Source organism: Castanea sativa, chromosome 5 (genome assembly GCF_040712315.1).
Source record: "Castanea sativa cultivar Marrone di Chiusa Pesio chromosome 5, ASM4071231v1".
In the NCBI taxonomy this organism is placed as follows: domain Eukaryota; kingdom Viridiplantae; phylum Streptophyta; class Magnoliopsida; order Fagales; family Fagaceae; genus Castanea; species Castanea sativa.
The window spans coordinates 67,819,283-67,963,461 of NC_134017.1; the positions used below are offsets into that span (position 1 = coordinate 67,819,283).

General features: G+C 38.1%; 8 protein-coding genes across 10 annotated transcripts; all 8 read right to left on the reverse strand.

The window, feature by feature from the left end:
• Positions 1-17,788: 17,788 nt before the first annotated feature.
• On the reverse strand, positions 17,789-22,654 carry LOC142636550 (L-ascorbate oxidase homolog). Its single transcript, XM_075810804.1, has 8 exons — positions 22,222-22,654; positions 21,954-22,063; positions 20,114-20,384; positions 19,889-19,991; positions 19,350-19,695; positions 18,694-19,062; positions 18,507-18,585; positions 17,789-18,392 (listed from the first exon to the last, which is right to left on the reverse strand). The coding sequence occupies exons 1-8, from the start codon at positions 22,360-22,362 to the stop codon at positions 18,174-18,176; spliced, it is 1,638 nt and encodes a 545-aa protein (XP_075666919.1). The 5' UTR covers positions 22,363-22,654; the 3' UTR covers positions 17,789-18,173.
• A 3,360-nt stretch (positions 22,655-26,014) lies between these two features.
• LOC142635657 (F-box protein At5g03100-like) lies at positions 26,015-31,661 on the reverse strand. Its single transcript, XM_075809784.1, has 3 exons — positions 30,534-31,661; positions 27,917-28,093; positions 26,015-26,347 (listed from the first exon to the last, which is right to left on the reverse strand). The coding sequence occupies exons 1-3, from the start codon at positions 31,659-31,661 to the stop codon at positions 26,015-26,017; spliced, it is 1,638 nt and encodes a 545-aa protein (XP_075665899.1).
• Positions 31,662-39,157: 7,496 nt separating this feature from the next.
• Positions 39,158-41,665, reverse strand: LOC142634196 (uncharacterized). The gene is made up of 5 exons (XM_075808486.1): positions 40,964-41,665; positions 40,348-40,493; positions 40,130-40,240; positions 39,560-39,932; positions 39,158-39,460 (listed from the first exon to the last, which is right to left on the reverse strand). The coding sequence occupies exons 1-5, from the start codon at positions 41,397-41,399 to the stop codon at positions 39,360-39,362; spliced, it is 1,167 nt and encodes a 388-aa protein (XP_075664601.1). The 5' UTR covers positions 41,400-41,665; the 3' UTR covers positions 39,158-39,359.
• A 13,905-nt stretch (positions 41,666-55,570) lies between these two features.
• LOC142633831 (uncharacterized) lies at positions 55,571-58,144 on the reverse strand. 2 transcript variants are annotated; one of them, XM_075808078.1, is made up of 4 exons: positions 57,556-58,144; positions 56,779-56,924; positions 56,573-56,683; positions 55,571-56,376 (listed from the first exon to the last, which is right to left on the reverse strand). In XM_075808078.1, the coding sequence occupies exons 1-4, from the start codon at positions 58,103-58,105 to the stop codon at positions 55,792-55,794; spliced, it is 1,392 nt and encodes a 463-aa protein (XP_075664193.1). In that variant the 5' UTR covers positions 58,106-58,144; the 3' UTR covers positions 55,571-55,791. The 2 variants fall into 2 exon arrangements, with proteins under 2 accessions (XP_075664193.1, XP_075664194.1); XM_075808079.1 differs by lacking the exon at positions 56,573-56,683.
• A 671-nt stretch (positions 58,145-58,815) lies between these two features.
• LOC142633427 (uncharacterized) lies at positions 58,816-64,451 on the reverse strand. Of its 2 annotated transcripts, none has more exons than XM_075807669.1 (5): positions 64,317-64,451; positions 62,954-64,189; positions 60,482-60,624; positions 60,290-60,367; positions 58,816-59,723 (listed from the first exon to the last, which is right to left on the reverse strand). In XM_075807669.1, exons 2-5 carry the CDS (start codon positions 64,134-64,136, stop codon positions 59,142-59,144), a joined length of 1,986 nt encoding a protein of 661 aa, XP_075663784.1. In that variant the 5' UTR covers positions 64,137-64,189; positions 64,317-64,451; the 3' UTR covers positions 58,816-59,141. The 2 variants fall into 2 exon arrangements, with proteins under 2 accessions (XP_075663784.1, XP_075663783.1); XM_075807668.1 differs by having other exon boundaries at positions 60,290-60,400.
• Positions 64,452-87,258: 22,807 nt separating this feature from the next.
• Positions 87,259-92,543, reverse strand: LOC142636560 (uncharacterized). Its single transcript, XM_075810818.1, has 5 exons — positions 92,409-92,543; positions 91,103-92,281; positions 88,916-89,061; positions 88,724-88,801; positions 87,259-88,162 (listed from the first exon to the last, which is right to left on the reverse strand). Exons 2-5 carry the CDS (start codon positions 92,226-92,228, stop codon positions 87,581-87,583), a joined length of 1,932 nt encoding a protein of 643 aa, XP_075666933.1. The 5' UTR covers positions 92,229-92,281; positions 92,409-92,543; the 3' UTR covers positions 87,259-87,580.
• A 22,878-nt stretch (positions 92,544-115,421) lies between these two features.
• On the reverse strand, positions 115,422-118,709 carry LOC142636630 (glucan endo-1,3-beta-glucosidase 1). The gene is made up of 4 exons (XM_075810904.1): positions 118,369-118,709; positions 116,979-118,283; positions 116,087-116,114; positions 115,422-115,929 (listed from the first exon to the last, which is right to left on the reverse strand). Exons 1-4 carry the CDS (start codon positions 118,430-118,432, stop codon positions 115,764-115,766), a joined length of 1,563 nt encoding a protein of 520 aa, XP_075667019.1. The 5' UTR covers positions 118,433-118,709; the 3' UTR covers positions 115,422-115,763.
• A 15,515-nt stretch (positions 118,710-134,224) lies between these two features.
• LOC142635658 (uncharacterized) lies at positions 134,225-135,079 on the reverse strand. Its single transcript, XM_075809785.1, has 2 exons — positions 134,596-135,079; positions 134,225-134,319 (listed from the first exon to the last, which is right to left on the reverse strand). Exons 1-2 carry the CDS (start codon positions 135,077-135,079, stop codon positions 134,225-134,227), a joined length of 579 nt encoding a protein of 192 aa, XP_075665900.1.
• Between the last annotated feature and the right edge of the window lie 9,100 nt (positions 135,080-144,179).

Here is a 144,179-nt window from a genome sequence, read left to right on the forward strand (position 1 = left end):
AATGACCACCACACGAAAACAATCGATCGAATCAAAAAATGAATTTTGAAGAAAGGGTTAAGGAGAAAAACTTGCACAGAGGCACGAAGATAATCAAAGAAAAGGGATTATGTGAAGCTAAAGAATCTTCTATTAAGCAAACACAGAGAACCTTCTGCAAGAAGTAACCACAACAAAGCAGAAGAGCTCTCTCTCTCTCTCTTCTCTCTCCAGAGAGTGTGCTTTCTGTTCTGTGCCTCACTCTGTCTCTTTCTCTCTCTTCACAATTACTTTGGAAGGAATAGAGAAAGGAAGCAACTTTATATCGTTTAGATATGATTGAACTTTTTTTTTTTTTCACTATTTTATTCTGCTACAAATTTTTTTTGTAGTGGTCAAGCTGTAGTGTTTCAAAGATAAAGATAAAGATGGGTGAGAGATTTGGTCTCCACTGGCGGCACCTAGGGATTTGGTCTCCACCGGCGGCTAGGCTTGTGGCTATCAATCTCTCTCTTCCTCTTCTCTCTCTTTGTCGTGCCTTAGTTAAACAAATATCAGATTTGCTTTTAAGCTTTCGTGGAAATTATTTTTAAAACATTTTTTAATTAAAAACATGCCACATCATTAAAAAAAAATGTCAAGTCATTGATTTGTTAGCCACGTACGTAATATCATTAACAACAGTAAGTAAAAGGACCAATACAACTCAGTTTTAAAACTTAAGGGACTAATTGTGCTCGTTTCAAATTGGAGGAACCAATTGCGCACACAGAGTAAACTTCAGGGACCAATAGTGCAGTTTCGCTTAGATTTTTCATACTAATAAACTCACTCACAAGTCACAACAATAACAATATTATAAAGTTGTAATCATAGAGAGTTAGAGCATGAAAGATATCAACATGTCCTTACCTCTACATTTACTCTGAGCAACTCCATGGATACAACATTACAAAGTGGTCTCATGAAGTCTTGTACCCTCTTTGCAAAATCTTCAATTTGCTATGTGTGTTTACTTTGTGAAAATTTGAGTGAGTATGAAGGGTTTCGACCTTGGCAGGGATATATATTTGTTGAAATTTTTGTTATAGAATTTTAGTTGAAGTAGAATTCCAAGCTCTTGAAACATATATCTAATAGAGTTTTACTTAAACTAAACTATTGTAACACTTGATAAGATAATTATACGTTGAAGAGAAATAATAAATATATAAGATATAGTACCTAAAATAAAAAAGAATCTAAAAGAAAAAAAAATAGTGGTGACGTGGAAAATTATAAGAGCTCTAGAGGCTTCGGTTTTATATATATTAGTTTGTCAATTGACACCTCTCATTGTTTCTAACAAAGGATCCATTTGGATTTGGGGGTGAAGGTGAAGAAATAAAGGGGAGTAGAGTAAATTCAGCTGAAAATAGACTAATTTTTTGTCAAATCTACTCTACTCTACTCTACTTTACTTTACTCCCTCTCTCTCACCCTCACCCTCAATCCAAAAGGACCAAAAGTTTCTAATAAAGATGTTCATGGTTCAAATATTCTCTCAATTATCAAATTATCAAAATTAAAAATCTATATATTCTACAGTTTGATACAACATATTGTTACAACGAGATTGATTTATATTACATTCAAATTAATTTTTATTAATACCATTATAAAATTATATTTACATTATTTGTGGTCTCATGAAATATTCTTAATTTTTTTTTTAATTTAACATTTCCCTTAGCATTAAATTATAGTAACTAATGATTTCACTTGCTTGAATATTATGATGATATATAAAACCAATAACTTTAATGATATAAAATTTCAAATCTTTTTTACAAGTGCTAACGTGGTAATTTGTGATTTATTTACGGGAAATTATTGTGTACTCTCGAAGTATTATAAATGCGTACTCTCTCTTTTCATATGAATGTTGGATCCTACTAATTAAATTCATGATAGGACCCACCATTCATGAAAGAGGGGAGAGTACGTATTTATGGTACTCCGGAAGTATCTGATAATTTTTCTTTATTTACAATAAAATTTATGTTAATGGTGGTCTCATATAAAAATGATATTACACTCATCACAATTTTCCACTTCAATAAATTATGAAAGTTTGTATTACTTGTAGTGTTATCATATATAAAACAAGCTAGAATTTTTTTTAAAAAATTAATACATGTCTTCTTACAAATATATATATATATATATATATATATATATATATATTAATTGATGGTTTAATACATTAGAAAAATAAGTTTTTAACTTTTTAATTTTAATTTTTTTTTGTATTGAATTTCAACCATGTATAATAGAAGTTAATTGGGCTTGTACTTTTTAATAATAATAATAATAATAAAAACTATTAACAAGTACAAGCCCAGTTAACTTCTATTATATATGGTTGAAATTCAATTAAAAGAACATTAGAGAGTTAAAATTTTTATTTTTCTAATGTATTAAACCATCAATTAAAATTTTTAAAATTTATATAATTGTAAGAAGATATGTATTATTTTTTTATAACTAATTTCTAGCTTATTTTATATATGATAATGCTATAAATAATACAATAATTTTCACAACTTGTTAAAATAAATTGACAAATAATTTATATTATGGACCATTTGGTAAGTAAAAGTTATTCTTCGGTTTAAGAATGTTGGGTTAAAATGAATTGACCCCTTACAAATTAATTAATTAATTACCTAAGTTAATTAATTAGATCAAATTACATGCAATAGCGTGTAGCACAAACAACCCACCAACCAAACTAAATGCAGCTGAAAATAAATTTGACACAGGTGATTTGTTTACGAATGGGGAAAACTACCGAGGCAAAATCCCACTGGGTGATTTTAAGGTCACCACTCCCAAGAATCTACTATTATCAATCGCAAGCGGTTACAAGTATAAGCAATCTTACCAAACCCTTTGCATTATCCCAAAATACCAACATACAGTTGAACCTTTACCCAAATACCCAATTAGACTTATATTGTAGCAGCAATCTTTCCGTTCAATGCACGAATCGTAGTACGTGACTAACCAACGATGCACGAATCCCAGCACATGACTAACTTCACCAACTTGAAGAGGTTTTTGGCTGCAAAGTTCTTCAGTTCATCAATAATGAAGACCAAGATACTCCTTGGTCACAAAACCATTGGCATAAAAACGCAGTAGCTTCTTCAGAGAGATTAATGAGCTAGGGCACTGTTTGCATGCGTGACGGCCTTTAAAATAAGCCTTATATATGTCTAGGGTTGTGAGAAAGAAACCCTATACAAATATTTTAGCATGGACCGAAAATCAGATCTGAAAAATTTGATTTTGTAAGTCTCGACATAAACTATGTCGAGCTTCTATCGAGCTTCAATATTAAATCTCGATAAAAGTCTTTCTATCGAGATTATTGTCGAGTTTTAATGAACAACTCTTCTTCACTTGTTTCTTGGTCAAATCTTCATGGCTTTAACACTTGACTTGAACAACATATTTCTTGAAGTCTTAAACTCATTCTAGATCTACCTAATTACAAGTAAAATACATTTTGTCAAAGGATTAGCCAATTGCATAGAATATGTTTCTAACAATCTCCCCCTTTGGCAATCTGTGACAAAACCACAACAAAACAAATAATCATGAGAGAAGTCTTAAATCACTAAACTCATAACCACTTGTTGTATTACAAAATAAATCTAACCTTAACATAAACACTTGAAAAGCTTTGCAAGAAGAGAGTTCATGACAAGATAGACTTTCAAAACTTGTCTTTCTAAAACACTTAAACAAAACTCATCAAGACATCATGTGTGAAACAGAAATAAAGATTGCGTACATAAAGAAATATGTGTATGAAGAAAAAAAGAAACAATAGATGTAAAGGAAGGTGAAGAAAATGAACATACATCATCATCATATATAAGAAAATAAAGTACAATGTATGTCATAATAATAATGGTCACAAGACTGGTGTACAAGAAACTAATGTAACTAAAAAGAAAGAAAAGTACATATAAACCTCACTACATCCCTCAAACCTATACACACTCCCCCTAACAAAAAATGCCCTATACGAACTCTCCCCTTAAGTACAAGACTACTCTTAAACCCAAAACTACTCCTTTTTGTCATGAATGACAAAGGGCAAGTTACTGATAGGTCGTCATTTCGTCATCATTGGAAGAGTCAGCATCATCCTCATCATGTACAGAAGTAGAGGCCGTGAGACGCTCTGGAGAGGGTGAAGGAGTAAAGCCAGCCATGTGAGCCTGTCTGCGGGTAATGCGACCGACTCAGGTGTTCATCTGACACATCTCTTCTGTGAGATAGTCAAGATGACCACCAAAGTCAGCCTCCATCCACTAAAGCTACGCCATGATGACCTTGAGGGTCACACCGCCAGCTGCGGAGGTAGAAGGAGTCGAGGACGAGGGTGAAACAGTAGAAGCTGCAGGATCGATCGTCTTCACTTGTGGCTGCTTCGATCGAAGCTAGGCCTCGCTTCGTCAGACAGAACCCGCACTGATGGCACCTATGATGGTGAAGAGAGGAAAGAGAGGAATGAAAAAGTGAAAGTGCTGAAAGATCCGTGTGATAGACAAAGGAAAGATGAGCTTATCATGGGTAGTAATGTCCAAAAACACATCTAGAATAGATGTGATGAAGCAAAAGGGAAAGTCTATAGAAAGACCCTCTATAAGAGACAAAAGAAATCAAGCACGAGGCTCGGTGATGGAGTTATAGTGTGACAGAGGTGTGAGAGTGAAGGTCATTACCATGTTAAGGAATCTCGGGCCTTTAGCAAAACCTGAGCATGGAGTGTTTAGCTTACCACCCTATATGGAATGAGTCTCACAAAAGTGAGAGATAAGCTCATCTTTGGACATATAGACGATCACAGCCAGGGTAGTCAGGATGCGCTACCCTAGGGACGTGTAGTACCTCAGCTATAAGATTTGGAGTAACTACGATACATGTATCTCTGAATGTAGTAACAAACTGAGGTACAGAGGTATCGATGATATGTATGTTGGAGTAAAACTCCTGAATAAACACGACGAGACATCTCGAGGGTTTCTCAAGTAGAGAAGCCTAATCTTGAGTCCAAATGACTTTGGGGAGAGGAGTGTCGGCAAGATTCGATAGAATAACCTAGCGTTTTGGATGAATGCCACGATTCTGGAAGTTCTCAAAGAAGTCCATCTGGGCCTTCTGATCATAGAACCAAATGTGAAAAGGTACGAGAGGTTCAGAAGAAGAAGATGACCTAGAACCTTGACGAGGGTTTCGAGTTGGAGTAGATTTGCGATGTTTGGGTGCCATGACGCAATCTATCCGAGAGAGAGAAAGAAAGAAAGGAAAGAAACACAACACAAGTTCAGAAAAGAAAGAAGGAAAAGAACGTATGCATGAAAAATGCATGAACATGTGACATGAGAATTTAAGAGCATCATTGGGGTCACCCAATCCAAATCTAACAGCATTCAACAACAATAATCCATCACACACATCAAAATATGCACGAAACATTGTTATAATGAAATGAGGATGCAATGCATGAGCATATAACAACAAATCAACACAACCTAACCCAAAAATTTCACAAAAGTCTCAAAAACCCCAAAAATTTTCAAAACCCAAAACCTGGGCCTAAAAATGCATGAATGTATCAAAAGAAGGGATTTAGGATGCTTACCAAGAGATTTCAGCTTGATGTAGGCCGAAGATCACGTGGGAGAGGAGATTTGAGTGTTAGAAAAGTGTTTGGATCGCGAGAGAAAGAAAATCTATCAAGAGAAAGAAGAGAAAATAAAATCTGAATCACGCCTCAGCTATATATAGAAAACGCAGCTCTATAGATCGAGATAGCTATCGAGAATCTGTCGATTACTAAATCTTAAAAGAAGAGAATCTGTCGAGGTGTTGTCGAGCATCTGTCGAGGGCAAAAATCACCTCGATGGGTCTAGAATCTATCGAGCAGACAGAATGCACAGAAATTTGGCTCGATGGGTCAAGAAGCTGTCAAGATTCTATCGAGAAGAAACCCAGAAATCTCTATGGATCGAGAATCTGTTGAGGTGCTATCGAGAAAAGGGAAAGAAAGCTCGATAGAAAGAGAATCTGTTGAGGATCTGTCAAGGAGCTATTGAGCTTGAACAAAAGGAGTTTTTCAAGGGAAGAAAAACACATAAATATGAATGCAACAAGCAAGCTACTCAAACAAAGATCCAATCAACATGTTAAGCTCTCAAGACATCTCTCAACATATAACCATAGCATCCATAGATCCAAACACACACACACACACAACAAGTCTAACCAATTTTATATTTTAAAAATAAGTTAAAACAGTTTAGTGAGCATATATCAATACATGTATATCCAGTGATGGCTAAATTACAATGTACTTGCACATATATCAAAAGTAGTAAAGAATTTGTGTGTTGTGTGTGAAAACATAACAAGTGTGCACAAGTTTCTCATATTATAACAATTTGAGATATGAGAAAATCTAATATACTCACACACAATCATAACTGTTTGATGGGACTATCACATTTAAGGTACATCATATAACTTCCAAGTCTTCTAGAAACACACTTGCAATAATTTTAAAAGCATTTTGATTCCTTTTGCTGGTATATTTTTTGTATATTTTCTTTTTAAACATATCATGTATGGGCATATAAGAGAGAAAAGAAATACCCAATTATGTAAGCCAAAATATCATAAATTTGCTATGCCGAAACATACAGATGTTATACATGATTCGTTGGCTTTAGTGGTGAGATGGTTATTTATGCATTTCTTTTAGGATTTTCTAGTCCTTATCGTCAAAAAGATTGATATGAGTATTAAGTATAAAAGATTACTTAATCGTACTCATCACCAACACGAGCCACAAAGCTCACTTGCTTTGTTGTACATTAAAATGCTCATCTAAGTTACAAGAGATACAAAGTTTGGAAAACTTTGTTTTAATGGCCATCCAGAGTACACCAGTACCAACATACACAAATACTCATTGTTTTTGTATTTTTCTGATTTTTCAATTTTTTTTTTATATAAAACAAAACTGAAAAAAAAAATGTTAAACATACAAAGCATAAAACTAGACTGACTCAAAAACAAGAAAGCAAAACAAACAAGTAATGCAAAAACATAAAGGGAAAGAGTGAAAAAGTAACTGAATCACTTTGAGCCTTTTTCTTTCCAAAATTTGGTTTTGGAGGAAGATCCTTTTATAGAGTTAAACATTTGTTCCTAAGGTTAGGGGGAAAAATTGAAACTGTTCAAGTTCGAAAAGAATATGAGGGGCTTGAGAAGATCTCCAAGAGGAGCAAGAGAGGATGGAAACTGATTCTGGTTTCCAGACGAGAGAATACTATTGCTTTCTTGAGTGGCTAACCACTTATAGCAATTTGGACGAGTGTGACCTAAAGCTTCGCAATTAGGGGTGGCAAAATTTGACACGACCCGCGAAACCGACACGACACGACACGACACGAAATTAGCAGGTTATGGGTTGAGGCTTAACGGGTTCGTGTCATATTCGGGTTGACACGGCTAACCCGTTTAATAAATGGGTTGGGTTAGTGTTGAACACATAGAACCTGTTTGACCCGTTTGACCCGTTTAATTAAATGATATTTTACCAATATACCCTTCAAACTCTAGGTATATGAACTTTTTAGTTGTTGTGATTTATATTCTTTGGCATATTGTGATTGATTATTTGTGATATTGGGATATGCTTTAATTTTGAATGATTATTTGTGATGCAGTTACTCGTTAGTTTTGAATTTTATATTAAAAATATTTATTTGTTTGTTTTTTCATTAATTTTTATTTTTTATTTTGATAAAATCTGATAAACAGGTCGACACGACTGACCCGTTTAATAAATGGGTCGTGTTAGGGTTGAGGAATCTTGACCCGTTTAATAAACATGTCGGGTTAGTGTTGACCTATGTAGTCGAATACTCATGACTTGACACGACACGAACCCGACACGCGAACACGAATTGCCACCCCTATTCGCAATGATGACAAAAATGCGGCTTCTTTTGTTGAGACTTTTTATTATTGTCTTTTTTAGTCCTAGGGTTCCTAGTCTCTTTCTTTTCAACCTTAGGGGGTGCTCCTAGAATAGATTTGCCATCGGCTATGTTCTCATTGGCTATTTAAGTTTTAGCTTCATTATTTTCAGCCTCATTATCATTAGCAGGTGAGACAAAAACAATCTTACTAGAAGAGGCAATATTAGGAGAAGAAAATTCATACCCCAAACTGGTTTTATCAGAAGCAGTTTTCTGAAAACTTAGCATCTTATCGAGCTTTGCACTAGAAGTCATCTCCAATTGAGTTTTGACTTGAAACAACTCCGCTTCAAGCTTCTTGGTCCTTCAACCAAGAAATTGTTCTTAAATCACAGTACTCCAATGGTTTGATTGGCTTCATCGACCTTGGTAGAGAGCTCCTCTTATTCTAGCTCCGCGTTATTAAGCTTCTCAGTAGACAACCTATACAACTTCCCATGCTTTTTAGATACCTTGTATAACTTTGCATAGGCTGTATGGATGTCATCTTGTTCATTTATCTTCTCAAACTTGGATTCCATCAAGTCATCTTCTTCAGCCACTACTTCTACGGTCCCCTTAGTAGGATCTGCGGCAGTGAAAGCGCTGAAGATTCCTTCGTCATCACTGTCATCTGACTCAGTCTCAGGATCAGTATCACTCAAGGTAGCAGCAAGAGCTTTACTTTTCCCAATCGACTTGAGATATGTTAGACATTCTTGTTTCATGTGTCCAAAGTCTTGACATCCGAAGCACTTTGGTTTAGAGGGAATAGTATACTGACCGCCATCCTTAGCATCTTTCTTCCCTCTATCTTGACTTTTGAATTGAGAAAAATTGGATTGCTTACGGTCCTTGTCAAAACCTTTCACATTGGCATTCTTCAGAACTTCTTGAACTACCTAGTGATGTAGGACTTCATCTTGGAATCTTCATAATCTGAAGACTCATCAGTCTTATTACTTTTGGCCTTCAGTGCAATATTCTTAGTTCTGGTTCCTTTCCCCAAGTCTAATCAAACCTAATTCATAAGTTTGCAAGTTACCAATCAACTCCGTCAAATGAATGGTATCAATGTCCTTTGATTCTTCAATCGCTATTATCTTGGCATGAAATCTTTTAGGGAGAGATTTGAGCACCTTTCTCATAATCTTGGGCTCGAGAATATGATCACTAAGATTGAATGTTGAGTTCACTATGTCCTTCAGATTGGCATAGAACTCATCGAACGTCTCATCTTCCTCAATCTTTATCTCCTCAAAGCTAGTCGTGAGCATTTGGAGTCCTTGACAGACTTAGTCCATTCATAGGTTGTCTTGAGAATGGTCCATGCTTCCTTTGCAGTTTCATTTGAGGATATTTTCTTGAACTCCTCATTGGTCATTGCACTAAATAGGGCATTCAATGCTCTGCTGTTGAAGTTTGCCGCTTTGATCTTGGTCTCATCCCAATCAACCGGCGCTTCATTTGGCTTCACCCAACCAATTTCCACAGCTTGCTAAACCTTCTCATCTAAAGACTACAAGAAAGCTCTTATGCGTACTTTCCAGTATACATAGTTAGTGCCATCAAATAAAGGAGGTATAATAAGAGATTATCCTCAATCCATGACAAAAAGGGGTCAATAGATTACACAACAAAAATTAAAACCTAATCAGAGTGTGCTCGCTCTAATACCACTTGTTGGGTTAAAATGAATTGACCCATTGCAAATTAATTAATTACCCAAGTGAATCAATTAGATCAAATTACATGCAATAGCGTGGTAACACAAATAAATCACCAACTAAACTAAATGTAGACAAAAATAAATTTGACATAAGTGATTTGTTTATGAATGAGAAAAACCACCGAGGTAAAACCCCACCGGGTGATTTTAAGGTCACCACTCCAAAAAATTCACTATTATTAATCACAAGTGGTTACAAGTATAAGAAATCTAACCAAACGCTTTGGTTTATCCCAAAATACCAACCTATAGTTGAACCGTTACCCCAATACCCAATTGGACTTGTGTTGTAGCGGCAATCTTTCCGTTCAATGAACGAATCCCAATACGTGACTGGCCAATGGTGCACGGATCCTAGTACGTGACTAACTCTACCAACTTGAAGAGGTTATTGGCTTTAAAGTTTTTTAGTTCATCAACAATGAAGATCAGGAAGCTCTTTGGCCACAAAACGCTTGGTGTAAAGATGCAGTAGCTTCTTCAGAGAGAATAATGAACTAAGGCACTGTTTGCATGTGCGACGGCCTTTAAAATAAGTCTTATATATGTTTAGGGTTGTGAGAAAAAAAAAAACCCCTATACAAATATTTTAGCATGGGCTGAAAATCAGATCTGGAAAATCTGATTTCGTAAGTCTCAACAAAAACAGCTTGTGTCGAGTTTCTGTCAAGCTTTAACATTAAATCTCGATAGAAGTCTTTCTGTCGAGATTACTGTTGAGTTAACTCTTTTTCACTTGTTTCTTGGTCAGATCTTCATGGCTTTAACACTTGACTTGAATAACATGTTTCTTGAAATCTTAAACCCATCATAGATCCACCCAATTATAAGTAAAATGCATTTTATCAAAAGATTAGCCAATTACATAAAATATGTTCCTAACAAAAAACTATATATATATAAAATCAAGTTCTATTCTTTTATAATGAATGCTCAATTAAACAATTATATTGTAATTTTAAAGGAATATCTATTTCATTTCTAATTAAATTTATTCCTCTGTAGTCTGTACTAGATATGCCCAATATAATAATATGTATAACTTTCATTAATTTAATATTTATCACGTATCAATTGATTTTTTTTTTAGGAAATTATCAATTGATTTTAAATTCAATCTTTGTCTCTACTTACATATATTAGACCGCACATATATGACAAGGGGTGTCAGAAATATGTCATTTCCTATCATTAAGTTTCTAAAATAAGTTATAGTTTTTTTTTACAAGAATATGTGATAATTTATCTAGAATGCCTATCTAGGGTTAGGAATAAAGTCCTTCATCTATACTATTATTTAATGGGTTTCCTCTGTATGGGATTCTCATTTTTTTGGTTCAATAATGCCTCTACGCCCCTATGTTTATGTAGAGACAAAACTAAAGAACAATCTAGTAAAAATACAACTATAACTCTTACTAAAATGTTGCCTAAAAAATAGGGTCACTATCATGTTGATTTTTAAATTATTTTATCTACTTATAAATTAGATTCTCAAAATAAAAATTATAGATAAAAAATAAGCCCAACGTTTTCACTAAACCAAAAAAAAAACCTCATCTCACGCACAAAATGCGTGTGATAAGGCTAGTCTTACTCTAAGTATTTTATTTTATACTCCATCAATCACAGCTTATTACATATAATTATTTATTTTTTTATAAAGTAGTTAAAGATTTAAATAAAAATAATAATCAAACAAATAACATAATTTAATTGATAAAGCATAAAGTGAAATGCTATAAGTGGAAAAGATAATTTCTATTCCTTTTTTTTTTAATAGAGTTTCAATCTATGGCGCCCGGTTTTAATGATATCTTTTTTCATCAGACCAAGATACCAATTTGGTTTTTAAGCTATGATAATCTTGAAACAACTTACAAAATTAAGCTAGCATACATTTATTAACCTGTGATGTTTACCTCCGCTAATTAGAGAAGGTATCACATATTGGGCAATGGGCATCTCACAAACTTGCGGGGTCCACAATTTTTCTGAGAGAACCACTCCATAAAACAAGTTTATAATTATTGCCACTAACTAGGACAAATTTTTTGTTGCATTGCATTACTTTGATTCATTAATGCTAAACATTTCCAAACTTCCAAGATAAGAAAATTAAGTAAGCTCTATTTGGTAGGCAAGTAATTCTTAGATACTCTCGGAGCACGGAGAATGGTGCTCTTTTCTCTCACATCTATGATGTGGTCCACTTATTAAATTCATGATGGAGTTTACCTTTAATGGTGCTATCTCCTCTCATATTCATGATAGAGTCCATTTATTAAATTTATGATGGGATTTACTATAGATGTGAAAGGAATGAACACTATTTTCTCTTACTACAAGAGTACCTAAATATTTTTCTTAATAGGGAGGAAAGAATACAATGGTGACAGAAAATGAGGGAGGATAGCAAAATTAAAATTAAAGGAAAGAAAATTTTTTTCTCTTCATGTGTTTTTAGTTGAAAGCGTAAAAAAGAGTAAGGAGAGAAAATGAATATACATTTCTTCGTTTGGTTGAAAAAAAAAATTTTGAGAAAAGAAATGGTAAGTAGTAGTGAATTACTATAATACCCCTATTATATAAGAAACAAATGACAAACGAATAAAAATGGATTCAGATTCTCTAGAGTTCCTAGGGTACTCTACCAAGTAGAGTTCATTAAATCCTAACCACTCTTTAATGATTTAATGGTCTAGATTTCGCCATGTCAGCATTTCATTAACAATCATCTTAATTGTTTTGTTTACAACATTATTTTATTATTTCAAGAATATTATTAATGAAATGCTGACATAGCAGAATCTAAACTATTAAATCATTAAAGAGTGGTTAGGATTTAATGAACTCTACTGGTAGAGTACCCTAAGAACTCTAGAAGATCTGAATCCAATAAAAATACCTACTTTCCCCCATTTTTCTTCACCATATTCTATCCTTCTCTTTCCTCCATTTGTCAAACTTGGAAAAGGAATTAGTCTGAATATTTGGTGATATGCTTTTTCATACCATTGAACTCACAAGACTAGTCTTGGTTTGTCTTTAAGAAGTTGAAGCATTAATATGTGTATGATAAATATAACGAATTAAGATATGGATGATGGTCTATCAAAAAAAAAAAAAAAAAGATATGGATGATGGATTTAATGTAAGTGCTGAAAGCAACTGTTCCAGCCTTGTTTAAATGGAGAAAGTGCAATTTTCTCGAGGCTTTTTCTTTGAAGAGGTTGATTGACAGAATTTTATACTGATGATTTTGTAATCCACCAACAATGATAGAGAAAATTAAATGATAATTCTGACAAGGATGTCGATTTAACTAAATAATGACGATGAAAATAGCTTTCCTATGATAATGATAAGTTGATAATAAACCATACTGATTGTCAAAATAGTTATTGAACTTAGTACTGATGTTAATGAACAAATCTAATTATCCACTTAATTTTATTTTCTAGCAAATCTAAATCTAATTAAGATGAACTAACGTAGAAGGATATATGATGAAGAAATTGTACGTACCTTGTGCAATGACTTTTGAATTATTGTTGGCGTTGACCAATTAGACTGGTCCACACAGTTTGGGCCAGCTGAAAAGGGCTAATGCATAAAACTCCATCAGAGCAGTTACTGTCATTATTTCACATTATTAGTAGATTTGAGTTCGCTCAACTCAAAATCTCTTCTTGGAGAGTAAGAATTATGAGGTTCAGTCTCTATCTATATAAAAATTTGTATTTTGGTATAATAATAAAGAGTAATAATCATTAGGAGTAGATGATGTCATAAGTTAAAATTCAACAAACGCATAAAATAAAATAAAAAAGCATGCTTGAAAAGTCATAGATACAATTTTCACTCATTAATTTAAGCTTATAATTATCTATTATATTTTTATTGTGTGTAATTAAATTTTCTTTTATCATTTGTTGTACTTTATTTCAGAATTTTCAATTACTACGTAATTGAGCAAAAATATTATATTCCAAATCAATTATTTCTTTTATAATTCTTATCAAAATAATTATAAAGATTCATTTTAGAATAATAATTAGTGCTCCACGTATAAATAATTAATTCATAAAAATAAATGCATTTTCTCTATTAATACTTTATTTAATTACATAGCGCAAATTTACTCTACAATATCATATCACTAAAAGGGTTTACGAAATGAAACTTGTTTAGATTAGTGTAGGAACTCAAATATTGATGGCCCAAGCCCACTGAGAATAGTAAGACTCGTTCCTTTAAATTAAGCCCACAAAGATAGAATTTGTATAGAGAATGGGAAAATGATTCTGGTTTAGGTTTAATTAAGTTTAGGTCTAAGAGCATCTCCAATAGATAGTCTATATATATTTTTTGGAGAGAAAACTCCATTGTTTACCCTCCAACAGATTCTCTAAATCCAAAATTTTTCCAAATATTTTTTGAAGTTGCTATAGTGTTTCTCTAGATACAAAGAACATTGTAGCAACTCCAAATGAATTTTTATACTTAAAAAACTCATACATCTCAATAAAAAAAAATAAAAAAAATCTCTCTCGCCTCTCATAGCTACAAACACAACAATCTTTCTCTCAAACATCTCTAAACTCAAGCATAATCAGATTATTAGAATACAAACTCAAAAACATAATTTTAAAATTAATCAAATCATAACAAAAAAAGGAGAAGACAAAAGACAGAAGCCATCTGACCCATCTGGACTGCGTTGGGGACAAAGATGAGCGATGGCTCCAGGCTGGGCTAAGTGCTTTGGGATGAAGATGACCCATCTGGATTGCGTTAGGGACGAATGTTCTAGAATCAAGTAAAAAAAAAAAGCGAGAGAGCTAGAGAAAAAAGAGAGAGAAGAGCTGCTGGAATGTTCTTGAATGAGGGAGAAAAGGAAAATAAAAGAGGGGGGGGGGATAGAGATAGGACAACGTGTGTTGAGGAGAAAAACAAGAAAAAAAAAAAGAAACACATGGATGAAATGAAACGAGAGAAAAGAGAAATAATATAAAAGAATAAAAAATCCTAATTGAGAAATGTTACAATAAATTGTAAGTAACAGATTGTTATTAGTTAATATTGGTGAGTAAAAAAATAATTTCAGTGGTGGGTTTAAATTAGAACTAGTAACAACTTTTTTCATAAATTTTGTTGTGAAAGTATTGCAAAAAATGTTGTGAATATAATACTTTTCATTGAAAAATATAATTGTTGGGAATGAATATAGGAAGAATAAATGATGATAAAAAAAGAATAAAGAATGAATGAAGAAATAATATTTAAATGAGATAGAGAATAGAATAGAGAATCTGTTGGAAAGTGTATTTGAAAAAGTAGGTAGCAAAAAGATAAAAGTCACTATTCATTCTCCAAACAGTACAAAAATTTGGAAAATCTGTTGGAGATGCTCTTAGGTTGAAGATTCAAATAAGAAGGGAAGAGATTGATTTGAAGAGTAATTGATATTAATGCTTTCCTCAGGTTAGTCTGAGGATGAGTTCTTATACAAAGATCTACGCCAGTCTTCAGCTATATCCCTCACCACTGTTCCTGTTCTTATCTTTTAATCTTCATCCTCTAGAAAAAGTACCCCCTTCCTTATATACTCCTTTCTCTTTTGCATCCTAACCCTCCACTTGTATACTTCAAGGTTTTCCTAAGGATAATTGTCCCATCAAAGTTTTGCTGAAGGTGGTAGAAGGGGCTATTTAGCTGTAAATCTACTGTTCAGGTATTATTTTCTCATTAATGCAACTGATAAGGTTGTTGCTATTTATTCAATGCGGAGGTAGTAGGTAAGCTTTTACAAGAAACTTCTTCCAGTTGCCTTGGCCTTCACCTAGAGGGCTACTTTGCCCACTTGGGCGCTCACATGGCATTGTGCACCTTCCTCGTCCTCTTCTTGGGTAAACCAACTTCTTAGATCAAAAGTGCTCTACAAATGAATTGATGAAGGACATACTGCTCCTTATCCTCCTCGGTCCTCGGACCCCCACAATTAATATAATTAAAAGTATAAATATATTACTTTAATAAATTCATAATATTTAGTTTTTGTAACTATTTAAGCATACAATTTTTTTTTTAATTTATGTATTATTTAATTTGCTTTTACCTTATAATGGAAATTGGTTAGAATTATTGCCAAAACAACTATATATGAGGAAAAATATCACATTCCAAATCAATTGTTTTTCTTCCTTTTTGGTATTAAATATTCTTATATGATTAGTGCACCATCAATATTTTTTTTTTCTTTTTGATAATTCAATAGTTACAATCGAGGAATGAGGATTTGAATCTTGGATATCTCTGTTGAAAATAGTAGGAGGAGGTTGCATCTAGTTGAGCTACAAAATTACCATCCTCAATAGATAATTAATATATGAAAATCAATGCATTTACCCCATTAACACATGGTAATTAATTAATACACTGACATAGATGCTAAATTTTGATTTTGATTTTTTTTTTCTTTTGCTCAAAGATAAAATTCCACTCTATTCCAATCTAAGTGTATATATGCTAAATTTTGATTTAGATAAAGAAGGCTAATGAAGAAAATTCTCCATCCATGCATAACTTGGTAAATCTTTAGAGTTTAGAACACTATAGTTAAAGTTCATACTTTACTGTATCTATTAATCTATATAGACGTGTGGGATGATTACCTTCACTCAGGGTTAGTCTTAGGTTTAGGCCACTTAGGCCATGGCCTAGGGACCTTTACTAGAAAAGAGCTACAAAATGTGAGGCTAATAATTGAATTTTATTTTTTGTTGAAAAAATATATTGTGCTTTTTTCCCTCACGCTTAAGAAGACCCAAAAAATTATAGATTAATAAAAATCTTAGCTAATCACCATTAAATGAACTAGTTATTAGTGTTATTTTTGTATTAGCAAATTTCATGTAAAAAATTACAATCGTATTTGCAAAAATTTTCCTATATTCAATTTATTCTAGTTAGTATTGTGCTGGGTATATAAATGAGAAAACTATCTTATTAGGCTATCTCATAAGATATCCCTCTCGCATTATATGTAAGTCCCACACATGAGAGTCTCGCATGTTGTGAGAGAGAAGTCTCATGAGATATCTTCTCTTATAAATGGAAGATGCCAGAAGTCTTTGTTCAATGTGCAATATTGGAGAATTTCGATCAATCGAGATTCAATTCAATTTGATCGAGCAAGTTTCAAATGGAAAGGTTCACATGATTTTTGATCAAGCGAAGTTGTTGCAGAAAGCCATTGAACTGGACTTTTTCTATGGGCTTTTTGTAGCCACTTAAACCTTAAACCCTACTTCTTCCTACCCTCTGCCATTGAATATCCTTTGAGAGGAGATTATCATCCAAAATTGAATTGTTAAATACCATAAATACCATTGAAACAAATCTTCAAGTGCAGTGTTTGAGAGATCATAGTGGCAATCCGCGTCTTGATTTGAGTTTTAAAGACCATGAAGAGAAACAACTGGTTCATTCTGTTGCTAAAAGGAGCTTGATGCTCAGGTACAAGAACATTGCATAAGTTGAGGTTTTTGTAAGCTATTTTGTACTACAACCATCGTCATAGTAGATTTTGTTTATGAGTTAAGCCTCAGAGAGTTTTTCCCTTTCAGGTTTCTCTTCGTAAACCCATCTTATCTCTATGCGTTGACGATTTATTACTATATATATTCCAAGAAACCGATCAATTGACTAACTACAACCTAAATTGCGACTGCATATTTGAAAATGTTAGTAACCCATGCTTAAGAGTCTAATCAGGAACTCTCATTTTCATTAGTCATTTTAAAAAAAAAAGTAAAAATACTAATTTTAAATAAACATGTTTGTAATATAAAACATTAATATTTTAGTGGTACCAAAATATTAAAAGATAAAAATAACAATAAAAAGTCCATTCAAAGCTTTCGCCTTAGGCCTCAAACCGTATAGAGTTGCCCTGCCTGACCCAAAATGTTAGATATATGGTTCTAAGCCTAACAGTGTAATATACTAATATTTATTATTCATTTTCAACAATGTTCACAATTTATAATCTGTGGTGAATCTTGTGACTTTTATCTAATGTAATCTTCACCACTCACACTCAAATATGTATCCTCATCAGAAACTAGATTTCCAAAGCTAATGAGCTTATAAACAACGATGATGTTCAGAAGGACATCGGAGTCTACAAACACTGCATCTAAGAGCCATTGGGACTGATAACCCATCCAGGACAAATGAAAAATAGAAATAAGTAGTTAATAACAACTCAAAGCTCAAGTTGAGCTCTTGCATTAATTTCCCGCGAGGACCACCTAGTCCTCACACCCAGAATCGTGCACGCATGTCACCCTCTCGTGACAAAATTAATGTCTAGCTACTTCTTCAAAGGTCTTGTACGGCGGCCTCTTGCTCGACCACAAAGAATTGCATTCTTTGGGATTGGATATTCGTCTCTCCAAGAGTTTGCAGGGGAGTATACCCGGAGATAGAACTGCTGGCCCAAGTACTGCCTTGCCCAATTCTCAGACCTTATGTTCCACATTCCCACATTGTCCAGAGCCATGTAGATTGCAGTCCATGATCTAGGATACACCTGCATTCATGTCAAAATTCCATTAACAAAACTAGAAACAGCATCTAGAAATTTCACAATGCCAACAATTATAATGAATTGCTAGATTTTCAAAAGGACAAGCTTTGTATATACCTGAGTAGTGCAACGGGCAACAGTGTCTCTCAAATTGTAGATTGCTCTACTTGCAGGTGTCCACTGCCCTCCATCCATCCTGATTATCCAACAGATTGCCAACATGTTAACATACTTTGAGAAATACAAATTGAAACTTGCAATTCAAGTATATAAGTACTAAGAGAGATTACAAATATATGCTTACCCCATAACAAAGAAGGAATGGCCATCAATGTGCCATGACTGCACGGTGTCCTCCCAATTTTGGAACACAATCTCTATATAATCTCGGAAATTAGCACCCATAACAGAAGTCTGAAGGTAGCCACCATTTCCCCCAGTGGGATTACTAGGAATGCTTCCAACACTAAAAACTCCTTGGATGTTGAAGTAGTCAGCAAGTTTTAGTGGAGTGTCTGCTGGAACAAATGAGACACTATTGACTGCATATCTCTGCTTGCCATTAATATAAGGAGCAGAGTTGGCAAGCATGATTGTGCGGCTAGTTTTGATCATTCCATAGTGGTAAGAACCTTGGGGATTAGGTCTTGGCCCACTCGCTGTCAGATTCCACCTGATTGAAAAGCATGATACATAAAAATCAATAAAATTGTTCTGCTAAATAAGAATTGAGGATGACTATAAGAAAGTTGATTCCACAAATAATTAATTGCTATAATGAACATATGTATACATCGAATCTATGTTTTAATAGGTACGGGAGGAAATTTTCGAAGGCAACAAGTATTAAAATGGAAAGAATCATAACACCATATGGCATGAAAGTGAGCTTAACAAGCACATTGAAAAAGCCAAGCAGAGAGATAAGCTTCTTAAAGAAATTATGTGGAAAATAACTACCGTATAGATCTGGCTTGGCTGAGAGATGAAGCAATTTGAGTGGTAGGACCAACAGGGATGGGACCAGAAACTCCATTGTGTGAATTGCTGTAGTGAAGAATGGCTGTTGTTGTCAGTACCCGAGCTGTAAAGCGTGTAGAAACTGCAATGTAGTAATCCTGGGCAGGCTGATCAGCTGTGACCAAGACAGAATAAGTCTGTCCAAGATGGATATCAAGGGAAGTGTAAGTGTTCTGAAGCGTGTGAGAGCCTTCTACCTCTATCAGCTTCATTTTGTGGCCCTGAATTCTGAAGTTAATTGATGTTGTAAGCCCCACATTCGATATCCTGAGCCTATAAGTCTTTCCTGCAAACAAATTGTTGAAACAATGAGATCCCAGTACATGCAGTTTCTAAGATTATGAGACTAATTAATCACTTTGCTAATCATAAGGTTAATATTTATAGTGAATTCCAATAAACACAAGCACATTAGTTATGAAAAGTTCAACGGTTAAGAGAATTACAGTGAGAGAGCATAAAGGTTCATTAATATACACCTTGATCAACAGTAAATGTGTAACCATTCCACCCGCGACCATTGATGAGAAGTCCATCAGGGAAGGGGAGATTGCGACCACTGTCCAAGAGTCGTCTTAGTATCTATAAAACCAAAGTGAGACTAGATTAAGTAATAAGGAACAGGTTCTATATAAGCCAAGAAAGTGAAATAATTTCAAGGTTCTGGTTCCCCTGCATACAGATGTCAATGTCGAGATGCTTACATATTGATTTGTCTTGTACCAGTCCCCAGCCAATATGGTGAAGTCACCAGCAGGAGAAGGGAATGGAACAGGAATCTTTGGGCGGCTCCAGATTCTGATGCCACCAAACCCTCCAGCAGCTTTCTGGAATCCAAATGATGGGAAGTAGAAATAGCTACCAATCTGGTCCTTCACTTGGATAAAATAAGTGAAGTTTTTTCCTGGTCGGATTGGACAATTAGTGCCATACACTCCGTCCTGCCATGAGTTCCGCCTCTGCTGTATGCCATTCCTGTGGACAAAACATATGACAAAGTAGTCGAATTAAATATAACTTGTTCAGAATTTGTTCCAAGACCTTATAGAAGGGGAAATTGTACACTGTCTGGTAGCTGTGGAATTAAATACTAAATGCAGTGTTGGAGGATATCAACTATCCCAAAGGTGCACACCATCAACTGCTGAAAAGAAGTAATCATAAGCCCTATTTGCTGAAATACTAATTAGTTTACTAAAATGAAGTAATCCACCTTAATCGAGGAGAATTATCTACTCAATAAAATATAGATCTAAGCCAATCAGTCATACGGTAAGGGTGTCCTGGTTTCTTTCCAGGCTTAAAATTCCCTTTACTATTTTTAACATGGAAACTACCACATCTCTGCACCCTGTAAGACAATGAAGGTTCACAGAAGGAGCAAAAAAAAAAACACACACACACACACACAAACAAAAAAATATGACCAACTACTAAACACGTTTTAAGTTATCAAAAAATATGCATTCCCTAAAAAAATTCATCCAAAAATATTGAATGTGAATATTCTGATCTCTAGGAATTCTTTTTTTCTTGATTTAGGTATGGTAGCTTAATGCCAAATACAACCTCGATAAAGGTGCAACTTTTATAAGAAACAACAGATCTGGGCTAGCTGGCTACAAGGAATAATGGAGGTAATTGATGGTAAAATATCCCTATCATAATGGACCCATATGCTCCAGAATAACCCATTAGGTAAACAGGCCAAGATTCAAAAGCTGAATTTGACCTAATCATAAAAGGTTTATAAATTGACTCTGATTTGCACATTTTACCACATAAACATCTATATACATATATATATATATATATATATATATATAATTATTCATTTATTAGTAAAGTAGATAAGGGCATGCACAGATCCAGCATGTGGGATTGAAATTAACAACATGCTATCAGCTGCTCAAACAGAATTTTTTATTATCTTGGACTTTAATAATGAGGCTAAAGAGGTGTATTAGTAAGAAAAATAAGATCCAACCATAAAAACACTATAAACCAAGTCAGATTCTACAAGTGAATGCCTGCAATATGTGAATTAACGGGACCCAGCCCGACAGAAGTGACTATAAAAGCAAAGATGCTTTTTTAAGATTCTTGAACAAAACACTTCCTTTTATTATTCAAAAGCAACCCCAAAAGTTCACCAAATTCACCTATCTTAATGACTCCTTGATATTTCAGTATTTAAGAACTAAAAAAAACACTAACAAAAACACAATTCAACATTAGTACTAATTTAAAAAAAATTAGAAGCCATAGATCCATAGATCTTAATTAAGTGTATCTATCTGTTTCAAATGCTGCTAAAATAGAGGGAATGAGAAAGAACAGAAAATAGCATTGGAGTCACAGATTGTTTTGACCAGGGAACGGTGATAAACTCAGCTCATTTCCAAGTTTAACGGATTGTTGCTGAAAGTACTAGATATAGTACCATAATGAACGACATTTTTTGTTTTTCTATTTCACTTTCTTGCATTTTCCCAAACCTAAAGAACATAAAGCAAGTCCTGTCAGAAAATTAAGGCATTTTACCAAGAAATGAGGAATGGCTCCCTTAGGTAGTTGAACACATTGATAACCAAGTTTTCATTTGTAACAGCGTCGATTTGAGGCCCTGGGAATTGCCCATTTATCAAGATCCCCTGCAAAATTGCTCACGTTTACTCAAGCAACTCAAAGATACATCACAAAGAAACTAGCAAAACAACTAGCAAGAAAAGCATTTTCCAAACACCAGTTAAGCAAAGAAACAGAGCTGCAGAAGCAAAAGAAACAGAGAAATGAACACAATGGGGGGTACCTGTTGCTTAACACCAAGAGGGTAGATATCACCGTAAGTGACTTTCCATGTGAAGAACCTATACGGGTCTTCACCATTAACGCCATGAACAAAAACAAGAACCAAAGTAATGAAAAAACAAAGGACCCTGCAGTCTCTCATTGTTCCTTGTTCTCTTTCTATGTCCTTCACTCAGTAACTACTTAAAGAATGTGCACCATAATGAGTTCAGTGGAAAACTAGATCTACAAAAGCCAAAAATACTCTCTTCAAAAGCACCACTGTGAAGAAACTGGAACTGGTGCTGATGGGTTTGTTTTGCTCTCTCTAAATCTGTCTAAAAATCTAATGCTTTTTTCTAATTTGGTTTTGTGGTGCTTTCAGTGACTGAGCAGAGCTCAGTTTTGTATGCAAGTGAAACAGCAAAATGAAATGGATCGCTTGTGAGCTGTCAGTGTGGTTTGGTTTCAGTCTTAAAAGTGCATGAAATATAATGCTGTGGATGGTCCAGTCCAATCATGAACCGTGAATTCCAAGTCGGTTTGGGGCAAAAGTGGGTCTAAATTGATGTTGGAGGTTCTTGATTGGCTTGGAACTTCGGTGTGTACTGGGATCAGACTGATAGATGGTGTAAGAGATCGGAACTGAATTTGTTAAGTTACAGTATTGACCTTTTCACGTGCACTTATGGAGCTGTCCCTACATGTGGTGGCTGAGATTAAATGCGATATTCTTCTACTTTTACTGTTTTGGAATGCATTTTTGGACTTGATTTGCTGTGATGGTAGAACATGAAATGCCATGGTCTTGTTCAAGTTTTGAGTTGAAGATTATTTGGGGTATGTGTTTATTCATCCAATTGTTCGATATGTTTTAGACTTTACTCACTAATGTTGTCAATTACTATGATTGAAAATTTTCATACTGATTGGTTAACGAATTGTCTTCCATTTACTTAAATCTAAATTTCAATCTATTCATATTACTACCGCCTATTTCAATCTGTTCTCCTAAATTTTGATTGGTACGACGATTTTGGTCATTATGTAAACAAAACACTCTTGTTATAATTGACAAATTGAAATGGTTACTAAAAGAGAATCGACAACTTTTATTGATACAATACTCTTGTTACAACTAAAGTGTGCACTTAACCTTTAGTTAGTCCTAATGATGTTCCTCTTAAGTACTATTTATGACCCTAAGAGCATTCACATTAGAAATGGCATATGCCATAGGTAGGAAAAATTTAGCATAAAAGCCCAAAATCGCCCACACATCTGGACTTGTAAAAGCCAACTATTGCAAAAAAAACAATTTGCGATTATGCTACAGTGCAATTCTAAAATTGCACTGTAGCTCAATTGTAAAAAAAAAAAAAATACTAATATTTTATTCACTTTCACTTTCATGATTTGAGTTTTTTATTTTATTTGAGTTTTGGGATATATTATTTTATTACGTAGAAATATTATTTTAACGTGTTAAGATGGTAGGAATATTGTAAAATTGTATGGTATAATTGATAAAGTAGCTTTTTGAGATGGTAAAATAAGATGTGATAGAGTTTTGGGATGCGAATGCTCTAAGCTAGTCCTATTGTAATAATAATCAGGCTTCTATAAGGCTAATTATGTACTTATCCCAAGAAATTAGAGCCCTGTTTGGTATAGTAGTTTAACAATATGTTTTCAATTTTTAAACAATATTATACGCATTTTCATACACTTTTTTATCTACACGTATTTTTAAAAAATACAAACAACATTACTAAAACAATGTTACGAAACGGCCCCTAGATATCTTAATTATGTCAGGTGCTCTTTTCCCAAATAATGTAAGGTTGAAATTATAATTTTAGCTAGAAGCCTAGAAAATGCACTTGCACATGCTTTTTCCCTTGAAAAATATCTTTGGGGATCATGGCCATTTCTAGATTAGTGAGTTCTTGTAATGAACTTACATTCAATTATTACATATGAGATTAGTTTATTGAGGGTGTGTTTGGATACCGCTTATTACTGAAAAATGAAAATACTGTAGTAAAATAATTTTTAAATGTATGAATAGTGTTGTGGGACCTAGTTTTAATGAAAATTTTGTTAAATTCCGTACTTGTGGGTCTCGTGAGCAGTGTATGAGACCCATTGTTTAAAACGCGAACGCGCTGAAAAACGTTTTCAGCACAATCCAAACTAACATTGAGAGTTTGAAACAATATTGCTAATGATTAATGTTTATGTCTAATTGTCTCTTGGTATGGACCCCAAGTTGTTCAATATAATTCTCAAGATAGGTAGAACACAAAATGTAATTTTTATTATACCCCTTGTGATGTAAATTATATAAATAACAATGTAACCAAGAGCCAAAGGTAATTGATTATAGAACAGAAATTTTATGGTGTATGCACCATAACTAGTTAACATAAAACTTTTGAGTTTTGAGTGAAATTTGTGGTATGCACTTGTATTAGAGCCTCATTGCTTCTCTCTAGGGTGTATATTTCAAAAATAATAATAAGAAGAAGAAAGTAGTTAAACAAGAAAATTGCTGCAACATTTGTGAACATAATGCTGTAACTTTATTTTTCAATATCTTCTGAGGCTGCAGGTTGTCTTTAAATTAAGAGTTTAATTAACAGGATAAGACAGGGTTGCAATCTGGTTTAAGTAGTAACTTAGGTATCAAGTACCAATTGAGTTTTGGATCTTACAATGTTTCTCACCCTTCTATGGATCTTCTAGTTTGTAGTTTCTTACAAATTATTGTCATGCTAGACATGTATTATACCATTGCTGGGTTTATTATTGATGAGTTGTACTACTAATATATCATTTGTAATGTTCACCTAGCAGAAGGCATTCATGATTCATGTTCTCCGATGCAAGCAGAGTAAAGCCTTTTTAAAAGGACAAGCTCTTCTTATATTATTTTTGTGCCGTTCACCTAGGATACATCTGCATTCATGACAAATACATTAACAAAACTAGAAACAGCATCTAGAAAATTCACAATGTCATCAATTATATAACATGGATAGCTAGATTTTCAAAAGGACAAGCTCTTCTTATACCTCAGCAGTGCAACGGGAACGGTGTTGCTCGAATTGTAGACTGCTCTACTTGCAGGTGTCCACTGCCCACCAATCCATCCTGATTTTCTAACAGATTGCCATCATGTTAACATACGTCGAAAAATACAAATTGGAACTTGCAGTGCAAGTATATAAGTACTAAGAGAGATTAGAGATATACGCTTACCCCACAACAAAGAAGGAATGGCCATCAATGTTTCATGACTGCACAGTGTCCTTCCAATTTTGGAGCACAATCTCTATATATATCTCGGAAATTAGCATCCATAACAGAAGTCTGAAGGTAGGAATTTCCCCCTGTGGCTAGGAATGCTTCCAACACTAAAAACTCCAGGGATTTGGGTTTGTGTTTACTCTCATGCATTGTCATATCAATTTATAAACAGTTGGTAATAAATAAATTAAAAAAGAAACAAAAACAAAAACAAAACAAAACAAAAGAGCTATAGGATATTGGGAATGACTACATATGTCATTGAAGATTCAAAATTTCAAAGTGATTAGAATCAAATCAAAATTTTGATAAGCAACATAACCACTGCCACTGACCATGAATATATCTAAAGGCAAGCTTAATAACTTTAAGAAAACTACATGATAATGGAAGCTGAAGCAAATTCATAGCAAGATTTTAGTGCTTTAAACCTCTACTCTCATAACTACCGTGTATTTATGAGAATTTGGTAGTTGAAGAGAATGGAATAACTTATATTGGTTTTATTGATATGGGAACATAATCACCGCATGAGGAGAGGATCTGGGGAGGCTTAGCAACTTTTGAGCCACTTGTAGAAATGCATGTAGCATACACCTCTGATTTCGCATAACCCGAGGTTTAGTGATAATCATCTTCTCCATCACATTTGCATTCTTAAGTAGAAATTGTACCACTAAAATAAATACTTCCTTTATGTTGACCAAGTTTTCTCCGAAACCAAAAATCTTGACAGTCTTGAGGCATAGCAACAAAAACTTGAAATAAATCTCCTTTGATTTCCAATGGCTCACGTCATCATAGTTGTAATAACTGAGGTAGTGTCTTTCTAGAATCTGCAGAATGAAAGTGCATTAGCCCATTTTGAAGTTCAATTTTAGATTATGATATTTGGTCATGTTGTTACAGAGTTGACCTACAACAAGGAAACAAAGCCAAATCAGGTTTGGAATTCTTGAGACAGCTTTGAATAACATGGGTTTTAAGGATTTGTGATACGTTTGGTACATTGAATGGAGGGTACGATAAAAATGACAATCTTTATTGTTGGAAAAAAAGATGTTGTAATGGAACATCTAAACTTATTCATACGTTTGAATGTCAAAATCTATATTTATTAAATATCTTACTTATATAATTATATTTCCTATAAAATAATGTAATTTAAATTTGGGAAGAGGTTAAAATTTTTTTTATATATTTTAAATTTTATAATGATTATGTGCATGTGGAAAGTTTTAATATTCCTCATTTTTTTTTTTTTTGATAAACAACTATTCTTCAATTAGGAATACTTATTACTAAGAAATAGTAATGATTATAGTGTTTCTAATAGGGAAAAGAAATAGTAAAATTTGAAGATGCAACAAAGGGGAAACACTAACTCATGAACAGAATTTTGCGAGGTAGTTGGGGCTATTTGATGTTTTGGGGGGGGGGGGGGGGGGGGGGGGGGTGCTGGTTGTAGTTTGAAATGTAACGGTATAAAGGGTGACAAATCAATATGTGTTTGCTAGCTTTCAAGTTGCTGAAAATTTAAAGATAAAACTTCTAGGCATCACATCAAGAAGAAAAATTGAAGAATGTCGTATCACACAAACTTCAAACAAAGCTTCATAGCTTCTGAAATTCAAAAAACTTATTCTTCTTCTTATATAGAAAGCATTACACCCATGTAAACAGATGACTAAAACACTAATACCTATTTATTGTGGATCATGGACTTTTACTATGAAGCTCAAACTAAATAACGTAAACTAAAAATAATAATAAACTCACATAATTTCCTTTGACACTTAAAAATAAATAAATAAAATTAAAGTGAAAATGACTTCTTATTGCATGCCTAGGCCAGGAGTTATGGATAATAACTTTTGCATTGAATGATCTCTCTTATTCAGAAAAATCGATTTAAAAAAGTCTACCATTGCTATAATTGTTGTAAATGAGAAGAAGGTTTTGAATAAATGGTCCTTTTGAGGACCACTTCAAGAAAGTCCATAATCAACAATTAACTCTTTACATCAAGAAATTGAAGGGGGCTAAGCTCCTTAAGGGAATCATTTTGACCTCTCTTATTCAGACAAACTTTTGGCAATGAATGACCTCTCTTATTCAGAAAAATCGATTTAAAAAAATCTACCATTGCTATAATTGTTGTAAATGAGAAGAAGGTTTTGAATAAATGGTCCACAAAAGGACCACTTCAAGAAAGTCCATAATCAACAATTAACTCTTTACATCAAGAAATTGAAGGGGGCTAAGCTCCTTAAGGGAATCATTTTGACACTATCAATAGTTAGACACATAGATCTAAAGAAAAAGATACTGACTAAGAGTAATTCTTTATCAAATTAAGTTCCTTTTGATATGACCTTCAGGAAATTGGTCTAAGAAAAACATACCTTAAATCCTAAGTTATGGTGTGATATGTCTATAACCAATGTCTCCACATAAGGCAAACTTTGAAGCAGACTTGCAATGCCAGGGAGGTCCCATTTCTTCATGCTTGTTTTCACCGTTACATATTTACACTTTAACAGTGGAGAAGGCACATGCTTTACTGACATTAGAGATAGAACCTAGGTCCATCAAAACAAGAAGCAAAACTCAATAAGGTAAAGTGAATTTTTAAGGACAAATAACACACCCATTTGCCCTAGGTGAAATACATGCTTTACAAAACACTCATCAATCAATATATATATATATAAAAGCAAAGACCTCATGTGGAAGAGCATGAGGTTGTGCCAAATGGTATATTCGTTGAGCCTCTCTCATTTAGGCTTTCACCTCATCAAAGTTTACATTTATGTAAAACTTTTAGTTCATTGAATGTGTTAATGAAGTCAATACACATTAATTATCTATAAGTATGCACTAATTTTATATATATATATATATATAATTATATGAATAAGATATCACTATTTTCATTGAGTGTTTAATTTACCACTATCATTCTTTAATAACATAAACATGACATCATAAATTTTAGATGATATTTCCATAAGCCAACTAAACATTTACATGAAATTACAAAATTTTTATGCTAACTCCAAGCCAATGTAGAAACAAAAATTATGATTAAAAATTTCAGTAAAAAAATAAATGATTAAACAAATAATAAACTTATTACACTACTTTTTTTTGAGAAGATATTACACCACATAATAACTAATTTCTAATTTATGTAACTTTTTCCCTATAGTTTAAATTCTTCATCCCCTTCATTCTGTATTACATCATTAATTTAACAAAAATCTTTTCATGTTATCGTAACATTACTTCATGTTAATACATTAAAATATTTTGGATATTCTATATAAGTTTCTCACATAATAGCTTAAACCATTATTCGCACATCGCATGAGACCGTGGCTAGTTTCATAAATTTGAATATATCCCACATGCTGACAACCGAAAAAAAAAATGTTAATGAATGTCCTAACACCTATGATTAAAGTACATTTAATGCTTCATTAAATAATATTTTTATACACTTTTCAAAAAATAAAAGTCCAACTGTGCATATATTATCTAGAAAAGCACACACAGTCACAATAAAATTGTATGATTAAGCCAATAAATTATTAGAAAGTGTATTTTATTTTTTTAGAAAATATGTATTAAAGTTCATAATTGAGCATTTATTAATCCTTACGTAGGGAACTCGCTAAAAAGACCTTGTTAAAGTTGCATATTATCATGACAAATCATTATTTCACACAAAAAAAGTGTCTCACAGCTTATCATGCAGCTAAAAGCAGGTGTCTATAACTCAATAGTTCATGAAATTGGACCAATAATATTAAGTCATTAAATAAATCCTTAACTACAACAAGGATTAATATCAAAATGCTCAAGAGAAAAAAACCCAATTCACAATATAGTAACATCTTTTACCAATACTCTTATAATTCACAAAATGATTTTTCCATTTGGTAATAATATAACTTGGTTGGATATGGTCTTCTTATAATATGATTTTTCCAATAATATTAAGTTTTTAATTAGTGGTTGACTACAAAATGATTAAAATTCCATTTTTTTTAGCCAATGAGTTCTAACTCAACTATCACCTCCTCCCTATTTATGTGTTAGATGGAGAGTGAGGTCGTGAGTTAAGACCCATGTTTAAACTACTCGTAATATATATACATATAAAAATTAAAATAAATTCTTTAAAGTAAAATTAAATTACAATACTTCTCACTAAGACTAGGTTTGGATGAGGTTATTTTTTTTATTAAAAAAAAAAGTTGTGTATAAGCACTATTGGTACCTATGAAGTCTTAAAAAGTTGTTACTTGTGAGACTAAGGTGGGCTTTCAATTTAAGTTAAAAATATACATTCCCTAAATCTACAAATCAACTTGAAAGTGACAAATATCAAGTTCAAGTGTGTATACTAAAGTGAAAACTTATTGCTGAAAACTCAAGTGTTTGGATACCGCTTATTTTGTTGAAACTGAAAATTTATTGTTGAAAATTAATGTAGATAAAGGTAAAAGTTAGTTGAAATAGTACAGTGAGACCATAAATAATACCAAAAAGTGCAGTGAGGTTCATGAATAATAACAAAAATAAACTGAATAGTGACATAATTTTCATTTATAATTTGTATCAAATGGAGGCTAGATGTTGTTCATTATTCTATATGCAGGGATTAGCCAAAAAATGAGAGTGGCAAAAGAAAATTATAAGTAAAAGTTTTAATGCACAAATACCAACAATAAAAAGCTTAAATCTTGATACATTATAATGTCTCTGCAAATGGAAATCAACATTAGCAATCAATAGTAGATGCTGTGCATTATTATATGCAGGGATTAGCCAAACGAAAGAACACTAGATGCTGTGCATTATTCCATAGCTGCAATATTGATAGATTCATGTCTATGCAAATGGGAATCAACATAGCAATCAATAAAAGCATGAAGTATTGCATACAACAAACAACACAAAGAACCAAAAAATTAGGCTATCAAGAAAAAAAAAAAAACAAACAGACAAACAAACCATGATACACCATTTGCCAACAAAAAGTTCCTTCACATGATGCAGACTCTCAAGAAGTTCTCTCACAGCTTCTTGATACTCATTACAAGCACTTTCCTCTTCAACCTTAAGCACTGCCATGCTGAAATCAAGCTTAGCCTTAACTAACGACGACACATCCTTTATCCGACACTTCTTCATACAAAAAGTTCCCAGAATTTCCAATGACTCAATCTTTGGAGCCACAATTTCCAATTCAAACACAGGATCATCAATTTTCCCAGCTACAGTAAGCATAAAATGGTTGTTTATCACCAATTTTTTCAGACTTTCCGACACTATATCCAACCGATTAAGCCTACAACAATTATTCAATTCCAAGTATTCAAGTCTGGGACTACCCATCACCACTTTCCTAATATCAACTCCACACAGCGCGGTGTACCCAATACACAAGCGCTTGAGTGAACTCAAATGTACCACCCCAATAGGCTTTATATTGCAAAAACTAAAATCCAATTCAGAAACAAACTCATTGGTGTAAAGATGCTGAGGCAATAGGTAGGTCTCAAAATTAAAAACATGGGCATATGTTAAACGTAAACTGAGCTGTTCCACCATGGCATTTGTGGCTAAACGAACCCAAAGATCGAGTCGAGGCTTCAGGTCTGGCTTGTAATTGAATCGAAGATAAAACTTTGTGAGCTTGGGAGCCTTGTGTAGGAGCAAGGTGTTGTCTACAGCAGTGGCAAAATGGTCTGTGTCTTCGTAATCATCGCTGAAACTGAGAGAAGGAACTGAGGTCCAAACGTAGGACCATCTTTTGGATAAAACACCAGTTTTGATAGCGTCTTTGGTGGGCAAGGAAGAGAGGATGTTGAGGAGGATCGAGTTTGGCAAGGCGCTGATTCGATCTTGTGTCATTGGTGGTGGAGCATGTTTGCGGCGCTTACAGCATACAACGTAACAGTCACTATCTTCACCTTCACTTTCTTCTTCTTTTTCTTCATAAATGGTGATTCTCTCTGCAGGTCTGGAAGCATGAGTGGAATGGTCGGAGGAATTAAGGATGCTGTCTTCACTGGAAGTACTTGCACTTGAGCTTGTTCCCGTTTCACCATAGTTAGAACCATGACTTTCTTCCTCCATTCTCAACTCAGTATGTGCTAGCTATTGATCCGACTTCTTCTTTCTATTTTGTGATTGGAAATGTTTTTAGGTAGGTTCAGTTTAAGGTTAAGTTTTTTTTGGGTAATCAATCAGCGTTTTTGGTGGAATCAGATGTAAAGATTGAGTTTTTTTCTGTTAATCATTCAGCTTTTTTTGGTCAAACTAACGGACCAAATCAACACTAATTAAGAACCTATTAATAGGTCTTATCAAAATAAAATTAAAAAAAAAAATATATATACATATCAATAGGGAACTATGCTTTAAATACAATAAATTTCACAAAAGTTAAAGTGACTAGCCTCATCCCCTCGTTCCACGCGCTTTGCGCGTGAGATGAGGTTTTTTTTTTTTTTTTAAGTGATAGTAGTAACAAAAAAAAAATCCTATGTTTTTTATTATATATAATTTTTATTTTGAGAATCTAATTTATAAGTAGATAAATAAATTTGAAAATAATAAAAAAGTGACCCTATTTTTTAGGCAATGTTTTAGTGAAAATTAGGATTGTATTTTTACCAGATTATCATTTAATTTTGTCTCTACTTAAATATAGGAATGTAAGGGTATTTTAGAACCAAAAAAAAAAAAATCCGAATTGTCCTTTAGTTTTATATATATATATTTAGATTTGTTTTTGGATAAACGTGAAATGTTTAACTTATTTTTCTATTTGCAAAAAATAATAAACGTATAGTTACTTTGAAGAAGTAGGTTAGTGGAAGAGTGTTTTTATTTTGTAGGCAATATTTTAGTGCAAGTTAAACATGTATTTTTACTAAACTATCCTTTAGTTTTGTGTATACTTAAACCTAGGGGTGTAAGGGGTATTTTGGAACAAAAAAATCCGGTTCAAACAGGGGAAGCTCCTTAAATATTAGTATGGATAAATCAATTTAAAAATTAATAGGAGAGTGGTCTTATTTTTTAAACAATGTTTTAGTAGAAGTTAGAGTTGCATTTTTACCGGAATGTCCTTTAGTTTTGTCTTTACTTAAACATAGGACTGTAGGGACATTTTTGAACTAAAAAATAAGAAATCCAAATAGGGGAAGCCCCTTAAATAATAACGAGCCTCATCACACGCGCTTCGCGCGTGCGATGAGGCTTTTTTTTTTTTGTTAGTGGTCCTATTTTGTAGAAAAAAAACTGTGTTTTTTTTATTTATTTTATCTTTTCTATATATTAAGAGAATTCAAAAAGTTAGTTATTGTGTTTTCAACTTACAAAAATACCTCTAATTTAATTAACATATTCTTATTCCTAAAAAATAAAAAATAAGGTTAAAACTATAAATCAACAAAAATTAATAACAAAAAAGTGAAAAAATAAAAATTGTCCACAATCCCCACTTTCTCCTAAAAAAAAAACATCCCACCTTCTAAAAAAAACTACCCTAGGGTTTTCTATTAAAAAATGCCTATCCCAAGTTCTATAAAAAAATAAAACTACCCCACATTCTTTAAAAAAACCCACCCACGGTTTCCTTAAAAAAAAAAAACTGCCACATATCACATAAAAAAAATAAATAAAAACTAATATATATAATTTTTATTTTGAAAAATTAATTTAAAAGTAGATAAAGTAATTTAAAACTTAACAGGAGAGTGGTCCTGTTTTTTAGGCAATGTTTTAGTGGGAGTTAGAGTTGCAGTTTTACTAAATTGTCCTTTAGTTTTGTCTCTACTTAAACATAGGGGTGTAGGGGCATTTTTGAACTAAAAAATGTGGAATCTAAACAGAGGAAGTCCCTTAAATAATAACTAGCCTCTGCGCGTGCTCAGAGGCTTTTTTTTTTTGGGATAAGGGTTAATTTAGAGTATCCATTATAATTTGGGATTACTACATTTTCCAATCATAAAAAAAAAACCTAGAGGTGTGATGAAAAGTTATTTTACCACACATACTACTCATCACACCCCTAGTTTTTTTTTTTGTTATTGAAAAATGTAGTGATCGAAATTATAATGGATACTCTAAATTAACCCTTACCAAAAAAAAAAACCTCTGAGCACGCACGTGACCGCGTGCTCAGAGGCTAGTATACATTTGTGTATTTTTTTGTTGTGCATATGATTTTTTGTGTGATTTAATTTGTATAGCAATTTATTTAATTTTTTGGTTGGATTAAAATTGATTGGTAGCTGATTTTGAGTGTATATATAATTTTCACTGTCTTTCACACCTTGAGAATTAATTTTCACAAATATGGAAATAGGATTAAGGCTCAGTTGAAGTAAAAGAAAATTTAAATAGTATTACTTTCTTAAAACACTAAGAATACAGTTTGAAAAGTCCACCCATTCTGTAAGTTTGATATGAAGTGATGTAATTTTTTTTTGGCGCATCTATTATTTTTTTGAACCCAAGCCCAAAATTTTAATGAATGAAAATTATTCCTTTTGTGTTGTGAACTTTGTAATGACATAAAAAGATATACTGGTCATTGAGTGTCACAATTATCATTTTTTTTTATAAATGAGAGTTATCAAAATTTTTTTAATCCTAAAAGGCAGCCACTTAGTTTTAAAAGGTAGCTCGTTATTGCACATCCATAAAAAAAATTTCAAATGCTAAAGACTATCACGTTGTAAACTCAGAATTTTTGTTATTCCATTTTTTTAAAATGGTAGTTATTTAATCCTAAAGATAGGCACTTAGTACACATCCATAACTAAAATTTAGGATGTTTAAAAAAGTCCAAAAAAAAAAAAACTAAGAAGGGCTATCAACATTACCATTGCTTTAATTTTAAGAAAAAAAATGTATTTTTTTTTTAAATGAGAGTTATAAAAAAAAATTAATCCTAAAAGGCAGCTAGTTATTACACATCCATAGCCGTAACAAAAATTTCAAATGCTAAAGACTCTCACATTGTAAACTCAAAATTTTTTTTATTCAATTTTTTTAAAACATATGCCGTGCCTATGTAAACCCTAGGATAGAGAAGCATTGGAGGAGTCAATTCAAACCTAATTTTTTTTAATAAAAAAATCTATATTTAAATTAAGGAGGAATATCAAGGGTTGCTTGTCGTTCCAAAGAATTTTCATGGCTGCATTCATACTTGGAATAGTCTTTATTGATAAAATACTATTATGAATTGTATAATTCTAGATTCGTCCAATAAAAAAAAAAGTATTAATGTATACATATCATGAATCGGGACCATAATCTAAGCAAGGGTGTTTCACTATTTCTCAAATATAAATTCATCCAATATGCTTGCTATGCAATTTAACAAAATCGTTGATATGTTACCCTAAAAAAAATACAAAAAAATAGAGTAAGACTTAAATGTAAGAAAAATAACAGAAAAGAATAATAGGAGGAAAAGAGAGCACCACTTAGAACACATACACTAAAATAATTAGTCAAACCCAATGACCACAAAATAGACAAAAATATTTATCATTCCCACTCTTTAAAAAAAACTCATTAATTAGAAAAAATATTAAACACTCATCAAACTGACCAAATAAAAGTAAAGCAAAGATTAAAAAAGAAAAAGAAAAAATAAGATAAGATAAGATAATGATATGGAAAGAATAATGATAACAAAGTAAGGAAACCAAATATAAACCAAATACTGGAAAAAAAAAAAAAACACTCATTTCAGAGCAAAAGTAAAAAGCCAAGAACTATTTTGACCCCAAAAACACCATTCTATTACTGTGAATAATCCCTCAATCTCTACCTTTGGTGGCATTATCGCAGTAGGAATTATCCTCCAGTGACTCACTCCCAAAGGCTTCTTCATCGAAGAGTCCATTTCAACTGAGTCTTTACATAACTTGTTTGACTGTGTTATTGCAATCCTGAAACCATTATGAACCAATTAGTTTTATATTTAAATAATTTGAGAGAGAGACCTAAACAAACTTGAATCTGTTGATGTGGTCACATAACTTGCTTCACAATTTTTTTTTTTTTTTTTTTGGGTCAAGGGAAACCAGGCATTCAAAAAAAAAAGTGAATAGTAATGCTTAGTTTGAAAAAAAAAGAAGCTGGAATTAAATATGTATTTTTACTATGTTATCTTCAAGCTTTATCTCTACTTAAACATAGGAGTATAGGGGCATTTTTGAACTAAAAAAATGTAGAATCTAAACAGGAGAAACCCCTTAAATAGTAGTATAGATATAGATAAGTTTTTATTGGTTTTATGGGTCCACCACTAATATCATCTTTTTTACTTACCATTAATAATCTGTTATTTCAACATGTGTCAAAAATTTTAATTTAATAAGTTCCTTATCTAAGCTAATTCTTGGAATGTTGCATAGGCTAGCTTTTGAACTTGTAATAAGCTTGGATTTCTAATTTTAAGGGTTGAGGAGTAAAAAAGTACATTGTACTCTTTTTTCTTTTTCTTTTTTTAAATGGCTAAATCAAATCTTAACATAAGAATGAGTTTAGAAGAGGTCAAGAAAATTGGGTTTAGTGAGATTTGGCCCAATTGACTAATCTTATCAACTGGATCTGATTTCGAGGCCATAGATTAGAGGCCCATTCATAATTTATACGGAGAAATGTAGGTGTTTTATCCTAATATATTGAATAAATTATATTTATTTGAACACATGTCAACAAACTGCGGGGATAGCTTAGTTGCGTGTTCGATCCATGCTCACCTCATTCTTTTTAATTATCTTTGTAACTCTTTCTCCACTCTCTTTACTCTCGGTCTCAGACATGTCATCTGTCTTACTTTGGTAAAGCTTATACTTTTGAAACCAAAAAGGTATTAACTATTATTCAGCGAAAAAAAAAAAAAGGTTTTAACTATTAACTTGGTACCAAGTGTGGAGGAAATGACAACCTTTTTAGATCTCAAATCAAGTGAATCTAACGTGGGTAATCTTAATCTCCATATTATATCACAGAAGGTGATGAAACTCTAACTTCCTATCCAGTGTAACTGGCATCAAGATTCAAGTATGCTTTTTGTTCTCTCTTGGGACCTAAATTTGTTATAACTAGTGGATATCTCACGCGATACGTAGTTTATTTTGACAAATTTAGTAAGAAATTATTTATGATCCATTAATTTTATGAATACTATTATTGTTTGTTATAATTAATCTATAAAATTTTCTAGTAAAACAAAATTCAAACTAGATAAATTGGAGAAAAATTCCTCTAATTCATGCAACCAACAAATGTCACAATATTACATTCACATTGTCTACATTTCTTATACCACTAAAGTCTCTGTCTCTACTATGTCAGTACCTAAAATTTTTATGTCAATGAAAGTAGCATTCTTTAGTTTCAAAATTGATATGAGATAAAATTAAGGCCCATTAATATTTTTATTGAAGAAAAGTTTGATTTTCTAAGACCTTAATTATAATAGGGTGAAAATTGAAACCATGATAATAGGGTGAAAATTCATATCCATCCAAAGCATTTCAAATTATATACTACATACAAATTATTTGAATTTTATTAATGCATCGAAATAAATGGATATGTCATTACTTAAATAGTTTGATATAAATACTAAATTTAGATGAGGATGATTCCCAAGTGAAAAAAATGTCATTCAATATGCCATTTGGCAGAACCTATGCTCGTGTACATGAGATCTCTGCTTATATATACATATTGATGATTAGTATTGTATTTTGCTCTTAAAAGAGCCCAGAATTGCGTTAAATTAACACTGAGCTGTAAAGCTTATTCTGCTCTATAAAAACATTAACTCAGTGGGGCTGAGTACAGTGTCATCCATATGAGGAACAACTGTTCAAAATTTTCATTCAAGAGTATATATAATCCATCAACTCCATGCATCAAGTTACCGCGGAGTGTGGAAAATATATATTCACTACTTCTACAGGCACCTGACCTAAGCTATAGTTCGGTTTCATGGTCTACTAAGTATTGCACCTGAGTATATAACATTACAAACTTAGAAATTTCTACTAGTGTTTGCCATTAATACTGTCTTGCAGGCCCATGTTAATAACATGGACGTAAATATCTGTTGTTCCAAATTATGAACTTGAGGACAGATATCTTGTAACAGTGTTTGTAGACATCAAAATCATGGACTGTATTGGCCGTTCAGCATCAACATTTTTCCTTTCTCACAACGGCCAGGCATGAAGATGCACTCTGCTGAATCCTCTATGACTATATTAGCCTAGAGGCTCCTACATCTCAGTGGTTGAATGAATAAAAGCAGGGTATAGAGCCTGCTGCAAATATCATTGACATTAGCCAACCCCTTGCTGTCCTAGCAAACAAACATAAGAACTACAACAAAGGATATTTCCTATGTTCTTGCATCATCATCTCTGGCCTATGACAAAACTTGTTAACTTATTGCTATGGCTTCATGATGCAGGTAGATAAGGGGTATGTGTTTAGATTAGGGGTCTAGAAAGATGTGAGAGTTGATTAGAGTGGCTTATAGGTGGTCAAACCTCTGCACAAAGAACTTATCTCTGAAATTTAGCACTAAAGGCGAAGATAAATTCTTATTCATCAACAAAAACTGATTTACAAATGGCATTACAGATACTTATACTACTAGCCACACAAGCGGCCAAGCTTTGCTAAGTGGTTCCTACTGTAACTGAATTAGTTACAGTTAACAGACACATTACCTAATACATTCATGTGCACTAATTATTACAATCAACTAAACTACAACTACTTGTTACAATCAACTAAACTACAATAAAAACACTAACATGACACTAAAACGCGACTCAATTCAGCTGCTGCCCTGAAGAATATCCACTAATGTTGCTGTATTTTCTGCCCTTCTAAATACTGCATACATGAAATTCCTGCAGGCTGTTGATTTAGATTACAATTAAAACTTCATGATGTAGACGCTCTTGCATCATTTCACCACTGGTTGATAATAAAAAAATTAAAAAAAAAGCCAATGTTTTGATTGTTTTGGCAAGCATATTGTCATGTCTGCTTTGTTATTCTTCTAACCAAAAGATATAAAATGAAAATTTCTCCCCTTTTATTTCCCCCTTGAATATTTTCTACAGCTTTATCTAATTGCAGAAAATACCAAGCCCCCTCTCCCTCTATTTTTCCATTTGCAGCCAGTTTAATGTGTAAACTTACAACAAGAAATCAGCTAGCTCCAGACAGTCAAACAGAACTCAAATACAAAGCTCCAACAAAGATGTTAACTTACGAGATGCAAGATACTCAATTATGCCAAGATAGGCCGGACCTAGCGGCAGTGATCATAAAGCCACTAGTTCACCTCATAAATCACCTTTCTGACCAACCCAGCAACGTTGCAAGGTTCCACCCCACTCAGCTAAGCAGCCACATTTCAAAATTACTAGAAAGGAAAATCTTCTTGAGAGGACATCCAAGAAGGTTCTGGAAAAATCTATGACTTGAAGTTAGTGATGACATGACAAAATAATCAATTAGCATTCCAGTAATTAGCAGTGCATCTGAAAGTATATCATTTTCTCATAAGGTTTGCATACAAAAAGCAAAGCAAGATGCCCCTCATTTACATAATTTTATCTGTAACTATACAAAATTGCATGCAAAAGGATGCGCAGAGGCACTGCCTAGAAAGCATCATTAGTTAACAACGCTTCACCATTTCCAAAAACCAAAAACACATTAAAGGCTAGAGATTGTCAAAAGCAAGCCATAATGAATAAATGATCACTGAGATTGTCAAAAGCAAGCCATAATGAATAAATGATCACTAGGCAGGACGGGAAGCTCCAGCTTCTTGACCTCCTTCCTCACTTTCTTCTCCTTGCTATATGACAGACCTGGTATTGCAACCATCCCAATCATGTCAATTCCACTGATCTTGAAATCGTGCAGATTACAAATAAATCAATCTAGCCGTTTTTGTAATGTACGGTTACCGGACATCTGGTTGGACTTGGTATCATACGTCCATCCATTTTCCCCTGGCCTTAACTCTTGCCATGCATCGACCCATCCATCAGGAAAAGGAAACTGACCATCTAACTTGTCATTCCAATTCATGTCACCACCAAAAACCACGTTTGGATTCTTTTTAAGAAAGTTGATTGCCTCCTTTGCCTGCTCTACACGTTCCTTGCTGTACATCTGATCCCATTTCGGGGGTGCTGGGCAGGGACTCTCAAGATGGCTAGTAGCAACAACAAAAGTCTTGCCCCTCTGGACTTCAACCTCAGCAACAGAGAGTTCTCTCCCCATTATAGAATTGGTAAAGGGTTTACAGCCGAAGGATTTCACGGGCAGTTTGCTTAACTGCATATCATTTAATTGACACATCACATATTAACACCACATTATCATCAATTAAAATGAATCATGCAACTTGCTAAATCAACAATGACTTACCAGGAGGTGATCCAAATATCGGATCCATCTATCATGCCAAAAAGTATGATAAATCAACATAAAAATGTGAACTTTTACGCTTTAAATGGTGATCAAAATATTACCAGCATGCAAAAGTAAGATCTTGAGTTCGCCATCTCAGTTGAAACTGAGCAATGATATACCTTCCACCAGCTGGAATGGCAGAAAATACCATACATATTAGGAGTAACCTCCTGCAGGGCAAAGTGACAATAAGTAAGATGTACTTATATATAAAGCTAAACAAATGAGAGAGAGAGAGAGAGAGAGAGAGAGAGAGAGAGAGAGAGAGAGAGATTGCCTGAAAACAGATGAGTTCTGGGGAATGCAGTTGGATAAGGTCACCAAGGGCTTTCATCCTCTCATGCATTTCCAGGTCTTCTCTAAACCAAACATTATAGCTTAAAATCTTCAATGAACTAGGTACTGTTCCTTGACCAGTTTCCTCTGCCACACATTTAACTAGTCTTTCATAATGTGCAACTAAAAACCCCAAGGTTGCTTTTGAATGCGAGGATTTAAAGAACAAATGCAAATATAAATTTCTTGATATATATCTTAACAATACATGATGATTCCAATCTAATTTAACACAATCCTGATCACCCACAACAGGGCCAAAAATCCATATTTACACCATTAACTCCATTAGAGCATAAAACAACACAAGTTCATTAAAACCCACAAGCCAATGCACAAAAATCCAAACTTTAAAACCAAAGATTACCAAAAGTCACACAACACAGTCACAGCCATATTGGACGCCAAAACCCAGTTCAAAAATCCACATTTGTACCATGAAAGCACAGAACAAAGCAAACCCAATTAAACCCACAAGCCAAAACAACCCCCCCCCCCCCCCAAAAAAAAGAAAAAAAATCCAAACTTCCACAAAACCAAAGATTATCAAAACTCACCCAGCACAGCCTCGGCCTTATTGGAAGCTTTGATCCCTCTAAACCCACCAAATTCAGCAGAATCTTCATCAACCACAACTTGGTCCCGCGCCTTCCTCTGGTTGCAACGCTGCAGGGTCAAGAAAACTGACCCCACCCCAGAGTCCAAAGCCTCATCATCAACATCAATTTCTTTCAAACCCTCAAAGCTGGACAAGGAAGACACAGAGGCCCTCGTGCCACAGACCTCAGAGCTTCCGCTCTTGTAAGGGCTCAAGAAAGTGCAAGCCTTGCATGACCATTTAGGGGCTGAAGGAGAAGGAGGTGGTGATGACGATGATGAAGATGAAGAAAAAGGAGTTAAGCAGATTTCGCAAGTGGGTTTTTGATTTTGAGAAGTGGGATTGATGAAAGTGCACTTTTTGCAGGTCCAAGAAGAAGAAGAAGAAGACGACATTGTTAGAAATGAAAAGAGAGGAGAGATTTTTCTAGGGTTTATTGGTTTGTGATGTAGAAGAAGAGAAAGGAATGTGAATGGGGCACTATAATAAGCTTTGGGATTGCTATTCAAAATTGACTTGCCGCTTTCGCTGTAACTCTGTGCTGTGCTGTGCTACTTTGCTATACACTTGTACTAGGTGTTGTTTGATTGAACTTGTCGGTTGAAGTAAACGATTAGTCTCTTTAGATCGGGAAGTGCAAAACGATCGCAGAAGTTTGATTTTTACGTCGGAAGAAATGAAAATTTATATTAGACAAACGTGGAGACAAATAGTCATACTATTCAACGTTCATTAAATATGATTTTTGTAATTCTGCATTAAAGTTAGTCGCATGTATAAAATTGAAAAGTTTTTTTAATTCTTATTTTTTTATGATTTTTTAGATTCATCCATATCTATCCCAAAGCATTTTAAATAATAAATGTATACAAATTATTTGAATTTTATTTATGCATCAAAATAAATGGATATGTCATTACTTAAATAGTTTGATATAAATGCTAAATTTAGATGAGGTGGAAGCTCAAGTGAAAAAAAATGTCATACAACGTGCTATTTGGCAGAACCTCATGTTTTTGCACAAGAGGTATCTGTTTGTATATAGAGAGAGATATGGGTTTAAGTTACATATAGTTTAATTTTACAAAAGTTACACATTTTTTAGACCATTATTTGTATTAGATCTAAGGGTGAAAAAAACACTCATAGGGTTATGCATATATATATATATATAGAGCCGGCCCAAGGCCCAACCAAAAAAAAAAAAATCATGTTAGAGAAAAAGGCTCCACATCTCATGGTTAAAGGCCCAATTTTTTAATAAAATTATATATATTTTTAAAAGTTGTGCATTTTTTTTATTAGTAATGTTAAGAATACAATAAATTTTATTATTAGCTTACAAGTTGCCATATTACTAATCATAAAAAAGTGATTTAAATATTCATTTGTTAAATTGATGAATTTTATCAATGATAGTCAATGTCACATCATATTATAAACATTTTATAGTGTTTTTAGCACATTTTTCCTTTTTATTTCTATTAAGATTCTCAATGTACAAGACCAATAGAACCCTAATTCAATTGAAACCTTAAAATGTTTCAATTTTTTTTTTTGCAAATGTGTTAAATCATCAATTATAGATTAATCTCCCATAATAATTTGAGACTTTTTTGTAAACTTATATCCTACAAAACCACACACCAAATAATATATATATATATATATATATATATATATATATATATATATATATATATATATATATGTAAGTGCACAATTGCACCTGGCCCCAAGAACAGTTACGGGCTCAGGCCCAACGAGCCTTAAACGATGTAATTTGTAGAGTGTGGGCTTGAAACCCAGGTTAGAAGTGTTTGAGGATTAAATAGCAAGCCAAAGATTATAAACACTTAAAAACAACAAAGAATGGTATAAGTCTATCTGCTCGGACGTAAGCCGAGAACTGTTCTTATATAATTTCTCTCTCTCTTTTTCTCTTTTCTTTAGGTTACAAAGAGTGAGCTCCCCCTTTTTTCTGTCTTAGATTCCTCTTTAAATACTACTCTTTTGAATACTTTGTACACGTGTTGCTTTACCTCCCCTTTAGCCTAGATATTTCTTTTCCCAGTGCCTTTGAATAGTAACCAGAAGTTTCTCTTCCACTGTTCAGGTGTCACTTCCCCATCAATGCGACCAGGGTGGTAGGTGCAGGGTCTTTAATGTGGAGGTAGCAGCCTTTATCTTTGACATTTCTTCAACACCAGTGCTTCCGGGGCATTCTAGGGTTTCCCCCTTTTAACCATTGGCCTTAACCGTGTCATCCCCTAATCTTTATTACGAAACTCCGAGTTCTTCGGTGTCCATCCGAGGGTAAGTTCACCCTCGGCTGTATCCTCGGACCCTCGGCGTATGGGCCGACCCATAGTACCAACAGATTCTAAACCCAGTAGCAGGTCGGCCTTCCTTAACACGGCCCAAAAGGCCCACATTCTCATCAGGAACTTTTTGCCCCCCACAATAGCCCCTCAAAACTCTAATTTTCAACGTCCGAGGAGAAAAATAGGGTTTTGATCCGACGAGAACCTACTCCACTCACTTTGTGAGTAATGGCACGTGTGGAAATCGTTTCGCGTCCCAGAAGATGCCATTTGGCAGTTTTATTTTGAACAACGCGCGTATTTAATACTGCCAGTTACACTTTGTCCCTCACGTTCAACGGTGAGATGGGCATCCAACGGCCCTCGTTACTCCACGAAATTTTAGGCGGGACAAATATAATTTCGAGGCCGCCTTTTCGCACGTCGTGACGCTTCGGGAACCTGCGCCTTCATTTAATTCATCAGGGATCAATCCCATCAAAACACCAACAATCATTCTTTACCAGCAGAAAACCGTGGAAATCCGTACCTTCAACTTTGTAAGTTCTTACTCTCTCTATTATTAACCCTTTCTCCTCGGATACAGTCCTCGGCTGTCTTCGTAAACACTCTCCCCTTTAGAGTTTAACCTTTCGTTCTTTTCCAATGGGTAAGTTTAAGTGCCTAGTTGATACCGCCGCTGGGATGGAAGGCTTTAGGGCCAAATACCGTATTCCCAGCGATGTAGGACTAAAATACTGCCCGGCAACAGTCGTGGCCAGTTCTAGGAAAGAGGGAGAGGTTATCATTCCTGTGATAGCCTTTATAGAGGGTGGGATGACCCTTCCAATGAAACCTGTAACTAGGGAGTACCTTCGCAACCACCGGTTGTGTCCCGATCAATGCCTCCCAAACGTTTTTAGAGTTCTAGGTAGTGTAGATGCTCTAAACGAGCAGATGGGTTTAAACCTCACATGGCACGATGTCGTGTTCTTATATGAGTCCCATAAACTTTCTAAGGTAGGTTATTATATTAAATCTCGGTCCAGCACCGTTAGACTAATCTCCTGTCTGCCCAAATCAAACAAAGGCATGAAGGACGACTACTTGATCGTGTCTGGGAACTGGCATGACGGCTTCCACTGCCCAGTTGAGTGGGGGGATCCAGGTGCGACGCCGTAGGATTAATCTCCCCACAACACAACTTCTCCTAACACACAGAAATGCGTATTCGTACTTACTTAAATTTGTTAAATATCTGTGTGAATCTGACCAGGTTTGTTTGTTTTGACGTCTTTTTTGCAGATAAGCAGCACGTGCGTCCTCGTCTGAGTCACTGTAACATCGCAGATCTAAACCGGGTACTTCGCTCCGAGGTGTTCGTTAGTGAAGACCTACAACTCCGGGCTGCTCACCTTATTCTAGGGTACACCCCCCTTTCCAAAGACTTTCAGGAGATAGAGAACGCCATAATTGCGGGCGACCGAAGACGAAGGAAGATAAACGTAGCTCGGCCCCACTTTCTGGACGACCGCGACCTCCCGGACGCTCCTAACACCATTTTGTACAATCGGCCAATAGCAGCAGTTCCCCTTGCTGTGCACTCACAAGCAACTGTCGTTCCAGAAGAGCAGGTGTCCTCTTCACACACACTTGACGACGAGATAGATCAATTCCATCTCGAAGACACCGAGAGACCTCGCGGGAACCAGTTTGTGGTACTCTTCGACGAGGAGGAAGAAGCTACCGAGGCCTCTGGAATTGCAGGGTTTGTGGTTGCCCTTCCCGAGGACGAATTTGAAGAAGACATGGGAAGAATGGAGGGTCTCCTCACCAATAGGGCTGCTAAGGTTGTAGAGAAAAAGAGGGGGACGTCTCAAGTTCCCCCATCCTTACCACCTCCCCCTCCTCCAGCTGAGCCAAAACTTCCGGCCGAGGATCCAAAGAAGAAGAGGAAGGGGGATAACGAGGGGACGATTAATAAAGACCCCAAGAAACCACGGCAACAACTTCCACCGGCCCAGCAGCAGAAGGTGGACAAGGGCAAGGGTAGGGCCCGCTCGGTTGAAGTCGGGGAATTCGGGGACGAGGCTGAAGTGCGCCGAGCACTGACCACCTGGTCCCCCGATCTAAGACTGGACGGCGCACCCATCTCCTGCCAGTCCAGTATAAGGGCGGTCCAACAAGGCCATGCCCACCACCTGGCCGAGGTCTTAGAACGCCCTCTCCTGCTGCCCAAGGACATGGAGACCTTAGAAAAAATGGGTCAGCCACAACTATTCCTCTCCCTAAAAAGAGACTTAGCGCTGGTAAGTGTTTCTCTTTTAACAATATTTATAAGTAAGTTTGTTTTTTTTTTTTTTTTATTGTTTCTAACTCCATCACACTTTGTTACAGGCTATTCAGGAGGTCTTTGTAGCTGAGAAGTTTATTGAAGACACTCGGAAAATAGCCAGAACTGAGCTCGAAATCAGGATGGAGGCTAAGAAGTTTTTGGGCACAGCCCTTGCTGAGAATGAGAAACTGACCTCAGAGGTGGCTGATCTGAGGAGAGAGAAAAATGGGGTCGAGTCAAACTTGAAGACTATGAAGACCCAGATAGAAGGACAGCGCAAGCTCCTTCGTGAAAGAGATGAAGAACTCTCCCAAACTCAAAGGGAGTGCTCGGATCTAAAGAAGGAACTGGAGTTGGTGAAGAAAGAGGCCAGTTCCTTCCAACTCTCTCTCCACGCTGCCAAACAGGCAAGTTTCGATGAAGGGGTAGCAACCACAGAGGAGCGGTGACGGAGGAGTTCGCGGCTTTATGCCGCGAATGCTGTCAAAAAGTATGGGGGAAGCTTTAAACGTAGCGGGAGTTCCCCAATCTTCGGATGCGAGGAAGTCCGAGAACGTTTGACTTCCCCTAGAAATACGGGAGATTGAAGAGGCTCCTGCTTGCTACTCCTACCCTCGAGACAACTCTTCTGCTCTACCTCCGGTGGTCCCACGGCAAGTTCACGATCCTACGAGAACCCTGCGGTTCCAACAAAGAGAAGGAAGGAGAAGGGGATGCGAGAGAAGGACTTGAGCCGGATAGTGGAACCCAACGTCCCTCCAACGAAGACGGCAAATAAAGGAAAGCAAGTTTTGACTCCTTTTGGTGGAGTTGAGAAAGGCAGGGGCACCGGTACCTCTCGGCGGGACCCCCTCTAAAGGCTTAGGACTTATCTTTAGGACTTCTCTTTTTCCATTTTTGAATTATATATGTAATGTACATTTAACAGATTAATGAAGAACAATTTCGTTTGCTTTTCACTTGGGTTATATCTATTTTTACTTTATTCTTTTTGTACTTATTATAAAAGCTTCCCATTAAGTCACAGCAAAAGTTTCTCAGAGTACACAAATCTAACTCCAAGGATTGCACAATCATAACTTCCACATAATCATGCGTATATTATTAAAGATTCAATAAAAGGTGACATGGTTAATATATTTGAACAATGCCTCGATTAAGAAGAAGAGAGGGCCTCATATAACGATTAAACCCTTGTAATGCATAGCTCTGTTTCTAACAAGATGTAAGATCCGAGTTAATAAACAGTAACGCATTAACATCCAGACATAATAAGGGAATGACTTTGATAAAAGTTGTGGTCAGAAGATAAGACTTAACCAATTCTCCGTTTGATTCTTAAAAGTGATAACTTCAAATGTTAATTTTCCCAAAGTAGGAGGTCCGAAGACCCGGCATAACTAAGGTTCTGTTTAACAAATGACAAAACATCAATTTCCACAAGGTTTGTGGTCCGAGGACTACACTTAACCAAATTTCTGTTTGATTCTTAAAATTGTAACTCCAAATGTTAATTTTTCCAAAGTAGGAGGTCCGAAGACCCGGCATAACTAAGGTTCTGTTTAACAAATGACAAGACATCAATTTCCACAAGGTTTGTGGTCCGAGGACTACACTTAACCAAATTTCTGTTTGATTCTTAAAATTGTAACTCCAAATGTTAATTTTCCCAAAGTAGGAGGTCTGAAGACCCGGCATAACTAAGGTTCTGTTTAACAAATGACAAGATATCAATTTCCACAAGGTTTGTGGTCCGAGGACTGCACTTAACCAAGTTTCTGTTTGATTCTTAAAATTGTAACTTCAAATGTTAATTTTCCCAAAGTAGGAGGTCCGAAGACCCGGCATAACTAAAGTTCTGTTTAACAAATGAAAAGACATCAATTTCCACAAGGTTTGTGGTCTGAGGACTGCACTTAACCAAGTTTCTGTTTGATTCTTAAAATTGTAACTTCAAATGTTAATTTTCCCAAAGTAGGAGGTCCGAAGACCCGGCATAACTAAGGTTCTGTTTAACAAATGACAAGACATCAATTTCCACAAGGTTTGTGGTCCGAGGACTGCACTTAACCAAGTTTCTGTTTGATTCTTAAAATTGTAACTTCAAATGTTAATTTTCCCAAAGTAGGAGGTCCGAATACCCGGCATAACTAAGGTTCTGTTTAACAAATGACAAGACATCAATTTCCACAAGGTTTGTGGTCCGAGGACTGCACTTAACCAAGTTTCTATTTGATTCTTAAAATATGATAACTGCGAGCGTCAGAGCTACTCATAACTTTGAAATACAAACTGACAAAAGCTCATTTCATTAATAATAATACCTTCTAAGATTATTTACATTCCATGGACGTGGTACTATTCGTTCGTCTAGATCAGCTAGCCTATATGACCCTATGCCTACTACTGAAACAATGCGATAGGGGCCTTCCCAGTTAGGTCCCAGCTTACCCCAAGCTGGGTTCTTAGAAGTGCCTACAACTTTCCTTAATACAAGATCACCAGGTGCAAGTGGTCTTAGCTTCACATGGGCATCATATCCTCGTTTTAGCTTCTGTTGATAATAAGCCATCTGGACCATCGCTGCCTCGCGCCGTTCCTCAAGCAAATCTAGGCCCTTTTCCAGGAGTCCATTGCTATTCTCAGGACTAAAGGAGCTGGTCTTTAAGGTGGGAAAACCAGATTCCAGAGGTATTACCGCCTCGGCTCCATAAGTCATAGAGAATGGAGTTTCTCCAGTGGACCTACGCGGTGTGGTCCGATACGTCCACAGAACATGAGGGAGCTCTTCTACCCATCTACCTTTCGCATCATCCAACCTTTTCTTTAGCCCACTGACAATGACTTTGTTAACGGCCTCGGCCTGTCCGTTTCCTCGAGGATAAGCTGGGGTGGAATACCTATTTATAATACCCATGTCACCACAATACTTCCTAAAAGCCTTACTGTCGAACTGAACACCATTGTCCGAGATGAGCGTGTGTGGTATACCGAATCTGGTAACGATGTTTTTCCAGACAAACTTCTTGGAGTCAATATCTCTTATATTTGCTAAGGGCTCGGCCTCAACCCATTTAGTGAAATAGTCTGTTCCCACAAGAAGCCATCTTTTATTGCCAGCAGCTCTCGGAAATGGCCCTACAATGTCCAAGCCCCATTGTGCGAAAGGCCAAGGGCTGGAGAGAGGGTTAAGAACCCCTCCAGGTTGATGAATATTAGGAGCAAACCTCTGACACTGATCACATTTCCTGGCATAGTCTTGGGCCTCCCTTTGCATATTGGGCCACCAATAACCCCGAGTCGAGCTCTGTGGGCCAAGGACCTTCCCCCGGTGTGGCTGCCACAAATCCCTTCATGCAATTCTTCTATAATACTCTTCGTTAAATCTGGGTGTACACACATCAAGTATGGTCACGAAAAGGATCGTTTGTACGATTTTTGATCCTCGGACGGCCAGAAACGTGGCGCCTTTCGGCGTATCTTATACGCTTCGGATTTGTCCTCGGGAAGGACATCATCCCTAAGAAAAGATACGACCGGGTCGATCCAACTAGGTCCAGGCCTTATTAGATGGATATGAGGCGCGTTGGTAATGACAAGAGAGGGCTCTAGCAAATCCTCAACGAGGATAACCCTAGGTAAACCTTGAGCCGAGGACGTTGCCAGCGTGGCTAAGGAGTACGCATGGGTGTTTCCGCTCCGAGAGATATGAGTTAAGGCGAAGGAGCTAAATTGAGTTTCTTGACGCTTAACACGGGCCAAATATTCCTGCATCCTTGGATCTCTAGCCTCCATGGTCCCCGTGACTGTCCGACCACCGATTGAGAATCCGAGAAGATGTGGATTTCCCTTCCACCCATCCTATGCACCATTTTCATGCCTACCAAGACCGCTTCGTATTCGGCCTCATTGTTAGTAGCCGAGAACGCCAATCTCAAAGATTTTTCGAAGACAATTCCCTCTGGGGACATAAGAACAAGTCCAACACCAGATCCTCTCTGATTAGCCGCCCCATCCACATACATTTTCCAAATCGGAGGCACGGCAGTTGTAATCACACCAACTGATTTTTCATCCATATGTGCTTTCTTTTAGAGTTTCTTCCAGTAATGGCTCGGCAAATTCCGCCACCAAGTCAGCGAGGACCTGTCCCTTCACCGAGGTGCGAGGCTTATACTTTACATCAAAAGCCCCCAGGATGGTCCCCCACTTTGCTATCCTTCCTGAGTAGTCGGCGCTACGCAGAACTGCCTTGAGGGGCAATTGGGTCAGAACAACCACTGTGTGGGACTGAAAATAATGGGGAAGCTTTCGCGTGGCATGAACCACGGCCAGGAGCGCTTTCTCTAAGGGTTGATAACGTACCTCGGCATCACCCAAAGACTTACTAACATAATATACTGGTCTTTGCACCCCGCTATCATCTCTTATCAGGACAAGGCTGACCGCGTGGACGGCCACTGCCAGATAAGCAAACAAAATCTCATGTGCCTCTGGACGAGAAAGAATGGGTGGCCGAGATAGATATTGCTTAAGCTATTGAAAGGCTAACTCGCAGTCCTCGGTCCATTGAAACCCTTTCCACTTATTCAGCAGTTGGAAGAAAGGACGACACCGGTCAGCTGACCGAGATATGAACCTGTTCAAAGCAGCAATCATTCCCGTCAACTTTTGAATTTCTTTTGGGTTCCGAGGAGGCTGCAAGTCCTGAATAGCCTTGACCTGCACCGAGTTTACCTCTATGCCTCTATGTGTAATCATGTATCCCAAGAACTTCCCAGACCCCACGCCGAAAGAACATTTTGAGGCGTTGAGGCGCAACTTGTACCTTCTCAGTATCTGAAAAGTGTCGGCCAAATCTTTCACATGTGAGGGGATTGTTTTGCTTTTCACCACCATGTCGTCAACGTATACCTCAATGGTTTTCCCCATCTCTTTGTTCGAACATTCTGGTCATCATCCTTTGATAAGTAGCCCCAGCATTCTTCAGACCGAACGGCATGACCTTATAATGGTAATTCCCCGTCGGCGTAATGAATGCAGTCTTCTCCTGATCCTCCAGTGCCAAGGGAATCTGGTGATAACCCTAGAAGGCGTCTAAGAAACTCATCCGAGGATGACCGAAAGTGGCATCCACCAGTTGATCAATACGTGGCATTGGGAACGAATCTTTGGGACAGGCCTTGTTCAGATCAGTAAAGTCCACACATACCCTCCACGTTCCATTTTTCTTTTTAACGACAACTGTATGGGCTAACCACTCAGGGTAGAAAACTTCTTCGATAGCCCCAGCCCTTTTGAGTTTAAGCACCTCTTCCTTCACAGCCTCGGAATGTTCCCTAGAAGATCGCCGAGGTGGCTGCCTTCTCGGAATGATAGCCGGGTTGACATTTAGGTGATGACAAATGAAGCCCGGATCCAGGCCTAGAGCTTCATAAGGATCCCACGCAAAAACATCAACATTATCCTTCAAGAACTCTAACAACTCCATTTTCTCTTGGTGTGGTAAAAGTACACCGACTTGGAAGAATCTCTCGGGTCATCGGCCACTTTGGAAACTTCTCTAATCCCTCGCCTTGTGTCTCATCTCCTGTCACCACTCCGGATGAATCGGGAGCCGTTAACTGCTATAAACCCTTGTTGATCAAAGCGAAGATTCGGCTTACGTCGATGCGATACCGCGGCCGATATGCCTTTGCCCGGCTGCGATTGGCTGCCGAGGATTTCCTCAACACATTCCCCCGAGGGGAATTTAACTTTAACATGTAAGGTAGAGGAGACGGCTCCAAGCGCATGCAGCCAAGGCACGGCAAGGATGGCCGTGTATGGAGAGTACGCATCAACGACGATGAAGTCCACCTCCACCGTTTCTGAGCCGGACTGAACGGGCAAACGGATCTGTCCCTTCGGCACAACGGCTCTCCCTTCGAAGCTTATAAGTGGCGAGTCATAAGGAGTAAGGTCTTCCAACTTCAATCTTAACCCCTTAAACAGATCAGGGTACATGATATACGCACCGCGCACGATCTATCATCACCCTCCTCACGTCATAGTTCCCAATTCTCAAGGTAACCACAAGAGCATCGTCATGGGGCTGGATGGTCCCCACCTTATCCTCCTCCGAGAAATCTAGGACGGGCAAAGTGCCCTTCAACCTCTTCGGCCTGTGACCCAAGTCCTCGGTCTGTTGATGGGAAACCGCCATCACCCTAGTGGGACCTGAGCCGATCCTGCCAAGGGCAGCGAAGATAACATTAATTGTTCCCAAGGCTGGCCGAGATATATTGTTCCTCTGGTTGTTTGAACCAACTTGACTGGCCTGCCCAGTGGGCTGACACAAGTGCTGCTTCAACTTTCCCTCACTAACGAGCTGCTCTAGATGGTTCCATAGGGTCTGACAGTTTTCGGTAGTGTGGCCTACATCCTGATGGTACTGACAAAAGAGATTTTGGTTTCTTCTCGTAGGGTCCCCTGCCATCTTGCCTGGTCATCTGAAGAAAGGCTCTTTACGAACTTTCTCTAGTAACTGATGCACCGGCTCTCGGAACACATTATTTACAGCCTGAGGTGCTGCCGAGCCGGATTGCCCGAAGTAATCCCTCCTCGGCTTGTTGGTGTGGTATCTATCCGACCTGAAATCCCTTCTCTACTGCGGGATAACCTTTTCCTTTCACTTCCCTTGCTGCTGGTCTTCTTCTACCCTCTTGTACTCATCAATACGATCCATAAGGCGGCGTACACTGCGGACGGGCTTTTTCGTCAAAGACTTTCTTAGGTCGTGGTCTGTAGGGAGACCTACCTTAAAGGTATTAAGCGCCACCTCATCAAAGTCACCATCTATCTCGTTAAACATCTCCCAGTATCGGCCGGAGTATGCTTTCAGTGTCTCCCTTTCCTTCATGGCCATGGATAGCAGCGAATCCAATGGCCGAGGGACTCTGCTACACGTAATGAACCGCGAAGCGAATGCCCTAGTCAGCTCCCCAAACGAGCCTACGGACCCAGATTTGAGACCGTTAAACCATCTCATAGCCACAGGTCCCAAGCTGGAGGGGAAAACTTTACACATCAGAGTCTCATTGTGAGAGTGCACCGCCATCCTCTGGTTGAAGTGACTCACGTGCTCCACCGGATCAGTCCGGCCATTATAAATGGTGAAGGTGGGCTGGGTGAACCTCCTGGGAAGCCTCCCCTTCTCAATCCTCCGTGAAAACGGAGATTTAGAGAGTTGGTGCAACGCCCTACTCATGGTATCGTTGCCTAAACCCCTAGAACGAAACTTCTTACGTCTGCGGGTTGGCTGGTCGTCCTCCTCACCGGAGGATGTTGCACTGGTGGGGGAACATGACCTTGAACTGTAAGCAAGTCCCCTATCCTTCTCTGAGGAAGAACTAGACGAGGACGGGGAAACCTTACGTTTAGCGTGGCGTAACTTCCTCTTCAAACGATTGATTTCCCTCTGCATGGATTTAGAACCCTCATCATGGGTGGTGCTACCCCCTTCATGAATATGGCCAGCACCTGGATACTCTGTATGGACACTCCCCTCACGATCTCTTTGATGTTCCAGACGTTCAAAATGATCTTCCGGCTGTGATCCCTGTGACTCAGCATGGTGAGCACCTAAGCCTGCCATAGTACCCCTGTCGCTTCTAGACTAGATTTTCCACAGACGACGCCAATTGTAAGTGCACAATTGCACCTGGCCCCAAGAACAGTTACGGGCTCAGGCCCAACGAGCCTTAAACGATGTAATTTGTAGAGTGTGGGCTTGAAACCCAGGTTAGAAGTGTTTGAGGATTAAATAGCAAGCCAAAGATTATAAACACTTAAAAACAACAAAGAATGGTATAACTCTATCTGCTCGGACGTAAGCCGAGAACTGTTTTTATATAATTTCTCTCTCTCTTTTTCTCTTTTCTTTAGGTTACAAAGAGTGAGCTCCCCCTTTTTTCTGTCTTAGATTCCTCTTTAAATACTACTCTTTTGAATACTTTGTACATGTGTTGCTTTATCTCCCCTTTAGCCTAGATATTTCTTTTCCCAGTGCCTTTGAATAGTAACCAGAAGTTTCTCTTCCACTGTTCAGGTGTCACTTCCCCATCAATGCGGCCAGGGTGGTAGGTGCAGGGTCTTTAATGTGGAGGTAGCAGCCTTTATCTTTGACATTTCTTCAACACCAGTGCTTTTGGGGCATTCTAGGGTTTCCCCCTTTTAACCATTGACCTTAACCGTGTCATCCCCTAATCTTTATTACGAAACCCCGAGTTCTTCGGTGTCCATCCGAGGGTAAGTTCACCCTCGGCTGTATCTTCGGACCCTCGGCGTATGGGCCGACCCATAGTACCAACAGATTCTAAACCCAGTAGCAGGTCGGCCTTCCTTAACACGGCCCAAAAGGCCCACATTCTCATCAGGACCTTTTTGCCCCCCACAATATATATATATCTCTCTCTTAAAAAAAATATAAAATTAAAAAAATTAGATTACAACTTTACTTAACTATGCATTGTTGTATATCAAAAATAAAGTATCATTTTTAATTGTAATATATTTTTATTATTATTTATGGTTCAACTATAATATTCAATTCTCTGTATGAAAGTAACATTAGTTTAGTTGGCATTATTCATCAAATTATATATTTAATGTATCAAATTAACCTTGATTTGATTGTATTAAATAATTTTGTTTAATTAATATTTACATATTAAAAGTCCCGCATAAATTTTCCGCCTTAGCCCCCAAATTATGTTGGGCTGCCCCTGCATATATATATTTTGATGATTAGTATTGGCTTTTGCTCTTAAAAGAGCCCAGAACTACGTTAAAATTTATTCTGCTCTATAAAACCATTAACTCAGTGGGGCTGAGTAGAGTGTCATCCATATGAGTGACAACTATTCAAATTTTTCATTCAAGAGTACATATAATCCATCAACGCCATGCATCAATTTACCGCGGAGTGTGGAAAATATATATTCACTACTTCTACAGGCACTTGACCTAAGCTATAGTTCGATTTCATGGTCTACTAAGTATTGCACCTGAGTATATAACATTACAAACTTATGAAATTTCTACAAGTGTTTGCCTTTAATACTGCCTTGTGGGCCCATGATAATAACATGGACGTAAACATCTGGTGTTCCAAATTATGAACTTGAGGACAGATATCTTGTAACAGTGCTTCTAGACATCGAACTCATGGACTGTCTTGGCCGTTCAGCATCATCATTTTTCCTTTCTCACAAAGGCCAGGCATGAAGATGCACTCTGCTGAATCCTCTATGACTATGTTAGCCTAGAGGCTCCTACATCTCAGCGGTTGAATAAATACAAGCAGGGTATAGAGCCTGCTGCAAATATCATTGATATTAGCCAACCCATTGCTGTCCTAGCAAACGAACATAAGAACTACAACAAAGGATATTTCCTATGTTCTTGCATCATCATCTCTGGCCTATGACAAAACTTGTTAACTTATTGCTATGGCTTCATGATGCAGGTAGATAAGGGGTATGTGTTTAGATTAGGGGTCTAGAAAGATGTGAGAGTTGATTAGAGTGGCTTATAGGTGGACAAACCTCTGCACAAAGAACTTATCTCTGAAATTTAGCACTAAAGGCGAAGGGAAATCCTTATTCATCAACAAAAACTGATTTACAATTGGTATTACAGGTACTTATACTACTAGCTACACAAGCAGCCAAGCTTTGCTAAGTGGTTCCTACTGGAACAGAATTAGTTACAGTTAACAGACACATTACCTAATACATTCTTGTGCACTAATTGTTACAATCAACTAAACTACAACTACTTGTTACAATCAGCTAAGCAGCCACATTTCAAAATTACTAGAGAAGAAAATATTCTTGAGAGGACATCCAAGAAGGTTCTGGAAAAATCTATGACTTGAAGTTAGTGATGACATGACAAAATAGTCAATTACCATTCCAGTAATTAACAGTGCATAAGTATATCATTTTATCAAAAGGTTTGCATACAAAAAGCAAAGCAAGATGCCCCTCATTTACATAATTTTATCTGTGACTACACAAAATTGCATGCAAAAGCATGCACAGAGGCACCGCCTAGAAAGCATCATTAGTTAACAAAGCTTCACCATTTACAAAAACCACAAACACATTACAGGCTAGAGATTGTCAAAAGCAAGCCATAATGATCACTAGGCAGAACAGGAAGCTCCAGCTTCTTAACCTCCTTCCTCACTTTCTTCTCCTTGCTATATGACAGACCTGGTATTGCATCCATCCCAATCATGTCAATTCCACTGATCTTGAAATTGTGCAGATTACAAATAAATCGATCTAGCCGTTTTTGTAATGTACGGTTACCAGACAACATCTGGTTGGACTTGGTATCATACGTCCATCCATTTTCCCCTGGCCTTAACTCTTGCCATGCATCGACCCATCCATCAGGAAAAGGAAACTGACCATCTAACTTGTCATCCCAATTCATGTCACCACCATAAATCACATTTGGATTCTTTTTAAGAATGTTGATTGCCTCCTTTGCCTGCTCTACACGTTCCTTGCTGTACATCTGATCCCATTTCGGGGGTGCTGGGCAGGGACTCTCAAGATGGCTAGTAGCAACAACAAAAGTCTTGCCCCTCTGGACTTCAACCTCAGCAACAGATAGTTCTCTCCCCATTATAGAATTGGTAAAGGGTTTACAGCCGAAGGATTTCACAAGCAGCTTGCTTAACTGCATATCATTTAATTGACACGTCACATATTAATACCACATAATCATCAATTAAATGAATCATGCAACTTGCTAAATCAACAATGACTTACCAGGAGGTGATCCAAACATCGGATCCATCTATCATGCCTAAAAGTATGATAAATCAACATAAAAATGTGAACTTTTACACCTTAAGTGGTGATCAAAATATTACCAGCATGCAAAAGTAAGGTCTTGAGTTTGCCATCTCAGTTGAAACTGAGCAATGATATACCTTCCACCAGCTGGAATGGCAGAAAATATCATATATATTAGGAGTAACCTCCTGCAGAGCAAAGTGACCAAAAGCAAGATGTACTTATATATAAAGCTAACCAAATGAGAAGGGAAGAGAGAGAGAGAGAGAGAGAGAGAGATTGCCTGAAAACAGATGAGTTCTGGGGAATGCAGTTGGATAAGGTCACCAAGGGCTTTCATCCTCTTATGCATTTCCAGGTCTTCTCGAAACCAAACATTATAGCTTAAAATCTTCAACGAACTCGGTATGGTTCCTTTACCAGTTTCCTCTGCCACACATTTAACTAGTCTTTCATAATGTGCAACTAAAAACCCCTAGATTGTGTTTGAATGCGAAAATTTCAAGAACAATTGCAAATATAAATTACTTGATATAAAGTTAACAACACATGATGACTCCAGTCTAATTTAACACAATCCTGATCAGCCAAAACAGGGCCAAAAATCCATATTTACACCATTACTCCATTAGAGCATAAAACAACACCAGTTCATTAAAACCCACAAGCCAATGCACAAAAATCCAAACTTTAAAACCTTAGATTACCAAAAGCCACACTACACAGTCACAGCCATATCGGACTCCTGCACCCAGTTCAAAAATCCACAGTTGTACCATAAAAGCACAAAACAAAGCAAACCCAATTAAACCACAAGCCAAAACACCCACACAAACAAAAATCCAAACTTTAAAACCTTAGATTACCAAAAGCCACACTACACAGTCACAGCCATATCGGACTCCTGCACCCAGTTCAAAAATCCACAGTTGTACCATAAAAGCACAAAACAAAGCAAACCCAATTAAACCACAAGCCAAAACACCCACACAAACAAAAACAAAAACAAAAACAAAAACAAAATCCAAATTTTCTCAAACCAAAGATTATCAAAACTCACCCAGCACAGCCTCGGCATTATTGGAAGCCTTGATCCCTCTAAACCCACCAAATTCAGCAGAATCTTCATCAACCACAACTGGGTCCCGCGCCTTCCTCTTGTTGCAACGCTGCAAGGGCAAGAAAACTGACCCCACCCCAGAATCCAGACCCTCATCATCAACATCAATTTCTTTCAAATCCTCAAAGCTGGACAAGGAAGACACAGAGGCCCTAGTGCCACAGACCTCACAGCTTCCGCTCTGGTAAGGGTTCAAGAAAGTGCAGGCCTTGCATGACCACTTAGGGGCTGAAGGAGAAGGAGGTGGAGATGATGATGAAGATGAAGAAAAAGGAGTTAAGCAGATTTCGCAAGTGGGTTTTTGATTTTGAGAAGTGGGGTTGATGAAAGTGCACTTTTTGCAGGTCCAAGAAGAAGAAGAAGAAGAAGAAGACGACATTGTTAGAAATGAAAAGAGAGGAGAGGTTTTTCTAGGGTTTATTGGTTTGTGATTTAGAAGAAGAGAAGGGAATGTGAATGGGGCACTAATTATAAGCTTTGGGATTGCCATTCAAAATTGGCTTGCCGCTTTGGCTGTAACTCTGCTGTGCTGTGCTGTGCTGTGCTTCTTTGCTGTACACTTGTACTAGTTTTGGTTTGATTGAACTTGTCGTTTGCAGTAAACGATCAGTCGTTTTAGATCGGAAATGCAAAACTAGTCCACTAATTTTTTTTTTTTTTATAGGAAGTCCAATATTTACTTTGAACTCAAGTTTTTCTTTTCTTTTTCTTTTTCAATTGAACATTAGTATGACCATACGAGGTTCAAGGGATAACTCACAACTCAACTGTAATGACATTCTATTGAACATATATTTAATTTATTATATATGGGTTTATATATATTTTATTATGTGTAATGACCTCCTTTTAATTTCAACATGGTATTAGAACCATTCGATCTTGGCTCATAGCAAAATTTTAATCCATTTTTTTATCACCATAAAAGTGTTTTTTCTCTATTGTTTTGGTCTTCTCTAATGTGTCCTCATACAGTCTAGCAAGTGTGGCGCACATTAGGACTAAAACAAGTGACATATGAGCCCAATTCTTCGAAATCCGTGATCCTAAATCAATCGAGATTAATTCTCGGTCGATCCAAATTAATTTTATATGGTTGACAAAAACAATTCATAGAAAAAAACACATGCATTCGACACCATTTATAATACAAAGAGGAAAAGAAATACGACTACAGTTACATGACGTAGCATTAGACTAGTAGTGGTGTGGCAGTGGTGTTGTCAACACGCTGTAACAATCATTTCCCATAACAATATGACAGTACACCAGCGTAAACTTCTAAACATCATAAGCCTTACAATACAAACCAAACTTTTTTTGAAGTAATACAGAAACTTCACACAACAATTAAGGAGCATCACAGTATTACAGAAGCTGTACACATCAATATAATACAAGAGTTTGCAGGATGGTGGACACAGTAGTAACGACACACCTAGCATCTCTTTCTTTCTTTTTAGGAGGGGCAATGGAAACACTCAAACACCTAGCTTTTAAAAGTGTTATCATGCCAAGCCAATAATTTACTGGATATTAACCCCTAAGAGCAAGCCATAATGATCACTAGGCAATACAGGAAGCATCAACTTTCGGACCCATTTTCTTACCTTCTTCTCCTTCATATATGACACTCCTGGTATAGCCTCCATTCCTATCATGTTGACTGCACTTAATTTGAAATCACACAGATTGCAAATAAATCTATCTAGCCGCTTTTGCAAAGGCCGGTTATAAGACAACATTGGATTGGACACAGTATCATATGTCCATCCATTTTCACCGGGCCTTAAATCTGCCCAGGCATCAATCCATCCATCAGATAAAGGAAACTTTCCATCCGATTTTTCATCCCAATTCATGTCACCACAAAAGACCACATTTGGAAATTTCTTAAGAAGGTTAACAGCCTCCTTTGCCTGAGCTATACGTTCCTCACTGTGCATTTGATCCCATTTAGGAGGGGCAGGGCAGGGGCTCTCAAGATGGCTTGTGGCTACAGTCAACAATTTCCCCCTTACTTCAATCTCTGCCATGCACAGTTCTCTCAGCATTGTAGAATTGCTGAACGGTTTGCAGCTGAAGGATTTTACTGGAAGTTTGCTCAACTGCAATTGACAAATCAAGTTAGGCTCCAACACTACCTTAAATATGAACATTGAAGTAACAAATTATATGACATGCAGAAAAATCATATCTCAAATAACACATCCTGAGGCAAGTAGCCCGAAAGAGAGTGCACTATAGAAGCAAGATAAAATTTATAGTATAAAAGAAATTCACAAAAACAATCACATTATGGGCTTTACCACCTTAAAAGGTCAAATATAACCAAAATATGTGAAATTAATCATTTGAGAAGATGGGTAGATTTCTCAAGGATTGGGTAGCGCCGTAGCGGCTGTATTAATTTTCTATATTTTTCTGTGAGCATTATGCACAGCAAGAAGACATATAATACTGTTAACACCAAAATGCCCCCTACCCCAATGTACTTTCATGGAAAAAATTCTAGAAAGACCTAACTAAAAGAGAAAGAGAACCGAACAAAAGAACCTGATTTATCCAACAGACTGCAGTATCCCTCCACTAAGTAACCTCCCATGGTTTCTACAAGCTTGCATTGCAACTATGTTGGCCAACCTAAAATTGCAAAGGATGCATAATATCTCACCTGCATGCAGAAATATCTTCTTGTACTGGCCATTTGATGTGAAACTGAGCAATTATATGTGTTCCACCAGCTTGATACCTTAAAAATGTCATATATATCAAGTGTAACCTCCTGTACGGCATATATTCTGGTCATAAATATGATGAATAGTTAATTGGAAACGACCTATAAGATGAAACGAAAATGGCACACCTGGAAACAAATGATATCAGGAGAATGCAATTGAATAAGTTCACCAAGAGCCTCCATCCTCTTATGTATCTCCAAATCTCCGAACCACACATTGTAACTCAAAATTTTCACTGTACTTGAAACCATGCTCAAACAATTTTTCTCTGCCACAAACAGTGTTTTTAGAAATTCATATAAATAATAACAAAAGACTCCAACATAGCAACATTGAAAATCTGAGTTAGATGTGACCATTAAATATGGTAAATAATATTCGTTAAAACAACTCATTATAATAGGCATCAATGTCCTCCAACAACATGAGATTAGGAGAACTGATAACAACGATTATTTTAGTTACAAGCTCTCTCTAGTCATTATGCTCTATTAGAGTCTTTTATTCTTTCTCGCCACTAGGAAGGGAAAGCCTTACTTTTAAAAGGTCATATCCAATTCACAAAACTCTTACTTTTGCAGAATCCTAAAAGGTCATTCACATTTATTTGAAATTTCATAAAATGATTCAAACACGAAAAATTTGTCGTTGCCCGCTCCAGCACAAGGGCTGAGTACTCAGCCCTCGTTGTCACTATTTCTGAAATTCTATGGCTTCAATGGTTCTTGGTTGATATGGGTGCCCCACAGTCCATCAATCTTCCATCTACTGCGACAACTGGAGTTCTACCGGCATTACTCAAGACAATTTTGTCACAAGCTCACCAAAGACTTTGAGATAAATTGCCACTTTATTTGTTATCGTCGTCAGCATAATAGCCTCCTTTTGTAATCCTATTACTAAATCTCATTCACCCAGTCATCTCCGTGATCTAATTTCCAAACTCAATCTGGTTCCTTCCGCACCGCCTTCAATTTGAGGGGGGGGGGGGGATGTTAGCGTTTTTATGATGTTCATATGTGTAGGCCAGAATTATGACCTGAATCAAGGCATATCAATTAAACTTGATTCAAGACATAATTAAGGCTCCTAGGTCAACGCTATCCCTCATTACTCTCTTGGTAAGTTATATATATATATATATATATTCATGTCCTATATATAGACAAATTTATATTGAATATCGAGATTTTCATATTCAATAACTCTTGTTCTTTATCTTTTATTTTTCATATTTTGCAGAGAAATTGAACATCAAACTGGTACATTATCAAATCATCAATACATGTTACCAAAGTAAAAGTTGAGGGGATCGATGAATCACCTTCTCCTTCATTGTCCTATAGCTTATGAGTTGTGATCCATGGTTTTTTGTTCGTTTGGTAATCATTGGGTTATGCCATATAAACTTAGTGAGTTGTTGGCTTCTTGGTAGGGCAAGTTTGGTAGGCATCGAAATATAGATTTGTGGAGATTTGTGCCGCATTGTTTGTTTTGGTGCTTATGGTGGGAGCGGAATGCTAGATAATTTGAGAATTGTGAACGGTCTATTTTTTACATTAAATCTTTCTTTTTCCATACTCTCCTTGATTGGAGTGTAGTTTTGCCTTTTTATTCTCGTTTTTCTCTCTCCAATCTTATTGATCATTGTAATCTAGGCTCTTGATTTGTGCCACTCTAGTACACTTCCAGTGTATTTGGTTCATTTTTTCTAATAAAATTTCTTACCCTACTTATCAAAAAAAAAAACTCAAGAACCAGCCCAGCAGCACTTTCTGCTGTCATTACCTTCCCAGGAGAACTCCTGACAAGCATATGGGATTAGGCAATTCCTTCTTTGTGTATATAACACAAGAGAGGCACTCTTACAATTTTAGGTTTCTGTTAGCTTTTGTTTTGGTTTACTGAAGTTAGAGCTCATCTTAGTTGCAGTGTACTTGACATATAACAAATATATATTGATAAGTAACATATAACAAATATTATATATAGTATAAGAACTTGATTAAGGAGAATTTTGGCTAAAAGGAAGTGTATGAAACGGTCTCATCCACTAACCTTGTTGCCAGATATATGAATTAAAAAAAAAAAAATCAGCACCGAGAAAAGATTATAAACATGTTCTATAAGTGACAACTAGAAGCAGTTTCCATCTTGAGAGGAAATAACAAAACAAAGAGCAAAGAGTGCAAATTCAAGTAAAAATTGAGCAGAATGACATTCTGATGCTCAAGAACACAACGTCAGCAATCAATTTGTTAATTGCTATCAATTTCATGCTATAAAGATCCAATATGATACTTCAATTGGACAAATGGAAAACACCAAATCAATGCTTTTACGTTCATTAGCTACTAGAAGATTAATATATTTGCAGATACAATCAACAGATCATTAAACGGAATAAAAGAACTTGATGTCGATAGATATAAATTTTACCAACTTTTAAGGATTAATAAGCACCATCAACATCATATAAAGTGATAAGTCAAAAGAAATAGGTAAGATGGACAAGAATTTGAGCAAGTCATAAATGCACCAAATACAAAATCCAAGATGAAAATGAAATGCTTATAGTGACCGGAAAATACACAAACCTCTTCTGAACGGAGGCACATATATGCCACATTCTAGTGGAGATTGACCAGAAAGCTCAGATTCCAGTTGAGACTTAAGTATGGATTTATGAAGATCACACTGGTCAGTAGACAGAGCAGGTTGATTGTTATCTGGCGTCAAAGATGATGCAAGCCTCAACAAATAGAAAGATGGCCGATAGTCTTTGTCTGACTTCTGGATAGGATCCTGGACTAACAAACGTTTTCTTGCAGGAGGCAGATACATGCCACTCTCTAGTGGAGATCGACCAAATAAATCAGATTTTACTTGATTCATAATGTTAATCATGGATCGAAACTGGTCAGTGGAGAGAGCAGGTTGATTGTTATCTGGCGTCAAGGATGATGCAAGCCTAGACGAAGAGGAAGATGGCTGATAGTCTTTGTCTGACTGCTGGATAGGATCCTGGATAGATGGCTGACATCCACCAAATTGGGGAGAATCCTTTTGACTTCCATTGCTTCTCTTTGTCTGATCATTGTTCATCTTCTTGGCAGGAAAATCTTTGTCATCTAATGATAGAGATGAAAATTTATCATATGTTAGTCCAGGCTCCACAAATAGCAACTCTCGCACAGCTTCAGGAACAGTTGGTAGAGGGGAACGTTCCAGCATAGACTTTCTAATATCCTCATCAAATGTATCTGGTAAAGCCATGAGAAGCTCAACCAGCCGAGACTCTTCACGGTATTTCTTGTAACTCTCTAAATCACTCAATTCCTTTGGCTCCATCTCATCTAATTGCTGCCAATAACATTGCAAAAAACAATATAATCCAGTAAGGGGAAAACCACTTCGTTTCACTGCCTCAATTTCCCTCTCCAACCGATACGTTTTAGCCAAATTCGACTCATCACCGTGGGCATACAACCCTGCCAAGTAGTCCCATGCATCCTTAGCAGACTTAATATGATCCAAACGTTTCCTAAGGGAACAATCAACATAAAAGTTGATAAAATACAGAGCCGTTGCATTCATAGATTCCCAATTCTTAATCAAATTTATGTAATTTTTATCTTTGGGGTCAGGACGAGTCGCTGACCCACTTACATAGTCCCACAGTTCTCCTTCAATCTCGAAATTACGCATCATATATGACCACAGTAGATAATTAGTTCCATCCGATTTGAGTGCAACAGCATCTACCGACTCATAATCCATAACCAGGAACAAGTTTCCCAATCAAACACCAAAGATACTTGGGAATCTAACACCTACAATATTATAAGCACGTAAAGAATGTAATGGCTTTCAAGTTTAGTTAGTTAATAATTTTCAATTAAGATGAAGAACAGAAACAAAGAATTGAACACGTGAGTTGAGTTGGAGCTGAGGACTAACCAGATTGAGAGGACCTTTGCTTAGCGTCAAAGACTTCAAAGCTCTGAGGAACAGTCGGTCTTTGTTCTTTAACTCTTTGTCCAACTTTAACTTCACTCTCTGGACAGGGACCAGTGAAAGACAGAGATACGAGGTTGTCGTTTTAGTTAAACGGCTCGTTTTGACTTAATGATTTATATGTGCCCAAGCTTATCTTAAGAGTCCAGTCCATTTAGCTCCAACAAACACATTAAATGCATGGCAATTGGCAATGATTAATGGCCTTTTTATGATCCTAATTCCTAAACCCATTTTCCTATGAATAAGATTTTGTAATAATCAAATGCTCATACAAACCCATGGGCCTCATTTTATTGATGGGCTTTACTAGGCTTTTCATGCCTAAACCCATTTTCTTTGTGTAAAAAAGTTTCTGCACTAATTGACAGAGTTAATATAGGGGAAATGGACGAAGGACTAAGAGAAAGTGACGAAAACTAAGAAAAATACAAAAGAAGAAAGGAATGAAGTGTATAGTAGTAGACAAAAGACAACTAAAATACAAAAAACCAAACTTAAAACATGAAGTAGGAAGCTACGGGAAAGTAGAAATGGTGAAGGATAATAAGGACTATGGCTACAAGACGAACATGCTGACTGAATAATGGGAGGGTAAGAAAATCATGGAAGCTTGTTAATTGCATATATTGCTAAAATACTATAGAAAATAACTGCAAAATATGGTATAGAACATAAAACAAGGTACAACAAATTGAGGGATATTATTATATTGAACAAGTTTTTTACAGGACTGGAAGACATAAACTGCAAAATATTATACAGGCTGGCTGACTCTCTAATTCTTACTCTATTTTCTACTCTCTTTTTTCAACTCTACTGAACTAAGGATACAAACGGCCTATTTATAGGCAAATATTTTACAAAATGACAAAATATTTTACAGTGAAGAAATGTGAATTCTGACTTCCTTCTTTACAGTTGTCCAAAATTAGCGAGGGATCAATGCCAATTGTCTTCTTGATCTTCAAAAAATATTCACATGCGAATTCTTCGCTGACAATAGGCATTATGAGGCTGAGCAGTTATTTTCAAAAAGAAAAGAAAAAAAAAATAATTTGTGAGACCCACTTTTGGACCCACTTTTGTCTTGACTCTCCTTTCTCGTTTGCCGTCGCACCTTCTTCAAGATAAAAACTTGGAAATCTAACACCTACAATATTACAAACACGTAAAGAATGTAATGGTTTTCATGCACACGATCCTTAAAAAAAAAAATTCATGATCAAGTTTAGCTAGTCAATAATTAACATCTAATAACATACATTAGAAGTCTGGCATTGACAATTAAGATGAAGAACAGAAACAAGAATTGAACACATGAGTTGGAGCTGAGGACTTACCGGATTGAGAGGACCATTTCTTAGTCTCAAAGCTTCAAATTAGAGCTCTGAGGAACTGACTCTTTTTTCTTTTTCCATACACGACAAACAGTCTTTATTCTTTAACTCTTTATCCAACTTTAACTTTACTCTCAGGACAGGGACCAGTGAAGTCAAGGATACGAGGTTGTCGTTTTAGTTAACGACTCGTTTTGACTGAATGATTTTGTATGTAACTATGTAAGTACGTACCCAAGCTCATCTCCAAGAGTCCAGTTCTAACAAACACATTGAATATGGAAATGAAGCCCATGTTTTTCACGTTGGTCTTCGGCCTTTTTATGATCCTGAACCTATTTTCCTATGAATAAGATTTCATAGTGATTAAATGCTCATGTAAACCCATAGACCTTATTTTATTGATGAGCTTTACTAGGCTTTTCATGCCTAAACCCATATCCTTTGTGTTAGGAAGTAGGGACGCAATAAATTATCACTAAATTTTCATAATAGTTGAGATGTCAATCCCTCGCAAATCAAAATAATATAATAAAATATAAGATTATAACTCACTACAATTAAAACAAGGGTGCTGTGAAATTTTGTTGTGTCTATGAAATTTCTCTTAATATGATTCATCTTCTATACATCAAGAGACACCAGCCGGAATATGAAGGTCACGAAACGCAAAGTCTTTTTTTATAAGAATCAAATGCAAACTAAAAAATAAAAAATAAAAACACAAAGGCATTGTATACCACCAAAACTTCAGCCGGTATACACACCTAGGGACTTGTGAAAGAAATGAGATCAAGTTGTTGTTGTAGAGGAAAAATACGATGAGTGAAGCGACTGTCAGGTCAAGAGAAGAAGACTATGAGTTGCAACGGAGCACAAAGAAGGTCAAGAAAAACCACCAAAACAAAATATCTCATGAACCTCAACTCCCTTGCACTGATGAGGGAGGGAGGTCGTATAGAAATAAGCTCGTGGGAGAGTTTCCAGGAGCTTTTGAAAAAGCTTTCGAATTTGAGAATGTTATGGAGACTGAAGCTATGTCTAATGACGAGGATGAAGAAGACCTTCCAGGTGAGGCAACGATTTGGCTATCAGGGGATAGGAAAGGTAAAATCTGAGCAATCTAGGCAAATGCATTAATAGTTAAGGTGTTTAGGAAGACTGTAGGCTACCATTTTCTTATTCCAAGGTTGGTTAGTCTGTGGAAGCCAACGGGTAGAATGGAGTGCATCGACCTCGGCAATAACTTCTTTCTTATCAGGTTCTCCAACACAGAGGACTGGGCAAGAATGCTTAAAGGTGGACCATGGTTTGTTGGAGGCCATTACCTTTCCATTAGGTGCTGGGAGCCAAACTTCAAGCTAGAGACAGCCAATCTATCAGCTGTAGCGGTGTGGATACGGCTTCCAAGACTAGCTATTGAATACTATGAACCATCAGTCTTAAGGGATATTGGTTCGGCCATAGGACCTGTACTTAGGATTGACACTCAGATAGCAATGGAAGCTAGAGACGATTCGCTAGACTCTATGTCCAAGTGAACTTTGATAAACCAATCATAAAGCTTGTTAAGATAGGTGGTATTCACCAACCAATGCAATATGAAGGAATCAATGCTCTTTGTTTTACATGTGGTCGAGTTAGTCATTGAACTGAAGGCTATCCATACAGAGCAAGGTCGCCGGTCAAGCGGAGAAGATGAACGTGGAAACGGAGAAATCGGGAAGTCAAAAGTTGGTGACGGAACATGTGAAACCTAATAGCAATGACTTTGGGCCCTAGGTCTTAGTTGCACGAAAAAGGAAGCCACGCAAAAATATGAATAAGGAGAATAACTCCTTATCCCAATTTGGAAACCCATCATAAGGCCCAAGTTAGCCAAGTAGCAAATTGAGTCCATCATTAGGCCACTTTTCAGCAGGTCTAGAGTCAAACAAGAGTAAGCAAATTGACAGTAATGTGCCAGGCGATAGTGCGAGGTGTGTAGATCACACTAAAGAATCTCTTGGACGTGACAAGTCCACATCAAAAGCCAAAAATCCTAGAGCAAGAAGCTCAAGCCACGGCCAGCAAAGCATGAAGAATCTAATGGACCATGCTAGTCTGAAATTGCCGTGATAGAGACCCGCCTCTAAGTGGAGAATCGTCAATCAAAATCCGTTTGGGATGAGTTATTTTCCTAAGACTGACTCTGGGTCCTCAGAACTCTCCAAGTTAGGAATGGAGTTCAAGGAATTCTGAGCGGGAAGCTCTTTGGTACCCAGCACAGTGCCAATTGGTTCTTCTCCACAACTCATGACTGAAGAATAGATTAAAATTGACCACCTGAGGGGGAGCAACGATGTCTATAGATATGACCCCTGAAATGGGACGTGATGAAGGCTTTGTCCAAGTTTGCCGCCAAGAGAGTGATAGAAGGCCTTTTTCAGAAATCTTCAACAACCCATCATCGGAGGAAGCCCGTTCAGCCAATCCAATGGAGAAGGATGTTTTGAAAATCTCCAAGTGCTGCTTAAAAGGATTGATCCATCTCTTAGGGCCCAAAAAAAAAAAAAAACAGGGGTGAAAGATGAGGATGACCCTTGGTCAGAAGATGGAGATCCAACTGAAGCAGACATGCAAATTGAATAGGGAGGTGATGTTCCTACACCTTCCAATTAAATTGAGTTCTGTCATTTCCTTTTGTTTATTAGTAATGAATATGCTTATTTGGAATTGACGGGGGGCTCTAAGTCCCACCTTTTGTAATGTTATTAGTGATATGGTGCGGGTACACTCTCCCGCTATTATGATTATCATCGGAACTAAAGTCTATGGTGATAGAGCCAAAATGATTACTGACAGGCTCCCATTAGATGGGGCAATTTTTACGAATTCGATTGGCTTCTCTGGTGGACTATGGGTGCTTTGGGACTTTGGTCAGGTGGAGGTGATCGAATTAGCTTTGATTGAGCAGGAGATTCATGTGACTGTTTCATCTACTAATAAGCTTCCATGGCTTTTATCAGCAATCTATGGCAGCCCAAGATTTGCTGAAAGATGTCTTCTTTGGGAGAACCTTAATTCTGTAGCTGCCCTTCATTCCATGCCTTGGGTTATTGCAGGCGATTTTAATGAAGTGCTTATGGGAGATGATTAGTTTGAAGGGAGACCAGTTAACATAAATAGAGCAATGCGCTTTCAAGAATGTCTGGACAATTGTAGAATGATGGATATTGGCTTCTCTGGGCCTCGTTATACCTGGTCTAATCACAAGCCTCTATCGAACTTGGTCCAAGAACGGATTGATAAGGTTTCTGTTAACTCTAAGTGGAATGACCTACACCCTGAAGCGGCTATTTTTCACCTAGAAAAAACACACTCAGACCACTGCCCTGTCAAGTTGTGTCTAGACAACAACCGAAACTTTCACTTGCCTAGGCCTTTTAGGTTTCAACCTGTTGATGCTCATTTCATCAAGACGCATGTCTAAGGTACAAGAAATGTAAAAAGAACCCCCGACACAACCCATGTGGGTTTCCCATCCTTCCTTCCCAAGAGTGGTTAAGGGCACTTAGTCCGACCTTCCATCCTTACACCAAGTTATGTCTACTTTCACTGAGAAGGCCAATGCCTGGAATAGATCTAAATTTGGGAATCTGTTTCATAGGAAGAGAAGAAGTTTGGCGAGAATTAAGGGATTCCAAGAAAACTTGTCGGTTAGGCCCAATAATTTTCTTGTGGATTTAGAAAGGAAGCTGCGATGGGAATACGCTGAAGTGGCAAAATTGAAGAAAGAATTTTGAGCTATGAAAGCCCATATCCTATGGCTTGTTAAGGGCGACTAAAACACCACCTTCTACATACTTCAACCCTCATGCGCATAAGAAGAAACAACATTCTTTGTATGAAGGATAGAGTTGGAAACTGGTTGAATGGAGATAGAGAGATAATGGACTTCATTAGAAAGGGGTTCATGGGCATTTTCTCCTCAGGCCACACCTCTGCCCCCTTGGCTAAATGGAACCCTCCTTGCTGGTACACCCATGTAAATGATGAAGAAGCTGCATCCATTGATTATTTTGTGACTGATGAGGAGATATTGACCAGGTTATGGGGCCTTAAGCCATTCAAAGCTCCTGGTCTGGATGGTCTTCACGCTAACTTCTTCCAACGCTTCTAGTTAGTTGTGGGGAATTCAGTGAAAAAGGAAGTGAAATCAATTTTCGATTCTGGAATTATTCTGGGATATATGAATAAAACACTTATCACACTTATTCCCAAGTGTAAGAACCCAGAGTCCTTGAATAACTATAGACCAATCACTTTATGTAACACTATTTATAAGGTGGTGACAAAGATCATTGTTGTGCGTATCCGGCCTCTTTTGCAAAAATTAATTTCTCCACTACAAGCAACATTTGTCCCAGGAAAGAAGGGAGTGGATAATGCGATCATAGTTCAAGAACTCATTCATACTATGTCCAAGAAAAAAAATAAAGGGGGGGGGGATGGCGATTAAGCTAGATCTGGAAAAGGCTTATGATCGACTTAAGTAGAGCTTCATAAGAGACACCTTGAAGCTTTTTAGATTTTCTCTCCACTTGATTTCTCTGATCATGAGTTGTATCTCTACATCATCTATCTCTATTTTTTTTCAATGAAGGTGCTTTAGAGCCTTTCCACCCCTCTAGAGGGATTCATCTGGGAAATCCTCTTTCGCTTTAATTGAGGATAAATGCCAAGAGAAGCTTTAGAACCCCATCAAATCATCCTAGGGTGGCTCGGCCTTCTCGCTCTTATTCTTTGTGGATGATCTCATGCTTTTAGAGAAGGCAGGCCGAAAGAATTGCATTGCTATAAGGGATGTGCTTGACTCCTTTTATGCTATCTCAAGTTAGAAAATCAACAAAGAAAAGTCGCGGGTTTATTTCTCTTCTAATGTAGACTAGAATGCTAGTTAGGAGTTATGCAAAGTCTTCAGTTTCAGATCCACGCCCTCGCTTGATAAGTAACTGGGTTTTCCTATTAAGCACAAGGGTGTGCCTTAAGACTTTGGATTTATTATTAGTTGTATTCAGAGTAAATTAGCTTGTTGGAAGGCTAGTTTGTTATCCTCTACGGGCAGAATTATTTTAACTCAATCGGTGACATCCACCATCCCCAACTACACCATCCAATGCGTTGTTCTCCCACCAAAAATCCTTCATGGAGTGGATAGGTTGAATAAAAAATTTCTTTGGGGATCCTCTGAAAATAAGAAGAAACTCTACCTTGTAGGATGGGATAAAATCACGAGGGATAAGGAAGAAGGAGGCCTGGGTATTCAAGCTGTCAAACCGAAAAATACTGCCCTACTGGCCAAGCTAAACTAGAGATTCAAAACTGAAAAATCCTCATTGTGGGTAAGAGTTTTGTCTCATAAATACCATGGTCAGAGAAGAAGCTCTAGGAATCTACTCAACATCCCCCCCTTACTCTACGACATGGTCAAAGATTAAAAAAGGAGAAGCCACCTTTGCCAAGAGCTGTAAGTGGGTGGCTGGAAAGGACAGTGGCCTATCCTTTTGGTTTGACAAGTGGATGGAAAAGGACACTCTTAGAAGCCTTATGTATGTGCTGCTAAATAGAAGGGAGGAAGAGGTCAAATTGAAAGATGTCACAGGTTTTTTTGGATGGAATTGGGAGGGGCTTTCATTCATTTTTCCTATCTCTATTCTTTTGAGTATGAAAGCTACCCCTATTTCTTTCTCTAATCAAAGTGAGGATCAAATATCTTGGTGCCTATTCCCTAGTGGAGAGTTTAATATGAAAGATGCCTATCGTATAGCTAATACTACTAAGAGCAAGTTAACACCCCAATCCTTCAGCGAAGATTGGGTGTGGAAAATCCCATCCCTTCCTAAAGTGAAGTGCTTCTTATGGTAGTGCTGCCACCAAAGCATCCCAGTTTGTATGCTTCTAGCTGAAAGAGATATGAACATTTCTCTTCAGTGCCTGATGTGTAACTCAGCTCTTGAATCGATGATCCATGCTCTAAAAGATTGCCTGAAGGCGCAACTCTTCTGGAATTCATTCTCACCTCCTGCCTCGTCTGCTACATTCTATGGTACCCAACTCCTAGACTGGTTGAGAATTAATTATAAATCCTCGCAGCATTGTGGGACTTCTAAAATAGCTTGGGCCATTATTTTTCCTATTGCCATCTGGTCCCTCTAGCTAAATAGAAACAATGTAGTATTTGGAAGGAAAAACAATCAAAAAGACTCAAGGGCAAAAACTTTAGCTAGAGCTACTAAGGTTGCATACTTGGGGATAGTTGAGAGGCACAGCCAGGCCAAGTCAAAAATTCAAGTTAGATGGTTACCCCCGCGCTCAATTGGTTTAAGCTTAACACTGATGGGTCGTCTATAGAAAACCCCAAGCTGGATGGGGGAGGAGGATTGATCCGTAATGAAAATGGTGAATGGGTGAAAGGATTTGCAAGAGCAATCGGGATTGCCACTAGTGTTGCAGCAGAGCTTTGGGCTTTAAGAGATGGAAATCACCTCTACATTTCCCTTAAAATTCCAACAATTTTAATTGAATTAGATGCAAAACTAGTTGTTGACCTTATGAAAAAAGAGTTGGGGAACCTAAATGGTATTGATGAAATGGTGGCTGACTGCAGAGAAGGGCTTAAAGAAATTCCCCAAGTAAGAATTCAGCATTGCTACGAGGAGGCGAATAAGTGCGCAGATGCACCAGCTAGAAGGGGAGCTCTGCTGGCTCAAGACTTCTCCATTTTTATGGACCCCCCATCTGATGTTGCTTTTCGTCTTAGTTTAGACTGTGCTGGTACTTTGTATGACCACTTTGTAACCTCTGTTTCAGAGGCGGTTTAGTTTGGCAATGAAATATCCCTTTAACAAAAAAAAAAAAATCGTTTAGCTATGTAAAATGATGGCATCCTGTGATATGATGAGATGGAGTTTAGGCCATTGATCCCTCATAACATTAAATGGACCATGAAAGTGCTAGTACAAAGTCCATATTCTTTTTGTGGTTCCACTAGTCATTATAGTAACAATGGCCGAGAAAAGGAGCATGCCTTTCAACAAAGATGTTGTGAATTATTTTTTAGCTAATTTTTTTTTAAGAAAAAAATTGATAATTAGGGACGGGAGATTCGAATCTTGGTTGTCTACGTTGAAAGCACTAGAAGTTGCCAACTAATTGAGCTACCTACAAGGCTCTAGCCAAACTTGTTAATGGAGAGAAGAATAAAGAATGTGAGTAGTAAATTATAGTTGTTTAATTAGAACCCATTAACCTAATGAGTAATGACAGATAAAATTATCACAAGGGTTCATCATAAATTTAAATCTTATCATATCTATATAATAGGGGGAAAATGAAGGTGAAGTTAAACTGGTAAAATGTTGCAGCTTTTTATATTTTAGATTGGAACAACTATTTTGATTGAAATAACCAAAACAACTGAGACAAGTCAGAATAGACTAATATTTTGGGCAAGACAAAACAATGGGGTTCTTTCTATCACTTTGGTAAATGGCGTAAAATTTTTTGTCAATACTAGCAAATGAGAAATGGAATTTAAAATCTTGATTTCTATTACTCTTAAGCTTGAGCTAGTGGTGTATTCTCACAATATTTCATCTTAAGGTAATCCATCTTCTAAGAAAATTGTCATTTATTATAGGAAAATCCAATTGTACTTGTAGGGAGAAAAAATGAGAACTCCTTTAATAGCCAAATAATAGAATCAAAGTACATCTTTTGGTTGAATATTCTCCAATCAGCACTACATAAGATATACCTATATTAGAAAATTGCAATATACTATTAACTGAGGATTAGGAATTTAGGAATCTTTGCTACTCCTAAGTCCTAAGCCAGAACTAGTGGTGCATTCTCAAATCAAAGTGTTAGGATAAGTTCACAACCAACAACACCTAAAAGAGTCATTTAGTTGACAAACGTGGTAGCATTCACAAGCCATATTTTGAAGCTCTCACAATTAGGCCTAAAAAAAATATACCGTCCAGTATAAGTGTGATTTAATATTATTTTTTGTTTTGTAATATATAATATTTCTGTACTTTTTTATTTTTAAAAAATGGCCCGATGAATCCTAACTTCTTGTTTAATTTTTATACAAACATTTAGAAATATGGAAGGGTTATAAAAATTATGGATAATTTATTTTAATATAAAACTGTGGGAGTAAAAGGACCCAAGCGGGCATTTGGGCCCTTGGGCTCTAGCAAGGAGAGCCAATCTGTTCTTGAGCTAAGAATTTGTTAGTACTGCGAATCGGCCCATACGCTGAAGGTCCGAGGACACATCCGAGGGTAAGTTTCTCCTCGGACAGACCCAAGAAAACTCGTAGATTCACTACGAAGGTCAAGGTAGAACTCTGGAAAGACTGTTGGTTAAGAGGGGGAAATCCTGAACCTTCTAGATACACCGATGTTAGAAAAATATCATGAGCAAAGGCTGCCACCTCCACATTAAAGACTCTGCACCTACCTCCCTGGCCGCATTAATGGGGAAGTGACCCCTGAACAGTAAAGCTGAAACTTCTGGTCACTATTCAAAAGCATCAGGAAAAGAAGTATTTAAGGGGGGTAAAGGCCAAAGAAAGGAGAGGGTCTGTAACCAAAAAAGAGATTAAGAATTGTAATCATTAAGAAAGAAAGAGAAATAATATAGAAGTGGTCCTCGGCTCACGTCTGAGGAGGTCCATCGGCAATTATCATTCATTATTTACAAGTGTTTGCACACCATAGCCTGTTATTAAGTTCTCAGTACCTCTAATCTATATTTCAAGCCCACGCTCTACAAAATTCATTGTTTAAGGCTCATTAGGCCTGAGCCCATAATTTTCTTTGGGTCCAGGTGCAATTGTGCACTTACAATTGGCGCATAGCCCCTCAAAACTCTATTTTTCAGCATCCGAGGAGAAAAATAGGGTTTTGATCCAACGAGAACTTACCCCACACGTTTTGTAAATAAACTACGCGTGTGGAGATCGTTTCGCGTTCCAAAGGATGCCACTTGGCAGTTTTAATTTAAAAAACGCACACATTTATTACCATAAGTTACACCTTGTCCCCCACGTTCAACGGTGAGATGAGCATCCAACGGCCCTTGTTACCCCCTGAAAATTTGGGCGGGACGAATACAATTTCGAGGCCGCTTCCCGCACGTTGTGACGCTTTCGGAACCTGCGCCTTCATTTATTTCTTCAGAGGCTAATCCCATCAAAACATCAGTAATCACCTTTTCTCTACAGAAATACGTGGAAACTCGCACAACTTCAAACTTGTAAGTTCCTGTTCTTTTTCTTTACTCCATTCTCCTCGGATCTTGTCCTCGGCTCCCATTTTAACCATTCTCCCTCTTAAAACTTAGTCTTTCGTCCCTTCCTAATGGGTAGATTTAAGTGTTTAGTTGACATCGCCGCTGGGATGGAAGGTTTCAAAGCCAAATACCACATTCCCAGCGACGTAGGTTTAAGATACTGTCCGGCGGAAGCCGTAGCTGGGTCTAGGAAAACGGAAGAGGTTATCATCCCCATGATTGCCTTCATAGAAGGTGGGATGACCCTCCCTATGAGAAGCGTGACCAGGGAATACCTCCGCAACCACTGGTTGTGTCCTGACCAATGTGCTCCCAACATCTTTAGAGTCTTAGGAAGCGTCGATGCTCTAAATGAGCAGATGGGTCTGAACCTTACCAGACATGACGTTGCCTTTATGTACGAAAGCCACAAACTCACTAGGGTAGGCTATTATATCAAATCCCACTCTAGCGTAGTTAGGTTGATCTCCTATCTGCCCAAGTCCAATAAAGGCATGAAGGACGACTACCTCATCGTCTCAGGCAACTGGCACGACGGCCTCCACTGCCTAGTTGAGTGGGGAGATCCAGGTGCGACTCCTTAGGATCTAATTTCCCAACCCATAACTCCACCTAACATCTAAAAATGTACATTTGCATTTACTTAAGTGTCTAACTTTAGTTTATTACATGTCCCACAAATCTGACCATGTTTGTTTGTTTTGGTGTCTTTCTTTGCAGATAAACAACACGTGCGCCCTCGCTTGAGCCATTGTAACGTCGCGGATCTGAACCGAGTGCTACGCTCAGAGGTGTTCGTGAGTGAAGACTTACAACTTAGGGCGGCTCATTTGATATTAGGGTATGACCCAATCTCCTCGGACTTCCAGGAGATTGAGAACGCCATCGTTGCGGGTGACCGAAGGCGAAGAAGGATTCACGTAGCCAGACCACACTTCTTAGCCGACCACAACATTCCTGATGACCCCAACACCATTCTATACAGTCCTCCTATTGCGGCGATCCCCCTCTCGACACATTCCCAAGCAACTGCTGTCCCGGAGGAGCAAGTATCCTCTTCGCACACATTAGACGACGAAATAGATAAGTTTCAGCTCGAGGACGTCGAAAGACCCCAAGGAAACCAATTCGTCATACTCTCTGACGAGGAAGAAGAGCCCACCGAGGCCTCCAGAATTGCAGGGTTCATTGTTGCCCATCCAGAAGACGACTCCGAGGAGAACATGGACAAGCTTCAAAGCCTTCTAACCAAGAGAGGCGAGAAAGTTGCTCAGAAGAGGGCGGGAGGGTCCCAAGCTCTTCCATCTTTGCCACCTCCCCCTCCTCCAGCCGAACCTAAACTTCCAGCTGAGGAGCCTAAAAAGAAAAGAAAGGGGGAGGGCGAGGAGACTGGTGGCGAAAAACAAAAGAAGCCACGACAACAACCACAGCCAGCTCAGCAGCAGAAGCTGGACAAGGGCAAAGGTCGGGCTCGCTCGCCGAGAGCTGGGGAGATGCAGACATGGCCGAAGTGTGCCAAGCACCGGCTATCTGGTCTCCTGACTTAAGACTGGACGGCGCACCAATCTCCTGCCACTCTAGTATTAGGGCAATCCAACAAGGCCACGCCCACCACTTGGCCGAGGCGTTGGAGCGTCCTCTTCTACTGCCCAAGGACATGGAAACCTTGGAGAAGATGGGCCAGCCTCAGTTGTTCCTTTCATTAAAAAGGGATTTAGCTCTGGTAAGCTCCACCTCACACTTGTACTCTAGATTCATTTGTAAACACTTTACCATATTTAACCTTCTGACATTTTTTGCAAGCCATCCAAGAAGTTTTCGCGGTCGAGAAGTTCATGGAGGATTCTCGGAAGCGCGCTGGGATGGAGCAAGAGCTACGGCAAGAGGCAGAAAGGTCCCTAAGCCAGGTCCTAGCAGAGAATGGGAAGATCACATCGCAGCTGGCTGATTTAAAAAGAGAGAAGGATGGTGCCGAGGCTAGCTTAAAGACGATGGAAAACCAAGTGGAGGGGCAACGTAAGCTTTTTCACCAAAAGGACGACGAGCTCTCTCAAGCCCAACAGGCACGCTCTGATTTGGAAAAGGAGCTTACGCGGGCGAAGGAGGAGGCTCGTGCCCACAAGCACGCACTGGAGGCCGCGAAGAAGGCCACCCATGATCAAGCAGGGCGTAAATGCACGGAAGAACTGTTGACAGAAGCCTTTGCGGCCTTGTGCCGAGAATACTGTCAACAGGTCTGGGGAGAGGCCATGAATGCAGCAGGGGTTCCTCAAGCTTCCGAGCTGAGGAAGCCCGAGAACATTTGGCTTCCCCAAGACATACAGGAGATAGAAGACCCTCCTGTTATTGCCTCCCCTGCCCTTCCTCCTGTGGTGCAAGAACTCGTTCTTGATCCTACAGAACCTGAAGGTTCCCATAAAGAGAAGGACGAGCGTGGCGGTGCCGAGAAGGAGCAAATTCAGAACATGGAGCCCCTCGTTCCTTCAACAGACAAAGGGAAGCAAGTTTTGTCTACCTTTGAGCTGGAACTGAAGAGCATTGAGGCTGGCAGCAGCTCCCTCCAAGACCCTCCTTCCCAAGCTTAGGGCCTAGCATAGGACTTTCATGTATCCCCCCCCTTTTTTTTTTGATGATGTATATAATTGATGAAGAACAATTTTATTCAACTTTCACTCATGTTGTATTTGTTTTACTTTATTCTTTTTGTGCTTGTCATGAAAGTTCTCACTAATACATAGTTAAAGGAAGAACAGAATAAACAAATCTAACTCCAAGAGTTGCACAATTATAACCTCCACACAGCCATGCGCATATTTGCTTTGCAAAATATAATATTTAAGAACCTGACAGAGATTAACTTAGTTTGGATATTAAACAATGCCTTAGTTAAAAAAAAAAAACTCATATGATGGTTAAACTTTTGTAATCTGAGGTATTACTTTCAGTAGGATGTAAGGTCCGAGGGCCATTCCTTACAAAAATTTGTTTAACACTTAAAGATATAGAACTTAAGATCTAAGTTAATGAATGGTAAGATACTGATTGCCACAAAGCGTGTGATAAGAATAAGAATAGTGACTAAGGTGCTGTTTAACAAATGAGAAGATATCAATTTTCATAAGGTTTGTTGTCTGAGGACAATACTTAACCAAGTTTCCGTTTGACACGTAAGAATAGTAACTTCAAATGTTAATTTTCCCAAAGTAGGAGGTCTAAGGACCCGGCATAACTAAGGTTCCGTTTAACAAATGATAAGATATCAATTTCCGCAAGGTTTGTGGTCCGAGGACCATACTTAACCAAGTTTCTGTTTGACACTTAAGAATAATAACTTCAAATGTTAATTTTCCCAAAGTAGGAGGTCCGAGGACCCGGTATAACTAAGGTTTTGTTTAACAAATGATAAGATATCAATTTCCGCAAAGTTTGTGGTCCGAGGACCATACTTAACCAAGTTTCTGTTTGACACTTAAGAATAGTAACTTCAAATGTTAATTTTCCCAAAGTAGGAGGTCCGAGGACCCGGCATAACTAAGGTTCTGTTTAACAAATGATAAGATATCAATTTCTGCAAGGTTTGTGGTCCGAGGACCATACTTAACCAAGTTTCTGTTTGACACTTAAGAATAATAACTTCAAATGTTAATTTCTCCAAAGTAGGAGGTCCGAGGACCCGGCATAACTAAGGTTCTGTTTAACAAATGATAAGATATCAATTTTCACAAGGTTTGTAGTCTGAGGACCATACTTAACCAAGTTTCTGTTTGACACTTAAGAATAGTAACTTCAAATGTTAATTTTCCCAAAGTAGGAGGTCCGAGGACCCGGCATAACTAAGGTTCTGTTTAACAAATGATAAGATATCAATTTTCGCAAGGTTTGTGGTCCGAGGACCATACTTAACCAAGTTTCTGTTTGACACTTAAGAATAGTAACTTCAAATGTTAATTTTCCTAAAGTAGGAGGTCCGAGGACCCGACATAACTAAGGTTCTATTTAACAAATGATAAGATATCAATTTTCACAAGGTTTGTGGTCCAAGGACCATACTTAACCAAGTTTCTGTTTGACACTTAAGAATAGTAACTGTAAGCCCCCGAGGTATTTATAACTTTGAATTGTTAACTAACAAAAGCACACTTTATTAATAATAATACCTTCGAAGGTTATTTACATTCCATGGGCGTGGTACAATTCTTTCATCTAGGTCAGCTAGCCGATACGACCCTATGCCTTACCGAAACAATGCGATGTGGCCTTCCCAGTTTGGTCCAAGCTTACCCCAAGCTGGGTTCTTAGAAGCGCCCACAACTTTTCTTAGTACAAGATCCCCAGGTGCGAGTGGCCTTAGCTTCACGTGGGCATCATATCTCCGTTTAAGCTTCTGTTGATAGTAAGCCATTTGGACCATAGCTGCCTCACGCCGTTCCTCAACTAAATCCAGGTCTTTCTCCAGGAGGCCATCGTTATTCTCCGGGCTAAAAGAACTCGTCTTTAAGGTGGGAAAGCCAGATTCCAAAGGTATCACCGCCTCGGCTCCATAAGTCATAGAGAATGGAGTTTCTCCCGTGGACCTGCGCGGTGTAGTCCGATACGTCCATAAAACATGTGGGAGTTCTTCTACCCATTGGCCTTTTGCATCGTCCAACCTTTTCTTAAGCCCACTGACTATGACCTTGTTAACGGCCTCGGCTTGCCCGTTTCCCTGAGGATAAACTGGGGTGGAGTACCTATTTATGATGCCCATATCACCACAATATTTCCTAAATGCCTTGCTGTCGAATTGAACACCATTGTCTGAGATAAGTGTGTGTGGTATACCAAATCTAGTGACGATATTTTTCCAGACAAACTTCTTGGAATCAACGTCTCTGATATTTGCTAAGGGCTCGGCCTCAACCCATTTAGTGAAGTAGTATGTCCCCACGAGAAGCCATCTTTTGTTTCCTGCAGCCCTCGAAAATGGTCCCACTATGTCCAATCCCCATTGTGCAAAATGCCAAGGACTGGAGAAAGGGTTGAGAACCCCTCCAGGTTGATGAATATTAGGGGCGAACCTCTGACATTGATCACATTTTCGAGCATAATCCTGAGCCCCCCTCTGTATATTGGGCCACCAATAGCCCTGAGTCAGAGCTCTGTGGGCTAAGGATCTTCCCCCAGTGTGGCTTCCACAAATCCCTTCATGCAGTTCTTCCAAAAGCGCTTCCGGTGATTCCGGGTGTACACATAACAAATACGGTCCCGAGAAGGATCGTTTATACAGTTTCTAATCTTCGGACAACCAGAAACGTGGCGCCTTTCGTCGTATCTTATCTGCTTCAGACTTGTCCTCAGGAAGGATGTCGTTCTTAAGAAAAGATATGACCGGGTCAATCCAACTAGGCCCAGGCCTTATCAGATGGATGCGAGCTGCGTTGGCAGCAATAGGAGTTGGCTCTAGCAAATCCTCCACGAGGATAATCCTGGGCAAACCCTGAGCCGAAGACGTTGCTAACGTGGCCAAAGAATCTGCATGGGTGTTTCCACTCCTAAAGATGTGAGACAAGACAAAAGAATTGAATTTAGCTTGCTGACGTTTGACCTGGGCCAAGTATTCTTGCATTCTTGGGTCCCTAGCCTCCATGGTCCCTGTGACCTGGCCGACGACTAATTGAGAATCCGAGAACACATGAACTTCCTTTCCACCCATCTTATATACCATGCTCATGCCCACCAAGACTGCTTCGTACTCGGCCTCATTATTAGTAGCCGAGAACGCAAATCTCAGAGATTTTTCAAAGACAATTCCCTCAGGGGATATCAGGACAAGTCCAACACCAAACCCTCTCTGATTAGCTGCCCCATCCACATACACTTTCCAAGTCGGAGGTGCTGCGGCTGTGATCACACCAATTGATTTTTCATCCATGTGTGCTTCTTTCAGATTTTCTTCTAGTAATAGTTCGGTAAACTCTGCCACCAAGTCAGCAAGGACCTGGCCCTTCACGGAGGTGCGAGGCCTGTATTTAACGTCAAAGGCTCCCAAAATGGTTCCCCATTTTGCCACCCTGCCAGAGTAATCGGCGCTGCGTAACACCACCTTGAGAGGCAATTGGGTCAGAACCACTACAGTGTGAGATTGGAAATAATGAGGAAGCTTCTGCGTGGCATGAACTATGGCCAGAAGTGCTTTCTCCAAGAGTAGATAGTGCACCTCGGCCCCATTCAAAGACTTACTAACGTAGTAGACCGGTCTTTGCACCCCGTTTTCATCCCTTATGAGGACCAGGCTAACCGCGTGGACGACCACTGTTAGATAAGCAAACAAAACCTCGTCCGCCTCGGGGCGAGACAAAATGGGTGGCCGAGAAAGGTATTGCTTAAGCTGTTGGAAGGCTAACACGCAGTCCTCGGTCCATTGAAACCCTTTCCATTTATTCAACAATTGGAAGAAAGGACGGCACCGGTCAGCTGACCGAGAGATAAATCTGCTCAGTGGGGCAATCATTCCGGTCAATTTCTGGATTTCTTTTGGGTTCCAAGGCGGCTGCAAATCCTGAATAGCCTTGACTGCGCCGGGTTTACCTCTATGCCTCTATGAGTAATCATATATCCCAAGAACTTTCCGTATCCCACGCCAAAAAGTACTTTCGAGGCATTAAGGCGCAACTTGTACTTTCTTAACACCTCGGAAGGTGTCACCAAATCTTTAACGTGTGAAGGTATTGTTTTACTCTTCACCACCATATCATCCACATATACCTCAATGGTCTTTCCTAGTTGCCGTTCGAACATCTCCGGTCATCATTCTTTGGTAGGTAGCCCCAAAGATTCTTCAACCAAACTAAGACCTTATAGTGGTAGTTCCCCCGTTGGAGTAATGAAAGTCTTCTCTTGATCCTCCAATGCCAATGGAATCTGATGGTAACCCTGGAAGGCATCCAAAATACTCATACGAGGATGTCCGACAGTGGCGTCCACAAGCTGGTCAATACGCAGCATTGGGAACGAATCCTTGGGGCAGGCCTTATTCAAATCCGTGAAGTCCACACATACTCTCCACGTTCCATTCTTCTTTTTGACCACAACCGTATGCGCCAACCATTCGGGGTAGAAAACCTCTTTAATAGCCCCAGCTCTCTTGAGTTTGAGCACCTCCTCCTTGACAGCATCGGAATGTTCCTTGGAAGAACGCCGAGGTGGCTGCCTTCTCGGAACAATGGCGGGGTTGACATTTAAATGATGACAAATGAAGCTCGGATCTACGCCGGGAGCCTCATAAGGGTCCCATGCAAAAACATCAATATTGCCTCTCAGAAATTGCAACAACTCCATCTTCTCCTGGTGCGGCAAACGTATGCCAACTTGGAAGAACCTCTCTGGATCATCCACTATCAAAAACTTCTCTAACTCCTCCCAAACTGCCTCCTCTCCTGTCACCGCCCCAGGTGCATCCGGAGCTGTTAATTGCTATGAGTCTTGGATGAGTAAAGCCGATGACTCGGCTTCTGTCTGATGAAGCACTGCGGCCGATATGCATTGCCTGGCCACCGATTGGCTGCCAAGGATCTCTTCAACATATTCCCCAGAGGGGAACTTAACCTTAACATGTAAGGTAGATGAGACGGCTCCCAGAGCGTGCAGCCATGGCCTGGCGAGGATGGCTATATATGGGGAGTACGCGTCGACCACAATGAAATCCACCTCAACCGTTTCTGAGCCGGATTGAACGGGCAAACGAATTTGTCCCTTCGGCACAACGGCCCTTCCTTCAAAGCTTATGAGTGGCGAGTCATAAGGAGTAAGATCTTCCAGCTTCAACCTCAGCCCCTTAAATAAATCAAGGTACATGATATCTGCGCCGCTACCCTGATCAATCAACACCCTCTTCACATCATAATTCCCTATCCTGAGAGTGACCACAAGAGCATCGTCATGGGGTTGAATGGTACCAACCTTATCCTCCTCTGAAAATCCTAAGACAGGTAAATTCACCTTCAACCTCTTCGGCCTGGAGCCTGCCTCTTCGGCCTGAGGATGGGAAACCGCCATCACCCTAGTGGGACCTGAGCCGGTCCTGCCAGGTGTAGCAAAGATAACGTTAATTGTTCCCAATGCCGGCCGAGATGGATTATTATTCTGATTGTTTGAGCTAGATTGACTGCCTTGCCCATTAGGTTGACACAGGTGCTGCTTCAGTTTTTCTTCACTGACAAGCTGCTCCAAGTGGTTCCAAAGGGTCTGACAGTTCTCGGTAGTGTGGCCCACGTCTTGATGATACTGACAAAAAAGGTTCTGATTCCTCTTTGCGGGGTCTCCTGCCATCTTACCAGGCCATCTGAAGAAGGGCTCCTTACGAACTTTCTCCAATAATTGGTGTACTGGTTCTCGGAACACAGTGTTCACGGCCTGAGGTACTGCCAAGCCGGACTGCCCAATGTAATCTCTCCTCGGCTTGTTGTTGTGGTATCTGTCTGACCTGAAATCCCTTCTCTCGAACGGGATAACCTTCTCCTTACCATTTCCTTGCTGCTGGTCTTCCTCTACTCTTTTGTACTCATCAATACGATCCATGAGGCGACGTACGCTGTGGACGGGCTTTTTGGTCAAGGACTTCCTCAAATCGTGATCAGTAGGAAGACCTACCTTAAAGGTATTGAGCACCACCTCATCAAAATCACCATCTATCTTGTTAAACATCTCCCGCACCGCCGGAATATGCTTTCAACGTCTCCCCCTTCCCTCATGGTCATAGATAACAATGAGTCCAATGGCCGAGGTACTCGCTACACGTGATAAACCGCGAAGCGAATGCTCTAAGCTCCCCCGAACGAACCTACGTACCCCGATTTAAGGCCGTTGAACCATCTCATAGCAACAAAGTCCCAAGCTAGAGGGGAAAACTTTACACATCGTGGTCTCGTTATGAGAGAGTGCACCGCCATCCTCTGGTTAAAGTGACTCACGTGCTCCACCGGATCAGTCCGGCCATTGTAGATGGTAAAGGTGGGCTGGGTAAACCTCCTGGGAAGCCTCCCTTTCTCAATCCTACATGAAAATGGAGATTTAGAGAGTTGGTGCAACGCCCGACTCATAGCATTGTTCCCCAAGCCCCTATAAGGAAGTTTCTTGTGTCTCGCGAGCCGGGCGGGTCGTCCTCCTCACAAGAGGACATTGTGCTGGGGGGTGAGCATGACCTCGAGCTGTAACTACCTCCCCAGACCTCCACTGAAGAAGGATTAGATGAGGACGGTGAAGGCTTACGTCTGGCGCGGCGCAGTTTTCTTTTCAAATGATTAATTTCCTTCTGCATGGCTTTAGCACCATCCTCGTGGGTGGCGCTGTCCCCGCCATGAGTATGGCTAGCCCTAGGGTATTCTGTATGGACACTTCCCTCACGATCCCTTTGACGCTCAAGACGCTCGAAAAGATCCTCCGGTTGTGATCCTTGAGACTCTGCATGGTGTGAGCCTAGGCCTGCCATAGTATCCTAGCTCCTTTCAGACTAGATTCCCACAGACGGCGCCAATTGTAAGTGCACAATTGCACCTGGACCCAAAGAAAATTATGGGCTCAGGCCCAATGAGCCTTAAACAATGAAATTTGTAGAGTGTAGGCTTGAAATCTAGATTAGAGGTGCTGAGAACTTAACAACAGGCTATGGTGTGCAAACACTTGTAAATAATGAATGATAATTGCCGATGGACCTCCTCGGACGTGAGCCTAGGACCACTTTTATATTATTTCTCTTTCTTTCTTAAAGATTACAATTCTTAATTTCTTTCTTGGTTACAGACCCTCTCTTTTCTTTGGCCTTTTCCCCCCTTAAATACTTCTTTTCTTGATACTTTTGAATAATGACCAGAAGTATCAGCTTTACTGTTCAGGGGTTACTTCCTCATTAATGCGGCTAGGGAGGTAGGTGCAGAGTCTTTAATGTGGAGATGGCAGCCTTTGCTTATGATATTTTTCTAACATCAATGTATCTAGAAGGTTCAGGGTTTCCCCCTCTTAACCAACAGTCTTTCTAGAGTTCTGCCTTGACCTTCGTAGTAAATTTACGAGTTTTCTTGAGTCTGTCCGAGGAGAAACTCACCCTTAGATGTGTCATCGGACCTTCAGCGTATGGGCCGATTCGCAGTACTAACAAATTCTTAGCTCAAGAACAGATCAGCCCTCCTTGCTAGAGCCCAAGGGCCCAAATGCCCGCTTCGGTCCTTTTACTCCCACAAAAACTATATAAAAATATCCAAAACATACGTATAAACATAAACATATATAATAATGTATGTGTTTGTTTTATTTGAGCCCACAAATATGTTTTAATCTTTATTCAAATTTGAGAATAGAGAAATATGGAAATTAAAATGTCAATATATGAATTTATTAGGGCTATTTATGTTTTCACTCTTTATTTTTTAAAATACTAATCAATTTTTTAGTATATACCATGTGAGAAATGCTTAAACTTTAGGGTCTTTAAGCTTTAAACAAGTTTTGGTATCCAAAAATAATCCGATATTACTTTGGTGCGTCTTTCAACTTACTATTGATTTCATTGATATTCTTATTTCACTATAATTGTATGAGTCAAAATATGTATACTAATTCTCCACGTATTCACAAACAAAAGTAATTGAAGGACTCCAATAGGTCTAATGATGATTGAGAATACACTATTTCCCTGGAAAATTTTGCCAAATAGTTTGATTTTAGAAAAAATTTAGGAAACTAGCATACCGATGAAACTATTTTGTAAGTTAGACTGTTTTTGGAATTCGAGTTTGGGCTGGAACTCGAGTTTGTCGAACTCGATTTCCATTCAATATTGATGCATAGTGCTTGGAACTCGAGTTTGTCAAACTTGAGTTCCAGCCCAAACTCAAGTTTGCTAAATTCGAGTTCCAAAAATAGTCCAACTTATAAAATAGTTTCAAACGCATACTATGTATCAAATTTTTTTCTAAAAAGCTACTATTCAACAAATTTTTCCCTATTTCCCTTGTTTATTTCATGTATTCACAAACGAAAGTCACTTTATGTAAGTCTAAAGTATGGACCAAATGGACCGAATAAGACCGAACTAAACAGAATGAACTAAATGGGATCAAATTGGACGGAAGTATACAGATTGGATAGAAGGGGACCGAATAGGACTGACGTGGACATACTGGACTGAATAGAAGCAATGTGGACTGAATAGGACCGAAGTGGACTAAATGGAACCAAAGTGGACAAAAGGACCAAAGTAGACTAAGGCCAGAATAAGACTGAAGTGGATCAAAGTGGACAGAATGGACTAAATAGGACCACAATGGATAGCATAGACTGAATAGGACCATAGTGAACAGAATAGAACCAATGTGGACTGAATAGAGCCAATGTGAACTGATTGGACTAAATTGGACCGAAGTGAACAAAATTAGACCAAATATAACTTTAGCAGATAAAATAGACTAAGTAGGACCTATCAAGACAAATTGGACCGAAGAGGATAGAATGGACCAAATAAGACTTTTGAATATTAATAATTTTTATTGCATTTTTAGGGCTCATATTTCTAATTTCTTAATGTCTATGATAGTATTTTCTTTGTATTTTTTTTTTAAACTCAAAACGTAACAGTTTAGCCCAAATAAAATAAATTTTCATACTATTGAACCCAAAAATTATGAAAAGAAAAATGCATTTTTAAGCTAAACTTGAAAAGAAAACCTACAAAAAAAAAAATCAATTTAAGACCCAATTAGTCCAAAATGGACTAAAGGGGGACTGAAATTGACCAAGCAAACTTAATTGGACCGAGTGGAATGAATTAGATAGAAGTTGACCTAATCGAACCGAAGTAGACCTAATTGGACCAAATGGAAATTGTTTAATTTTTACAGAGAACAAATTATATTCAAAAAAATTTAGAGATAAAATTATACTTTATATTACAATAAAAAATAATTATTTATTTCCACACATTGCATGGGTTTGCAACTAGTACAATTTAGCAAGTGTGGTGCACATTAGGACTAAAACAAATGACATAATGAGCCTACAGTTCAAAATCTGCAATCCAAGATCGATCCAAATCTCGGTCGATCCAAATTAATTTTATATAGTTGACAAAAACAAGTCATAGTAAAAAACACATGCATTCAACACCATTTACAATACAAAGGGGAAAAGAAATGCAACTACAGTTACATAACGTAGCATTAGACTAGTAGTGGTGCGGCAGTAGTGTTATCAACACCCTGTAACAATCATTTCCCATAACAATACGACAGTACACCAGCGTAAACTTCTAAATATCATAGGCCTTACAATACAAACCAAACTTTTTTTGAAGTAATACAGAAACTTCACACAACAATTAAGGAGCATCACAGGATTACAGAAGCTGTACACATTAATATAATACAAGAGTTTGCAGGATGGTGGACACAGTTGTAACGACACACCTAGCATCTCTTTCTTTCATTTTTGGAGGGGCAATGGAAACACTCAGACACCTAGCTTTTAATAGTGTTATCATGCCAAGCCAATAATTTACTGGATATTAACCCTTAAGAGCAAGCCATAATGATCACTAGGCAATACAGGAAGCATCAACTTTCGGACCCCTTTTCTTACCTTCTTCTCCTTCGTATATGACACTCCTGGTATAGCCTCCATTCCTATCATGTCGATTGCACATAATTTGAAATCACACAGATTGCAAATAAATCTATCTAGCCGCTTTTGCAAAGGCCGGTTACAAGACAGCATTGGATTAGACACAGTATCATATGTCCATCCATTTTCACCGGGCCTTAAATCTGCCCAGGCATCAATCCATCCATCAGATAAAGGAAACTTTCCATCCGATTTTTCATCCCAATTCATGTCACCACAAAAGACCACATTTGGAAATTTCTTAAGAAGTTTAACAGCCTCCTTTGCCTGAGCTATACGTTCCTCACTGTGCAATTGATCCCATTTAGGAGGGGCAGGGCAGGGGCTCTCAAGATGGCTTGTGGCTACAGTCAACAATTTCCCCCCCACTTCAATCTCTGCCATGCACAGTTCTCTCAGCATTGTAGAATTGATGAACGGTTTGCAGCTGAAGGATTTTACTGGAAGTTTGCTCAACTGCAATTGACAAATCAAGTTAGGCTCCAACACTACCTTAAATATGAACATTGAAGTAACAAATTATTTGACATGCAGAAAAATCATATCTAGAATAACACATCCTGAGACAAGTACCTGAAAGAGAGTGCACCATAGAAGCAAGATAAAATTTATAGTATAAAAGAAATTCACAAAAACAATCACATTATGGGCTTTACCACCTTAAAAGGTCAAATATAACTAAAATATGTGAAATTAATCGTTTGAGAAGATGAGTAGATTTCCAAGAATTGGGTAGTGCCGTAGCGGCCATATTAATTTTCTAAATTTTTCTGTGAGCATTATACACAGCAAGAAGACATATTCTACTGTTAACACTAAAATTCCCCCTACCCCGTTGTAGTTCATGGAAAAAATTCTAGAAAGACCTAACTAAAAGAGAGAGAAAACCGAACAAAGAACCTGACTTATAAAACAGACTGCAGTATCCCTCCACTAAGTAACCTCCCATGGTTTCTACAAGCTTGCATTGCAACTACGTTGGCCAACACATTTTGCGAAGGATGCACAATATCTTACCTGCATGCAGAAATATCTTCTTGTACTGGCCATTTGATGTGAAACTGAGCAATTATATGAGTTCCACCAGCTTGATACCTAAAAAATGTCATATATATCAAGTGTAACCTCCTGTATGGCATATATTCTGGTCATAAATATGATGAATAGTTAATTGGAAATGACCTATGAGATGAAGCCAAAATGGCACACCTGGAAACAAATGATATCAGGAGAATGCAATTGAATAAGTTCACCAAGAGCCTCCATCCTCTTATGTATCTCCAAATCTTGGAACCACACATTGTAACTCAGAATTTTCACTGCACTTGAAACCATGCTCAAACAATTTCCCTCTGCTACAAACACAGTTTTTTTAGAAATTCATATCAATAATAACAAAAGACTCCAACATGGCAACATTGAAAAGATGTAACCGTTAAATATGGTAAATGATATTCATTAAAATAACTCATTATAATAGGCATCAATGTCCTCCAACAACATGAGATTAAGAGAACTGATAACAATCGATGATTTTAGTTACAACCTCTCTCTAGTCATTATGCTCTATTAGAATCTCTAATTCTTTCTCACCACTAGGAAGGGAAAGCCTTACTTTTAAAAAGTTGTACCCAAGGCACAAAACTCTCACTTTTGCAGAATCCTAAAAGGTCATTCACATTTATTTGAAATTTCATAAAATTATTCAAACACAAACAATTTGTCGTTGCCCGCTCCAGCACAATGGCTTAGTACCGATCCTTCGTTGTCACTACTTCTGAAATTCTATGGCTTCAATGGTTCTTGGTTGATATGGATGCCCCTCAGTCCACTAATTCTTCCATCCACTGTGCCAATTGGAGTGCTATCTGCATTACTCACAACAATATTGTCACAAGTGCACCAAAGATATTGAGATAAATTGCCACTTTATTTGTCATTGTCTTCAGCACAATAGCCTCCTTTTGTAATCTTTTTGTTCTGAAGATCATCTTGCTAACATGTTTACTAAATCTCATTCACCCAGTCATCTCCATGATCTTATTTCCAAATTCAATCTAGTTTCCTCCGCACCGCCTTCAGTTTGAGGGGTGATGTTAGCATATTTGACATTACTATGATGTGCATATATTTAGGCCAGAATTATGACCTGAATTAAGGCATATCAATTAAACTTGATTCAAGACATAATCAAGGCGCCTTCGTCAACGCTATCCCTCATTACTCTCTTGGAAAGTTAGTTTTATATATATATACATATATATTCGTGTCCAATATATAGATAAATATATACTGAATGTAGAGATTTTCATATTCAATAACTCTTGTTCTTTATCTTTTATTTTTCATATTTTGCAGAGAAATTGGACATCAAACTGATACATTATCAAATTATCAATATGTGTTACCAAAGTAAAATACCAAAGGTTCTCCATGAAAAACTCAAGAACCAGCCCAGCAGCACTTTTCTGCTGTCATTACCTTCCCAGGAGAACTCCTGACAAGCATATGGGATTAGGCAATTCCTTCTTTGTGTATATAACACAAGAGACAGAGGCAACTTTCCCCCACAAGGGAAATTTCACCTAACGTCTTAGTATCCGTCTCAACAGCCTAGTTGTCCCTGAGAGTTGAGACACTCTTACAATTTTAATTTTCTGTTAGCCTCTGTTTTGGCTTACTGATGTTAGAGCTCATCTTAGTTGCAGTGTACTTGATGTATAACAAACATATATATATTGATAAGTAACATATAACAAATATCATGTATAGTATAAGAACTTGATTAAGGATAATTTTGGCTAAAAGGAAGTGCATGAAACGATCTCATCTACAAACCTTGTTGCCATATATATCAGCATTAAAAAAAATCATCACCGAGCAGAGATTATAAACATGTTCTATAAGTGATAACTAGAAGCAGTTTCAATCTTGAGAGGCAATAACAAAACAAAGAACAAAGAAGTGCAAATTCAAGTCTGGAGTTAAAAGCCAAATGAGCAGAATGACATTCTGATGCTCAAGAACGCAACGTCAGCAATCAATTTTTTAACTGCTATCAATTTCATGCTATAAAGATCCAATATGAGGATTCTATTGGACAAATAGAACACACCAAATCAATGCTTTTACGTTCATTAGCTACTAGAAGATTTTAATATATTTGCAGATACAATCAACAGCTCATTAAATGGAATAAGAGAACTTGATGTCGATAGATATAAGTTTTACCAACTTTTAAGGATTAATAAGCACCATCAACATCATATAAAGTGATAAGTGAAAAGAAATAGGTATGATGGACAAGAATTATAGCAAGTCATAAATGCACTCAATACAAAATCCAAAATCCAAGATGAAAATGAAATACTTATATTGACTGGAAAATACACAAACCTCTTCCGAACGGAGGCTGATATCTGCCACTCTCTAGTGGAGATTGACCAAAAAGCTCAGATTCCAGATGAGACTTATGTACGGATTTATGAAGATCGCACTGATCAGTAGAGAGAGCAGGTTGATTGTTAGCTGGTGTCAAAGATGATGCAAGCCTTGACAAAGAGGAAGATGGCTGATAGTCTTTGTCTGACTGCTTGATAGGATCCTGGACAGACAAACCTTCTCTTGCAGGAGGCAGATACATGCCACTCTCTAGTGGAGATTGACCAAAAAAATCAGATTCCACTTGATTCATCATGTTAATCACGGATCGAAACTGGTCAGTGGAGAGAGCAGTTTGATTGTTATCTGGCGTCAAGGAAGATGCAAGCCCAGACGAAGAGCTGGTTGATTGGGGAGAATCCTTTTTTCTTCTACTTCTTCTCTTTGTCTTTGTCTGATCATTGTTGGTCTTCTTGGCAGGACAATCTTTGTCATCTAATGATATAGATGAAAAATGATCACATGTTAGTCTATGCTCCACAATTAGCAACTCTTGCACAGCTTTAGAAACAGTTGGTAGAGGGGAACGTTCCATCATAGACTTTCTAATATCCTCAAATTTATCTGGTAAAGCCATGAGAAGCTGAACCAACCGAGACTCTTCCCGGTATTTCATGTAACTCTCTAAATTACTCAATTCCTTTGGCTCCATCTCATCTAATTGCCGCCAGTAACACTGCATAAGACGATACAATCCGGTAACGGGAAATCCACTTTGTTTCACAGCCTCAATCTCCCTCTCCAACCGATACTTTTTAGCGAAATTCGACTCATCACCGTGGGCATACAACCCTGCCAAGTAGTCCCATGCATCCTTAGCAGACTTAATATGATCCAAGCGCTTCCTAAGGGAACAATCAACATAAAAGTTGATAAAATACAGAGCCGTTGCATTCATAGATTCCCAATTCTTAATCAAATTTATGTAATTTTTATCTTTGGGGTCAGGACGAGTCGCTGACCCACTTACATAGTCCCACAGCTCTCCTTCAATCTCGAAATTACGCATCATACATGACCACAGTAGATAATTGGTTCCATCCGATTTGAGTGCAACAGCATCTTCCGACTCATAATCCATAACCAAGAACAAGTTTCTCAATCAAACACCAAAGATACTTGGGAATCTAACACCTACAATATTATAAGCACGTAAAGAATGTAATGGCTTTCAAGTTTAGTTAGTTAATAATTTTCAATTAAGATGAAGAACAGAAACAAAGAATTGAACACATGATTTGAGTTGGAGCTGAGGACTAACCAGATTGAGAGGACCTTCGCTTAGCGTCAAAGACTTCAAAGCTCTGAGGAACAGTCGGTCTTTGTTCTTTTAACTCTTTGTCCAACTTTAACTTTACTCTCTGGACAGGGACCAGTGAAAGACAGAGATACGAGGTTGTCGTTTTAGTTAAACGGCTCGTTTTGACTTAATGATTTATATGTGCCCAAGCTTATCTTAAGAGTCCAGTCCATTTAGTTCCAACAAACACATTAAATGCATGGCAATTGGCAATGATTAATGGCCTTTTTATGATCCTAATTCCTAAACCCATTTTCCTATGAATAAGATTTTGTAATAATTAAATGCTCATACAAACCCATGGGCCTCATTTTATTGATGGGCTTTACTAGGCTTTTCATGCCTAAACCCATTTTCTTTGTATAAAAAAGTTTCTGCACTAATTGACAGAGTTAATATTAGAATTCTCTTCTGGTAGGGAGTAGCAACGTAACAAATTGTTACTATATTTTCATAATTTCATAATAGTTGAGATGTTAATTCCTCACATATCAAAATAAAATAATAAAATATGAGATTATGACTCATTACAATTAAAAACAAGGGTGTTGTAAGATTTTGTTGTGTTCTTAAAATTTCTCTAAATATGATTCATCTTGTATGCATCAAGAGAGTAGGGACACCAGATGGAATATGAAAGCCATGAAATGCAATTATTATTATTATTATTATTATTTTTTTAAGAATCAAATGCAAAATCGTTTAGCTATGTAAAATGATGGCATCTTGTGATATAATGAGATCGAGTTCATGAAAGTGCTAGTACAAAGTCCATATTCTTTTAGTGGCTCCACTAGTCATTATGGTAACAATGGCTGAGAAAAGGAGCATGCCTTTCAACAAAGATGTTGTGAATTTTTTTCTAGCTTAACCTTTTCTTTTTTTTTTAATTTGATAATTGCAGACGGTAGATTCGAATTTCGGTTGCCTCCGTTGGAAGCACAAGAAGGTGCCAACTAGTGAGCTGCCTACAAGGCTCTAGCCAAACTTGTTGATGAAAAGAAGAATAAAGAATGCAAGTAGTAAATTATAGTTGCTTAACTAGAACCCATTAACCTAATGAGTAATGACAAATAACAATTATCATAAGGGTTCATCATAAATTAAAATTTTACCATATCCATATAATAAGAAAAAAAATTGAAGGTGAAGTTAAACTGGTAAAATGTTGTGGCTTTTAATATTTTAGATTGGAACAACTATTTTGGACGAGGTAACAAAAACAACCAAGACAAGTCAAAATAGGCTAATATTTTGGGCAAGAAAAAACAACGGGGTTTTTTCTATCACTTTGGTGAATGATGTGAAAATTTTTGTCAATACCAGCAAATGAAAAATGGAATTTAAAACCTTGATTTCTGTTACTCTTAACCTTGAGCTTGTGGTGTATTCTCACAATATTTCATCTTAAGGTATCCATCTTTTATGGAAATTTTCATTTATTACAAGAAAATCCAATTGTACTTGTAGGGGGAAAAAAAAAAGAGAACTCCCTCAATAACCAAATAATAGAAGCAAAATACATCTTGGTTGAATATTCTCCAATCACCACTGCTTAAGATATGCCTATATTAGAAAATTACAATATGCTACTAACTTAGGATTAGGGATTTAGGAATCTTTGTTACTCCTAAGTCCTAAACCAAAGCTAGTGGTGCATTCTCATCTCAAAGAGTTAGGATAAGTCCACAACCAACAACACCTAAAAGAGTCATTTAGTTGACAGATGTGGTAGCATTCACATGCCATGTTTTGAAATACTCACAATTAGGCCTAAAACACAATACACACCACGTGGTAGCATTCATAAGTGTGATTAAATATTTTTATTGTTTTTTAATATATAATATTTTTGTACTTTTTATTTTTTTTAAATGGTCTAATGAATTCTAAATTCTTGTTTAATTTTTATACGAAATTTAGAAATATTAAAGGGTTATAAAAATTATGGATAATTTTTTTAAATATAAAACTATATAAAAACATCCTAAACATAAGTATAAACATAAACATAATAATGTTTGTCTTTGTTTTATTTGAGCCCACAAATATGTTTTAATCTTTATTAAAATTTGAGGATAGAGAAATATGGAAATTCAAAGGTCGACATATAAATTTATTGGGGCTATTTATGTCTTCACTCTTTATTTTTTAAAATACTAATCAATTTTTTAGTATACATGTGAGAGATGCTTAAGCTTTAGGGTCTTTAAGTTCTAAACAAGTTTTAGTATCCAAAAATAATCTGACATTATTTTGGTGTGTCTTTCAACTTACTATTGAATTTATTGATAGTCTTATTTCACTATAATTGTAAGAGTCCATATATGTATACTAATTCTCCACATATTCACAAAACAAAGTAATAGAAAGAGTCCAATAGGTCTAATAATGATTGAGAATATATAGTCTCCCTTGTTTATCTCATGTATTCATAAATGAAAGCCGCTTTATGTAAGTCTTAAGTATGGACTGAATGGACCAAAGTAAACATATTGGACTGAACGGGACCAAATTAGACCGAGGTACACATATTGGATTGAAGTGGACTAAATAGAACTGACATGGATACACTAGACTAAATACAAGGAATGTGCGTGGGCGTAAAGGGATACATTTCGGCTATGGAATTGAGATGATGATAATTGACCGGTTTTATTATACTTTGAATGCATAGCAAATGGTAATGATAAAATGGTCTTTTTATGATCCTAAACCCATTTTCCTGTGAATAAGATTTTGTAATGATTAAATGCTCATGTAAACTCATGGACCTTATTTTATTGATGGGTTTTATAATGCTTTTCATGCCTAAACCCATATTCTTTGTATGAAAAATTTTCTGAACTGATTGTTAGAGTTAATATTAGAATTGTGTTAGGGAGTAAGGATGCAACAAATTGTCACTATATTTTCATAATGGCTAAGATGTCAATTCCTCACAGATTAAAATAAAATAATAAAATATGAGATTATGACTCCCTACAATTAAAAACAAGGGTGTTGTGAGATTTTGTTGTGTCCTTAGAATTTCTTTTAAAATGATTCATCTTCTATGCATCAAGAGAGTAGGGACACTAGGTAGAATATGAAGGCCACAAAATGCGAAGTTTTTTTTTTAAAGAATAAATGCAAAATCAAATAGCTATATAAAATGATGGCATCTAGTGATATTATGAGATGGAGTTTAGGACATTGATCCTTGTTCAAAATATAAAATTTAACTAAACATCATTGACATAAACATAAACATAAACTTTAGTATGACAATATATGTTATTTTTTATTTTATATAAACATGACTATATATGAAAAATTCTTATGTCAATGAGTGAATTTTTTAGTTTGTTTGCAACTCATTCTTAGCTATTTTTAATATATAAATTAATTCTAAAATATATATGCGAGAGACGTTTAAGAATAAATCTATAGACAGGGAAATTGGTGCCATCGAATAAAATATGGGGAAGCCAAGCCAAAACTCAACGATGGGTTCTTGAGATGATGCCCAAAGGCTTTCGATGTGGTGATAAGCCTATCCAAGTAAGAAATAAAGGCTGTACCTTGACAAAACACCAACAAAAACGCAATAAAAATACTTCACAATAGTTAATTAGTACATTAGTGGTCCTGTTTCGATAATACAAGAAAAGTAAATTCTCCAGTGGTAGGATAAAATTAAACTTAGAGTCCAGCAGTCAGTTTTTAAATAGATTTAAGAAAGTGTTTACTTGTAGAATTCCTTGTGTGTCTTGGTCAGGGGGTCTATTGTACATTCAGTCATCATTACATCAATATGAGAGAAGAATTTCATTGTTACAAATACATTATATCCTTCAATAGTAAAACAAAAGGTAAAAATTAATGGTTCCATGGTGAGAAGAAAGGGGTAATTCGGCAAGGTGTGAAAAGAGAGAGAGAGAGAGAGAGAGAGAGATTCCAATTCAGTGTAGTAGATGTTGAACTAGAATTCTTGGGATATATACACAGGGGCATGAATGGGATAGTGTAGGCTATTTTGAGTGAGTGAGTATATAAGTTTGTGTGTGGTATGATGGAGTTAATGCTGAAGCAAATTTTTTAATGGGTAAAGGGTTGTTTATGATTGATTAGGAATTATTTATGGGCTTGGAACATGCAAAAAAGAAAAAGGAATGTCTGAGGCTAAGTGAGTGTGGACTAAGGGGAATGATTTATGAGCTAGAGAGAGTTAAACTACAAGCAAAGTGACAAGAATAACAGAAATTTCAAAGGGGTTGGTGTGTGTTTTGTGGGCTAGTGTGCTTACCCTTTTATGGTGGTGTTTAGGGAGATATTAATTAGCAAAAGTCCAAAACATAGGACTGATCAGGAGGCACAATAGCAAACTTAATTATCCTAGGATTGGGCTATAAATGGTAGATTCTCTTTTGGGCTATCTTGCCTCTTTGGGCAATGTTATACATGGGTAAAATCAGAATAATCTTGCATTAAATGATTGGATCTTTGAGGTTATATTCAGCCAATGAGGTTAAGACAAGCATTGAGGAAGGATGCTAGTGCTGCAACTGAAATTTGGACCCTAGGAAGTAGGATTTCAACACCCCAAGTCAGGTATCAAATTTTAAGCCCATTTTAGAGGGTTCTGCTAAAGATCCTTTCATGCCCTCCAAACCGTATGTTCCCAAATTTTCCCCTTTAGGATTCATGAGCTTGCCATTTCTTGAACGTTTTTGACATTTATAGCATTGATTTGATGAGATTCAGATAACTTGGTAACAGCTCCCATTTCACTGGAGATATAATCTTGAGGAAAATAATGAAGTTCCATCATCCATTAGACTTCAGCTACTATCACAACTTTTGGGCATTATTCAAGTCAGGTAAAGAGTGATAGAAAGTTGATGGGACAACTTCTAGTTCATTCTCAAAGACTTGGTTCTCTTGTAGAAGCCTCCAGCTAGACCTTAGTCAAGGATAGACAAAAGGGAGGCTGGTTGTCTATTTCAGTCCTCTGCCTTCGCTGGAGTTCTTTGGATCGAGCTTGCTCATATGGACTGGACCCTTTGGGTTGAGTTGTGTTCATCCAATATTTGGACCTACAAAATGGACATCAATAACGCATATTGTCATGGGTTTTCATCCCTCATGGACTCTTATTATTAGTGAATATTTTGGGTTTCGATAGATATTTGTAATGGGTCTTTGGGCAATGAGTTGTAATATTTAAAATAAAAACATAAGCTTAATTACTTCAAAAATTCTTTAGTAAATAATATTACTATTTTTTGAAATGATAAACTCCATATCATAAGTAATGTTTATGGTTTCCAATAATCATGTTATGATTTCAATGGTGAATAGTTACCATAAGCATTGAAAATAAATATTTATGAATGTTGTGACATAAATAGTGACCACGGGTTCTATATAAATTCCATGGGTTTATAATATCATAATTTTTAAGATAAATAACTTTCCATGAGTTCTTATAAGATGATTGCTATAGACTATAGTAATGTTTAAAAAATTGAAACATTGTTCATCATTGGACTTTTAAGTGAAATAATTATTACCTAGTATTTTTGCCAAGTGCTAATAGTTTTGGGTTTTCGATAAAATAGCGCTAACATAAATTAGGCTTTTGATATTGCCAATGTAAATTGGACTTTTGATGTTGCCAATGTGAATTGGGTCTTTGATATTGTCAGTAGAAACTGGGCTTTTTAGATATTGCCAGTGGGAACTGGGCTTTTTGATATTGCCAGTAATAGTTAGGCATTTTGATGTTGCCAGTGAGAACTAGGTTTTTTTATGTTGCTAGTGAAAATTAGGCCTTTTGATAAATAATTTGCCATGAGATTGAATCATAGGCTTTGATTATATATTTGAATTCCATTGATAAAATTGTTTTGCCATGTATTTGAATCGTGGGCTTTAATAATGGATTTGAATTCCATTGATAAAATTATTTTTTGCCATGTATTTAAATCATGGGTTTTTCAAATATTGCTAAGCATAAAAAATTCTTGGGCTTTAGAAAAGAATGAGATTTTAACTTGCTCAATAAAATAAATAATTTGAGATTAGGCTTTACAAAAATATTGGGTCTTATAGTGTTTTATATTTGTAGCCCAATTTTGATAAATAATTTGCCATGAGATTGAATCATAGGCTTTGATTATATATTTGAATTCCATTGATAAAATTGTTTTGCCATGTATTTGAATCGTGGGCTTTAATAATGGATTTGAATTCCATTGATAAAATTATTTTTTGCCATGTATTTAAATCATGGGTTTTTCAAATATTGCTAAGCATAAAAAATTCTTGGGCTTTAGAAAAGAATGAGATTTTAACTTGCTCAATAAAATAAATAATTTGAGATTAGGCTTTACAAAAATATTGGGTCTTATAGTGTTTTATATTTGTAGCCCAATTTTGTGATGGAAAGAAGAATGGTAGTGAGCTAGCATAATAATAGTAAAAAATATTTAGGGAAGCCCAATAATTTGTGAGTGATGTTTGAAAATAAATAGGTGTTATTTAAATAATACTAGGTGTAAAAAAAAAAAAATGTACCCTAACAAAATTTTCAAGCTTCGAAAGAATTTCAACACTTGAAGATAATTTGGCCTCACTTTGGAGTGTCATTCTTTGTATTGCTTTCATTGATTAGGGTAAAACTAGTTGTATTAGAAAGATAATTCGATAATTCAAAATGAAATAATTGTTCTAGAAATAGAATTTGCCTAATTTGCATGTTTAATATGACAAAATTTCCCCACAAATTGAGTGAAAATCATTTTTCCCCCGATTTTAATGATATTCCGATACTTTTGAATATCATTCGACTATGGAACCTAAAATTTAGCCATTTTAGGATTACACATTGTTAGTGGATATTTAGAAAGTGATTAATTTTGATTAAACACGTATATCTAAGAGATTTAATTAAAATATAAGATTAAGACTATTTATCTATTCCAATAAAATTATCCTAAGTATGATGGTGCACCCTTGTCCTAAGTCTAGACCAATGGGATTATGACACATCATTAATCATAACTAATAATTTAAAGGACTAATCATAATTAATTAACCATAATCGTACATGTCTAGTCCTCATCTTAGGGATGCATTTCATCTTAGGGATGCATATTACCACCTAAAACTTGACATGACTGAAACTTTTAATTTGTGGTCTGATTGAAACACGTGATATGTTGTTTTAATTAGAATTTCTAGATTTGGTTTTAATGGATAATTTGAAAATCCAACAATCAAATTTGTGGTTTTTTATATATCCTAAAATGACAAATTTTCTCCTGGTGAGATCAAATAAAAGTTGCAAAATAGGATGTTTACACTTTCTCTCCTGGATTTATCCATGAATCTTCCACTTGATTAGAGAGGTAATTGCACCTATTTGGAAAGAATGATTGGAAGGTGGAAGATCAACTTTTCTCAGCCTCTAGTAAAGTAGTTGTAAGTGCACAATTGCACCTGGCCCCAAGAACAGTTACGGGCTCAGGCCCAATGAGCCTTAAACAATATGAATTTGTAGAGTGTGGGCTTGAAACCCAGGTTAGAAGTGTTTAAGGATTAAATGACAAGCCAAAGATTGCAAACACATGAAAACGACAAGGAATATTGTAAGTCAACCTGCTCGGACGTAAGCCGAGAACTGTTCTTATATTATTTCTTTCTCTTTCTTTCTTTTTTCCTTTAGATTACAAAGAAGGAAGCCCCCCCATTTCTGTTCTAGGTTGCTCCTTAAATACTCTTCTTTTTGATACTTTGTACACGTGTTGCCTCAACTCCCCCTTAACCTAGATATTTCTTTTCTCAGTGCCTTTGAATAGTAACCAGAAGTTTCCCTTCCACTGTTCAGGTGTCACTTCCCCATTAATGCGGCCAGGGTGGTAGGTGCAGGGTCTTTAATGTGGAGGTGGCAGCCTTTATCTTTGGTATTTCCTTAACATCGGTGCTTCTAGGACATTCAAGGGTTTCCCCCCTTTAACCATCGGTCTTGATCGTGTCATTCCCTAACCTTTATCATGAAGTCCCGGGTTCTCCGGTGTCCGTCCGAAGAGAAATTCACCCTCGGCTGGATCCTCGGATCCTCGGCGTATGGGCCGACCCGTAGTACTAACAAGTTCTAAACACAAGAGCAGGTCGGCCTTCCCTAGCATGGCCCAAAGGCCCACATCTCCATCAGGGTCTTTTTACTCCCCATAATAGCCCCTCAAAATTCTAATTTTCAACGTCCGAGGAGAAAAATAGGGTTTTGACCTGACGAGAACCTACTCTACACACTTTGTGAGTGATTACACATGCGGAAATCGTTTCGCGTCCCAGAAGATGCCACTTGGTGGTTTTATTTTCAAAAACGCGCGCATTTATGACTGTAAGCCACACTTTGTCTTCCACGTTCAACGGCGAGATGGGTATCCAACGGTCCTCGTTACTCCACGAAAATTTGGGCGTGACAAATATAATTTCGAGGCCGCTTTTCCGCACATCGTGACGCTTCGGGAACCTGCGCCTTCATTTAATTCCCCAGGGGCTAATCCCATCAAAACATCAGCAATCATACTTTACCTGCAGAAAACCGTGGAAATCTGCACACCTTCAACTTTGTAAGTTCTTGCTCTCTCTATTCTTAACCTTTTCTCCTCGGATATAGTCCTCGGCTGTCCTTGTAGATATTCTCCCCTTTAGAGTTTAGCCTTTCGTTCTTTTCTGATGGGTAGGTTTAAGTGTCTAGTTGATACCGCCGCTGGAATGGAAGGCTTCAGAGCCAAATATAACATTCCCGGCGATGTAGGTTTAAAATATTGCCCGGCAGAAGCCGTGGCCGGTTCTCGAAAAGGCGAAGAGGTTATCATCCCAATGATAGCCTTTATAGAGGGTGGGATGACCCTCCCAATGAAGCCTGTAACTAGGGAGTACCTTCGCAACCACCGGTTGTGTCCCGATCAGTGCCTCCCAAACATTTTTAGAGTTTTGGGTAGCGTTGATGCTCTAAACGAGCAAATGGGTGTAAACCTCACCTGGCACGATGTCGTATTTCTGTACGAGTCCCATAAACTCTCCAAAGTAGGTTACTACATTAAATCCCGTTCCAGCGTCGTTAGGCTAATCTCCTGTCTGCCCAAATCCAACAAAGGCATGAAGGATGACTACCTGATCGTCTCTGGGAACTGGCACGACGGCCTCCACTGCCCAGTTGAGTGGGGAGATCCAGGTGCGACACCTTAGGATTAGCCTTCCCATCTCACAACTTCCTTTAATACTCACAAACATGCACACTAACATGTATTTACATTTGTTTAACTTTATCACTGGCTGTGTGAATCTAACCATGTTGTTCACTTTCACGTCTTTCTTTGCAGATAAGCAACACGTGCGCCCACGCCTGAGCCACTGCAGCGTTGCCGATCTAAACCGAGTGCTGCGCTCCGAGGTGTTTGTCAGCGAGGACCTACAACTCAGAGCGGCTCATCTGATTCTAGGGTACACTCCCATCTCCTCGGACTTCCAGGAGATAGAAAACGCCATAGTAGCCGGTGACCGAAGGCGAAAGAAGATAAACGTAGCCCGGCCCCACTTTTTGGACGACCATGATCTCCCTGACGCCCCTAACACCGTTTTATACGGACAGCCCATTGCGGCAATCCCCCTCGCCGTGCAATCTCAGGCAACTGTTGTTCCAGAAGAGCAGGTGTCTTCTTCGCATACACTAGACGAAGAGATAGATCAATTCCAACTTGAAGACACCGAAAGACCTCGAGGGACTTAGTTCGTCGTACTTTCTAACGAGGAGGAAGAAGCCACCGAGGCCTCTGGAATTGCAGGGTTCGTAGTTGCCCGACCGGAAGATGAATCCGAGGAAGACATGGATAGGATGCAGGATCTCCTAACCAAGAGAGGTGCAAAGGTCGCCGGGAAAAAGACGGAGGCGTCCTAAGTTCTTCCAATTTTGCCACCTCCCCCTCCTCCAGCCGAGCCAAAACTTCCAGCCGAGGATCCCAAAAAGAAGAGAAAGGGGGAGGCCGGGGGGACGATCGGCAAGGGCCCCAAGAAACCACGACAACAACCCCCAATCGGTTCGACGAGGAAAGTGGATAAAGGCAAGGGTAGGGCCCGCTCGGTTGAAAGCGGGGAGATCGGGGATGAGGTCGAAGTGCGCCGAGCACCTGGTCACTGGTCCCCCGACTTAAGATTGGATGGTGCTCCCATCTCCTGCCAATCCGGTATAAGGGGCGGTTCAACAAGGCCATGCCCACCACTTGGCCGAAGTGTTGGAGCGCCCTCTTCTGCTGCCCAAGGATATGGAGACCTTGGAAAAAATGAGCCAGCCACAACTATTCCTTTCTTTAAAAAGGGATCTAGCACTGGTAAGTTTAATCCTTTTAGGAAGATTCCACTTTTAAGAATACTCATAAGTTTTTTAGTATTCCTGATTCCATCATACTTTGTTACAGGCCATTCAGGAGGTTTTTGTAGCCGAGAAGTTCATAGAAGACACTCGGAAGAAGGCCAGAACTGAGCTGGAGATTAGGATGGAGACTGAGAAGTCCTTGGGCACAGCCCTTGCTGAGAACGAGAAGCTTATCTCGGAGGTGGCTGCTCTAAAGACAGAGAAGAATGGAGCCGAGGCGAATCTGAAGACCATGAAGACCCAGATAGAAGGGCAGCGCAAGCTTCTTCGCGAAAAAGATGATGAGCTCTCCCGAGCCCAAAGGGAACGCTCGGATTTGGAAAGGGAACTTGCACTGATGAAGGAAGAAGCCAGCTCATTCCAACGTTCTTTACGTGGCGCCGAGCGTACGAGCAACGAGGAAGGGGTAGCAACCGAGGAGCAGTGACGAGAGGCCTTCGCGGCTTTGTGCGGGAGTACCGTCGAGAAAGTTTGGGGAATCCTAAACGTAGCCGGAGTTCCTCTATCCTCGGATGCGAGGAAGTCCGAGAACGCTTGGCTTCCCCTCGGAGATACAGGAGATTGAAGAGGCTCCTCGCTACTCCTACCCCTAAGTCAACTCTCCTGCACGCTAGATGGTCCCACGCTAATTCCAGATCCTACAGAACCTTCAGGTTCCAACAAAGAGAAGGAAGGAGGCGGGGATGCAGAGAAGGACTTGAGCAAAAAAGTGGAACCCGACGTCCTTCCAACGAAGACAGCAGACAAAGGAAAGCAAGTCCTGACTCCCTTGAGAAAGACCGAGGCCACCAGTACCTCTCAGCAAGACCCCCCTCCAAAAGCTTAGGACCTAGCTCTAGGACTTTTCTTTTTCTACATCTGGATTAAATATGTAATGTACATTTAAGTGATTAATGAAGAACTATTTCGTTTGATTCTCATTCATGTTGCATCCATTTTACTTTATTGTTACATTGGTCATAAAGATTGCCATTAGTACATGGTCAAAAAGGGGCAGAGCAAACAAATCTAACTTCAAGTTTTGCACAATCATAACCTCCGAGCAGTCATTCACGTGTTATTAAAAACTTAATAAAAAGTGATATGGCTAATATGTTTAAACAATGCCTTGGTTAAAAAAGAGAGACCTCATATAACGATTAAAACCTTATAATGTGTAGCATTGTTCTTAGTAGGATGTAAGATCCGAGGACCATTCCTTACATAAATTTGCTTAACGTTTAAAGATATAGAACTTAAGATCCGATTTAACAAACGGTAAGGCGCTAATTAAGACATTAACTTTAATCAAGTTTGCAATCCGAGAACAAGACTTAACAAAGTTGCTGTTTTGATTACTTAGATCAGTAACTTCTAATGTTAATTTCCCCAAAGTAGGAGGTCCGAAGACCCGGCATAACTAAGGTTCCGTTTAACAAAAGACAAGACATCAATTTTCACAAGGTTTTTGGTCCGAGGCCTGCACTTAACCAAGTTTCTGTTTGATTCTTAAGAATAGTAACTTCAAATGTTAATTTCCCCAAAGTAGGAGGTCCGAAGACCCGGCATAACTAAGGTTCTGTTTAACAAATGACAAGACATCAATTTCCACAAGGTTTGTGGTCCGAGGATACACTTAACCAAGTTTCGTTTGATTATTAAGAAGAGTAACTTCAAATGTTAATTTCCCCAAAGTAGGAGGTCCGAAGACCCGGCATAACTAAGGTTCTGTTTAACAAATGACAAGACATCAATTTCCACAAGGTTTGTGGTCCGAGGACTGCACTTAACCAAGTTTCTGTTTGATTCTTAAGAACAGTAGATTCAAATGTTAATTTCTCCAAAGTAGGAGGTCCGAAGACCCAGGCATAACTAAGGTTCCGTTTAACAAAAGACAAGACATCAATTTCCACAAGGTTTTTGGTCCGAGGACTGCACTTAACTAAGTTTCGTTTGATTCTTAAGAATAGTAACTTCAAATGTTAATTTCCCCAAAGTAGGAGGTCAAGACAGGCATAACTAAGGTTACATTTAACAAATGACAAGACATCAATTACCAAAAGGTTTTTGGTCCGAGGATCGCACTTAACCAAGTTTCGTTTGATTCTTAAGAACAAGAACTTCAAATGTTAATTTCCCCAAAGTAGGAGGTCCGAAGACCCGGCATAACTCAGGTTATGTTGAACAAATTACAAGACATCAATTTCCACAAGGTTTGTGGTCCAAGGACTGCACTTAACCAAGTTTCTGTTTGATTCTTAAGAACAGTAACTTCAAATGTTAATTTCCCCAAAGTAGGAGGTCCGAAGACCCGGCATAACTAAGGTTCTGTTTAACAAATGACAAGACATCAATTTCCACAAGGTTTGTGGTCCGAGGACTGCACTTAACCAAGTTTCTGTTTGATTCTTAAGAACAGTACATTCAAATGTTAATTTCCCCAAAGTAGGAGGTCCGAAAACCCGGCATAACTAAGGTTCTGTTTAACAAATGACAAGACATCAATTTCCACAAGGTTTGTGGTCCGAGGACTGCACTTAACCAAGTTTCTGTTTGATTCTTAAGAACAGTAGCTTCAAATGTTAATTTCCCCAAAGTAGGAGGTCCGAAGACCCGGCATAACTAAGGTTCTGTTTAACAAATGACAAGACATCAATTTCCACAAGGTTTGTGGTCCGAGGACTGCACTTAACCAAGTTTCTGTTTGATTCTTAAGAACAGTAGATTCAAATGTTAATTTCCCCAAAGTAGGAGGTCCGAAGACCCGGCATAACTAAGGTTGTTTAACAAATGACAAGACATCAATTTCCACAAGGTTTGTGGTCCGAGGATCGCACTTAACCAAGTTTCGTTTGATTCTTAAGAACGGTAACTTCAAATGTTAATTTTCCCAAAGTAGGAGGTCCGAAGACCCGCATAACTAATGTTCTGTTTATCAAATGACAAGACATCAATTTCCAAAAGGTTTGTGGTCCGAGGATCGCACTTAACCAAGTTTCTGTTTGATTCTTAAGAACAGTAACTTCAAATGTTAATTTTCCCAAAGTAGGAGGTCCGAAGACCCGGCATAACTAAGGTTCTGTTTAACAAATGACAAGACATCAATTTCCACAAGGTTTGTGGTCCAAGGACTGCACTTAACCAAGTTTCTGTTTGATTCTTAAGAACAGTAACTTCAAATGTTAATTTCCCCAAAGTAGGAGGTCCGAAGACCCGGCATAACTAAGGTTCTGTTTAACAAATGACAAGACATCAATTTCCACAAGGTTTGTGGTCCTAGGACTGCACTTAACCAAGTTTCTGTTTGATTCTTAAGAACAGTAGATTCAAATGTTAATTTCCCCAAAGTAGGAGGTCCGAAGACCCGGCATAACTAAGGTTCTGTTTAACAAATGACAAGACATCAATTTCCACAAGGTTTGTGGTCCGAGGACTGCACTTAACCAAGTTTCTGTTTGATTCATAAGACAAGTAGCTTCAAATGTTAATTTCCCAGAGTAGGAGGTCCGAGGACCCGGCATAACTAAGGTTCTGTTTAACAAATGACAAGACATCAATTTCCACAAGGTTTGTGGTCCGAGGACTGCACTTAACCAAGTTTCTGTTTGATTCCTAAGACTAGTAGCTTCAAATGTTAATTTCCCCAAAGTAGGAGGTCCGAAGACCCGGCATAACTAAGGTTCTGTTTTACAAATGACAAGACATCAATTTCCGCAAGGTTTGTGGTCCGAGGACTGCACTTAACCAAGTTTCTGTTTGATTCTTAAGAACAGTAGCTTCAAATGTTAATTTCCCCAAAGTAGGAGGTCCGAGGACCCGGCATAACTAAGGTTCTGTTTAACAAATGACAAGACATCAATTTCCACAAGGTTTGTGGTCCAAGGACCGCACTTAACCAAGTTTCGTTTGATTCTTATATTAAGTAACTTCAAATGTTAATTTCCCCAAAGTAGGAGGTCCGAAGACCCGGCATAACTAAGGTTCTGTTTAACAAATGACAAGACATCAATTTCCACAAGGTTTGTGGTCCGAGGACTGCACTTAACCAAGTTTCTGTTTGATTCTTAAGAACAGTAACTTCAAATGTTAATTTCCCCAAAGTAGGAGGTCCGAAGACCCGGCATAACTAAGGTTCTGTTTAACAAATGACAAGACATCAATTTCCACAAGGTTTGTGGTCCGAGGACTGCACTTAACCAAGTTTCTGTTTGATTCTTAAGAACAGTAGATTCAAATGTTAATTTCTCCAAAGTAGGAGGTCCGAAGACCCGGCATAACTAAGGTTCTGTTTAACAAAAGACAAGACATCAATTTCCACAAGGTTTTTGGTCCGAGGACTGCACTTAACTAAGTTTCTGTTTGATTCTTAAGAATAGTAACTTCAAATGTTAATTTTCCCAAAGTAGGAGGTCCGAAGACCCGGCATAACTAAGGTTCTGTTTAACAAATGACAAGACATCAATTCCCAAAAGGTTTGTGGTCCGAGGACTGCACTTAACCAAGTTTCTGTTTGATTCTTAAGAACAGTAGCTTCAAATGTTAATTTCCCCAAAGTAGGAGGTCCGAAGACCCGGCATAACTAAGTTTCTGTTTAACAAATGACAAGACATCAATTTCCACAAGGTTTGTGGTCCAAGGACTGCACTTAACCAAGTTTCTGTTTGATTCTTAAGAACAGTAACTTCAAATGTTAATTTCCCCAAAATAGGAGGTCCGAAGACCCGGCATAACTAAGGTTCTGTTTAACAAATGACAAGACATCAATTTCCACAAGGTTTGTGGTCCGAGGACTGCACTTAACCAAGTTTCTGTTTGATTCTTAAGAACAGTACATTCAAATGTTAATTTCCCCAAAGTAGGAGGTCCGAAGACCCGGCATAACTAAGGTTCTGTTTAACAAATGACAAGACATCAATTTCCACAAGGTTTGTGGTTCGAGGACCGCACTTAACCAAGTTTCGTTTGATTCTTAAGAACAGTAGCTTCAAATGTTAATTTCCCCAAAGTAGGAGGTCCGAAGACCCGCATAACTAAGGTTCCGTTTAACAAATGACAAGACATCAATTTCCACAAGGTTTGTGGTCCGAGGACTCGCACTTAACCAAGTTTCGTTTGATTCTTAAGAACGTAGCTTCAAATGTTAATTTCCCCAAAGTAGGAGGTCCGAAGACCCGGCATAACTAAGGTTCGTTTAACAAATGACAAGACATCAATTTTCACAAGGTTTGTGGTCCGAGGACTGCACTTAACCAAGTTTCGTTTGATTCTTAAGAACGTAGCTTCAAATGTTAATTTCCCCAAAGTAGGAGGTCCGAAGACCCGGCATAACTAAGGTTCGTTTAACAAATGACAAGACATCAATTTCCACAAGGTTTGTGGTCCGAGGACCGCACTTAACCAAGTTTCGTTTGATTCTTAAGAACAAGAGCTTCAAATGTTAATTTCCCCAAAGTAGGAGGTCCGAAGACCCGGCATAACTAAGGTTCTGTTTAACAAATGACAAGACATCAATTTCCACAAGGTTTGTGGTCCGAGGACTGCACTTAACCAAGTTTCTGTTTGATTCTTAAGAACAGTAGCTTCAAATGTTAATTTCCCCAAAGTAGGAGGTCCGAAGACCCGGCATAACTAAGGTTCTGTTTAACAAATGACAAGACATCAATTTCCACAAGGTTTGTGGTCCGAGGACTGCACTTAACCAAGTTTCTGTTTGACTCTTAAGAATAGTAGCTGCATGCGTCAGAGGTACTCATAACTTTGAAATGTTTACTGACAAAAGCAGATTTTATTAATAATAATATCTTCTAAGATTATTTACATTCCATGGGCGTGGTACAATTCTTTCATCTAGGTCAGCTAGCCGATATGACCCTATGCCCGCTACCGAAACAATGCGATAGGGGCCTTCCCAGTTGGGTCCTAATTTACCCCAAGCTGGGTTCTTAGAGGTGCCCACAACTTTTCTTAGTACGAGATCACCAGGTGCAAGTGGCCTTAGCCTCACGTGGGCGTCATATCCCCGTTTTAGCTTCTGTTGATAATAAGCCATTTGGACCATTGCTGACTCGCGCCGTTCCTCAAGCAAATCTAGGCCTTTCTCCAGGAGTCCCGCGTTATTCTCTGGATTAAAAGAGCTCGTCTTTAGGGTGGGAAAACCAGATTCCAGAGGTATCACCGCCTCGGCTCCATAAGTCATAGAGAATGGCGTTTCTCCAGTGGACCTGCGCGGTGTGGTCCGATACGTCCACAGAACATGAGGGAGCTCTTCTACCCATCTGCCTTTCGCATCATCCAACCTTTTCTTCAGCCCACTGACAATGACTTTGTTAATGGCCTCGGCTTGCCCATTTCCTCGAGGATAAGCTGGGGTGGAATATCTATTTATGATACCCATGTCACCACAATACTTCCTAAAAGCCTTACTGTCGAACTGAACACCATTGTCTGAGATGAGTGTGTGTGGTATTCCGAATCTAGTAACGATGTTTTTCCAGACAAACTTCTTGGAGTCAACATCTCTTATATTTGCTAAGGGCTCGGCCTCAACCCATTTAGTGAAATAGTCTGTTCCCACGAGAAGCCATCTTTTATTACCTGTTGCCCTCGAAAATGGCCCAACTATGTCTAGTCCCCACTGTGCGAAGGGCCAAGGACTGGAAAGGGGGTTAAGAACTCCTCCAGGTTGATGAATATTAGGAGCAAACCTCTGACACTGATCACATTTCCTGGCATAGTCTTGGGCCTCTCTTTGCATATTGGGCCACCAATAACCCTGAGTCAGAGCTCTGTGGGCTAAGGATCTTCCCCCAGTGTGGCTGCCACAAATCCCTTCATGCAATTCTCCTAGAAGCCCTTCCGTTGAATCAGGGTCTACACACAACAAGTACGGTCCTGAAAAGGATCGTTTGTAGAGTTTCTGGTCCTCGGACAACCAGAAACGTGGCGCCTTTCGGCGTATCTTATTTGCTTCAGATTTGTCCTCAAGAAGGACATCATTCCTAAGAAAAGATATGACCGGGTCAATCCAACGAGGTCCAGGCCTTATTAGATGGATGTGAGGCGCGTTAGTAATGACAAGAGTGGGTTCTAGTAAATCCTCAACGAGGATAACCCTAGGTAAACCTTGAGCAGAGGACGTTGCCAGCGTGGCTAAAGAGTCTGCATGGGTGTTTCCGCTCTGAGAGATATGAGTTAAGGCGAAGGAGTCAAATTCAGTTTGCTGGCGCTTGATCTGGGCCAAATATTCCTGCATCCTTGGATCTCTAGCCTCCATGGTCCTTGTGACCTGGCCGACCACCAGTTGAGAGTCCGAGAAGACATGGATTTCCTTTCCACCCATTCTATGCACCATTTTCATGCCTACCAAGACCGCTTCGTATTCGGCCTCATTGTTAGTAGCCGAGAACGCCAATCTCAAAGATTTTTCGAAGACAATTCCCTCAGGGGATGTTAGAACAAGTCCAACACCAGATCCTCTCTGATTAGCCGCCCCATCCACATACACTTTTCAAATCAGAGGCATGGCAGCTGTAATCACACCAACTGATTTTTCATCCATGTGTGCTTCTTTTAGAGTTTCTTCCAGTAATGGCTCGGCAAATTCCGCCACCAAGTCAACGAGGACCTGGCCCTTCACCGAGGTGCGAGGCTTGTATTTAACATCAAAAGCCCCCAGGATGGTCCCCCACTTTGCTATCCTTCCTGAGTAGTCGGCGCTACGCAGCACTGCCTTGAGGGGCAATTGGGTCAGAACAACCACTGTGTGGGACTGAAAATAATGGGGAAGCTTTCGCGTGGCATGAACCACGGCCAGGAGCGCTTTCTCTAAGGGTTGATAACGCACCTCGGCATTACCCAAAGAGTTACTAACGTAATATACCGGTCTTTGCACCCCGTTATCATCTCTTATCAGGACCAGGCTGACCGCGTGGACGGCCACTGCCAGATAAGCAAACAAAATCTAATGTGCCTCCGGACGAGACAAAATGGGTGGCCGAGAAAGATATTGCTTGAGCCGTTGAAAAGCTAACTCGCAGTCCTCGGTCCATTGAAACCCTTTCCACTTATTCAACAGTTGGAAGAAAGGACGACACCGGTCAGCTGACCGAGATATGAACCTATTCAAGGCGGCAATCATTCCCGTTAACTTTTGAATTTCTTTTGGGTTGCGAGGAGGCTGCAAGTCCTGAATAGCCTTGACCTGCACCGGGTTTACCTCTATGCCTCTATGAGTAATCATGTACCCCAAGAACTTTCCAGACCTCACGCCGAATGAACACTTTGAGGCATTGAGGCGCAACTTGTACTTTCTCAGTATCTGAAAAGTGTCGGCCAAATCTTTCACGTGTGAGGGTATTGTTTTGCTTTTCACCACCATATCGTCAACATATACTTCAATGGTTTTCCCCATTTGCTGTTCGAACATTCTGGTCATCATCCTTTGATAGGTAGCCCTAGCATTCTTCAAGCCGAATGGCATGACCTTATAATGATAATTCCCCGTTGGTGTAATGAAGGCAGTCTTCTCTTGATCCTCTAATGCCAAGGGAATCTGGTGATAACCCTGGAAGGCGTCCAAAAAACTCATCCGAGGATGTCCGACAGTGGCATCCACCAGTTGATCAATACGTGGCATTGGGAACGAATCTTTAGGACAGGCCTTGTTCAGATCAGTAAAGTCCACACATACCCTCCACGTTCCATTTTTCTTTTTAACGACAACTGTATGGGCCAACCACTCGGGGTAGAAAACTTCTTTGATAGCCCCAGCCCTCTTGAGTTTAAGCACCTCTTCCTTCACAGCCTCGGAATGTTCTCTGGAAGAGCGCCGAGGTGGCTGTCTTCTTGGAATAATAGCTGGGTTGACATTTAAGTGATGACAAATGAAGCCCGGATCCACGCCTGGAGCTTCATAAGGATCCCACGCAAAAACATCAACATTGTCCTTCAAGAATTCTAACAATTTCATCTTCTCTTGGTGTGGCAAAAGTACACCGACTTGGAAGAATCTCTCTGGGTCATCGGCTACTGGAAACTTCTCTAACCCCTCGCAATGTGTCTCATCTCCTGTCACCATTCCAGATGAATCAGGAGCCGTTAACTGTTATAAGTCTTTGGTGATTAAAGCCGAAGTCTCGGCTTCTGTCTGATGCAATACTGCAACCGATATGCACTGTCTGTCTACCGATTGGCTGCTGAGGATTTCCTCAACACATTCCCCCGAGGGGAATTTAACTTTAACATGTAAGGTAGAGGAGACGGCTCCAAGCGTGTGCAGCCAAGGCCTGGCGAGGATGGCTGTATATGGAGAGTACGCGTCAACCACAATGAAATCCACCTCAATCGTTTCTGAGCCGAATTGAACGGAAAAACGAATCTGTCCTTTCGGCACAACGGCTTTCCCTTCAAAGCTTATAAGCGGCGAATCATAAGGAGTAAGGTCTTCCAACTTCAACCTTAACCCCTTAAATAGATCAGGGTACATGATATCTGCACCACTGCCCTGATCTATCATCACCCTTCTCACATCATAGTTCCCTATTCTGAGGGTGACCACAAGAGCATCGTCATGGGGCTGGATAGTCCCCACCTTATCCTCCTCGGAGAAATCTAAGATGGGCAAAGTGCCCTTCAATCTCTTCGGCCTGCGACCCACATCCTCGGCCTGAGGATGGGAAACTGCCATCACCCTAGTGGGACCTGAGCCGGTCCTACCAGGGGCAGCGAAGATAACATTAATTGTTCCCAATGCTGGCCGAGATGTATTGTTCCTCTGGTTGTTTGAGCCAACTTGACTGACCTGCCTAGTGGGCTGACACAAGTGCTGCTTTAACTTTCCCTCACTGACGAGTTGCTCCAGATGGTTCCACAGGGTCCGACAGTTCTCGGTAGTGTGGCCCACATCCCGGTGGTACTGGCAAAAGAGGTTCTGATTCCTCTTCGCAGGGTCTCCTGCCATCTTATCAGGCCATTTAAAGAAGGGTTCCTTACGAACTTTCTCCAGCAGCTGATGTACTGGTTCCCAGAATACAGTGTTCACAGCCTGAGGTGCTGCCGAGGCGGACTGTCCAACGTAATCTCTCCTCGGCCTATTATTGTGGTATCCGTCCGACTGAAATCCCTTCTCTCCTGCGGGATAACCTTCTCCTTTCCCTTTCCTTGCTGTTGGTCTTCCTCCACTCTCTTATACTCGTCAATACAATCCATGAGTCTACGTACACTGCTAAAAGGCTATTTAGTCAAAGACTTTCTCGTGTCGTGATCGCAGGGAGGCCTACCTTAAAGGTATTAAGCGCCACCTCATCAAAGTCGCCATCTATTTCATTAAACATCTCCCAGTAACGATCGGAGTATGCTTTCAACGTCTCCCATTCCCTCATGGTCATGGATAACAGCGAGTCCAATGGCCGAGGTACTCTGCTACACGTAATGAACCGTGAAGCGAATGCCCTAGTAAGCTCCCCAAACGAACTTATAGACCCCGACTTAAGGCCGTTGAACCACCTCATAGCAACAGGTCCCAGGCTAGAGGGAAAAACTTTACACATCAGGGTCTCGTTGTGAGAGTGCACCGCCATCCTCTGGTTAAAGTGACTCACATGCTCCACCGGATCAGTTCGGCCATTATAGATGGTGAAAGTGGGCTGGGTAAACCTTCTGGGAAGCCTTCCTTTCTCAATCCTCCGTGCAAATGGAGATTTGGAGAGCTGGTGCAACGCCCTACTCATAGTATCGTTGCCTAAGCCCCTAGAACGAGGCTTCTTACGTCTGCGAGTTGGCTGGTCGTCCTCCTCACCGGAGGATGTTGCACTGGTGGGAGAGCGCGACCTTGAGCTGTAGCCAGCTCCCCTATCCTCCTCTGAGGAAGAATTAGATGAGGACGATGAAAACCTACGCTTGGCACGGCGTAGCTTTCTCTTTAAACGGTTGATTTCCTTCTGCATGGATTTAGAACCCTCATCGTGGGTGGTGCTACCCCCCTCATGAATATGGCTAGCACCTGGGTATTCTGTATGGACACTCCCCTCACGATCCCTTCGATGTTCAAGACGTTCGAAATGATCTTCCGGCTGTGATCCCTGTGACTCAGCATGGTGAGCACCTAAGCCTGCCATAGTATCCCTGCCTCTTCTAGACTAGATTCCCCACAGACGGCGCCAATTGTAGTGCACAATTGCACCTGGCCCCAAGAACAGTTACGGGCTCAGGCCCAATGAGCCTTAAACAATATGAATTTGTAGAGTGTGGGCTTGAAACCCAGGTTAGAAGTGTTTAAGGATTAAATGACAAGCCAAAGATTGCAAACACATGAAAACAACAAGGAATATTGTAAATCAACCTGCTCGGACGTAAGCCGAGAACTGTTCTTATATTATTTCTTTCTCTTTCTTTCTTTTTTCCTTTAGATTACAAAGAAGGAAGCCCCCCCATTTCTGTTCTAGGTTGCTCCTTAAATACTCTTCTTTTTGATACTTTGTACACGTGCTGCCCCAACTCCCCCTTAACCTAGATATTTCTTTTCTCAGTGCCTTTGAATAGTAACCAGAAGTTTCCCTTCCACTGTTCAGGTGTCACTTCCCCATTAATGCGGCCAGGGTGGTAGGTGCAGCGTCTTTAATGTGGAGGTGGCAGCCTTTATCTTTGGTATTTCCTTAACATCGGTGCTTCTAGGACATTCAAGGGTTTCCCCTCTTTAACCATCGGTCTTGACCGTGTCATTCCCTAACCTTTATCATGAAGTCCTGGGTTCTCCGGTGTCCGTCCGAAGAGAAATTCACCCTCGGCTGGATCCTCGGATCCTCGGCGTATGGGCCGACCCGTAGTACTAACAAGTTCTAAACCCAAGAGCAGGTCGGCCTTCCCTAACATGGCCCAAAGGCCCACATCTCCATCAGGGTCTTTTTACTCCCCACAGTAGTAATGCTTACTAAAAAATAATAAGATTTCCCTCTCATATTTCTGTCTTAAAATATTTGAACTTATGTTTACTCTCTTGATCGTTTTGTTTCATACCTATTTGCCATTCATGAAGTAGGGACACCATGTAGAAAATGAGGGGCCACAAAATGCAAAATCAATGAGCTATGTAAAAAGATGGCATCCTGTAATGTGATGTAATGGAGTTTTGGCCACTGATTGATGCGTCTACATTAATCAACCACAAAAGTTCTAGTACAAAGCTATATTCTTTCTTTAAAAAGTTATTATGGCAACAATTGCTCAAAAGAAGTATGTTTTTCAATAAAGATGCGGTAATTATAAAAAGCTATAGTCAGAAGTGATCAGAAGTTATAAATTAAAACTTTCTCAAAAACCAAAAAAAATAGCAGAGTTCACTCTAACCAATCTTCCTGAAGGAGAGAAGAGTCAACATTGTGATAGTGTAGTCATTATAATTAACTCGTCTTATAAAGTTCCTTTCTACACCATATAAATAAAATTAATGACATTTTAGCCTAATTGTATCATAGACTAAATTTTTTTCATATTTATATAAACAAATTATAAAGTTCCACTTTGATCTTTTACCTTTATCTTTTCCTTTTCATTTTGGCAAACGACAATAATGATTTCATAAGAAAAGTTTTTTCAATTTTCATTTCCAAATTACAAAAGAAAAAGCTTTAGAAAACACTTTCAACAACCCCCACCATAATAAATGCTTTACCCTTTTTTTTTTTTGCTTTGTGGCAAGTAAATCCGTCCATGTTGTTGGTAGTGTTTGGCAGTATTAATGCCACACAATTTATGAATCTAGCTTTAGCAATTATGCTAATTACAAAAAGAAGACACTATCAACCACAAACCCCACCCTAAAAACCCAAAAAAAAAAAAAAAAACATTGGATCATAAACGAGCTTATTACAAACTAATAATATAATTCAAAAAATTGTTTTTATTTTTTTTCTACCTCACCATAATAACAAAATATTGAAAGCTAAAACTAAGAAAAGGAGCCACCACTTGTTGATTGCACTTATTCGCCAGCTCCAGAAGGTGACGAATCTTACTCTGCTCTCTGCACCATTAATGTCTGTCGAGTTCACTACTTGCCTTGTCGTATTGGTCGCCTTCTTACTGTGCACAAATTAAATAAACACACTTTGCTAAGAACATAAAAATTTATGCGTAAAACATTAAAAATATAAGCTGTACTTAGAGCTAAGGTATTATTTATTGGCAATATGGGTATGGTAACAAATAAGATGAGGACTTCAGAGCAAGCTTTTCTTACCTTCCAGGAAAAATACAGTTCCCGTGACCTGCAAATACATTCCCCACAAGGGAGAAAAACCCAAAAAAAGAAAAAGATGTTACATTCATATATGGAGCACATAAAAGTCAGGTGAAAATGAACAAATAATGTGGACCCATTTTAGCAAAGGAAATTTCTAGTTGATGTAAAAGGCAATAATGTATGGGAGTTGCTTTGAAGTAACATTATAGAAAGCGACCTTATTCTGAAACGCAATCTTATACCAGGACTAGAATCTTTTGAAGTGTCTGATCACAATGGGGTTCACAGAGTAACCAATGTCCAGAGGAATTTCCTTCTTCACACTTCCTAATAGGAAATGCAATTACTATGCCATTTTTGAATTTTTTTCACATTCCAATCACAGAAGAGACAATGAGCCTCTGCCAGGTGGGTCATAATTTCATTCCCATAAGTCATCATTGAGTTCTCCGTGACGGTAGCCTTGGAGCGTGTTTTGTTGTTTCTATTACTTTCCCACAGTGGCATAGATTTAACCCAAATTAAACAATCAAAAGTTCAAAACTTTAGCTTAAGGCCTTTACAAATAACAGCAGGGAAAATAAGAAATCATTTGTCCTACTTTAATAAGTGCTCTACCAATACCATGAGTCCTTTTTTTTTCTTTTCATTTTAAACCTTGGTTAATACTAATAGGAAATAAAAATAGTAGACTGCCATAGTGGAACAAAAATGGAAGGTAAACAGAGGATTTTTATTTATGTTCCTCTTCCCTAACTACCAAAGTTCCCAACTTTAGCATCAAACACCAAATTATAGAAACAAGAATTTCAAATGTATTGAATTCAATTCAATGTTAAATTCAAACATCCAAGTTTTTAAAAATCTAAAATGTAAAACTAACACTTACTTGGGTCAGAGGTGGTGATCATAGCCACACCCTTGAAGTCACAAGACCCAGCAACCCTCCCTTCCTTCTGGTAATAGCTATCAAATGCATAAGTGGCATGGCTCTTCACATTATTAGGCTGGTAACAATTCTCCCCTGGTTGAATCTCAGAGCAATTAGCCCTCCCAGGTCCACATGCCCAATCCAAAGCCGCCTGCAATGTCTTTGAGTCCACTCCATCCATCACCACACAATAGGTCTGGTTAGTCGTATCATTAGCCAAAAAAGTCCCACTTCCTGAAACATGAAGCAAGTAAACGGGCGTAGAATTCCCATAAAACAAACCCCAATTGGCCTCAGAGACCGGAGGGGACCTCAAGTCCTCATTCAACAACTCATATATGTACACACTAGACGTGATTTCCGGGTGCAAAGGCGTGCCACTACGATCAAGAACATGCTTAATAAGATTGGAATTATAAGTATCAGCATTGTCAATAGTGGCATAAGGCTCTTTAGAATCACCCTTTGAAGGCCAACCACTCTCTGTGACCATTACCACAACATCTGTGAAATTAAGGTTCTTCATGGAAGAATAAGCAGCATCAATCATAGCATCCAACACATTAGTATAATGAAGCAAAGTGTTTGGATCAACCATTTCTTTAGAAGGTGTTAAGGGCTTAAACAAAGAGTTATCCAAAGGAACCACCCCTTTGTTTTGCATAAACACATAGTAAGGATAAAGGTTCATCATCAAAGGTGACCCAGTTTTGGAGAGGAACTGAAGCAAAGGTACAATAACCGAGGACAAGCTTTGGTTAAAGAAAGCTTGTGAAGGTGGAAAAGGATCAAGGATTATAGAAGCAGCATGTGGGGTCGAAATCTTGATCTGGGTATGAAGATTTGCTGCCACTAAAGCACTGTAAAGTGACTCAATAGCTGGGAGAAGTATAGGAGCTGAGGAAGGCACAGTGGTTAACACCTCGTCTCCTACAGAAACAGCAGTGATGAGTGTTTCAGGGTAGAAAGCAACAACGTTTCTGCCTATCCAGGCAGCGGCTGTGGTGTTGGAAGAGCCAATGGCGAGGAGCTGATTGTTTGGGACACTAATAATGACTCGGATCTTGGTGTGAGCCAGTGCTTTGAGGAGGTCAGGATTGGCATCGTAGAGTCTGATGTGAGTGATCTTTTGGACTTGGAGAAACGAAACTAAGGCAGAGGGAGAGACTAGATTCGAAACATCTGTGCCAATGTTCACACCCACGAATGGTTGTGTGTCTTGGTCTTGTACTTTTACCTGCTTAATTAGTGGTGCAGATTTAGCTGCAAACAAAGCAAATTAACATAATAAGATATGGGTTTTGCTTGGTTTTCTCAATTATTATAGTTTGTTTGTGTGTTTAGTTACCATGTAAGAGTGTGGAGAGTAGTGTGAATAAGGACAAGATGACGGTGAGCTTAGAGACTGCCATTGTTGAAGAGAGGCTTGAGCTTCACTTCCTCATCCCCTGCTTCTGGTTCAGCTACAGATCCTTGCATTATCTTCCAAGTTTCTGCCTTTTTGGGTTTAATTTGAGGTTTCGGTATTGTGGGGGATGTGGGGAGTTCTCTTTAGTATCTGGGTTTTGGGTCTGTCTGAGACTAGACCCCAAGAGAGTTAAAGCGTGAAGAAGAAAGAAGAAGACATAGAATCAAAGAAGACAGTTTGGCCTGGGGTTACTGATTTTTTTGTTTTTGTTTTCCAAACGCTGTGTTAATTTTTATTTCAAACATTTTTTTTCTTTTTCTTTTATTTTTTATTTTTAAGGAAAACAAAAACACTTTTTTTTTCCCTATAATTCACTAAAATGACCTTGTGAGTTGTAAGCCGACACTCATTCAAAGTACAATTGCACTTCTCGCTTAGTCTTTTTCATCTTCTGATTTGGGGAAGGAAGGTTATTTTAGTCATTTCCTACGTCTCTTATTAATTGCAAATTAAAAGTTAGAACATCAGTTAATTGAGTGTAAATAGCACTGTTTTTTAACACTTTGAGAAGTTTGAGGGGCAGAGTTTTTTTTTTTTTTTTCCCCTTCCTAATAATTAGGAAGAAATAATTCTAATTCTAGACTTTTAAAAATGTTAAAAGGATCAAGTTATAGGTTTTTTTTAGGATAAATTTTAATAAATTATATTAAAAAAAATTTTGATATCACTTTTATAAAAATTTATCAAAATAAAAATTGATTGTTTTATCTTTTTTTATAAAATAATACTAAAAATAGTTTTAAATAAATTTTTTTAGAGCATTTTTTAACATTTTTTTCATATTAAAATATGTTAATTAAACTATAAAACCCTCCCAGCTGATTTGTTGCGTTCAAGTTTTACAGTAGAGTTTGGAGTTTTTGACAGTATTGCAGCTAACTCTATTTTCTATTTGTTGAGTGGACTATATAATAAATTGAAAGTCTTAAACTCGTGTGGAAAGCAATATTAAGAAGTGAGTAACACGTGGCTTATTCTTGACCTTAAAGATGGTTCTTGAAAAACAGGCTGGCGTTTGCAAAGAGGCGTTACTGCAGCCGACTTTATGGTATGCTTTCACAGGTCTTCCACTGGGTTTTGGACATCAGCTAACTTCAACGGCTCAACTTCCTTTCAATTTCAAATAGTGAATGGGGCCACAGCCACTCACATTCACATACCTCTTTCAGCGGCTTAAGAATAATTTATTAGAGTTGCTAAACAGTCTAACAAACAATAAATGCTAAAACATTCATGGAACAGTGGCAATTTTGATGACAGACAAACAAAAACAAAAAAATCAGTATAATATAATTGTACAGATGGAAAAGTACTCAGTGGTGCTACGCCTGCCAGTTGTGAATAACGTGGAAGAAAAGAAAGAGCTGGGCCAAAAACATAATATTCCTCAAATCAATTACTGTATCTACAAGTACCAAAACCTCCCACATTATCAACATAAACAAAATATACAAATTCAAATGCAAATTGAATCTTAAAACAAATAAATTTAAAGAGAAAAAAATAAAGTTTCTCAACATCAAAATCTTCTCTTATTTCTCCCATGTAAACTTTAGGTCATTATTCTTAGTGTTGGGTTGATCATTAAACTTGAAGATCAAGAAAATTATGGCTCTTGCTCCCCCTACTTGTGTGTTGAGATGGTTGCACACTTATACCAAGTCCAAAAAGATTAATCTAAAGGTACAAAAATCAAAACACCAAATTTTAAGAATAGCAACAAATAACAATCAATCTATTGTTGCAAAATGATCGTTCAATCTTAGTTATATCATATACAAAAGGAAGCAATCTATGAAACAGGCATCATCAAAACAAATCAAAGATCAAGATTAGAGAGAGAGAGAGAGAGAGAGAGCTACTTTGATAGTAGATATAAAAAAACAAACATACACTAATACAAAAAAAATTTCCCATCAAATAATAAGCTTGTTAGTTTAAAGAGCGAGAGCTCGGAATTTGTGTAAAAACACAAGAGTTTGTTTAGACTCCAAATTAAAAATTACGGTTAGATTGATTTTACTCTAACTTAAACTAAGTGTGAAAACAAGAGTAAATGAAGTGCAATCAATCGATATTACTCTAATGTATAAACATGAACAACAAACAATAAAAGTAAAGCACAAGATTAAGGGAAGAAGAATGCAAACACAAGAGAACACGTCGATGTGTTATCAAAGAGGAAACCGAAGAACTCGGCGAAAAACCTCACCGCCGCCCTCCAAGCGGTAATCGATCCACTAGAGAATAAAGTTGGAGTACACGAATAACAAAAAACCCTCCAAGCCTAGTCTACCCAATGTACTTGAGCCCTCCAACCTCTTACTACCTACGGACTTCACGGAATTATGTTTTCTCTAGCTTTTCAGATCCCGCAATAAGCCCAATTGTATCCGCCAAGCCTCAAAAGGTTCTTTTGGCAAATCCCTAAAGCTTCTCAATCTCCAAAATACTCTCTATACTCTGAAAAGGTGTGGGTTGTGTTTGGGTGCAAATCTCCTCTCAAGGTATGGCAATGGAAGAGGGAATGAGAAGAGGCTAGAATGATTTCTCACTAAGGATTAGTAGTTCTCTCTCTAAAAGATTGGTGTATGTGTTGTTGAAAACCTATCTAAGGTTTTTCTCTCTGAATGGCTTCCTTACACATTTGTGGGTAATAAGGGTATATATAGTACGGTTGAGAATGTAATGGAGCAGATAGGACAAAATAGCAAAACAGATTGTTTCACGAGTATCTTACGGGAAGGCTTTATTAGCGAGACGCTTGCGAAAACCAACTGTCACCATCTGTCATGACTCTTTGCATTCCAGTCATGTGCAGGGCACATGCATCACTTCGTGGGATGCTTAGTCGCGAGTTACCCGTGAGAATTCTTCTGCCTTCAAAAGCTTGAGTCTTCACATTCTCTCTCTCTCTCTAACACACAACTCTTATAATAAATCCCACATAAAATACAGGGTATAAAAAAATTGAATAAAATTATAATCAAATTTGGCACGGAATTAAAGCCAATACAAAACAGTTGTAAATCATAACTTTACAAAGAGAAATAAAAAGAAAACATATATAAATATAAAAATATGTAGGGAAAGAGAAAAATGTTTTAATGATTCAGAAATGTTAAGGGAGGGGAAAGGTAGGGGAAAAAAAAGATACCTTAAATGTTTTGGTAGTTAAAAAATGTATTTGTAATTGGCAAGTTGCATAGCTAATGTGATATATTTGTGGGAGGACAAGAATCCGAGAATATAGATAGATGGGACAAAGCCAATGCAAGGAGAAAAAACCTCGAAAAGCACTGACCGTAAGTCCTCGGGAAAATATGAACAACCCACCACAGGTACAAGGAGATTATAACACCCGAGGACCCCGAGGATACCGACATGTCCTCGGGGGACCAAGGACCAATGCAAAAAGCTGTCAGGCACAAACTGAAGAAGAGAAGGAGGATTTGTCGTCAAGCTAGGAAAGGAAGAAAACAGATAAAATATCCATCACATCTGCATTCAATGCTCTGAATCCACCTAACTAGCCGCATTAATGAGTAAATTACTCTTGAATAGTGTCAACACAGCTCATAGGGTAGTGTAGAAGCCTTCTAGTAAGGCCTTGATAGGACAAGTATCAAGGGAGATGAACGCTGACCCTCCAAATGGAAGGTTAAGATACAACTTAGATGACTATATAAGGCAAAGAAGCCTTTGTAGGAGGGGAGGAGAAAAAGATTCACTATTGTAATCTGAGAACAATTGTAATCACTATTTCAGACTAAACTCAAGGAGCTTAATACAAGCCATTTGAGGCTATCTTTCACCTATACTTGCATAATTACACTTAATGTTAATTTTATCAATTCTAGTTAGTTCTTTCCATCTACATAAGGGTATTAAAGGTTGATTGGCATCCCACCTCTTCAAATTAATTGTGTGAGCAAAAGTAACAAGTTTGATACGTTTTCACCTTGACTTATTTTTTCCTGGTACAATATTTACATACAAACTCATCCAATTCACTGTGGTAGCATAATACCAAGTCTAAAATTTGAATAGAGAACTTTTGGGTTACCATATAGGTTCATAGAAAATTTGAGACTTTCTATATTCATTATTATTATTTTTTACCAAAAATGTTTATGGAGAGAAAATAATTGCCATTATATATAAATAAGAATTAGATTTTTCTATTCTATATTTTCATATTCATTGTCAATATATATATAAACATCTATGGTTTTTTTTTTCTTTTCAATTAGATGGAAGAATTAAATAGGTAGTGGATATTTTTTCAATTAACATATATTATAGATCCCCTCAAAAAAAAAAAAAAATATATATATATATATATATATATATTATAGATTATAGTTAGACATTATAGATAGAAATATGGAAAGACTGTTCACTCATAGTGTTAGTTGGGTTAACGTGAGGTTTACATTAACTACAACTTAGTCAAATTTCAACTAATTAGCTTGTTAGTTTGTCATACCCTCCGTTTAATAAAAGTGTTTTAAAATCAGACATTGATTAAAGTTTTATTTTAGAAAATATATTTTTAAAATCTTAAAAAATACATTAGCATTCAAGTAAAAATTCAACTAATAAAATCTCTTGTGATAGAATAAGAAATTTGAAATTCATTTCTCATCTAAACAAAACTAATTGGGATCTAGATCTAATAATAGAAAGTAATAATCAAGAGTGGACAATTGGAACTCTAAAAAAAGAGAGTAAAGAATTCTTTAAAAACATATGTTACCACTATTTATTGAAACATATGAAGGTTTTGGCATAATAATAACATTTTATAAGTTTTTTGGATTTTTATCCCTCTAAATTAAATGGGTGAATAAAGAGTAAAATTCAACATTTTTAAAAGTCTTAGCATTACTTGATATTAACCCAAACCTCAAGGAAGATTTTTGGTTTTTACCCTTAATTAAAAGTAAAAAAGTATAATTTACGATTACAACATCATTATAAATTTGAAATTTTACAATTACAACTCAGTTTTCTTTTTCAAATTTTTTTTTTATAAAAATATATAAAAAATTAATAAAATGTTTTTGATTTTGTAAGTTTTGTGTGTGAAGAGGATGAGAATTATCTTAGCTTTTTCATTCTAACGGTGTGGGTAATTGCCACTGTGGCATTTCTAAGACACTATAGCTTTTATTTTGATATATCTGTCTTAGACAACTCGACTAGGTTCACGACTCTACGGTAACTTGTCCTAGCCATGGAATGACTATCCTTACTTAACCCATATACGTTGGGGAGAAATAGCCACCTCAAATTTGAGACACCTTGACTGAGTTCAAGATTTTTTGGATAACAATGGGTGTTTTTGCATATTTTTATCTATATTTTGACTATGGTGACTTTTCTTTCCTTTATTTTTTTTAACTAATGAAAAGCATAGTATAATTCAAGTAAAGAATTCATTAAAAACATATGTTACCACTATATATTAAAACATATGTTATCATAGGAAGCTGATTAAAACAGATGATGCCTCTTCTCAAAAAAAAAAAAGTACCGTATGTGTTTTTTTGGAAAAATAATACCATTTCATAAGTTTTTATTTTAATTTTTATCTCTTTAAATTAAACGGCCAAATGAAGAATAGTAACAAATTCTACAAAGTAAATTGCAATTTCACTGGGCTTAATATCAACTTAATATATTTTACATTTTCCAAAATTTCAAATCTAAATTGCATTTTATAAATTCAACAGTGAATGGGCCCACTCACATACTACTTTGAGCTAAATTGAATAATTAGAGTGGCTAAACATTCTAACTCAAAAAAAATATTTAAAAGAAAAAAATGCTAAAACATTCATTGAACACTAGCAAATTTGATGACAGACAAAAAAATAAAACATCAGCATAATATATAATTGTACAAAAGGAAAAGTATAACTCAGTGGTCCTATGCCAGCTGCCAGTTGTGAATTATAATCAGTAGGACAATGCATCTTTAAACATATTGAAAAGTATAGATTAATTAGTCGGCCATTGCATAATACATAATTGTACAAATTGAGTTAATTTTCTTCAAAGTAAACTTTTATTGAAGCGCTGCTGTTATTTGTTTCCATGAGGAAAAAAGAAGCAATTATTTCGCATACCCTATATACTTCTCATATATGGTTTTATTTTTTTATTTTTTTTTTTTGAGAAAACATATGGTTTTATTGATTGAGAATGCCGTGGATTTTTTTTTTTTTTTTTTTTAGGTTGAGAAATAAACACACAATAAAGTGGGAATGAGGTTTAAACATAAAAATACATCACAAACTTTACTTAAGAATCATTGTAACTTTTAAGAGAAGATGAAACAAGTTCTATTACTTTTCAAAAAAAAAAAAAAATTCTATTACACATAACATAATCTATTAATAAATGTGGGACAATTATCTTTTTTTTTTTTTTAAAAGTTTTGTTGTATTCTTAAAAGGAAAATGTTAACCAGCACCATGTGGTGCTTGTTAAGATTTCACTTACTGGGTTGTGTTAAAAAAAAGATAAAAAGATTGTGAAAAAGGATAAAAACAATTGCTAAAAAATTATAAAAAAATAACAAAAAGCTACAAAATGTAAAAATAATATGTAAAAAGCTGTTGTTAAAGGTGTCCGTTGACACAACTCTTCCTAAAAATACTCAACATGGGTTCGATTTATATCACATTAGAGTTTTGTATCCCTTGGAGGCAAAAAAATCTTTACTATGCTGCTGGGTCCAATATAAGTGCCAGCAAACTCCAAGTTAAATGTGTGAGAGGTGTAGTGTGAAGACGTGTATCAAATAATGTGTGAGGGCAGTGTCAGCTTTAGGCTCAAAAAGCATCAGCAACAAACACTATTCCTCTGGTAGCAAACAAAATACATGAAGCTCTGGTCCCATAAAATAATATAACCAGCAGTGAGTCACGAGCATCTGGGTCACATTACAACCTAGTCACAACAATCAGAACCATGCCTTGATCAACATCCAAACAAGACTGAAGAATAGAAAGAAAGAAGAAGCATGGCTTGCCAGTTGCCACAATTAACCTTGTCAAATTTGAATAACATACAATTAGTAACTTTAATAGGGCCAAGTATATGAAAGTCTAAATCCCAAAATAAGGAAGTCCAACATTATAGCAAATTCAATATGCACCCTTAGATTTGGATGTGGTATTATGTGCAATGGTCACATTCAATATCACTTTCACATTGAGGTAGGTTGGCACTTGTGGAGGAATGCATGCAATGATTACACAAAATAAGAAATTTGAAGGAAAATTTTAGGCTTAAAATAAACAGTTTATTAATTATCTCATATCAGAAAAATATTTGACACTTTGGGAGCAATGATTTTTCTCTGATCTCTCACGTAAATGGTGGGTTACCTTGAATTTAATTAAAAGTATTGAATAAATTACCCATTTGACATCTTCTGACTTAAATTTCATCTAAACTAGATTGGACAAATCTCCTAATCCTTTACATGGCAATTCATAAAACTATTTACGTGTATTAAGAGTTCATTTGGGTTCCTTGCGGTTTCTAGTAATTTATTTGCATAGTATTTTATCAAAAGATATAATGTTTGCTAACTTTTATACATTAAATGTGTGACAAAAAAAACTAAAAGTTAATTGATTTCCAAGAAAAAAAAAAGATAAAATTTAAATTATTTGCAAAAAAAAAAAAAATTGAGACAAAAAATAAAATGTCAAAAACTTTTTGCTTTTACTCAACCAGAATTATATACTTATATCACATAACTCATTAAATCATTTAAATAGGTCACATGAATATAAAATAACTTATATGACTAAAAGTATATAATGATACTTATTTGAGCTGTCATATCATATAATGGATTGGAAGAAATTTTCTCTAAATTAGTTTTGAAGGAAAATTCTTTTCATATTTTATTATATTGTAGGTATAATACATGATAAGATATAGTTCATGTGACTTATATAGTTATATTATCATTTCAGTTGTTTTTTATTGTAGACGACTAAATTTCTTAGTTCGAAATAAATCAAACAAGTAAAATAGTTTCGCAAATACGAATTTGTATTGATAAATGTGTGGTACAATTCTCTGTAATTACAAAAGAGTGATCCTCTGATTCGATCTCCTTGAAAGATTTATTGATTGTAATTGTGGTAATGTGATTTTGATTTGAACATAAGATATTCTTCAATTTGGCTGAGGAATGGATCGAAGATCTTTGAAACGGGATTACAATGAATCTCTGGCTATGAGCTTGTTAGAAATCCTTTGTTCTTCGTGTTCTTCGTGTTCTTCGTATGTTCTTCGTGTTCTTCGTGTGTTCTTCGTGTGTGAAGGTTTGTGGTGGAAATTCTTCGGTGCTTTAGAGGCTTGATTCCGTAGAGCTTCGTTGATTTATGGTTTGTTGAGGTTTCTAGAGGCTTTTGAGCTTGATTCCAGTGAACTTTGAGATTTAGGAATATGATTTGGATGATTCCTCTTTGATTGTTCTTCGTATTTGAAGGTTTGTGGTGGAAGTTCTTCGGGGCTTTGGAGGCTTGAATCCGTAGAGCTTCACCAATTTGTAGTTTGTTGAGGTTTCTGGAGGCTTTTGAGCTTGATTCCGGTGGACTTTGAGATCTGGACGAGTAGTTTGGATGATTTTGCTTCGAATGTTGTTTGCATTCGAGGTTGAAGTTCTTGAAGTTCTTGGAGGCTTCGGGGTTTGATTCGGCGAGCTTACCCGGATTTACGAACTCAAGATATCTTCTTCCTTGTCTCGGTCCTCGTCTGCATCCCTTCCTGTCTCCTCCTAAATGTCTTAGGAAGGCTTCTATTTATAGGAGTTTAGGGGTAGGTGAGCGACACGTGGCGGAGTTTGATTGGTCCGCTTATGTCATCGCTTACACGTGCGAGTGCTTGTGTCACGCTTACACGTGCGAGGCCGCACTTTGTGTCATCGCTTACATGTGCCGAGTGCTTGTGTCACTTTGCTTACACGTGCGAGGCACTGTGTCATCGCTTACATGTGCCGAGTGCTTGTGTCACCGCTTACACGTGCGGAGCTTGTGTCATTGCTTACACTGTTGACGCGGTTTCATGCCTTTATTTCAATGACACTTGGCAAATTTCTATTGGTTTCGAATAGCGATGGCAAAACCTAGGCACGGTACGTGGCGCTTTGTAATTGGTTGTATTTTGTGGACTTGGTAGTATGATGTGTCGGCTTGTGATAGGTCGGGAATTTTCCCTCTCTACAAATGCCCCCTCGAGACTCGTTCATGCACACGAGTTTTTAGAGTGTGGTGAATGAATGAGTCTTGAAAGAAAGTGGATTCCTTTTTATACTTGACTCTTCTAGTGAAATAGGCGAAGGTGGTGGAGCTTTTAGCGGGATGAAGTAATTGCGTAAGAGTAGACCCACCCATATGAAAGGTTTTGATGAGACGAGAAGCGGGTACGCCGTATTTGAATGTACTCGTGTGGCCAGAGCTTTACGAGCAAAGGTTAAGTCAAAGTAATTTCGAGAAGAGTATTCAATGGTACTTGGAGTGGGTTGGTGGGGCTGAAAGTTATTTGCAAGAAGTTGGATGTACTTGCAAGATTGAAACATTTCGGTAGATGTTAAGTGAGGTAATTTCGGAAGAGTATTTTGGATCGTTGGTGGCGATCACGGGGTGTTGAAGATAGAGAAGAGGTGAGTATGTTGGCATACGGCATGCGAGCTGGAGCTAGCCTCTTATTTTTAAGGACTTCGGTGAAGTTATATCGAAGGGTATACTTCGGATTACGGAAAGAACAGGTGGGAGTGTGGTTGAATGTGCTTGCGTTATCGCATCACTCGGGTTAAGTTGGGGTAATTTCGAAAAGTGTTTTGGGTTTGTTGATGTTGATGGTGAAGAAGATAGTGATGAAGCAAAGTGGATGGGTGAGACATACGACACCATGGCCACGACCTGCATGTTGGGGACTACGGTGTAGATGCCTCGGGAAGTACACCTTCGGATGTGGGGCCGGGGCTGCATGGCCGAATGATGTCCGTCGAGCAAGTCGTTGAATGCGCACGTGTATGGACCATCTTGACGGACATTAAGTTGAAGTAATTTCGAAGTATATTTTCAAATTCTTGAGGCGATCTTAAGTTGGAGTAATTCCAGAAAGTGTGTTTTGTGGTACCGGCAATGATGACCTTTGGACCCCATGCGCGGTGGAAACATGGAATGAGGCTTTGGGGACCCTTCCAGAGCACCAAAGGCTAATTTCGATGAGCCGGTACCTTGGAGGTCATCACAAGTGTTGGATGGGAGACAATTTGTAGGATACCCCAACACTTCTTACCATCTTCACTTGATGCAACTTTATTGGGAAAGCATAACAAATGAAAGATGGAGCTAACTTGTGATCTGGTTTTAGAAACTGCCAAGTTCTTGTTTGTTCCGAACCACCGCTTCTATTGGGAGACCAAACGGTTGAAGAGAGACTATGGAAGCTACGGTCTCAAGAACGGGTGTCTCTGGGACTTGGATTTCCTAGTGAACCAAATCCAAGAAAGCATGGAACAACGATGCCGACCTTGTTATGAATAACTCTATGAACAAACGTGGTCATTATGTGAGGAAACAAAATTTGTTTGAATCCTAAAACAAAGATTGATGATGTTGTGAGAAGGGTTACTGCGAACCATGAAGGGGTTGATTTCAAGCTGATCATGAAGTGATCTTGGTTGCTCGGTATTGAGAATGACGAGACCATAGTGAGAACTGGTTTGTGAGAAGGAGGATTTGAAAATTTGAAAGAAGCAAATCTTCATTTCATGACTCGGTGTATGTGTTTTTTTTTCTTGATGGATTTAACGGATCCTGCCCTCCTATTTATAGTGAAGAGATGAAGAATGGTAGGCAGGTGGTTTAAGAATGGCGGATGAGACTTCTCGGTGGGAATGGTGGACGAGAATGGTAGGCGCCGAATGGGAACGGCGGATGAGAATGGTAGGCGCCGAATGGGAACGTTAGGTTGAAGACCGGTAGGCACCGACGAAAATAATAACAATGTTTAGTGACCCGATGTAATTTCAATTTTGAGACATACTTGTGAGAGTTCGTCCGCTTTTGAAAGGGGAGCCTTGATCAAGTCTGGAGGATAATTTTGAGGAATCCGAGACCAAATGGATGGGTCTCAAATTATGATCTTGAGAGCTTAAATTTTGGACACCGCTAGTACTTTGGAGAAGCGGATGTAGTTTTTGAGTCCAAAACAAATACCTAGATTTCAAAATCAAAATCTTTGCGAAAACCCCGATAGGACAAGTTTTGCTTGAACATCTTGATCTTTGGTCAAAGTTTACATCAAAGCCAATAGCTGTAGAATCACGGTATTTGAGCAATTTTGGATTCTCGAAATGAATAAATAGACCCAAAAAATTGGAAAGTACACGAAAGATTGAACAAGATAGGTCAATCTTAAAAATTTTGACTTTTGGTCAAAATTTGTGCAAAAGTCAATTTTTTTAGAAACTAGTATTGTGCAATTTTCGAGTCTCGGTTGAAGAAACGGACCCCAAAATTGGAAAGTACGCGAAAAATTGAGTAGAACAGGTTTGTTTTTGAAAATTTTGACTTTTTGGTCAAAGTCCAAGCTAAATACCTAATTTACCAAGTTTTTTTTTTTTTTTTTTTTTTTTTTTTTTTTTTGGCGGTCCGGATCCGGGTCGGGTCGAGCCGGGTCTAAGCGGGTTGGGCCGGGCCGAGGAGGATGACGTCATCCGTGACGTCATCGGCCGGAGCGCGTGTCACGCGTGGCGCGTGCACGCGCGTGAGAAATCACCGGCGCGTGGGAGCGCGTGGAATCTTCTTGCGGCGCGTGGGAGCGCGTGCACTGAGCCGGGATCGCCGGACATTCGGCGGCGCGTGGCGGAGCGTGGCCCATCGTTTGGGCTTGAAATTTTCACATCTTGTAGCTTTTAGGCCGTAGAAGGCGCTATGTGGTCTGTTTTGTGAAATTGTGCACGATTTGCACGTTTTGATGGACTAAGCCGGTGGTCATCGCGGCGCGTGGTGGCGCGTGGTTGCGCGTGGCTCATCGTTTGGACCTAAAAATTTCAGGTTTTGTAGATCGAAGGCCGATAGCTCTAATGGTGGTATCGGTTTTGTGAAATAAAGTCTGGATTTTCACAAATTTGGTCGAGAAAGTCGTGGGTCTTTGTTGGACTTATGGCTTTTCTTTGGTCTAATTTTGCGGTGGCCGCTGGACATGATGCATTACGAGTGGCCGCCACGACGGGATGAAGACATTATGGTGGCCGCCCCGACGGGATGAAGACATTATGGTGGTCTGCTCGACGAGATGAAGACATTATGGTGGCTGCTCTCCGAGAGATTTGAAAATTGGAAGGGAAGCTTTGATTGTTGAACTTTGTTACTTCTCCTCCTTTTTTCTTGTCTGTTTATCCCGAAATTTTCTATATAAAGCCCTACGGGCATGCATACATTTATTCAAAGTGTAATCTTCTGAATAAAAGTGTAGAGATTTTATTTTATTATTATTATTATTATTATTATTTTAAATTCATTTATTTATTTGTTATTATTATTAAAATTTTCACTTTTTTTTTTTTTTTTTTTTTTTTTTTTTTTTTTTTTCAGGGAATCATGATGCTTTATTTCAAGGATTCGAAGATCGGGCAAGAACCGGCAGGTCTTCTTCTCCGGCTTTTAAGATTTTTTTTTCTTTTTCTTTTATCCTTTGTTTAGCCATGCAATGAGATTTTCTTCGACTTCGCTTTTTTTGTTGTTGCTTGTTTTTGTTTTGCGGCTACGGTTTCGCTTGATCTTTGGGTTTTGATATCAAACTTCACGGCGACGTTCTCATAGAAGTGTTTGCCTTCATTTGGTGACTTTGTATTTCATTGATAGCAACGTTGCAAGAACATATGCCTTCATGTTGTTACATTCTTTTCTTGCATCAACAATCTTTTAGTGATATTCGTTTTTGCAACGACGTTTCCATAAGGATATTCAGCTAGACAATAATGCTATCGCCCATAAAGCTACGTCAACACTTCATTTGCACAAAAGTTATGCCAACATTCATCTTTACCATGAAGCTACGTCAACACTTCATTTGCACAAAAGCCATGCCAACATTCATCTTTGCTATGAAGCTACGTCAACACTTCATTTGCACAAAAGCCATGCCAACATTCATCTTTGCCATGAAGCTAGTGTCAACACTTCATTTGCACAAAAGCCATGCTAACATTCATCTTTGCCATGAAGCTACGTCAACACTTCATTTGCATCGAAGCTGGGCCAATAGTTCTATATTGAAGTCGTGCCGAGCATCCATTTTTGTCATGCAGTCGTGTCAACACTCCATTTGCACGAAGCCATGCCAACATTTATTTTTGCCATGAAGCTACGTTAACACTTCATTTGCACAAAAGCCATGCCAACATTCATCTTTGCTATGAAGTCGTGTCAACACTCCATTTGCACGAAGCTATGCCAACATTCATCTTTGCCATGAAGCTACGTCAACACTTCATTTGCACGAAGCTATGCCAACATTTATCTTTGGCGTGAAGTCGTGTCAACACTCCATTTGCACGAAGCTATGCCAACATTCATCTTTGCCATGAAGCTACGTCTACACTCCATTTGCACTTAAGCTATGCCTACATTCATCTTTTCAATGAAGTCGTGTCAACACTCCATTTGCACAGAAGTTATGCCAACATTCATCTTTGCCATGAAGCTACGTCAACACTTCATTTGCACGAAGCCGCACTAATATTGGCCTTTATAATGAAGCTTGAAGTTTCAAGAAGCTCCATCAAGACTTTGAGGATGCAAAGAGATGCCAATAAAACCTTGAAGATGTGAGAAGAATGCCGCCATGATTTTGACATTGCACGAACATGCCCTTAGAGGAGAGATGATGCAACATCAACTTCGGATGTTGGAGGAAGGTGACATTGTCCAGATTTTAGAGACTTGATGTGAAACAACACCACTCGAAGGAGATGATGTGGTTCGAATTTCGAGTTGTGAAGTGACACATCCTAGAAGAGAGACAATATAGCCTAGACTTGAAAGGTACAAAAAAGATGCCCCCGGGAGATAAGTGATGCAAAGTATACTTCGGAGACGTGAGAATATGTCCACAAAAGATGAGCAATGCCATGCGGACTCCATTCCTTGCAACGAGGTTGAAGATTTTATTTTACTCCACAACCGAGAATCAAGTTATCATTATTTCAAGGAAAGCTACGTAACACCAATTCTTTGCGGCTATCACTTTCTACCACAATGATCTTTGAACATCATATAGTGAGCAATTGATTGATCTCAAGCGACGCCTTGCCAATCAAAGGGTTCTTGAAAGCATGTTGACGACCTTTGGACAAACTCTTCAAGCTAGGCCGACAATCCTTCTTCTTTTTATGTGACCGAACTTAGTGAAAAGTACTAAGGCGCCTACGTACCACGGAGAGGGGATCAAGTCATTTACGTAGTTCAACAAAAATTTTTTTTTAATTTTTCTTTTGCTTTGTTTTTGATGATGATTTTTTTTTCTTTTGTTTTGTTTTTTGATGATTTTTTTTTGTTTTGTTTTTTTTTCTTTTGCTTTGTTTTTTTTCTTTTGCTTTGTTTTTTTTTTCTTTTGCTTTTTTTTTTTTTTTTTTTTTTTGTTTCTTTTTTTTTTTTTTTTTTACAAAAAGGGAGGGCTCACGTGTGTAATCCTTGCCCTACACCCCACGGCATTTCATGGGTACCAATTGTGCAATAGTGGGTATCATCTCTAATCGAACCCGAGACCTTGGCCTCAAGGGTGACATGGACATCCAACCACTACGCCACACTCACAAAATGGTGACATAAAGTGGGATTAATTTCTCCTTATTAGTGCACTTTCAAAGTTAATGGTAAAACATCATGTACTCTTGTAGTGTTGCTGCGTGGGTAGTTTAAGCTCTTACCGAGGAGCAATTCTTGATTTTCAAGCATAGAAGCGTTTGAGGAACTTCCCATTGATGGGGCCGATCCTTACACCCTTCTTGGTCGATCAACTTGTAAGCTCCATTAGTGTAGACTTCTTGTACAACATAAGGTCCATCCCATTTCGAGGTGAACTTACCGTTTGTACGATGAGTCATGATGATAGGACTTCGAACAGCGAGGACTAAGTCACCAACTTGGAATGATCGTGGTTTAACTTTTTTATTGAATGCGCTTGACAAACGAGCTTGATAGCACTCAAGGCGTTGTTGGGCCTCGAGCCTTTTCTCATCCAGTGCCTCCAACTCTTGCAACCAAAGCTTGGCATTTTCCTCTTCGAGTTAATCCTTCTTGAATGGCGATCCGTAGTGATGGGATGCGGCGTTCTAAGGGAAGGATAGCTTCTACTCAATAAACGAGAGAATACGGGGTTGCTTGAGTAGGCTTTCGAAATGTTGTTCGATATGCCAATAATGCTTCTCCAATTCTTTCATGCCAGTCTCGCTTAGTTTTGGATACCACTTTCTTTAACAAACTGCCAAGAGTTTTGTTAAAGGCTTCAGCTAATCCATTTCTTTGGGGCATTGTACATAGAAGAATTGTCTTGTTTGAATGCAAATTTCTCGCACAACTCTGTCATCAACCTATTCGAAACGGTTTGCCATTATCGGTTATGATATATCGAGGGACACCATACCGATAGATCAAGTGAGTTCGGATAAAATTGACCACCGTCTCTTTCTTTACTTCCCTAAGAGGCACGGCTTCGCCCATTTCGAGAAGTAATCAGTTGCAGCCAAGATGTACAAATGGCCGCCAGATGATTTTGGTAATGGTCCTATTGCGTCAAGTCCCCATGCATCAAAAGGCCAAGAAGCTACAGTTGGGTGTAGAGGTTCTGGTGGTTGATGGATGAAGTTTGCATGATATTGACAAGCTTCGCACTTCTTAGCATACTCCATGGAATCTTGCACCATCGTAGGCCAATAGTAACCCATTCGCTTGATCCTGTAGTGTAACTTAGGACCTGATTGGTGTGCACCACATATTCCAGAATGAGCTTCTTCTAAGGCTTGTTTAGCCTCTTCCTCTCCTAAGCAACGGAGAAACAAACCATCGAATGAACGGCGGAAGAGAGTTTCTTTATAGTAAATAAATCGAGCAGCCCTTCGCCGAACTTCAGTCTTGTGGCGTACATCATGCGGGAGTCTTCCATGTTGAAGGTACTCAATGATTGTTTGTCGCCAATCTTCATTTTCGACGAGGCATACAGAGATGACGTTGGCTTGCTTTTCTTCTTTTTCTTCTTCAATCACGGAAGGCACCACCCACCTTTGGGAAACAGCAACTTTGGCTGTCTCTTCTTGAGATAATGCTAAGGTGGTAGCCAAATTGGCTAAAGCATCGGCCTGTCTATTCTCCTTCCTCGGTATATGCTCCAATGTAATTGCCTCAAAATTTGCGAGCAACTTCTTCGCATATTTGCAATAAGGGACAAGGTTCTCTTTCTTGACATCATACTGCTCCAAGGTTTGGTTGATAATTAATTTGGAATCCCCAAAGACTTCGAGATGCGATATGCCAATTTCAATGGCCATTTGTAGACCAATGATCAATGCTTGATATTCGGCTACATTGTTGGAGCAAAGTTCACTTAATGAGAACGAATATAGAAGTATTTGTCGTTGTGGAGAAACAAACACTACACCTGCCCCCGCTCCTTCTTGACGTGCAGCCCCATCGAAAAACATCATCCATGGTGGCATTACTTCAATGTAAAACACATCCTCGTCTGGAAAATCATCAGAGAACTCCCAATCAGATGGAACTGGGTGATCAGCTAAGAAATCTGCCAATACTTGTCCTTTGATGGCTTTTTGCGGAACATATGTAAGGTCGTATTGTTGCAGCAGGACTGCCCATCGAGCTATGCGACCCGAAACCAACGGCCGGAGAGGACATATTTAACCGGATCCACTTTTGCTATCAAACGGACCGTATGTGCTTGCATGTAATGTTCCGGTTTGTCTACGGCAAAGAAAAGAGCGAGGCACATCTTTTCAATAGGAGAATAATTTAATTCGGCTCCATTGAGAGTCCGACTCAAATAATAAAGGGCTCTTTCTTTCCCTTCTTTATTTTCTTGTGCCATAAGAGCACCTAGAGACCTTTCTTGTGCCGCGATGTACAACACCAAAGGCTTTCCGGGGATAGGAGCACCTAAAGCGGAGGATTAAGCAAGTATCTTTTGATGCGCGCAAAAGCATTGCTTGCAAGCCTCATCCCATTGAAAGTGTGCATCCTTTTTCATTAATCTATTGAAAGGTTGACATCGACCTGCCAAGTTTGAAATGAATCGTCGTATGTAAGCTAGTTTTCCTTGCAAGCCTCTAAGTTCTCGCGGGTTCTTAGGCTCTGGCATTTTACGGATGGCTTCAATTTTGGACTGGTCAATTTCAATACCGCGGTGCCTAACAACGAAACCAAGAAATTTCCCGGATGTTACACCGAAAGCGCATTTGCGAGGGTTCATTTTAAGTGATACTTTCTTAAGCGGTTGAACACGGATCGCAAATCTACCGGATGGTCTTCCCTCCTTTTTGATTTAACCACCGGATCATCGACATAACACTCCACGTACTTATGAAGTACATTATCAAAGATCTTTTGCATGGCTCGTTGATAAGTAGCACCGGCGTTCTTTAATCCAAAAGGCATCACTTTGTAACGGTAAATACCTTTAGGGGTACGAAAAGTTTGTGAACTCTTCATCCTTAGGATTCATTCGAATTTGGTTGTAACCGGAAGAGCCATCCATGAAAGATAAGGCTTCATGACCGGTAGTGGCGTCAACCATGATCTCGGTGATAGGCAACGGAAAATCATCCTTGGGACATGCATTGTTCGGATCACGGAAGTCAACGCACACCCGGATTTGTCCATTCTTCTTTTTGACGGGGACGATATTAGCGATCCACTCCGGATCGTACTTCACGGATGAAGCCTGCCTCAATTAGCTTATTGACCTCGGTTTCTATTTGAGGGATAAGCTCGGCCGAAAGCGTCTTTGAGCTTGTTTCTTGGGTGCACGCCTTTCTTTGCGCCAAATGGTGTAAAGCAATACTTGGATTGAGCCCGGGCATTTCTTTGTAAGTCCAAGCAAACACATCTTTATATTCTACCGGGAAATTTGGAGGTATCTTTCTTCTTGCAGGCGTGAGAAGGGCAACGATGAAAGTTGGTCGAGGTTCTTCGGTAGTTCCTAAATTGATCTCTTTAAGTTCATCAGCGCCTTTGTACTCCATCTTCCAAGGCTAGGGGAGCTTCATTGACCTCATTCTTTGCGGCTTCATCATCTGACAGTATATCTTCTTCTACTGTAATGTGAAACGAGGATGATACTTCTTCATTTTGCTCATTGTGGACGAATGACTGACTTGTGTGTACAATCGTTCGCCTTTTGATTTTGAGAGCTCCTTCAGTGCTGATATCCAAGATAAAGTTACGCTTCATGCGTGAAGGAATACTACTACGTATCTCATCATTAGTTTTCTCCTCCTTTTGGTCCTCAAAGTTTATTAAACTTTCAGAGCAAGTATCAATGGGCCTTTTTGTTGCCCCCAATCGATTAAAGACTGATCCACACGCAAAAGTGTCCCGACTTTGCGTTAAACAAGCCGTATTCAACCTGTCGAACACTGTAACTCGTGACGATGAAGCCTTAATGCGATCGAATACTGAGATGCGTGATGAAGAGTGATCTTTTCTCTGATTCGGACTTTCATCAACCTCTGCTGTTATGTATTGGGAACTTGAAGCATTGTTTCTTTTATTGATCCATATTTGAAATTTGGTGGTTACGGAGTATAACCTATTCCGGTCTTTGGGATAGGAATTTCATGCCCTTCAAGTCGCATTTTTCCTTGCGTTTTACTAAGGCCGTGCATCTTTTCTCCAGTGGCTTCTGGAATTAGTTTCCCTAGGCCGCTTTGTTTTGAGAAATCATAGCCTGCTTTGGCTAATAGCCTATATGCCTTTGGGTCAAACCATTCTTTCGTCCGCTCACTTGGTAGAATACCATGCTCTGTCGGACTTTGTGAAGACTTCACGAATCCATTTAGTGGCCTTGAGGGCAAAGGATTTGTGGATGAGGTTAAAGGCATTACATGATTTTCTTTCAACATGGCTACATCCTTCATCGTGAGCTTTGTAGGAGGTCTTCGCATATCTATTGTAGATTGAAGGCATTCCGTGAATGGTGATTGTCCGTTTTTGCGGCGTGACGGTGGTACATAACGGAGGAATGGAGGGTTATTGGAAGGCGTAGAGCTTTCATCTGCTTTCTACGAATTCTTGGTAGACTCACTGGGCTTGGTTATTCCCATGTCGTGGATCTTCCTTTGAGGAAGGAACATCCTTTCTAGTGATGAATTTAACATGCTTCTTTTCACCCTGCTTGCTTTTCATGGACGGGACTTCAAGTTTCGGGAGAACTTCTTTAGGGATATCATCTTTCACATAAAACTTCGCGTCGGCAAAGTGAGCTTCGGTTTCGGAAAAAGGCTTAGTCGGCATCTACTTTCTTTATTCCACCTTGAAGATACTTGAAACATTGATGCAAAGTTGACGGCCTTTATTCCGTTCCCATGAATCCATGGACGTCCTAACAACATGTTGTAGGTTGTCTTGGCATCAATGACATGGAACAAAATATTACTTGTCAATTCTCCAATGATTAACTCCAAGTGTATCATGCCGATGGCGCGTTGTCCTCCTTGGTTAAAACCTTGTATGACCAAGCGGCTTGTGTGATAATTCCTCCATAGCAAGACCAAGTCGTCTCGTTGTCATTTTCGGCGGTATATTAATAGTGAGAGCCTCCATCAATGAGAATGCGATCAATTTTTTGTTCACGAACATAACCGAGAGACATAAAGTGGACGATTGTGAGGCTTAGGGCCTAACAATAGATCTTCGTCGGTGAAAGTCAAGTACGGGGAGCACGCGTGAAACATTCCTGTGTTTTTTGAAGTGTATTGGCACGAGGAGTGTAAATCTTTGGCTTTTCAAGAGCTTGGGTGATCCCTTCTTTCGGTGAGGTGGAGGATTGTGAGGGTTCCAGCTTTATCAACTTTGAGTTTTGAGTTGTTAAAGGCGATAAAGTCTCATTTGAACTACCATGGTCAACACCTTCTGTTTTCATCAATCTCACAACGAGAGACCGTGTGAAACGACCTCCGTGACTTGTTTTGAAAGAATTTTATGGGGAAAAATTCTTCCAATGTGACAAGACTTCGAAATTTTGGGTTTGGGCCGAATCATCGCACATTTCCGTTCTTAGTCTTTCTTTCCTTTTATCATTCTTTCTTCGCATTCGCGGCTGAATTTGGTTTTGTGTTTTTACGGACTCTTGGGTGATCGAAATGAAGAGGGAATACTCGTCTCTTCTTCCATCTCTTACGAGTAACCAACGTCCAACCCTCTTCCTCATCCATTGTTGACTTTTTGTCATCATTTGAATTATAATCGGATGCTTTTTGTGAGAGTTGAACTTGAACGGGTTCCAAAGAACCAAATCGGATGAACGTGGTATTCACCACTACTGTGTAGTTAGAGACATGCAACTAGGCGACTCGCAAGCAAATGTTACAAGGTTTGAGCGAGCAACATCACCAACATCTAAGTCGATTTTCCTTTCCTTGGCTAGCTTCATGATGAGTTCTTTAAGAACAAAGCATTTTTGGATCGGATGACTTATGATGCGATGATACTTACAATAGTTCGGGTCATCAACCTTTCTGCTTCTTCCGGTCGTTTGCATTCGGCAATTCAATTAATTTCAAGTTGAGCGATTGTTCTAGCATTTCGGGTATATCAGCGTCAAGGAAAGGATACACCTTTTGTTCCCATTCCTTGAGTGATGAGCGACGCGTCTCACGCCGTTGACCTCCTCGGGTCTCTTCTCGTTAGCCTTTTCATTTCTGTTGAAATTTTGGTAGGCGGGGGTTAACATTCATAGAGTGTTTGACATTACTTTTTGTATTCTTTGTCATTCCTCCTTATTTCTCGCCTTTCTTTCTTTTCTTCAGGTACGGGAGGTTTCACATTTTCATGGCAAGAGATACTCGATTCCATGTCGTGCGCACGAGTTGCCAATTCTTCGAATGTTCGGGGTTTTACCCCTTGTAGGATGTACGAGAAGTCCCCGAATGCATGCCTTGGATGCACATTTCTACGGCAGATATTTCGGACGAGTCTATCCTTACAATCTAAACTCAAAGAACGCCACTGCGATGTAGTCGACAACGGGTTCGTCTTTCCAACGCTTAGTATTGGTAAGCTCCATCATGCTTACCGTGCGGCGCGTGCATCGTAAAACCGGTTAAGGAACTCCCTTCCAGTGATCCCAACTATCAATTGACTCGGGTTCCAAGTACGTATACCAATCAAAGGCGTTTCCTTTCGGTGAACGAACAACCTTTACAAAGAGGCCTCGAGTCCTGCGTTCTCGCGAGTTTCTACAAAGTGAGCAATGCGTTGCTTAGGGTTTCCCTTGCCATCGAATTGCAAGAACTTGGGGGGTTGATACCCATTTGGCATTCTCATATTGTCAATGCGCTTCGTATAAGGTTTTGAGTACATGAGAGAATGTGTAGAAGAACCTCCATATTGTGCTCGTATGGTATTTGTTATCATGTCCTGCAGGTTGTTGGACAGATATTGAGGCCATTGAGGTGGATTGTTCTTGTCGGGGAGTGTTTTTAATTTCTTTCCCTTCATCATCCTTTGCAAATGCGAATTTATGACCATGGCTTGATTCACCAAGATCTTGTACTTCGAGTTTGTTCATTAAAGTTGCAATTTGGAGGTCCTTATCTTCAAGTGCTTTTGTGAGAATGACGACCCTTTGTTCCATTTCAGCCATCTTTTCTTCAATGGTAGAGGTGTTAGTCATCATGACTGACACAACTTCCACAGATGATGGAGAAGGAAGTGAATTGAAGTGAGCACGTGAAATCTCATCTTTTGGGTTCCCTTTGATGAGAGAGAAATCGTGTGACCAGCTTCTTGTGGAGGAAGAAGGGGATTTGCCCTCATACTTGAGGTGTTCCAAGATGGAGATGTCCTTGTTGATGACCTTGTTTCTTTTAAGAGGGTTTAAGGAGATGATTGTCTGGACCTTGGCTTCATTGGTTGATTGAGATTGAAGCTTATTGTGAGCTTTAGGTTGGCTACAATTGATTGCTCCAATGCAACTGTTGGTGGTAGCCGTACCAAGTTTAACTGAAGTAGCTATTGTTGAAGCTTGAATGTTCTTGCTAGAGGCCATTGAAGTTGGTAGCAAGATGATGAAATCTTTTTTTTTTTCTTTGAAGAAGAATGAGATGAGAGGCAGAGAGGTCCCACCGGGCGTGCCAAAATTTGTCGACGACTAAATTTCTTAGTTCAAAATAAATCAAACAAGTAAAATAGTTTCACAAATACGAATTTGTATTGATAAATATGTGGTACAATTCTCTGTAATTAAAAAAGAGTGATCCTCTGATTCGATCTCCTTGAAAGATTTATTGATTGTAATTGTGGTAATGTGATTTTGATTTGAACATAAGATATTCTTCAATTTAGGGCGAGAATGGATCGAAGATCTTTGAAACGGGATTACAATGAATCTGCGGCTATGAGCTTGTTAGAAATCCTTTGTTCTTCGTGTTCTTCGTGTTCTTCGTATGTTCTTCGTGTTCTTCGTGTGTTCTTCGTGTGTGAAGGTTTGTGGTGGAAATTCTTCGGTGCTTTAGAGGCTTGATTCCGTAGAGCTTCGTTTGATTTATGGTTTGTTGAGGTTTCTAGAGGCTTTTGAGCTTGATTCGGTGAACTTTGAGATTTAGGAATATGATTTGGATGATTCCTCTTTGATTGTTCTTCGTATTTGAAGGTTTGTGGTGGAAGTTCTTCGGGGCTTTGGAGGCTTGAATCCGTAGAGCTTCACCAATTTGTAGTTTGTTGAGGTTTCGGAGGCTTTTGAGCTTGATTCCGGTGGACTTTGAGATGGACGAGTAGTAAGTATGATTTTGATTCGAATATTGTTTGTATTCGAGGTTGAAGTTCTTGAAGTTCTTGAAGGCTTCGGGGTTTGATTCCGGCAGAGCTTCTGGATTTCTGAACTCAAGATATCTTCTTCCTTTTGTCTCCGTCCTGTGTCCTGTCTGTTCTGTCTCCTCCTAAATGTCTTAGGAAGGCTTCTATTTATAGGAGTTTAGGGGTAGGTGAGCGACACGTGGCGGAGTTTGATTGGTCCGCTTATGTCATCGCTTACACGTGCTGAGTGCTTGTGTCACTGCTTACACGTGCGAGGCTGCCTGTGTCATCGCTTACATGTGCTGAGTGCTTGTGTCACTGCTTACACGTGCGAGGCTGCCTGTGTCATCGCTTACATGTGCTGAGTGCTTGTGTCACTGCTTACACGTGCGGAGCTGCTTGTGTCATTGCTTACACCTGCTGATGCAGTTTCATGCCTTTATTTCAATGACACTTGGCAAATTTCTATTGGTTTCTGAATAGCGATGGCAAAACCTAGCTGCAGTACGTGGCGCTTTGTAATTGGTTGTATTTTGTGGACTTGGTAGTATGATGTGTCAGCTTGTGATAGGTCGGGAATTTTCCCTCTCTACATTTATTTTTATTTTTCCTTTTGGAACAAAAGTAATCAGTAAAATGTATAATAGTAGTAGTTATGATTGTGTCATGTTTAGATAATCCAATGTCAACTAAAAAGGAGTAAAAAAGGACATAGGAGTATAGGACATAGAAATATATATATATATATATATATATATATATTTCTTGGATTTTGCTAATGTGTGCCCTAAGGCACACAATAATAAATCACTTTTAAAAATATTTTCTCAGAAATTAAAAAAGTATTGACAATTTTTTCAATTTCTAAGAAAATTTTTCCAAAAATGGAAGGTTTAATGTGTGCTCTAAGGGCACACATTAAACTATCTATTTTTGTAAACATTTTCTTAGGAATTGAAAAAACTGTCAATACTTTTTCAATTTTCGAGAAAATTTTTTCCAAGAATGAAAATTATTGTATGTCTTTAAAGCACACATTAACAAAATCCTTTCTTTATAGAGAATAGAGAATTCTTTAAGGTATAGGAATAGAATACATTACGCTGATCAACCACTGCACTAGTTTGCTCAACCACACTGCCACACTGGTAAAATGCCCAAAGAATGACAAAACATGCAGGGCCAAACTTTTCCATTTTGATTGACCTAGCAAAAAGGAAAGGATAAAGGGTTGAGATTCTGAGCAATTTAAAAATTGGAATCCTAAGTGAGGTACACCTAGAATAGAGCATAAAACCATAATAATGTACAGTGAGTTCTCACATGACATGATTGGCAAAACTGAACCCACCTTTTGGGTTTGCTCCCCTTTCTTCCATCGTTGAAACTTTAAAGATTTGACCAAAAAAAAAATTGGATCCTATGTAATAAACTTGCCAGTTCATTCATGAAAAGCCCAAAAATTTCCCTATTTGTTTACCATGGAGATAAATGGGTCATCTACACAAGTTGTGTCTCAAGGCAAGACCTTTAGTTTTATTTTGGTTTGAGCTAAGGTGCCTACAACAGAGCCCAACTCGATTTACCTACTTTTGCAAAAGAATGTTATATATTGTACACACAAGTCGAAAGATTGCTATGCCACCACCGGGACTTGTAGCCTAGTGGTACCCGGTTCCGTTGTAAACCTTGAGCTCAGGGGTTCTATCCCCTATAATTACCTAGCAAAAAAAAGAAGAAGAAAACGATTGCTATGCCACTATATGAGGGCGTTTGGATAGCACTTTTCTGCGTCCACGTCCAGTTTTCTTTCTTTTTTTTTTTTCTTTTTTTTTTTTACGCGTGTTTGTTACTGTTCATTGGCCATGAACAGTGATTTTAGGCCAATGAACAGTAACTTTTTGCATGAACAGTGTTTTTTACCCATTTAAAAATTATTTTGCTACAGTGTTTTTAGTTTTCAGTTTTCAGTTTTCAGCAATAAGTTCTATCCAAACGGACCCTATATGTAGTTTAGTATTGGTGGGTTTTTATTTTGGTAGAGTCACGTCCATCACATCTAGGGAGTCTAAGTAGTAGACTAGCTAATCAGTCAAAGTCTTAAAGTTAGGGTTGTAAATGACTTGAGCTGGGTCGAATATTAAAAGTTCAAATTTGTTCATTTAATTTTTTTTGAATACGAGTCAAGTTTGAGCTTGTCAATAAACAAGATTTTATGTTCAAACTTGACTCATATTCTTGCTGAGCAAGCTCAAGTTTGTTCATGAGCTATTTGATCAATTTATTCTTTTCATATATATATATATATATATATATATATATATATATATATATATTATGAATCAATGGCTAAAATATTTTACCTCTTTATAATTCTATGAATTTTTACTACAAATAAACTATTTATTTCATCAACAATCTACACGTAATAATTTAATTTTCATTAACCTATTGACAGACTTACGTAATTAAATTTCAAATCTATATAAATATGTCTTTAGACACGTATACATATAAGTATATAATATTACATATAATTTAATTGAGTCCTCATGTTCACAAGCTTGTTCATGAACACATTATTATGTTTAGTGACTTGTTTAATAATTGAGGTTAAAATTA

What these genes read in the sequence shown, in the direction of transcription:
- LOC142636550 (XM_075810804.1), bottom strand. Translation starts at nt 22,362, where the DNA reads ATGAGAGACTGCAGGGTCCTTTGTTTTTTCATTACTTTGGTTCTTGTT. An exon ending in CACATTTACTGTTGATCAAG is followed by an intron (nt 19,696 to 19,888) that starts GTGTATATTAAT and finishes ATTTGTTTGCAG; the next exon opens with GAAAGACTTATAGGCTCAGG. An exon ending in AGCCAAGCCAGATCTATACG is followed by an intron (nt 19,063 to 19,349) that starts GTAGTTATTTTC and finishes CTTTTCAATCAG; the next exon opens with GTGGAATCTGACAGCGAGTG.
- LOC142635657 (XM_075809784.1), bottom strand. Translation starts at nt 31,661, where the DNA reads ATGGAGGAAGAAAGTCATGGTTCTAACTATGGTGAAACGGGAACAAGC. An exon ending in TTGGCAAATGGTGTATCATG is followed by an intron (nt 28,094 to 30,533) that starts GTTTGTTTGTCT and finishes TGATGGACCTAG; the next exon opens with GTTCTATCTCTAATGTCAGT. An exon ending in ACCATAACTTAGGATTTAAG is followed by an intron (nt 26,348 to 27,916) that starts GTATGTTTTTCT and finishes TTCATTCTGCAG; the next exon opens with ATTCTAGAAAGACACTACCT.
- LOC142634196 (XM_075808486.1), bottom strand. Translation starts at nt 41,399, where the DNA reads ATGTCGTCTTCTTCTTCTTCTTCTTGGACCTGCAAAAAGTGCACTTTC. An exon ending in GATCTTACTTTTGCATGCTG is followed by an intron (nt 39,933 to 40,129) that starts GTAATATTTTGA and finishes AATGATATGCAG; the next exon opens with TTAAGCAAACTGCCCGTGAA. An exon ending in CAAGTCCAACCAGATGTCCG is followed by an intron (nt 39,461 to 39,559) that starts GTAACCGTACAT and finishes TTGCAATACCAG; the next exon opens with GTCTGTCATATAGCAAGGAG.
- LOC142633831 (XM_075808078.1), bottom strand. Translation starts at nt 58,105, where the DNA reads ATGGCAATCCCAAAGCTTATAATTAGTGCCCCATTCACATTCCCTTCT. An exon ending in CAGAACTCATCTGTTTTCAG is followed by an intron (nt 56,684 to 56,778) that starts GCAATCTCTCTC and finishes TTTGCTCTGCAG; the next exon opens with GAGGTTACTCCTAATATATA. An exon ending in GACCTTACTTTTGCATGCTG is followed by an intron (nt 56,377 to 56,572) that starts GTAATATTTTGA and finishes AATGATATGCAG; the next exon opens with TTAAGCAAGCTGCTTGTGAA.
- LOC142633427 (XM_075807668.1), bottom strand. Translation starts at nt 64,136, where the DNA reads ATGGATTATGAGTCGGTAGATGCTGTTGCACTCAAATCGGATGGAACT. An exon ending in TGTGCCTCCGTTCAGAAGAG is followed by an intron (nt 60,625 to 62,953) that starts GTTTGTGTATTT and finishes TGTTTGTGGCAG; the next exon opens with AGAAAAATTGTTTGAGCATG. An exon ending in GAAGATATTTCTGCATGCAG is followed by an intron (nt 59,724 to 60,289) that starts GTGAGATATTAT and finishes TGTCAATTGCAG; the next exon opens with TTGAGCAAACTTCCAGTAAA.
- LOC142636560 (XM_075810818.1), bottom strand. Translation starts at nt 92,228, where the DNA reads ATGGATTATGAGTCGGAAGATGCTGTTGCACTCAAATCGGATGGAACC. An exon ending in CTGATATCATTTGTTTCCAG is followed by an intron (nt 88,802 to 88,915) that starts GTGTGCCATTTT and finishes GACATTTTTTAG; the next exon opens with GTATCAAGCTGGTGGAACTC. An exon ending in GAAGATATTTCTGCATGCAG is followed by an intron (nt 88,163 to 88,723) that starts GTAAGATATTGT and finishes TGTCAATTGCAG; the next exon opens with TTGAGCAAACTTCCAGTAAA.
- LOC142636630 (XM_075810904.1), bottom strand. Translation starts at nt 118,432, where the DNA reads ATGGCAGTCTCTAAGCTCACCGTCATCTTGTCCTTATTCACACTACTC. An exon ending in ACTCTCCACACTCTTACATG is followed by an intron (nt 118,284 to 118,368) that starts GTAACTAAACAC and finishes CTTTGTTTGCAG; the next exon opens with CTAAATCTGCACCACTAATT. An exon ending in GATCACCACCTCTGACCCAA is followed by an intron (nt 116,115 to 116,978) that starts GTAAGTGTTAGT and finishes ATGTATTTGCAG; the next exon opens with GTCACGGGAACTGTATTTTT.
- LOC142635658 (XM_075809785.1), bottom strand. Translation starts at nt 135,079, where the DNA reads ATGGCCATTGAAATTGGCATATCGCATCTCGAAGTCTTTGGGGATTCC. An exon ending in CTTCCGCCGTTCATTCGATG is followed by an intron (nt 134,320 to 134,595) that starts GTTTGTTTCTCC and finishes TTGACGCAATAG; the next exon opens with GACCATTACCAAAATCATCT.